The following is a 144,179-nucleotide window of genomic DNA, read 5'->3' on the forward strand; positions in this document are numbered from 1 at the left end:
TACTTCAACAGTGCTCAATACGTAGGGAGAGCTAGGTAGTAAGTTATAAAATATGTATGGCGATTAAGCTACACTGAATATTCCGCGTTTAATCCACTCTAGGATTCTTTAGGCTTATGCGAGAATTTTGTGGTTGTTTTGCGTTTTTATATATGCACCTTCTCATCCATGTAGATTATGCCTTCACGAAAAATTTGCTATCCTATACTTTAAAGAACATCGACATCTATTAAATTGTAGGAGAGAAATAGCGAACAACTGTGTTCATAGGATAAATTTACTATAGGATAGAGATACAAAATAATTTTAAAACTAACAATAACAATAGAAAATAAACAAATATATAATAAACATGCATATATATAAACTATCGCACACACACACACACACACACACATATATATATATATATATATATATATATATATATATATATATATATAAAATTGGACTATCCACTTATCAAGTGTTTCCTTTTCAGATTAAATACGTTTTTAACTTTTTTCAAAGTGTTTTTAACATGTTTTATTAACAGTTAGCTCTTATATATATGTATATATATATATATATGTATATATATATATAAACTTAACCCAGATTTAAAACAGGTCAAGACACTAGATATCTACGCTAAATAGCATACACAAAGGAACGGGTAAACCGGATGTCAAATGGGCCTTTGTCCTGTAAGTGCCTGCTCATTGGCTGATTAGGAAAGGTGCAGTAGATACTAGAAAGCTGATTGGCTAACAAAAAACTCAATAGAACGTGCGTATATAAAAACGCGAGACAAACACAACATTCTGGCATAAGCCTGAAGAATCCTAGCGTGGACGAAACGCGGAATATTCAGTGTAGCTTAATCTCCATATATATTTTATAACTTACTATATATATATATATATATACATATATATATATATATATATATATATATATATATATATATATATAGTAGCACTAAAAAGAAAGTCAGTACTTGTCATTTTTTCAAAAATCGGAAATCTAAGCTTAATTCAATGTAACTGTTTAAACAACATATACCTCAATTACTTTGTTTTTTATTCCTCTATAATTTTACCTGTTCATATTTGACTTTTAATTGAAGTATCCTAGTGTTTACATCAATTTAAAAAAATAACTTCATATCGAGAAGGCAAAAAGAAACTCCACACAATGGAAAATTGTTATTTAAATGTAACTTTAGAATGTTAATGCAACACAATAACTAGTTAATATTTAGTAGCATAGTCCTTCTGTAATTTGACAGCTGCAATCTTCTGGGCATTCCTTGAATTAATGTGCGGCAATACTCCGGTCAACAGGCATCCCACTTCTCTTTAATTTTTGTCCAAAGTTCTTCCATGTTTGAAATGTTATCATTGCCTAGCTGTTGTTTGATGTAACAACATACATTTTCGATGGGATTAAAGTCTGATGATTGTGTAGGCCAATCCAAATACGGAATATCATGCTTTTCAAGGAATATTTTGACATTGTCAGCTGTGTGAATGGGAGCATTATTCTGCATGAAAATAGAATTATCATCTAAATTTCGGCCAAAATTTGGTAGAAAAGATCAGTCAAATATTACTATACTTGGTCGAATTAATTCGACCTTGCAAGCGAACTATAGGCCCTGGACCATTGGTACTAATAATACCCCATACCAAAACTTAACCTTCACCACCTTGCAGCGTTGAAACTTTGTATCTAGAATTAAATTCTTCGTCCTTCCTTCGGCGGACGTACCGCCTACTATCACTGTCTAATCTATTAAACTTATTTTCGTCGCTAAAAATAACTTTCGACTAATATGAAGAATTTTGATCTTCATTGCTACCGACGAAGTCACGACGGTGCTTTCTGTTCTTTACACAGCCTCGCAAATTAAATTCCTCCAATCTGTTCTTACCTGTAGACAGAGACCACTTTTTAATTTAATTACACTGTTGTTGGATTTGGAGAGCCGTTTCAAATCTGTTTCTGTGCTTACGGATCTTGATAGTATTATCCTCTCCATAAGTAACTGAGGGACGACCAGATTTAGGAGCATAACGAACACTGCCGGTGCTTTTGCAGTCATTCGTACCGCTTTCTAATCACATTTAAATTTGCGGCCGATTTCTTGATTAGAGAAACCAGAAAGGTGGAGATTAATGAGCTCCTTGCAATCTCTAAGAGAAGTTCGAAACATATAAATTAAATGTTACGTTATATAAACTGGAAAAACACCAATGATGATTAGAGTTTTGTCGCCGAAAAGGGGGATATTTTAAGCTATTTTTAAGCTCATTTTTTGGTGTGGAGTTTATGTTAGCCTTCTTGATTAAAGGTTAACTTTTAAATTGACGTGAACACTAGGATACTTTCAATTAAAAGTCAAATATGAACAGGTAAAACTATAGGGAATAAAAGGTGAATCAAATGAGTGTGGACTTCTTTTTGCCACCATTATATATATACTAGCTGTACCCGGCCACGTGTTGCTGTGGCTCAGTTTGTTTAAATGGAACACATTCCTCACGAAAAATTGCATTTTGTAGTGTGTATTTACTTTTATTATATTTTGCAATTTTTTTCTCAAGAAAAGTTGTTTTTTCCACAGAAAAAGATTATTTTTTTTATCATAAATTGTTAGGTGAAAGTTTTTTTTGTTTTGTTTTTTAGGAAAACTTGCACATTTTTTAAAGAAAGTTGACAGTGAACGTTTCTTTTTGAAAATGGAATTTTTATTATAAAAAGAAAAGATGAATGCTTTACATGAACACTGTTAATAGTTAGGTGAAAGTAGAGAAAAGTTTTAATTTTTTTCATGAGTATGTACAAATTAATTTTTTATCCACAGAAAAAATACTCCCATCATTAAGTAATTAATTATGCAAAAAAAATGAATGAAATGTTGATTTAGTGTTTCGACATTTGAACAACGTTCAATTGAATCCGGCGATTGCCGATCGAACCCTAACCATAATTGGAATCCCGGGGGGGGCGAGTCAATTTCTGCATGAGTTCCATTCTTTTTAATTTCGTCTTTTGTTCAATTTTTTGAGTGGGCTATCAGCGATTACAAAGTAACAAATTTAACCAAAATGCAAATTCAACAATTAAATAATTTTAAAAAGTGCAAATACAAATCCTACTAAATCAATCTCCCTTATTGGAAACACTCAAGGGAAGGACGAAACCAAATTATTACCAGTATGTTTGGGAGAGGTTCTATTTTTCCTTTTCTTTTCAAAATTTTAAGCAGATTTAACATTTAGCTACCAGATTTTTATGGGTCGCTCGGTTTTTAATATAATGTAAGTAGATCTAGATGTTTATAACTGACGATAAAACTTGCTGAGTATGCGCTGTTTTACGGTTGTTGTAAAAATGAAATGGAAACTTAAATTTCGCTCCGTTTTAATCTTTTTTTTTATTGTGCCCCCCAAAACGAATATAATCAAAAGAATAACATTCAACAATTGTACTTTATATATACAAAACACAAAATATTTTTTTAAGTTAATAATGAACGGGAAATAATTTCATTTTTAGACGAAAAAAGTCAATTTGGTATATCTTTTTGTTATTTTTTTACATAAGTCCAACTTACACAGTTCACATTAGAAATGTCAACATTTATAGGTTGTCGGGTACGTATGCAACGAATAAACACTCCAATCTACCCATGTTAAGAACGGCTCTCGGAATAGACACCCCCAACCTCCCCATATTAAGACCGGCTTTCGGAATAGACACTCTTAACCTTGTCAGCATACCCGAAAACATATAAAAGTTGACATGTAAATGTGAACGATGAGTTGGACGTAATGTAAAAGTGTACCGAATTTAAAAGGGAACGAAATTTAAATTTCCGTTCCATTTTTACAACAATCGTAAAGCAGAGAATTCTATGCAAATTTTACCTAACTTAGTGTATTAATGTTATTTTTTAAGTAAAAATAATATTAAGTTTGGATATAAATTCCTAAACTCATTTCACACTAAATAATTTAGGTTACTGAAATAGGAATCTAATTGAATCTTTAATTTCCTGAACAGTAAAAAGATGATCCACAATGGTCGATTTGCCGCTAATATCCATTTTTAGGTACGGACAAAAATAAACGAAGAATAGCGGGACCTAGTTTTGAAAGCCGATTTATCATAATTTTTTGTAGGTTTCCGACAACTTTTTGATTGTATTTGAAAGATTAAGGACTAAACTTAATTTTCCAAAGGAAAAAAATATTTGTACACGTGAAAAAAAAGTTATGACAAATGTTTTCACGGCGTCTTACCAATTCAGCTAAATTTTGAAGTTAAATAAATTCATTGCAAAAATCCTTTTAAAGATTAATATTAGTTTTCTGGGTCTATTTCAAAGATAATTAGTAAAGTCCTAAGATATTGAATTAAATAAAAAAAGGCAACTTGTTTGTACTAAAAATAGCTGAATTAGTCCCACAAGCGAGTGTTTTTGCCGTTCGCATAAGCACAACAAACCGTACTTTTGGAAATACGGAATATACAGAGGCCCAAAATCTGAGAAAGTCGAAAAGCTGTCTGAGGATGATGTCATAAAAGCAATGAGGGGTGCTGTTTTTTTATATTTTTTTACCCAGACGGGCATCCTCATCCGTACAATTCTATTGTAAATGTTTGTATAAATTTTACCATTTTTTAATTTAATTATTTTTCTATGTTCCCGTTTTTAAATTAATTTTGCTTTAATTATTGGCCAATATTATATAAAAATTATGTTACGCCGAAAGTTTTACATTCTTGCGAGCAAGAAAATTATTAAACTCTTGCATATAAAAATTCTGCGAAATCTGTAATTGAAAAAAAAAAGTGGAAATAATTTTTCTATTATAATTTTTTTTGTAAAAATATTAAATAAACAATGCCTAATTCAATGATAATATCAGTAGTTCGAGAAATTTATTTTTCTTCGAGTTATATCAAATTCATTAATACGGCCTTTCGTAATGTTCCTCTAAAAATTATAATTTTTTTACTGGTGGAAATTACGATGCTTTATTTATATAAAAAAGCAAAAATAAATTTTTGCGTTTTCTATTTCCTACTGAAAACCATAACTTTAGTAAAGGTATTTTTATTTAAACAAAATAATACATTTTCACTAGGATTTAAATAAAAATAATTCCGCGATCATTATTCGATAAATACTGAAATTTTCATAAACATTGGTTAATTTCCTGATTTTCGGTGAATTTTTGAGTAAAGGTCAAAATGTTTATACATTTTGAGCGTCGGCATTCATTTTGCCCGTAGGAACGCGGCCATATGTGGTTAATTTAAATTAAATTTCAATCACATGGTTACAGTATAAATAATCACGTGATTAAATCCATTTAAAATTTACCGATTAAAATCTGATACTTTAAAAAATTATTTCATACAACATGATAAGAATTTGTTTACATTAAGCGAGACCACGGCCTGTCGTAGTGGGAGTAGACCAAAAATTCCTTTAAGTGATGTCAGTTGACGGCAGGCGGTGATAACTAAATATGTTGCCAAATAAAAAATGGCAACATCGGCACAAAGAAAACCACCTATTTATTAAAGAAAAATTAAGTATATTGTTATAATTCAAATCAGTCCAGTGCTAATTTAGACTATTAATAACGAACGAACCAAGAATTACATTATATATATATATATATATATATATATATATATATATATATATATATATATATATATATATATATATATATATATATATATATATATATTCCTTCATGCTTTTCCGTAAAACTCAGCAAGTTTTCGCATCATGTCTACACGTAAAAGAAATTTTCTTTTTCGGTTATCAAAATTGTTAGCTTAAACAAATATTTTCGACTGATTCAGACAGCCTCACTTTCGCATCAAAGATCACTAAATGCGTTTTTTTTTTTTAATTTTTTATTCTCGATCTGATCAGATTATGTGAAAATTTGGATTGAGACCAGCACAAAAGTAAACAATTTGTTAGAACGACAAAATGAAATATCATCTTTATAATCGACAAATATAAAACTTACGCCACAATGCACAAACGTGTAGCTTATATGTATGTAAGCCCCCCACCCCCTCCTCGAGTTAGGTACAATCGTTAATATCGCTTTTTACTTCTTTACCGTAATAAAAAGCTCTTCGTAAATAAACAAATTAAGCATTCTAAAGTATCGGTTAATATTTATATAATAAACATTGTAAATATCAATTACTAATATCGCCTGTCACGTGGAATAGTGGTTCGAGCTACTATCTATTAGATGGTTGTAATTTCGATCCCTGAAGGCTGGTCTAGCCACACTAAGTAGCTGCAATAGAACGAAGCAGCTTGTTTGGGGATGACTATGTATTACTCCTTCTCGGGTAGAGCACCGTCGTTAATGATAATGCCTGCTGCTATTTTGTATAATACTGAGGTATTTGTTTATAAACAAATCGAGCACTGTCTAAATTTAACAGTGACAACGCCTTTTTAATGGCTCTCGAGGAGATTATTGTGGTTTTAATCTCGTGGTACTAGTCACACTGAAAGGCTTTGATACTTCAAAACAAACTTTCTGTGGATGGCTATACATATACACATGCACCCATATATATATATATATATATATATATATATATATATATATATATATATATATATATATATATATATATTATGTCTGTTTGGCAGTATATTCTACTTTTTCTCGGAAACTACTCTGCCGATCTGGCTGAAATTTGTTTGGAGCTTTGTTATGATAAAGTGCAGGGAACGAAATGTAATGGTATCTGTCGGATGCAAAGTTGTGGATTAATACGGGTTAGTCATCACAATTCAACATTTATCCTAGAAGTTTGGCATAAAGGAATCGTTCTGGGTCAACCGGCTATAACTTATTCCACATTTCTAATTAAATTTAAGGTATTCTGACGCATATGAAAGATGAAAACTAAAATAATTCATAAATTCATCGACATTTCGTCTTAATATCAAGACTTTGTCTGGATGATTGATTTGAAGAAACAAAATACAAGCACAATATTTAGATTTGGTGCGTTTGTAATATTAACAAGGTTTTTTTTTTTTCATTATTTTCACTTACCATCATCTAACGTGGTTTAATTTTTATTTTAACTTTTACCTTCTAATTTCAATTTGCACTGCTTCGCACGTTTACTTACTACTCTGTTCCGTCTGCCTGCTTCCCACCGGACTACAACTTGGATGTCTTCAAGTCCAACGTTAACAAATTCCTAATGAACCGCCCCCTTAAGTAAACACTTCATCAAATCTCCACACTAACGTAATGTACTTGCAATAACCCTTATCCCTGAGTGGCTTCCGGGCCTTGATAAGTGGTGATCACTGTGTAAAAAAAAGAAAAACTACTTGCTCAACACCTGAAGATGATTCGTAGACGAATCGAAAGTGCTCTAGAACTTTTATTAATATTGTCAATTTTGATATGATACAAAAAAAGATTATACAGAAAATCGAAAAATAAAAAAACAGAAAACGAATCACAAAGCAAAATGTCTCCGTTGCACTCTATAATGTTTGCTTGAATGAAAAAATGATGCCGAAATATACTAATTTCAATATATATATATATATATATATATATGGTTTTGTTTTACTATATTCGACTTTAATCAGACTTATCCTATATACCGATATGTTATAATATCATTTTCATTATTTATTAATTCATTCTACATATGCTTTTATTATTTACTTTATCGTTTAATAGCAGTTCAGCCCGGTTTGTTCGGGCCCTATGTACTGTTCATAACTTGCCCTACGTGTGAATACACTTTATGTAAGATTTCAAATGTTTAGACCAAAATTTGTCTGAGTAATTTCATAGAGATCGCAGAGGTCATTTTTTTAGCTTTGACCCCAATTTTGACTCCTTAAAATTTATTATTTTGGTCTAAAATCAAAATAAAAATGTTTTACTCATATCCAAGTTACCTACATCTAAAATTTCAAGTCTTTAGACCCAAAATTAACGAAGAAATTTGGTAGAATCTGCAAAGGTAAACTCTTTCAACTTTGACCTTTTGGCAGCCAAAGTTTCGCCTCAAAACTGATTAAAATGCTTGCCGCATGTCTGAATACCCGTTATGTATAAATTTTAAATGTTTACACCCAAAATTGGCATAGTAGTTTTCTAGAAACTGCAAAAGTCAGATCTTTTGAACTTTGACCTCTTGGCAGCTCAGATTTTCGACTCAAACCGATTAAAAGCTTTCCCTATATCTGAATACCCTTTATGTAAAACTTCAAATGTTTAAACCAGAAACTGGCTGAGTAGAGACTGCAGGGGTTAATTTTTTTACAACTTTGACCCCAATTTTGCCCACTTAACATTTAGATTTTTGGGGTTCAATTCAAATTAAAATGTTTAGTCCATGTCCATGTAACCTACATTTAAAATTTCAAGTGTTTAGACCCAAAATTGGCTGAGGAGTTTACCAACTTTTGTTAAACATTTATTTTTATATTAAAATTCCAATCGAATTCCATATCTCAACGAAAAAAAAACACGCAACGGAAATATAGTGCGAAAAACTTTCAGGGAATAAGAAACTAAATAAAAACAAAATAAAGATACTATTGAAATAAGAAACTAAATAAAAACAAAATAAAGATAATATTGAAATAAGAAACTAAATAAAAACAAAATAAAGATAATATTGAAACACGAAGGAAAAATGTATGAGGCTTCATCACGAAACTACCCAAACATTTTGGACAAAACTGTCGTACACAAGTGAGAGAAACAAAAAAAGTCCTGTCATGGAAATGCACCAATAGCTTCTGTTGCAAAAGGCTGGAAACATAGTTCGCGTCACTTTTTTCTGGCAACTTTCCAGCTGCTTATCGTAAACTGCCGGAAGAGCCAGACGCGATTTTTGCTTAGGTTCTGGATCAGTAGTGTTTCCCTAATTTTCCTGGGTACCGCCGGGTGGGATCCGTATGGCGCTAGTTTATAATACTTAGATGCGCTGCGGTATTCGAGCAGATTTAAATTTAGAATCATTTCAGACACATAAACTCCAACCTACGTACATACGCACACTTCCATGCAAACACGTGCCTGAACACAAAATCTAAAGAAAACTTGTGATGCATCATTATGATGCCAGGAAACTCGCGAATGGGTGATGGGGATTGAGAGAAATCCTTGCGCTAATGCGACTAAACGATTTACTTTGCCAAGTAAGCAGATCAATAGTTAAAATTTTGGCGCTTTTACTTAGGATCGAACTCTGACCTTTGGCATTTGATGAAAATAACTGCAACGCACACGTGTAGGTACACATATATGTTGATCTACATAGAGGCTGTTTCGAGGTTCTTGACGGGATTTGAAACAAGATTGCTTTGTCAGCAGTCGCGGCCTTTTACCTCTCATAACAAGCTTGCCTTCAACGAAAGCTCTCTCCTTTCTCTCTCTCTCTCTCTCTCTCTCTCTCTATATATATATATATATATATATATATATATATATATATACATATGTGTGTGTGTGTGCATTATCTGATGCCTCTATATAATTATTTATACATTATCGACTGCCTACTAGCTCTATTCTTTTACAAAGATAAATATATTTTTGCGAAGTTCTAATCAGCAGTCCTCTTACAATCCAGTAAGGTTGGGAGCAAATAATTCGAAGGTATTTTATCGGTGAAATTATTAACGTTTCAAACGATGTAATCTGTCTTTGCGAGTTAAGATCTGGTTGTTGGTTGGCTGTTTTTGTTTTACGGCATATCAACCCTTTTCGGGTTATTTAATGCCGAATCCAAAGATTTTGAAGAAACATTTTTTAACAGAATATATTTGTCGTTTTCAAGTCGGTTTCTATTTAACCCATAGTTGGGACCCTAACAGGTACTACCACTCCGAGTCAGAGTGAACCGCGGAGCATTGGCAATTAAAGGGTGGCTCCACACTCCTAAAGCCCACAAGCTGGGGCCTTACCATTGGATATAGTTTAAGGTCATATCCAGGACCCCCATTGAGGGACTTTTACCCTCTCCAGGGGGGCAGTCAGTGTATTCTAATGCCCCACCGACAGGGCCGAAGATCTGGTTTAATCTATTTATGCAATAATCAAATAATACCATTAAGAAATTTCCACTCATCTATGTGTAGAACGATGATTGTATTTAATTATTTGCTAACAATATGTGTATCATTTTGGCAGGTCCCAAAAGGGACGTTTAAGTCGTAATTAAAACACTAAGCAAAATGCATAATTCGCACATAATGGTTTTAATTTAGCGTAACGCAATACTCTCCCGGAAAAATAATTGAGTTATTTCGGTTATCGTAACAAAGTAAACGTATGAGTAAAATCTAATATATAAAACGCTCTATGTCTGTTTGTCTGTCTCCATATTTTTAAAGTCTATTTCCTTTGAAACTAAAAGTCGCAGAGCGGCGCCAGGGGCCTCAAATGATTGGATATTGTACGGACCGTCTTTTTTGAGTCTTTAGCCGGTTAAAATAATTTTAAGGTGTCAAAAATGGGTCAAAATTGAAAAATTCGTTCTAAATTTTATACATTCATCTTAGTTTATTTTTAATTTTTAATTTTTTATCAGTTCATGTGCGTATCACCTTGGTACAGTGGTAACGTCACCAGCTTTGAATGCTACATATTGTGCTTTCAGTTTCGATTCTAGCAGCTGGCACCCATATACTTTTCTTTTACTTTTGAAATCACGATTCTATAATAATATATAGGAAATGTGGACAAACTAAAATATCATATTTAAGCGTATTTTACGGCCGGGCAAAGTCGGGTACCCCTGGTTGGTCTAATATATAAAAGGCTATATGTCTGTCTCTATATTTTCAAACTCTATCTCCTCGGAGACTAAAACTCCTAGAGCGGCGCCAGGGGTTTCAAATAATTGGATTTTTACCCACTGTTCTTTTATGGGTCTTTAGCTGGTTAAAATAGTCTTTAAATGGTCAAAAATTGGTAAAAATTGAACAAATGGTTATACATATTAAATTATTTTTATTTCGGACTATTAGTTTCATCTTTATTAGTTGTTGTTTTTTATCTTGTTTTTATTGGTTTGTTTATTATTATTCATATTCACATGAGACTAATAGTCCGAAATAAAAATAAATTAATATATAATGCTCATCTCAAAAAATGAATTCCAATTAAGGAATAATATAAATGGTTATACATTTTGTACATTCATATAAAATCTAGATGAATTAAAATATTATATTTAAGCGTATTTTACGAGCAAAGCCGGACGCCCCCTCATCGCTACCTAATTTAAAAGGCTTCCACTTCGAATAATACAAGTAGCAAGTTCATTTGTTCATCTTATAAACATTCGAACGCCAAAGTTCACGTTTTGTAATGACGAGAGTCCAGGTTTCGAATCTGGGAGGTGATCTGTTCATTATATCTCGCCATATTGGTGACTCGTGAAAGGACGTTATATATATGCTTATATATAAATGAAAATTTGGAATTAAATTACGTAATTAAAAAACTTACGACATATGTATAATAACACAAGGAATACAAACATTTTCTTTTTTCTTAATCCATTGATTTTTAATAAATGGCTCATATTACCCGAGGAAATGTTTTTAGCACATTAATGTTCATAGGTAGTCATAAATTATGCTATTTAGTACAGACATTGAAAAACTGAAGAATTTGTATGAAAAGCCCGGTCGCAAAATTCGCTTAAATATGATATTTTCATTCATGCAGATTTCGTATTTATTATTATAAAGCCAATTTTTAATAGATTATTATATTGTACCTACTATATAGTAATGATTTCAAAAGTTTAAAAAATTACTTGGGTGCTATCAGCTAGAATGTCGCCCAAAACATTTAGTGGCCACGCCTGAATCGTAACCGTTTGAGCTACCGATAGATATATAAGAAAACGTTACAAAATTAAGCTACCTAAATCTATTAATGTATATTTGCGCATGCGCAGAAGTAACAGATTTAGTCGACTTACTCCTTAAAAGTTCAATTTTTCTTTTCAATTTTGACCTCTTACCAGCTACTTTTTATCAGCTAACAACCAAATCGAATTTGTTCCACCAGTTAAAATCGCCTATATATCTAGTTTCACGTCTATATAATCAAGAATTGCGAAAAAAGTTTGGTAGAGACCGTTCAACATACACAGAGACAAAGTCACACACACTTATATATATATATGTGTGTGTGTGTGTGTGTGTGTGTGTGTGTGTGTGTGTGTGTGTGTGTGTGTGTGTGTGTGTTAGCCGGAGCAGGATTAGGCTCTTTCTTACAACTTAGAAATCGTTTAAAACAGCCAATAAAATAGTAACCAATTCTTATAATATTTTTGTTTGTCAGTTTAGTAAAAGTACGTTAACAATCAATGAATTCCGTTGTGCGTCTTATCCGTGAATACAGTTGTACTGATTATAGTATTGGCCATCTTGTTAAAACTCGGCTCCAAATCTTAATGTATGAATATATATTAAACAAAATGATAATTTGTGAAAGTAAATATACATTATATTTCTCTTGACCTTTTTGTCTCTCTGACCGGTCTGCTTTTTCTCGGAAAAGTCTCAGCCGATCTGTTTGAAGGTTTGTGAGGATATTCGTAATTATAAGCTGCAGCTGACTAAATATGTATCATGATATCCGTTCGATGTGGAGTTAGGGATCATCATCATCATCATCATCATCATCATCATCATCACCGATTCTGTTGTTGGATTTAGTTTCACCGATATTTTTTCTATTAGAATTCTTCATAGAAAGACATCGTCGATTTCAGGAGAGATCCCGTGGAACTTACCAACATCTGAAGTAAAAGTAGTTTTTTGTGGAATGAACTGGATTTTAACATAGAACACCCAGGTCGTCACCTCGTGTTGTTAACCACTTGACCTCCGTCATCTCCCAGAGTTAGGAATCAGTAGGAATTGATAGGGATTAGTTACCTTAATACTACATTTACCATAGAAGTTCCTCGGAAACTACTGGGCCAATCTGTCTGAAATTTTGTATAACCGTTTTTATGAAAAGCTGCAATGAAATATTGTGTTATTCCATGCACAGTTAGGTATTAATAACGATTAATATTTAATGCCAAATTAGCACAAATTTAACTATATTCACCAATCAATGTGGCATAAAACATACATTTTAAGTCAACGGGCAATAACGTTTACCCGTTTTTAATATAAAATTATAAATTTCTAAAAAAAAAAACGAAGTTAATCCTAAATTAAGCTTTAAGCTTTCAATTTGTATGTGGTTTTGTATGTGCTAAAAATAACACAGGAAAAGTCAAACTTGTTAGTCAGCAGCGAAAATGTATCACGAATGTCGGATGTTTCCTCTATTATTTTTAGTTTGTTATTTCAGCTAAGTTTTTAAACATTTACTTTAGAACTCCATAATTCTTTTACCAGAAATCTCAATTTTTGTCTACTGGAATACTATAATTTCTTTACGAGAAAACTGAAATACTATATTCTCATGATCCTAAAAATAAATTCCTACAAAACGAAATTCTTTTTACGAGAATGTGAATGAATAGAATTCCCGATTAGCATAATTATTTTATCAGAGAACTGAAATACTATCATTCCGATTACTATGATTCATTGAGAAGAAAACCGAAATTCTATAATTCCGAGGTCTTATAATGCCATTAAAAGAAAACTTAATGGAGAGAATTTCCAAATATTATCATTTATTTCCATTAAAAAATATATTTAGGGATGTTGGCAACTTTACATGGTCCTTCTTGTAACTAGGCGATTTAAATTAATATTACTATTGCTGTTGAATCACTAGGAGTTCTTACACGGGTCATCATCATAGATTAATCTAATAGTCAGGAAGGAGTTTGATAGAGACTTTTCGCACACACATCGAGGTACTTGTGTGCTACAATGTTTTCATCTTAAATTTTACGCACTTATGCGAAATGTAGAAACTATGCATGATAGAATCGAAATTTGATTTCTAGTGTGTTTGGACCTGTAGTATGCTTACGATTGGATTTTTAGCTGGCAAAACTTGCTGCCAAGGGGTAAAAATTTAAAACAAAACTGTTGACCTTTGCATGGCAAATTGAATAAAGCGATACTCTTGCTGTTACTTTTGTACATGCGTAAACCTTCATAACTCAAAGTCGCTTAATTTTTAACCGTTCATATTTATCTGTCGGTAGCGCAGATAGTAACAATACTGGAGAGATAAAAATACGACTAAGGCGAAGAGCGATAAATAATCTGATTTCGGTTCCAATGTATTTTTTTAAATAACTTTTCGAATGTCTCTGATATATTTGACTAGCCTGTGTGCTCCGCTTTGCCCGGGTGTTTGGAAGTGTGTGTCGAGGACAACAAAAAAAAGTGATAGTAGGCAGGCAGGTTCGAACCCGTACTGCGAAGGAGGAAAAAACGTGACGTCTTTGCTGTTGCGCCCATCGCCAAACCGGAAGTGACGAAGGTTTTAATTAAGGCCAGTCAATCGTAAAGCGGGGATGACTTTCGAAAATATCGGCGAAAAAAGCGACCCCTCCCTGTGGAAAAGTGCCTAGTTGAGAGTGAAGGAATAAATGTTTTTAACTCATTTTTTGATATTTGATACCGATCTCATGAAAATTCGTCGCCTCTGTCGAAAGTTTTAGGCAGACATTCATACATACCCACATACATACATACACACACACATACATACATACATACATACATACATCTACACAGACAAGTGAGATTTTGTATTATAGATAATAGTCAATAGAAGATTGGCTCTATAATAATAAATACGACATCTGCATGAATTAAATATAATATTTATGCCTATTTTACTACCGGGCAGCAGCGGGCGACCTGCTAGTTACTGATAGTAACCGGTGGAGTTCACTGTAGTGTGGGTGACAACAAATCCCCTAAAATTTCCAGCAGTCTCCATCTCTTTCGATAACGATTACAAATTCTTTTGCGTTGTCGCAACAGCCGATTGCCATTGATTTCTCGCTAGCAATGGCCATTGGTCTTTTCGGAGATTTGAATGATCCTTCTTAAGGTCACAGTACTTTCCGCACTCGTCTAGTAGAGGTCTAGTTAGGTCTCTCCTTTCTTGATCTTTCTATGCTTAAAATTATTTTGTGTGGTTTTAGCCATTTGGAGAAGGGCGACGGCTTATTCCATTTATCTCGGGTACACGTTGTTCCTTTTATGTTTTAACAGCCTGAGGCAGTTTAATGTTAGTAATTTGTGACGGTTGATGTCCAAATTCGAGGATTTCCTTAAAATTTTATCTGTTTTTATCATTGCCGTTAGTTAAATAGTCTCAGTCATCTCTTTTCTTTCAGTTTCTTCTAGTCTTTTTCAATGTTTTGGGGGAACTGTTGCAAGGTCTCATACCATTGTTCGTAAAACCCGGATATAAGAGACTTCTTATCTGGTCCCTATATATAGCTCTAGTATATCCGGGTTATACTTATATCCGAGGTTCTTATATTCGGATTACACTATATATTAACACAAGCTCTAATTTGGGACCAGATAAAATCTCTCTTATATCCGTTTTTCTTATATCCGGCTCGGCCTTGTGTGTTCTTGTATTCTTTTGGGGTCACCTTGCTGCTTTAACTTATGTGCTTCTGTTTCGTCTTGTTATCCCATTCGTGTATATTTGCTACTTCCCTAGGTTTATCAATTTTAGCGTTAATTCTAGTCGTATTATTCTATGCAACTGTTAGTAGCAATTTCGTTTCTCTGTTCAAGTGTCCTTTTCTTTTCCTTTTGTTGGTCTCTTCTTAAAATACGTTCTCATAATTGTTACTCTTCTCACTCGTTTTTTTTTTCTTTTTATTTATGGTTCCTTCCATGTATTGTTTAGTGTGCCTTTTGTTTGCAAAACACAAAAAAGAAAAAGTTTCAATTTTCGAATTAAATGCCGATTTAATTCAATAAGCAATATCAAATGGATCAAAAGAATATATGGTTTTTGATTGGACAATAAATCAACCTTGACATAAATGATTCGTTTTAATTTAAATCACTCACTTTTTTATATTTAAATTAATTATTCGAATTCTTTCTAAATTTAATTTGTTTCCAATTAAATAACTTAATTTGTTTTCTTTCGTAATTAATCAGTTCTTAAATAATTGTACATTTTTTTTTTCATAAATATTACATTGTATCCTCATTAAAATGACAAAAATTTGTGTTAATGTGGAAATAGTGTGATTTCGCCCGCTAAATTCGATGCCGCCAGCTAAAATTAAATTTGAGGCCGTCTATTTCAGTTATGCCTTAAATCTATCAGATTCAAAAGAAAAAAAACTGCTAGTTGCATTGATAAGACACATTATTGAGAGAAAATCAATCACATTAAGCATACTTTCGCTGTCACCGCCTCTCTGTCTCCTCTCTTTATATATACTCTCTTTCTTACTTCGTTTCTATCTTTTCCCTCTCTCACTATACACACACACACACACACATATATATATACACACACACATATATATATATATATATATATATATGTATTAGAACAAATACTTTTTTCTATCTATTTAAAAGGAAAACGCAACTTTGTTATATATGGGTCGTCGAATTGCATTCATCTGTAAAAAAATCTAGTTAATTTGCATATTCTTTTAAACATTCATCTTAATTAATTCCCTGTTAGTGTTTCGGTTTTCTTTTGGGATTATCATCTTTAATTAACTATTATGAGATATATTCATGCAAATATTCTACATGATTTATACTTGCGTAATATTTGCGTAAAAATTTTATAGTAAGAACAAACCTTTTTCTATATATGGGTATATAGTTTTGTTTTTTAAAAATTGACTATACAAATCCTCTGTCAGTTTTTGGTCTGCAGACATGAAACTAAATATATCTAACCCAGGCGAAACTTAAGTTTAAGGTTTAAGCCGCGGGAAATCAGTGCAAAAGTGTGAAAATTAAATAAATGGAATTTTCCAGGTGAAGGTGAAACGACGGCATTACGAATATGCATGCGTAGCGTAATGGATATTCGTTCATATTTTAACTTTTATTCTTGTAGAAAACATGTTTTCATAGCTCAGGCATTAACATCAAAGCAAAAAGTAAATCGGAAGCTACATGTTTGGGTTTCGATTCTAGGTGGTGGTTTAAATGTACTATTAACAGACACGTCGCTGCTCAACTCCTCAGGGTATAGACTGAAAATTTTGCGGTTTCAATTTTCATAGTCTCATTTGTTCGTGCTTTGTTTTCTGTTATTTTTGTTTCATTTCTAGTGCAATATCAATGTGATTGGTTAATATTCTCTGTTTATGTTGGTTTCCGCATTGAATGATTTTCCTTAAAATTTCAGCAGTTTCAATATCGCCATTTGCCGTTTATTTTCAGCCTTCACACTGATTCTGATTTGTCACATTTTTCCAATCTTGTTTGGGATATGTGCTATAATTATTACAATTGTTGTTGTTATCTTGACGTTCTTAACTCTTTCCGTTCTCTGGCCAGTTGCGTGCATTTGTTCTGTGTATTTGCTTTGATTTTCTACCTTCATGATATTTTCCTTTATGATATTTTCCTTCATGATATTTTCCTTCGTGTTAACTATTATTATTAAGGAGATATAGTATGTGTCCATCCTACTTATGATGAAACAGATGTCAAACCTAGTGCATGGCAATATAAACGTTAGTTTGTCTACATGCTAATATGCACTGCTTTACTACAGGTCAAATGCACTGAGTATATATATATATATATATATATATATATATATATATATATATATATATATATATATACTCGGGGTTTTTTTATTCAAAAGTAATAGACTAGTGAATTCAACGAGGTTGTTAGATAGTGCTCAATAAAAAGAGCTGATAATACTTATTTATTGTTATATAAACATGTTTACATCCCGCTGCTACAAACAGCCATTTGTTTCAATCAAACAACAGATATCATCAGGCAGCGACTTGACTATTCAAATGTTCAATGAATAATGGATTGTTTTTTAATAGGCACTATCTAACAACCTCGTTGAATTCACTAGTCTATTACTTTTGAATAAAAAAAACCCGAGTATCATTGCTCCATTATTGTTGAGCACTATTATACGCTGGATTTGTTTTTACCTAAACATGGAAAAAATTAACTTCCAAACATCCCTGAAAAATATTCCTACCACTACCAATCGGAATTACCAGATGACCCTCATTTTAAAAACTGAGGAGCTACTTAGAAGAATCAAGTGGAAAGCTTTTTTCTTCCTGAGAAATTCAAATGAAAACACGAGTAAGGATTACCATAGTTTTAAAAATCGCGATTCGGCACCACATATCGACCAATTGGATGCTTTTGAAGCAGACATTATGGACCTTATTGGAAGCCTGTCTTTCCATAGGAAAAAGAATCATTTTCAAAACCAGTTGGATATTACCATTAAGAAAATCAACACCTCGGATTACCTTTATGTTAAAGCAGATAAGACACAACATTTTTACAAACTAACTACACATGAATATAACAAGCTTATTAAAGAAAATATTACAAAAAATTACAAAAAATCAAATATAGATATTTGCAACAAAATAGACAAGGATAGTAAAGAAATAACTGATAGACTTAAAATTAGTAATAGAGTGGGAATTTTACAAAAGAAAACAGTCATATATTTTGCTTAAAGACCATAAGATAAATTTCGAAAAATCATAAAATAAAGACCATAAGATAAATCATAAAATAAAGACCATAAGATAAATTTCGAAAATAAACCTACAACTAGGTTAATTAATCCTACGAAACCTGAAATTGGTAAATTAAGTAAAAACATACTAGAAACTAAATCTATTGATTAATACAGCGGATACCATTAAATGGTTTTCTTAAATGCAAAATAAAAGGAATTGTACTTTCTTACAATTCGACATTGTGAATTACTATCCCTCCATATCTAAGGAACTTTTCGAAGAGGTGATAGAGTTTGCTAAACTCCTGTCTGATATACAAGACACTGAAATTGAAATTATACGGACATGTAGAAATACTACATTGATTAGTGGAAATGATCAGTGGTTGAAAAAAGATCAAAATGACCTGTTTGACATTTCCATGGGGTCTTTGGATTCTGCGAGATGACAGATTTAGTAGGTCTATTCATACTATACAACTTCACCAAATGTCATGGATATAGGCTTGTATCGTGATGATGGACTGATGATCATTAAGGAATCCAGCGGCCCTAAATGTGAAAGAACCAAAAAGATTATCTTAAATGAATTCCGTAGAAGTAAGTTAAATGTAGATATTATATCAGATGTTAAAACGGTAATTTTTTTTTTTTTTTTAACATTATTTTATTATTCCGTGTCTTGGTTTTTCATTGCGAATTATGTTTGGATCATTATAATAATGTTTTTAAGTCGTTGAAATCGTTTTTACGCGCGTTTCAGACGTTCTGTGAAGCGTCCTCGTCAGAAATTATTTTCAAATGTGTTGGAGATGTAAAAATGGCAATTTTCGTAGTTTATTTGAAGTGTTTCCAAGTGGTGGAGGCTTGTAAGTGTTTATTATTCATTGGCATGTTCAATTTTTATTACTCTTTTATTGGGCTTGTCGAGGCCGCTGACCTGGCTGTAGTCACTCTCTCTTTCTGCTAGTGTTTTTTCTTTTCCTTTAGGGTGGGTTAGTGTGTGTGTGTGTGTGTGTGTGTGTGGGTGGGTGTGTGTGTGTGTGTGTGCGTGTGTGTGTTTGCTTTTATTTACTTACACAGGAAAAAAACTTCATCACCAGATTCACTCCTGAACTGAACAGAGCCTAATATCATCACACAAAAACATGAAATGCAAGGTACACTCGCATGCACATCCATACACATACATATATACACACCCACACATAAATCAGAACCGTCACATTAAAACACACACGTGCGCGCATACAACCACACACAGACATAACACCTCTATCTCTAATACAACACACTGAATAATACCAACCCTACTTAACCTCGAAACCAACAACACTAGGAAACACCTAGAACCATAGTATAATATCTGTTCCAACACCTCGCTCCCTCCTCAGTCAGTGGGGGAGGACCCCCTCATGACTGAAACAACTATCATCCCTTCTATCATCACCCTCCCATACCTATACCTCCTCCAATTGCCCCTCCTCTGGGGAACAAAATCTTCCCCACACTAGGAACCGATCCTGGGTCTGGCCATACCCACATGGGGAGACAAATAAATGGAAACATTAAAAAATCTCCTATACATATTTTCAATTCACCCCTCTTTCTAAACAAACATAATATAAGGAATACCCGAAAAGACTAAAACGAAAAATCACAATACTAAAATCCAAGAATCCAAAAAAGAAATATCAAAATAGAATGAAAGCACCCCTACCCTTATTTCAGAAGAGCTCGTACCTCCCTCCTCACACATACACATTAGTAACGACCTCGGATCACAGTCACCTTCCTAAGGAAGAAAATAACCTCATAATACTATAAAATTGATCCAAAAATAATTCTCAATGAAAAACCAAGACACGGAATAATAAAATAATGTTAAAAAAATACACATTGTTGGTGACTACTCCCTTATTTAAATATACATCTTTCTTTCGTTGGAATTTCTTAACCCATTTTATATAAATATATATATATATATATAAATATATAAATATATATATATATATATATATATATATAATAAACTCTCCCGTTGATTTCAACGGATGAGCTATCGTCACAACAAGTAAGTTGCTCGGCAATTCACACAAATGATCTGGTTATAGTGGGAAAGGTTTAGTGTAAAACAGACCACACTTTCTGGTAGAAATTTCCAGGTTGGTATCTGGGGGCGCATTAACTAACTGGGAGAGATGCATCCCAGAGTAGGAAACTCTGATTTAAAAACCTACGGTCTACTTTATACTCTTTCTTGTGAGAGTCATCTGCACCGACAATGGTTAGCAGTAATATATATATATATATAAAATATGTGTATAATCTCGATGCAAGTGGACAGATACAGATAACAGTTAATGTTCAACAGCTGATGTCAGAACATTACATGAGGCTAAGATTGAAAGCTTTTAAAATTTTCCTTAAAAATGCCAAATCCTAGTTGAAGGGGTCTAATAATTATATTTTTATAAATAAATATTTATTTTTACCTGCAGACACTAGTTTCTTATCCTTACGCAATCATCAGTATGAAGCGTAATTATTACTGCAGATTGAAGAAATCGAACCCAGTTACCTATAACTCTTAAGTCTGATATTCAAGTTCATATATACACACACACTCATATATATATATATATATATATATATATATATATATATATATATATATATACATTTTTATATATATAAGTTTGTTTTTTTCTGGAAGAGATCATCAGGCTAAGTACAATTACGATGATTTCACCCACAAATGAAACATAAACGTTTATGTGAAGCTTCCTTTTCATTGTGTATAAATATATAATTATCCACAAGTTGCTGTTCCGCTGTAGCACTACTTTTCATCGTGACTAAACGTGAGGAGAGCGTGTAACCACACAATAATTCTAAGTGTTTTATAGTGAGTCTTGTTGTATTTATATTTTCAAGTTTCTTGTGCAATTACGTTCATTTTACACTTACAGCAGATCACGTACGCTCAAACAGCTGTACAAAATGGCTTATTTACTCCCTTACCTTATGTACCAATTATTGTCGTTTTCACAAATAATATATTATTGTTGCAAAAATTGTGATCATCAACATTGTAATTGTGCTGACCTTAAAACCTGAAATCTTGGCAATCAAGCATGTAATAAAATGTGCTTTCTTTTTTCTTTCAGGGGCGTAGCTGTGTACTACAGAGTTAGTATGAGGGTTGTACGATAAAGTTTATTTTACAGTTGTAAGATAGATTTAGTGTTACAGTTGTACGATAGAGTTAGTGTTATGGTTGTATGATAGAGTTAGTGTTACGGTCGTACAATATAGTTAGTGTTACGGTTGTACAATAGAGTTGGTGTTATGAGTTTATGATAGAGTTAGTGTTACAGTTGTATGATATAGTCTGTGTTACGGTCGTACAATAGAGTTAGTGTTACGGTTGTACAATAGATTTGATGCTATGGTTTTATGATAGAGTTAGTGTTACGGTTTTATGAGAGAGTTTCTGTTACGGTTGTACAATAGAGTTAGTATTACAGTTGTAATCATCATCATCATCATCATGACGGGCTCCTTGCCCGGACCAATGGAACTCTTCCTCTCCAGAGTTTTCTTTCTTCCATCAGCTGGCTCAGATCTTCAGGTCCACAGTTGGCGTCGTGTGCTATTTGCTGGATGTACGTGGATCTAGGTCGTCCTTTACTTGCGCGTCCGTGTCGTGGAGTCCATAGCAATACATCATTCACAAATTCATGCTTGCTCCTCAGACAATGACCAGCAAATCGTAGGCGTCTTTCTCTGATGGTATTAAATATGGCAGGTAGGTTGCCATAAAGTTGCTGCTTCGTGGGATGATCTGGCCAAGATATATTTAATACTGTTCGTAGCAGACGGGTGTATGTGCCGTCAAGTTTTTTTTTCCAATCTTTTGGTGAGTGTCCAGGTTGTAGCACCGCAAACAAGGACAGACTCTACCACTGCCCTGAAATACTGCCTTTTCAGTTTGTTAGTTAGTTACGAAGTCCATACTGAACGCAGCCCATCCAATGCGGCCCATGCTTTTGAGATATGAATTTCGATATCTCTCTCTGTGGAAACTATGTTGCTGCCCAGATACGTAAACTCAGCGACTTCTTTCAGTGTAAATCCCACCAGAGCCCTGATCTCTCCTTTCACATTGAAAGTCGTAAACTTTGTCTTATCTGCATTAGTGTGGGGACCAATGTCATTTGCAAACTTTTCTAGTTTACGTAAGTGTTTGCGAATCAGCAGTGTTGTTCGCGAACAAAGCAATATCGTCTGCGTAATCTGCATCAGTTATGTGCGCTGATTGATGACGTCTGTTTCTGGATTCATTCAGGGTGAAGCCTAGCGTGTTGTGTATATCAACAGAGGTGCGAAGTACAAAGTCAAGACAGGCAATGAAACGAAAAGGGGCAAGAATATCTCCTTGTAGAACCCCGATGCGGATGTCGAAAAATTCAGTGTCCCCATCTGGCGACCTGACCATTGCTCGAGTGTGCTCATATTGCATCATGATAGCATTAGTGACTTCATTTGGAATGCCGTATGCTTTTAATATGCTGACCATTTTTCCTCTATGTACGGAGTCGAATGCTTTGGAGAAATCTGCAAAGATCATGACTGCCTCAATATTTTTTGCTTTGACTCCTTCAATCAGTCTCCTAACAGTAAGTATTTGACTAGTAGTAGAGCGATTCTTTCTAAATCCATTTTGGTTCTTCCTGAGCACTTCTTCGATCTTTGGTTGGATACGGTTGAGAAGCATTGTAGATTTTTGCTGCAATTGGAGTGAGTGTTATTCCTCTGTAGTTGCTTGGTATGCTTAGGTCACCTTTCTTGGGGAAGGGAAGTATGCATCCTTCCTCCATATATTAATAATTTTTTGATTATATACAGAAGTGCATGAATTAAGAAGGATGTCATTGAAGTCACTTTGTGTATGTGTGTGATTTCTTTCCTCATCTTCAGGGGGTATGTTATTTAAACCTGCAGCTTTTCGATTCTTAGTCTTCTTTAGTACAGTTAGAAGTTCCTTCATTTTTCCTTTTTCAATATCGACTTCCTGTACAACAATCGGCTGAATTGGTTGGTCCGTCACTTCTTGTTTGTTTCCGAGTAGCTTTTCAAAATGTGCTTTCCATTTCGAACATGCATTTTCCGGGGTGTTTGCCTTTTACTTAGCTTTGGCGGGTCGTTTGCGCTCAGATATCTCATTTACTACTTGCCAAGCCCGATAGGATTGTTTGTTATCTGCTGCATTCTGAATTCGATCTATTTGTTCTTGAACTTCTGTTGTTCTGATAGATACATCATACTAAGCTGTTGAAGCGTCTGCTTCCTTAATTTTGTATTCTGTCAATTAGGTTATTTATGTTGATTTTATATTATGTTTTTTAACTTTTCTCATTTTAATATTATTTTATTTTTTCATGGTACTTTTCGCTTTACCTTGGGCTTCAGAGGTATACATTTTCTTTGCTGCTTTTTGGTGCGATCTAACGAAGTTTTTGTAGGTGGCATTAGCAGTTGGTTCCTGCTCTTGTGCTTGTAAAGCATCAAATCTGTTTCGCAATTCGAATATGAATCTCTGTTTGATCAGTTGTAGGGCTGTCTAGATGATATTTTAGTTTTGTTCGCTCGTAGACTTAACTTCAACTTAGAGGTTATAATCCTATGATCAGTAGACACACCATAGAAACTGCTATAAGCTTCACAGTTATGACAGCTATTGAACCACTTCTTATTCATAAAAATATAGTCTAGTTGTGCCTTGTCTCCAGTTGTACAATAGACTTGGTGTTACGGTTGTAAAATAGAGTTGATGTTACGGTTTTATGATAGAGTTAGTGCTACGGTCGTACAATAGACTTGGTGTCACGGTTGTACAATAAAATTAGTCTTACGGTTGTATAATAAAATTAGAGTTATGGTTTTATAATACAGTTACTGTTACGGTTGTACGATAGATTTAGTATTAGGGTTGTATTATAGGGTTAATGGTACGGTTGTCCGATAGTGTTAGTGTTAAGGTTGTCCGATAGCGTTAGTGAAACGGTTGTCCGATAGGGTTAGTGTTTCGGTTGTCCAATAGTGTTAGTGTTACGGTTGTCCGATAGGGTTAGTGGTACGGTTGTCCGATAGGGTTAGGGTTTTGATGAAAGTATCGAATGTCGGATATAGGACAGATCGTTAAAATTATATTTTAAATATCAACATGACAGACCAACATGTGGGTTGATTTAACTTTATATAGATTTTGTCCCAATTGTAGCCATTATGTTCAAAGTGAGACTTTGCTTTGTTTGGATGAATAACATTGTAGTAATTGTGTCCGAGATGGGTATATTTTTCTGATGATACAACGCTTTATATTATGCACGAGTGAAAAACGATTGGACATAAATCTAAGCAATGGCAGAATCGTTAAAAAATGACTGTAGTTGAATAAAGCTGCAAATGGTAACATTTAATGCTAGTAAGACTAAGATGCTCTCATTTAACAATTACAAGAAACCTCTCCAACTACGGATATCCACGACAAATAATACCCTATTTGAGAATTCTTTTGTCAAACTCTTCGGCACTATGAACTGAAACAAATACACTGAGGACATTGCGAAGGCTGCTGCAAAGAATGTGGGTTCTCTCTTTCGAGCTGGAAGAATACTCACACCTGAGAGTATCCTGTACCTCCACAAGACCGTAATTCGCCAATGCATGTTGTTGCCACATCTATACTGGTGGATCTACCATTAACTTCTCCCTCTTGGATCGGACTCCAAAAAGAGTTTTCATTTTAATAAGTTTTACTGTATCAACTAAGCTGAAACCGCTGTCCCATTACCTCAATGTTGCATCTCTGACTGTTTTACGAGTATTTTAATGAAATGTCTTCTGATGAACTCGTTTCACTTGTGTCCCCTCGACGAACACGCTTAGCAACAAAATCACACTTATTCACTGTTGAGTTGATTTCTACTCTAACAGTTTCTTTCCTCGAGCAGCTTTACTTTAGAATTAGCATCCGGCTACCTGCTTCCCTGACGGTACTGATATGCAGAAGTTTAGATGTAATGTAAAGCAACATCTTGTTATTTGTCCTAAGCATGGCCCTAAATAGTAACCCTTACGTCCAAGTGGTGATCTGCTTTGTAAGGGGTGAACGTGAGTAAAAAAAAAAATTATAACGATTTAAATTTAAAAAAAAAAAAAACATACTTGACATAAACCATCATCGTCAGTTTCATCGGTTTGATCCCTCATATCCTTTTAATTTAAACAGATAATCTATTTCGTTCATATTATTTCGGTTACTCGAACTACTGTTATAATATTGAGTGTTATTCTCACAATGTTTTTATCAATGTATCCTTCGCCCGTCTTCAGGTGTTTTCTTGTCGAACTCGAGAATCATCTACCAAAATAAGGAATCCGCATGCAATTTCGAGCGTAACCCTTTATTCAATCTATGGGATAGCATGCTCTCGTCCCGTCAGACATGATTGGGTATAAGTTTGAAGAAATTTTCAATTGTATTTTTGAGTATTGACCGTACTGAAGATTGAAGATTAAATCTTCAGAAGAAAATAACTTACAACTGAAATTTTTCCAAGTAGCTTATCCACTCATTAGTACATTACTTAGGACTTTTACCCAATCATGGCTTACGGGACTAGATTATGCAACCCCCATGAAGTGAAGAAACAGATGCATACATATTCCCGAGTTCGACAGAAAGTGCTTGAATTCGACAAAATCCACATGAAGAAGGTCAGAGATTGTATCGACCGAAACGTTGTGAGAATAAAACTCAAGATGAGAACAATAATCCGAATAATCTAAAATATTCAGAATAAAATCTATTTAATCTTTTATCCTTTTTATTCGAATGGCTTCTGTCCTTGATATAAGTGATATTTTATTAATAAAAATATATTAATTTTAAAAGTTTATCGTATTTTTATAAAATATAATTCAACCGAAAAAGTTGCCGCTAAAATCTTTTATGCAAACTGCTTTTCTTAACAGCATATTACAATTTTCGAGTAAATGTTCAATACGATCAATTTTGTTATGTATATCAATTTTGTATGTATGTATGTATATATATATATATATATATATATATATATATATATATATATATATACAAAATTGATCGTATTGAACATTTACTCGAAAATTCAAATCTATGTTTTACTCTATTTCTTTTCTATCTCTAACCCATATTAATTTTCCTATAAATTTTAAATCCAGACCTTTTATTTCAATTTTTTTCAGATACATCTGCCTTACTTTTAATGCTAGGTTTATTTATGGTGTCTTTTAAATTTAATAAAAACCCTTCAAAATTTGCTGACGAGGAGACCTTGCTTATTAAAAAACTATATGTAATTATTGTACGTAACTTGATGTCTACCACAATAAAAAGCATTGTTTTCCGAAACGATCGTACAGATAATTGATTTTGTTGTTGTTCCTTCTTATGAAACGGATTTTTAATTTAATTATAATTTGATTTTTAAATTTTAAATTATCAATCACATTACTTAATATATATATATATATATATATATATATATATATATATATATATATATATATATATATATATATAATATGCTCCAATTTCATTAGATCTTCAAATATGTGTTCATGCTAAATTATGTTTTGGAATTTTGGGGATGACGATTAATTATTCGTATATTTGGATTCTTCGGACTACTATTCTCATTTTTAGTATTATTTTCACAATTCGATCGATGTAACCTTCGACCTTCTTCAGGTGTTCTGTCGAAGATGGGGATATTTCTTTCGAGGCCGGATATCTAAAATCCGTACTAGAATTTTCCGCAAGGACCCGTAGTTTAGTGGATAAAGTAATTCGTAAAATTCAGCAAATTGAACTTTTGGAGTTTAAAGGTTTAATTCTTATTGCAGGCAACAGTCTAGAATGCAATTACAAATCACTTAGGAGTTCTATTGACGGAACACGAGCATGCTAGCACTGTGGATTAAATAAAGTGTTCTGTTTGAAATTTTCTGCACATTCTCAAGTTCAACAAGATACACCTGAAGAAGGTCGAAAGTTACATCGACTAAAATGTTGTACGAATAATACTCAAGATGAAAACAGCGTTTTGATAAATCCAAATAAAACGAATTGTAAGTATATGTTTGGCCCATGAATATAGAATCATTAATCTTGTGGAGGTCTAATTAAGAATTTCTATTTAATTCTTAGACAGCTTCTTCTGCTTCGGGGAAGAATGGACCTGGAAGTAATTTATAATTATCAACGTTCCTTGATTTGAGCCTCACAACCGGATGGATTTTTGTGTTATACACATCACACGTAATAATTGGTACCGGGATTCGAATCGTAAACTCTTCTGCCAGTGGGATCAAACGGCGCCATCATACGCCGAAAACTACGACGAAACACAATAAAATGGCCTACGTGTTTTGCCGAAGAGAATTCGGTATTTTAAGTGAGTATTTTTTAAGATTTGCGAGGGTGTAGATACGATGGGAAAGAAATGTTCGTTTCTGACGTCAATGCAAACAGGCAGAACGGAGAGAAGTGTTTTGCTCGTGTCAACAACAGCAGATGTTCGAAAAAGATTGGGAGAATCGGGCGAGAGCGGGGGTCTCAGATTGTATCCCGAAAACCTTGAACTCTACAACAAATGTACGACAGAATAAATACTTGTTGAAAATAGAATATCCTGCGTTGAACAAAGAAAGCAAACCTTGAACAAAGTGCTCGATATTTTTTTTTCAGATAAAAATTTATAAATATATATAAATTGAATACAAATAGCTTATAATTTATCTCCCTCTAACAGCGGATGAGAAAGTGGGATTTGAGGAGTCAGTGCTGAAGAGGAAGGGCACTGTTCTGCAAAAATATACTGGGCAGATTCGTCGGCATTTCTCGATAGAGGCGTCACAGGCGATTAGCGATGAACTACCCATTTCTTAAAAGGAAATGGCAAAGCCTGGGAGAGTAGACTTTCTATTTTTATCTTTAATGTGATACATTAGGGATAAAACCAAATTGTATTCAAGTATATTAGTACACACATTACGCTTCTGAATATCGGGTTTATTGTGAAATTGTAGTAAATTGACTTGATAAGCTTCTTTCAATGACTAACTAGATAGCAGACCGGCGTTGCCCGGTCGTACAATAAGCTTAAACATGATATTTTAATTAATGCAGGTTGCGTATGTATTATTATAGAATAAATCCTCTATTGATTATTATATACTACGAGGAATAATTTGCCCCGTGGACTAATTTGCAAAAAAAAAAAAAAAAAATGAAATATTATAATAATAATAATAATAATAATAATAATAATAATAATAATAATGTTGTCCATCAAATTCCGTCCGTGTTTGTTTACAAAACCATGTCAGCTGATATTTGGGTTTGACGATGTATGCCCTGGAAAGGTTATTTTTATTAATTTAAAAAATATGCAAAGGAAGAAATGATTTGCGGCGATATTAAATGGACCTTTTCTTTTACCGTAAATTTAACTCATTAATAAGAAAGTTAAAATAAAATGGTGAGGTGTACCCGGACTTGAACAGGGATCGTTCAATCTGGAGTCGAATGTTTTACCACTAAGATATATCTCCAGATTATAATAATTTTTTTTAGAAGAAATGATATGCTGAAATTTTATTACTCTCTTTGCCGGTGGACCGTGAAATGTATCTCACTGTGAAAAAATATTCTTTTTTATCTATGAGATAGAAAAACTATTTTGAAGACCAGATGTTTTTCAATTTTTAATACTTATCGGATGAATTTCTATACAAAACATATCTAAGAACACTGCCAGACATATAAATTAGCTTTGTGTGAAATTTGCAAAAGATAGGCTCAGCCGTTTCGGAACCTATGAGGAAAGAACTCACACACATACACAGTAACTTTTATATAAGAGTAGAGATAAGTAATTAAGGGGTTCATACCGAGTAGTGGTACCTTTCCGAGACAATCTGCTATGACCTCCTCGATTGATCGTCTCAAAAAATCAGCGAGAGTTAGGATGCTCCCTGGGGAACACAAAATAAATAGGACGAGGAACTTGTCGGTGAATCGAAGCAGGTAGTACCCAAATCCCGTCTTTATATAATAGTAGAGATTGTTTCTATTTACTTACTTCACCATAAGTACAGCGTTGGAGTCAAGGTCGATTCATAATGTTGGGTAATAGGATAGGATCCATAATGAACGGAAACAGGATATCACTTTCACATATTGAGGCCAGAAAAGATGACGTGCTGTATCACATCATATACTACACTTTGTATTCAAACAAAAGACCGATGTTTATTATATGTATACTAGAAAATGTCCCCAGCGTTGCCCGGTATTAAATTTAACATTAATTTCCTTTCAACATGAAGTAAAAAAAAAGTAAAGAAACTGAGACACGTGCATGCGAGTATTATGATTTTTCTAAACAGTTCGCTTCTTTTAAATTAAATTAAAAATACTCTAGCTGAGAAAGAACTTAAAATATTGCAGCATTCAGAATTTTTAAAAATTCAATTTATAACATTAGATAATCAATTCTTAATGCTGCAATGTTCTTAGTCATAAATTTATTATATTTTTACTAGAACATCTTTTCCGTGTTTAAGCTTAATCATATTACTTTTCATGCTCGCATTTTTCTATTGTAATATATATATTTGCCGGGTTCGAATCTATCGACCGGTATTAATAGTAACACCCTGCACTGGTGATTCCTGAAAGGATGAAACACTAATGTCTGTAGGTATTTAATAATTATTATAGTAAATAATTATATATATTGTCTGTCCAATAAGTAACTGAAGGGTTCTGAACTTAAATGTTTTGTTTTTTATATTTCGTTAATTTTAACACAATCTTACTAACAGATTGAGAAATCTTTTACAAAATGCAACATTCAAATAATCTTTATTCATGAAAAGTAATGTCTTCTAAATGTTGCCAATTTTCAGCTTACAATATTTGTGCTCTTTCCAAAACAGACTTGACAAGTCCCGATATTTTTTCTTGTGTGAATATCTTAAAGAAAGAGTTATGTTAACAAACCCCAAACGTTGCAAGAGTTGAAGGAAAACATTAGGAACGAAATAAGGGAGTTAAATGGCAATCCAGAGATTCTGAAATCTGTCATGAACAATGTTTTCGAAAGAGCATAAACATGCGAAGCTGGAAATGAGCAACATTTAAAAGGCATTTTATTTTCAAAAATAATGATTGTTTGAATATTTTAAATTCCCCAATGTCTTAGTCAGATTGTGTTAAAATTACAGAAAAATATCATCAAAATTAAAAAATCTGTTTAAGTTCCAAACTCTTCAGGTACTTTTTGTACATCCTATATATATATATATATATATATATATATATATATATATATATATATATATATATATATATATAATAAGGCTTCCTTCAGTCTTGACAGACTATGGATACCCACTGTAAGGGTGCCTGCGCGTGAAAATTTGTGTGGCAAGAGTTGCGCAATCTCCAACCACGCCTCTCCTGAGTCAACATTGTTGCATACCAGTGGCAAGTTGAGGTACTGGAAGCAATGCCGAGATAAGCGGAGAGCACATACAGCGCCTAGAATTCCAAAATGTTCACCCATCTGGTATTAGCCAGGCTCAACGTTGCTTAACTTGGGTGATCTGACGAGAACCGGTGTGTCAACGTGATTATGCCGTGTATGTATATATATATATATATATATATATATATATATATATATATATATAAATTCCTAAACTCATTTCACCCTAAATAATTTAGGTGACTGAAATAGGAATCTAATTGAATCTTTAATTTCCTGAATAGTATGCGAGAATTCATTTTTCTTCGAGTTATATCGAATTCATTAATACGGACTTTAGGGTCTTTTTTCGTAATGTTACTGTAAATATTATGTTTTATTGTTACAAATTACGATGCTTTATTTATATAAAAAAGCAAAAATAAATTCTTGCGTTTTTTATTTACTACTGAAAACCATAACTTTAGTAAAGGTATTTTTTGTTTAAACAAAATAAAACATTTTCACTAAGAGTTAAGTAAAAATAATTAGCTCATTATATTCTGCAATCATTATTTGATAAATACTGCAATTTTCATTAAAATTGGTTAATTTCCTGATTTATGGTGAATTTTTAAGTAAAGGGAGGGGTCAAAATGTTTATACACTTTGAGCGTCGGCATTCATTTTGTTTGTACCTAACATTTTTCGATGAATATTTAATAGGAAAGCGACCACGTGTGGTTAATTTGTCAATAATCATGTGATAAGACCCATTGAAATTCTGTTTACATTAAGCCTGTAGTGTTTTTTTAGTGATGCAGTGTTGGCAACTGAGATTTAAAAAAACCCGTGAGATCAGGAGAAAGAAATGTCCAGAAAATCGCTAGATTTTTAACTTTTATCATCTGAAATTTTCAAAAATCGCTAATTCCCCCCCCCAAAAAAAAACTCCCTATTTTCACTTCCTACCATGAAAAAATTATAAATATAGTATATTCAATATATAAAATGTTCCGTGTTTTCTCACTATATGTTTCTGGAATTATATTGAAGCGGTTAGCTCCCGTATTTTATCAGCTAGTTTTACCTGTTTTTTCAGAGAGGGTATTTTTTTTTGCAGGAAACAAATCATAAACTTAAACTTTTTATAATAAAAGTTAAATTGAAATATACTCCAAATTAAACATCACAATAATGGTGCAACATATTTTGAAACTAGAAAAATAAAAAAAAAACTTTGTTTTAGCATGTTAAAAGTATTTAGGTTGGTAGATAATTAAATTCTACTGTATTGATATGTTTTTTTTTTTTGCTGTTGTTTCTTGCTTTTTACAATTTTCGACTAAATACTTCTAAATTTCGTATTTTAAACTAAACTTCGAAGGTTGGAATGCCCACCCCCCACCTAAAATGTACTTGGAAAAATCGATTTTATAGCGAGATTTAAGAATGATTAGCCGAAAAAAAGGTGAAAAACAAAACAAATAATCAATAAATAATTGTTACCAAAGGTAATAAATTCTACTTGTTTTTACTTACATGAATGAATTTATTTTATGTTTTAAAGTATTTTCAAGCGCTTGCGGGTGGGTGGGTGCGAAATATCTCCAGATTTTCTAGAATTTCCCGCTAGATTGCAAACGAAATCTCCAGATCTAGCAGGAAAACCGCTAAATTAGAAACACTGGTCACGTGACAGGAAGCGGTAATAAATAATGGTCCCTAAATAAAAAAATGGCCTATCGGTACAAAGAAACCCACCTATTTATCATAGAAAAATTAAGTATAATGTTATAATTAAAAAGAAATATATAAAAACACACATGGATATAGTAAACATATTATACCAAAACGTGGAAGCCATCCGTCCAGTGGTTTTTTAGACTATTAATTGCGAACGAACCAAGAGTTACATTTATATATATATATATATATATATATATATATATATATATGTATATATATATATATATATATATATATATATATATATATATATATATATATATATATATATATAATCAAACAGAGAATTAGTCGTTTCTCCTGATACGAGACTGGAATTGCTGGTAAAATCGAGAAAATAATGTGAGAAATACGAAAAATACGTTCTTCCGTCAATAAATTTCTTCATCAGATAATTATCAAAGCGTTGCGTAAATTTGTTGAGCCGAGACAACATTAGCGTTGACACTCGTCCGCCCAAACAGAACATCAATCATTCTCGCTCTGACGTCACAGTGTTAAATTGACCAATGGAAAGGCTTCCTTCGTAAGATTCCGCTTATTTGTGAAAACATCTGCGTCGACTTGTTAAAAATATGATGCGAATTAAATGATGGATATCCGAATGTACTGGACAGATTAAATAATAATGACGATTCTGGCTAGGAAATGGGAAATTATTCGAGTTAAAAAAAATATTTCAACCAGAAAAATACCTTGAATATCTATAATGTGTAAATTACAACAAAACCTGTTCTATTCCAATACTGATCATCAATATTAAACGAAAATATCATATTCTTTAAATCGCATAGATTTATTTATTATTTTTTATGAACAACTGAAGAGCCGCCATTTTGTCCGCCATTATTAAAACAATATTAGAAACGAACAGAAGGAGATAACTCAATAATTCAAACTTTCGAGAGTTATGATCTAATGCCTACAAATTTTTATTAATTGATTAAAATAACTAGCTGGACATCCTGGCGTTTCCCGGTCATACAGTACGCTTAAACATGATATTTTAATTTATGCGGGCTGTGTAATATTAAAGAATAAGTCCTCTATTCAATATGATATATTACGAGAATTAATTTGCCCGATGGACTAATTCGCAAAATATAAAATACAAAAAAATAAACAAATAATAAGTATAATGTCGTTCATCAAATTGTGTCTGTGTTCGTTTACAATATCCCCTCAGCTGATATGTGGGCTTGACGATGAATGCCCTGGAAAAGTCACTTCTGGTTAATGTTTAGTTTTAAAATAAGCAAACGAAGAAATTATTTGAGGCAATTTTAAATGGTGCCTCTTCTTTTATCGTAAATATAACTCATTAATAAGAAAAAATGAAAATAAAATGATGTACACCCGGGATTTAACAGATGAATCATTCGATCTGTAGTCGAATGCTCTGCCACTGAGCTACATCTTTAGATGGCAATAGATCTTGGTTTTTTTTTTACCCATTACCTGCATGCGTTCTGTTAATGGGACGCTGAGATATATTTACATTTACATCTAAAAGTTTCTCCTAATTCAGCCGTTAGTAGGTTAAGAACTGATTTGCTGGGATTTTATTACCTCCCTTTGGCCGGTATAACGTAAATTATTTGCATGTAAAAATTTTTTTATCTGAAAGAGAGACTGTTTTTAGGATCGGATTTTTTCGATTTTTGATACTTATCGGATGCATTTCTGTACAAAACATATCTAAGAACATTGCCAGACATATAAATTACGTTTGTGTGAAATTTCCGAAAGACAAGCTTCGAAACCTATGAGAAAGGAACTCACACACACACACTCACACAGAAGGATTCCCGAGTTCAACAGAAGGATTGCCGAGTTCAACAGAAGGATTCCCGAGTTCGACAAAAGAATTCTCAAGTTCGGCAATATCTCAATAAGACAAATAATCCTCATTTTAAAAATCCAAGAATATTTTTAGTGTCGCTGCGAAATGAAATTACAAATATGTGAAATACCAATCTTATAAAAAAACGAGTTATTAAAGATCGGAAAAATATATTAGAATTTTTAGCTGATGAAAACGAGACAAAATTAATGGCCATTAATTTAGCATGATGTTTTTACTGCCAAATTAATGGCATATAATTGTAACATTTGTGCTCAATTTAGCATTAAGTATTAAACCCTATATAAACCCTGTTCCGTCTGCCTGCTTCCCACCGGACTACAACTTGGATATCTTCAAGTCCAACGTTAACAAATTCCTAATGAACCGCCCCCTTAAGTAAACATTTCATTAAATTTCCACACTAACGTAATGTACTTGCAATAACCCTTATCCCTGAGTGGCTTTCGGGCCTTGATAAGTGGTGATCACTGTGTAAAAAAAAAGTTCTATTTATCTGTGTGCATTGAACGGATACCATAATACTTAGTTCGATTTATCTTATCATAACAAAGATACATACAAAATTTCAGCCAGATCAGCCCATTAATTTACGATAAAAATGAAAGTAACATTGGTATTGTGCTGACAAATTTCTATTAACGGTAATTGTGCACAGAACGAATGTACTAATACTTCGTTCGCTGCACCGTATCATAAAAATGTCCATACACAATTTCAGTCGGATTGGCCCAGTAGTTTCCGAGAAGTGAAATGGCTAGACGACAGACAGGCTAGAAGAAATATAATATAAATTAGAATAAATTTGACCTGTTAGGTCCCGCATTGAGCTCGAGTTATATATTGTTTAAATCAGAATAGCGTAAATGAGTTAAATCTTCTAGAAAATATAAAATTAGTCATTTTATCTATTATTATATTCCGCCGCCTCTCCTGTTCTCCCTCTCTCTTTCTCTCTCTCTCTCTCTCTCTCTCTCTCTCTCTCTCTCTCTCTGATAATAAAGAGATTAGAGTCCACACACCACTCCCTTCCACAATTCTCTTGCGAACAAATGTCATGCTCGATAATCACTTCTTTCCATGCCCGAAATATCATAAAAACCCTAGACACTTCAAAAGTGTGTGTGTGTGTGTGTGTGTGTGTGTGTGTGTGTGTGTGTGTGTGTGTGTGTGTGTTTCTGTGTGTGTGTGTGTGTGTGTGTGTGTGTGTGTGTGTGTGTGTGTGTGTGTGTGTGTGTGTGTGATAATTGCTACATTACAGTTTTGGGCAAATTACTCAGGGCAAGACAAAGTGAGACAATGTTTCAGAGGAATCTATTTACTTGTTGGTAAACAACTTTCCAATAGAAAAATCTTACATACTAATTGTTAATGACTCCGCTCTTTCCATTTATGACTATTTTAACGCGATCTGGCATTGAGTCAATCGTGTTAGGGTACATTTGACTTTATGATACCAGGCCTGATTTACTGCCGCAATTAGCCATTGTTGAACAGTCACATTCTGTGAACTTGCTTTCACTATTACCCATAGATATTCTATGCGAATTAAGTGAGGGGAATTGTCAGGCCAAACAAGAACATTAATCGATGTTTCTTCAAAGAAATGTTTTCTTTTATGTATGACACGTTGCCAAATCCTGCTGAAATATTCCATCATCATCTGGAAAACGGCTTTGAAGACTAGGAAGCAAATAAATATCTATTCATCGTTCCTGTAACAGGTATGAGACGTTCAGGACCAGATACACTAAACTTACCCCAGAAACATATGTTGTGAGGGCATGTTCCGACTCAGACAGGTTAACCCTTCGATCTTCTCATAAACATGGACCTGTGACCATCTGAAAATATAACGATTCTTCTCATATTTATATTCCAATTCTTTATGTATGTTTACCTATCGCAGTCATTTTGCATTTATTGCAGGTGTATAAAGTTGTTTACACGAAGGTTTGCGGGCATTTCTTCCAATAGTCGTTGCCTGATGGTAGAATCGAGAAAAACCAGACCTGCAGCTGTCAGGTTGCGCTGCAAGTAAACACGATTTGTTTTAGTCATTCACACTATTTCTTATAAAAAAAAATCTATCATCACAGGCAGCTTTATGTTTCCGACCAGAATTTCCCTTGCGTTTAACGTCGCAATGGCTAGAGTTTACTATTTCATCATTAATCTTTCCGCCTTGCTCTATAACACTTATTTTACTGTCTTCCATCATAGCTACGATCTTTGCGCGTTTTCTAGCAATGATATCCACACTGGAAATAATCAAATCTGCTAACAGAAGGTAAAATACTCAGATCTACACTATTCGTACACGTTGATAAACAACTTCTCTCAAGTTTGTCTAGTGTACTAACCCAATATTTGATGCCACCGTTCAGTCTCAAAAGAAAAAGTATACCCCCTGTAGGGGCAGCTGCGCGTGTAATTGTGGGGTAAGAATCGCGCAATCCCCAACCACACCTCTCCTGAATCGACACTGTTTGAGTCCAGTAGCAAGAAGATCAGGACGACTGGAAACAATGCCAAGATAAGCGGAGAGCACATACAGTACCTTGAAGCCACAAATGATCACCCGTTTAGTACTAAACAGGTTCAACGTTGCTTTACTTCGGTGATCCAGCGGGAACCGATGTGTCACCGTGATTATGCTCTATTTGAACCTTGACTAATAGAAAGGGAACAGTGATTAATGCGCCAGCCTAAATGTGGCAACAATACTCCATGCATGGATGAGTGATTTCTTTGTAGAGATATATGGTACTAGAAAGTATTTTTCTGACTCAATATACTGCCTACAATTCTACTAGGTACTTCTCGCAAGTCATATCATGTCTATGCAAGTCCGAAAGAGAAAAACGGTGTGTTTCTCGACAAAAAGCATTAATTACAAGAGATGTTTCAATAAAAGAATAGTTTTGGAGTTTGTACCCAACTAATTAGAACAATACTGTAATATATTCTCCACTGAGATATTCCATGTTCTTTAAATTCTACAAGAAATGCCGTGCCGAATCTTGCTTCCCTAATAGCTGAAAAATTATCAAGAATTCTATTGAAAGAACATAGTCACTCAGTCATCGCCCCATCAGTCTCACCCTTTCTCTTCGCTAAATTCTTCGAATGATTAATCAATCCAGAGCTATTTTATCACATTATAACTGCTAAACTGTTTTCTCACAATATCGTAACGATCATATCCGTATACATATAACATATATTAAATCTAGGGGGACAGCGTTTGATATATCCGAAGATTTTGAAAAGATTTAGAGTGAATGTTTCTGATTAAAATTAAAATGTACGATATTACTGAACGAATACTTAATATAATTACATTCTTTTGTTTTATAAAGAAAGTCACTATTCATCAAGGCCCGAATGCTACTCGAGGATAAGGGTTAATGAATATAAAGTGATAGTATAGTAATCGTTAATGGGATTGGGTAGTATTTTGATTATTTAAGTTAACGGCTCAACAAGAACTTGTTTACATTAGACTTTGTAGCGGAAGGGGAATCAAAACAAAAGTAGGCAATCCGGGGGGAAGGGGTGTTAAATTTAAGAACTTTTTTTTATATAAAAACATGATGTCTTTGTACTGTGCGTGTTTGAGGCATTACAGTCTGTGAATTTTGGGTTAAAAAATAATCATTTTATACCAAACACTTAGTTTAAAGCAAACTTAATTTTAAAAAGTTTTATTTGAAGTTTTTTTTTTATTTTAAGTGACTTGAGTGAAATTCAAATGCATTATCAATAGCTAATCTTCATTAATTACATAGTACCAATATTAACATTTCTGCGCAATATCTGACTAAACCATGTAAACAGTTTTTAAACTCGGCATCAAATATGCTAATTACAATTTCAATGACGAGACAGTTCAAGTTTAGAGAAAGTCCAGGTTTAGAAGAAATCCAAATGAGAGGAAGTCCAACTTTAGAGGAAGTTCAAATTAAAGGAGTTTTATTGTATATACGTCGTGCCCCTTCTAAATAAAAGATGAATTTGAAAGCATTTAAACTGTTGAATAGAATAAGTTTCTGGCTTCACAATTCTTCGCAAATGTGTGAAAAGAGTGAATGTTTTTGAAACTATTTGCATCTAATTGTTTTATGAATTGGTGAGTGCTGACAGCTAAACAGAACTTCCATGAACGAAGTTTCTTTCCAAGAATAACCCGCCTGTGAAACACAATATCACGCGGCTGATTCCAGAATGACTACGTCATGGCCATTTTCAAGTCCGATATAAACAAATTCTTGTTGAACCGCCGTCTTAAAAAGTCAAGTTCTGCCCAGATTCAACTATCGTGTTTCCTCGCTGTCCATTTCTCAAACATATAAACTTTTATCACCAGGTGACTTTTCGGCCTTGAAAACGTGTTAACACATAAAAATAATTCAGCTTTGACAAATAAACACATTCTTTATTTTTGGCTATTTAATTTTACTTGGTGAAAAAAGCCATATATATTGCAGGTCTATTAATAAGCGCCGTGTATTATCTGCTCTTTTTTCTTGTGAACTGCTTCGGTGGAAATAAGGCCAACATTTATTGTCTTATTGAATCTCATTTGTTATGTTGACAATGTTTACAGTTCGTTTTGTTTAGTCCGGTTGCTTGCTTGTTATAAGGTTAGATGTACGCTTTCATAAATTATTTCACAAAAGTCTGCTTGTTTTAAACTTATACGTTCACGAAAGATTTAACAGGTGACTGATGAAGAAGCGGGGAATCTTTTTAAAATAATGTTCTTATTATAGCGTCCCCACTTATTAAGACTCAATGACTACTCGGAGATAAGGTTTAATAAACCGTCAATTAGACAACATCGTAATGATCATTAAAGGTGGAAATGGGTAGGATTTGATTATTTAAGAGAGAGACTCAATACAAATTTGTTTACATAGAACTTAAAAACCATGTTATATTTAGTTGGAAAGCAGCTGGCCGATATTGTTCCACAGACTGTCAGTTCTAGGAAAGAAAGTTTGTTCGGGAATTTTCGTTCAGTTATAGATATAGATGGATAGAAAGAGAACGTTGAGTATTTTTTAAGAATGTTTTACAAAGATTGGAGTTCAGTCGAGCACCTGTCATGAAATAAACTCACAACCTCTCTTCTGTGAGACAGAGCTAGCAGTGAGGAACACTTTTTCAGCATTGATTGAACAGAAAACTGATAATTGCGTGGTTACATATCTATTTATTTTACGTAATGATTTGACAGAACACTTGTACTTACGATGCTAGATGTACACTTCTTTTGATGGATGTTTTGAGGGTAGACTGCTACGTGTTGAGACAACAACTATCGAAGGCAGTAATTATTGAGAATACAGTTTAGAGACTCGGCATTCCTATCCCGTCGCGGTTAATCACCTGAAGAAGGCCAGAGGATGAGTTGACCGATACGTGGTGAAACAACAACTATTAGGAAGATGAGGATAACAGTCCGCAAATAAATAAATAAATATACAACTTACTCATCTCAAAGGATTCCAATAAAAAATAATATATAATGGTATACTGCTAGTCGTGAAGTTCGAATACATTTTTTACGAATACTTTATCAGATGATTGCAATTGTAAAAATAGACAGAAGCCTTGTTTTTACAGATTATTGGACTGTAGATAACTATATAATTAGATTTACGCTTCTTTTATGTATGCGACCACGTGCGTCTTTGCTCGACAATAATTGCTGACCCCAACGTTGTTTCCATTTTCTTATATGATCGTGTCGTCGTCTCTCACACTGGCGACTTTCGACGCAAAGAATTAGCTCTGCAATAATAAATACGAAATCGGCATGAATTAAAATATTTTTAACCGTATTTTACGACCGGGCGAAGCCGGGCGTCCGTCCCCGCCAGATTAAAGTAAGATATCCATATTCTATTCGCGCGTTTAACGGTGGGAGTGTAGTGTCTTAGATACTGTGGTAAACAAGCCGCCCGACGGACAAAGCCTCTAACAGAAAGTTGAAGACTATGTAAGAAGCGTTATTTTATATACACCGCGGCATTAACATAAGGCCGTTGAACCGGCTTCCTCCTTCGAAGAAGCAAGCGTTAAAGGAATATTAAATTCACAAATATTTCCCGGTCACATGTATGTCCTTGTCAGGGGAGATGACGACGTTAGGTTATTACAGTTCTTGCTGGTAGATATCGACGTCTTCCTCCATACAGCACTTGCATTCCCAAATAGTAACCCATCTGTTACATAGCATGCTTACTGTTGCTTAAAATCGATGATCTACCGTGAACCGGTGTGTCTACGTGATCATGCCGTTTATATATGTAGCGATGAAGTTTATCCTTCGCAGTCCAAGATAAAATGTTTGTAATCTTTCCTGGGCATATCGTTCAAAGCACACACTCGCATAAACTAATAAAAATAAATAAAAATATTTAAGTCACTCAGACGTATTTGTCAGAAGTTATCAGATCTGCATTTATGATTCACTTCAACTGCATAAAATGACCGTTATTCTCTTCAACAAATTGCTTGAGACAAACAATGTCCCGACAGATGTAACATTTACTTTACGACAGCTTCCCTCGCTCCTGTGTTGGACTTGGGGAAATAACGCACACACACACACACACACACACAGTAATAAGAATATGTAACATAGTACGTGTGAGCACGTAAAAAGTATCAGCAGCAACAAAAGATGGCCGGTATGTTAAGAGGTAAGCAGCAGCAGCAGGAAATCGCGCATATGCAAATGAGGAAGTGTGCGCGAGAAAGAGAAGAAAAAAAGGAGAAAAACTGCAACATGTGCTCAGAGAATGGACGTGTAAAGTGAAGTTGAGAACTGGCTGGTTGCCTGCGATGAGAAGAAGGAGAACTGCGGCTAAATAGACATGTAGCAGCAGACATTTTTTTAAGTGATGCCGAAAATAACGGTAATTAAAAACTTTTGTTGAAAAAGAAAAAAATGGCTTCTCGGATATTTTATTTATTTGGTTTATTTGTCCATGTGTGACGTAACGGCTGCGTTACATATACGCACTCTGACACTAAAGCACATACATACACACATACATACATACACCCGTACATGCATCCAGACATACGTGGATACAGACACACATACATACATGCATACATACAGACACACATAATACATACTCATAAACATACATACAAACACACATGCATACATACACACATACATACAGACACACACGCATACATAGGCACATACATACGTACATACATACACACGTTCATACATGCATACACACATACATACATGCATGCATCATACATACACTCATAAAGCGTTTCGCACTGTCGTTTGCTCATCGAAAACAAATGTGTGAACGCATTTTAGTACTCCTAACATTTCTCATACATGCACATATACATAAACACATACATACTTCCACACATACATGCATACATACGCACATACAAAAAAACATACAATGCATTAAACGTTTTACACTGTCGTCTGCCTATCAAAAACAAATGTATGAATGAGTGATAAACTACTAACATTTCTCAATTAACTTTCTACGATGTAAACAAATTTTTTAATCAAATATAAGTTGTTGAATTGAAAATGGAATTTTTAATTATGATTTTTTTCATTTCTCTCGGGTTTTCACATTTGAGTATTAACTAAACTGTTTCCCTTAAAAATATATTTTTAAAATCTTCTCTCAAAAATAATTGCTCTAAAACTGAGCATCTTAAATCCAGGTGCCTTAAAACGTATGTATTAATTACGTGTTTGCATTAATGTACAGACGCAACACATTTTTCTCCACGCTGCATTGTTTCCGGCAATGACATTCTCATGGGACGACAATTTTGCATCTGTTCGCATGAGAAACCAGCAATCATCATGCCATGCTATTTCTTTCCACGTGGTCTTGGAAAAATGCTACTGTCTACACTGAGCTGATAATCAGTGCATGTAGCGCGTGAACAACGGAACGCCGTTTGTGTTTTTAAAGCAACGTCCAAGATACCTACAACACCAAAAATCTTCACGATCATTTGGCGCGCAACAGAGCATTGTCAAACTTATCATCTATATATTAATGATGTAAAACCTTTAAGGTACGTATGTGTGTCACTGTTTCCAGATTATAAATCATTCCATCAGGAGATTCTATTTATTAAAAAGGAGGATCGAAAGGGATAACATACTACGAACATTAAATTATTAGTTTTTAGATAAGCTAATTTAATGTTTGTAATACGTTATCATATTCTATGTTTCGTTTTAATAAATAGGATCTCCCGATCACCGAAGATCCAGTACAAAAAATAAAATGATGTCGCTTTTTGGCCGTGTGTGAAACAAAAATACACCTTCTTAGTCCAGGATCCGAAGATAGTATCTGCTCTATCTAAAGATGGTATAGTGATATCGTTGGGTTTTCCCTCGCGCCGTGCGTCCATAAAATGGAAATGTGTCACAGACTCCTATAAGGATATTGAAAATATACCGTATTAACCAAGTATAGTCTAATACTATATAAACCAGATTATTTAGATAAATACTTTTACAGTTTTAACAAAAAGGTTAAAATAATATTGCGGGGTCTCTATTCACGCTGAATGTCCACAAAATGCCCAGCAGCAATTTATTACATACTGGCGTAAATTACGTTTAAATATGATATTTTAATTTGTTCAGATTCCGTATATATTATTATAGAGTTGTGATTTCAAACGTAAAAACAAAAAAATGCATTTGGGTACCATCAGCTAGTATTATATAGGGGTTTCATTAAAAGAGAGTCTTAGAGAGAGATTAAGAGAGAGTCTTCAGAGACTTAGAGTGATGTTGTTGAGTTCCGTGTTCATGTTATGAAGAATGTCGTTGTTTCTGTTATGAAGAGATTGTTGTAAGATATATTAGGGAGAGTTTTATTAAGAGGGATGTTGTTGTAAGAGAGATTGTTCGTGTTATGATGATATTCATATATATTAAAATGTTCGTACTTAGATGTGTTGATAGAAACTCTTAGAGTGAGGAGATAGTGTTGAGACATTGTTTAGACAGTCTTAGTGTAGATATGAGATGTAGAGTTCACATTGCCGATATGAGATGTCGAGACGTGTATGTAAAGACATTTTAAGACACATGCTATACAAGACATATAATAACAATTTTCACTTTACCTTTTGGTAGAATCACAACACAAAGACGACGTTTATAAAAACACATGATGGGTTTATTTCTTCTCACGACCGGCCGTGGTTTTCATCATCCAGAATTCAAAGCTTCACATATTAAGTTTCAAAAGTGACCGTCTCGCTTCTAGACGTTCGAATGCTAACTCGACTGTCGTCTGCCCCCCTCAGACTCTCTCTCAGTTTCTCCCAGTTTCTCCTTCCTTAACTCTACAGTTTTCTAACTATATCTAGAACTTCCCATTTTTCCATGATGTCATACACATGTTAAAACATGTGTCTACTTTCACGTGTTCTGGACATGCGTGTCCAAATTTTTCCTTTTTTTACAAAAGGAATTTTAACCTATATTTCCAATATGTTAAAAACATGTTTATTAAATTATCTTGTAGCTGCATTCTTTCAATTGAATTTTCATAACAAAATTGACAGTGCACATTCTTTTCTTGAAACTATTTTATCTCTAATCTAAACAATCGTTTGTTTTACATTCCATTTTCTAATTCTCTCTCGTAATCTATTTCTAAACTAATTTACGAGGTTCGAATTTCGTCTATGCTATTTGATTTTCATTTTAACTAAATCTCTCTATTTTTTATACTTACATGAAAAGGGGGCAGCCCTTATCATGTAACACTAGAATCGAAACTGAAAGTAAAACTGTAGAATTCAAAGCTGGTGACGTTACCACTGTATCAATGTGATACGCATATGAAAAAATATTTAAATCGGCTAAAGACCCATAAAAGAACGGTCCGTAGAAAATCTAATCATCTGAGGCCTCTAGAGCAACTCTGCGACTTTTAGTTTCGGAGGAGATAGACATTTCCCGGTAGATGTGCCTAAGGCGGTTAGTAATAAACTAACCCTTTCACAAAGAAAAAAAAGAAAAGTCTAAGAGGGCTGATCTAGAACTGTACAAGACTAGTAACATGCCGCAGTCAACACGTAACGTAGCCGTAACGCTCAAACCGTGTTCGTTACATGTCAAACCTCTCTCTGACCCCCACGCCGTTCGGCACCGTCGAAAATGAACAAACAAAAATAAATACCTTCGACTCGACTTTTCTTTCTTTTTTAACACAAGCCGTTTATTACCGTTTTTTCTTTCTTCTATCGCCACCAGCTTAAAAGTCTCTCCCTTCTGCCCCAGTACACATCGGTCGTAGACAGCCATTTCTTATACGTCCATCTTTTTCGACCTCAATCTTTTTTCCGACCACGTGATGTTCTTTTTTCTTTTTCTTGTCGTGCCCGCTCGCGCACAGTTCCTAATTTGCATATATGCTACTTTTTTTTGTCCGGCTACTGCTGCTAATATCCTCCATAGCCAACTATCTTACAGCTCCTGCTGATATTTTCCCACGCGCTCATACACGCTCTGTTACCAACAGAGAAAAACGCTATTTCCAGAATGGTATAGACTCGATTGGCTTTGGGATAACCAGCGACAACGCCACGGCTGATGCGACACAAGATTGCCGTAATTCTAATTTCATCGAATACTATCATTTCATGTTTTCTAATCACGAAACTAACCGAATTTTGATTTTTAAGGTTTACATTTTAATAAAAACGAATGGTTATTTTATGGATTGAACACATGATTTTTTTTTAAATATTTTTTTCGACCAAGGAAACGTGAAAAAGAAATCTTCCCGTCTCTTTTCTTATTACATCTGTAAAATACATCATAATATTTGCTTGAACTTTGACGCATTTAAAAAAGGACACGTGATTAGAATCAGAAACTAACTACCAAACCTCTTGAGAATGTATGTTATTACTGCTACAAAATCAGGCTGTCTGAAGAGGTTGACCTCTCTAGCCAAAATTGAACGAAGATTGCTATTATTTTTCATCTCTTTTTGTAAAACTCAATCATGTTCTGCAAAGTTAAAAAAAAAGAACTGCAATTTTCCTCTACAAAACAACCAAAGTAATCAATATGAGTAAATAATTAAAGCTATAAAGAACTTGCAATGATTCGGCATTAAATAATGTAAAAAGAGTTGATATGCCGTAAAACAACCCAACCCAACCAAACGATATATTTTTAATTAAAAACATGAAATCAAAATAATCAAGCAAGAATAGACTTCCATTTTTTGTTAGCTTTTATAATGAGTACCCAATTAATAAAAGCCAAAATACATTTTATTATAAGGATGAATCATTATCAGCATCAGCATCGTATAAATCCGATTATATTATTGGCATTGGTTTTCCCGATAGTTTTTGTCATAATTCTTTCTAGAAAGACATCGAAGATTACAGGAGGGATCGCAAGAAAGTTATTGACATCCTAAGTGAAAGTAATTTTTGTGGATTCGAACTTAGAACACCCAGGTCATCAGTATATGTTGTTAACCATTTGACCACCGTTACTTCTCGTAAGTATTAACGAAACGTATCGATTGTTAGTTAAACGATGAATTATGAGCGTATTGGAATTGGCTAACGATATAAACAAAATTCAATTACTTACGAAGACTAAATATTGCCAATATTTTTTGCCATTCGATGTTAAGGCAATTATGTTGAGGCCTGCGAGGGAACAGCTTGGTTTTAATGTGTTACACGGATTGGAATTTCCTGGAAAGAAACTTTGTTCATAAAAGTTCAGTTTGATGTTAACCATACGGCAAAAAGAAAGCAAGTTCTTTTGTAGTTGTGAAAGCTAGACCAATTGCTGTAGTGGGTGTCGTATACTGAAGAATTAAGAACTAAAGCTGAGTTAAGTAACTTCCATGGAAATAATGATAGAGTAAGGATTACAAGCAACGTTTTTTTCTGCGAGAAAGACTGTAGAGACAGAAGAGATTATTCGCCACTAGTTTCGAATTCGATTCTGTACTCTATAAAGGCAGTTCTTTTGCGGTTGTGAAATTTACACGGATTCCCATTCTAAGTGTCGTAGAATTAAAGGCTAAAGCAACTTCCATGAAAATAATGATAAAAAAGACAAGCAAAGTCTTTTTCTGTAAGAAAGGCTGTAGAGAATAGAACAGACTATTTCCACTAGATGTTTAATTCCATTTTGTATTCTATAACTACCTATCCAAATATGAACGCAGTACTCTACATCAGGACGTGTCTGACCCTTATACCCAGGAGTAATAAACTTTCTGAAGCGGTTCTAGAATGACCCTTTAAAAAGCGGCGCTAGAGTAATCATTTAAAAAGAATTAATTTAAGGGGTCGTATTTGGGGGAACCTTTTTTAGACAGTCGAATATAGGGAAACCGTTTTAACTAATACTCTAACGCGAGAGAACTCGAAAACATGTTCAATGATAAGCAAAACCAAATGAGTTCGAGGACATAAATTGATAAGATATATGCTATCTATGTGTAACATGTAAGTTTCTAACAGCTTAGTAATAGATTCGATATAACTCTTACGTAATGGACGTACGTTCCAATCGATGGACGGACAGACATAGCCTCTGAAAAGATGTGTTGACGTATCTATCTTGTTTTAAAATTACCTTTTCATTCATAAAAAGCATACCCATACAGGTAACATTATTTGAAAAATAAAAGATTTCAAAAAGCTGATTCTGTTTTCTGGAGGAGGTGGTTGTCATTGTCACCAGAATATATGCTCTGATCGGCGAAATAAGTTTTCATTGAGCTTATAATTTGTAACAATTTGGATAAGGGATATATATATATATATATATATATATATATATATATATATATATATATATATATATATATATACACTTATATATAGATTCTGATAATATCGTTCCTTTCTCTTTCTCCATCTCCATCTCCATCTATCTCTGCCTCTCTTTCTCTCTGTCTGTTTGTCTCTCTCTCCCTCTTTCTCTCTCTCTCTCTCTCTCTCTCTCTCTCTATATATATATATATATATATATATATATATATATATATATATATATGATGAGAAAAGTTGAAATAGTATTCCGCCGAGATAAAGAGATGAAAAAGGAACAAACCATATGTTCATAAATGTTTCATATTTATTGTAAGACTTCTTCCAGGCGAATCTTACAATAAAGACGAAACGTTTATTGGCATATACCTTTGTTTATTCAGTTTTCATCTTTCTCTCTCTCTCTCTCTCTCTCTCTCTCTCTCTATATATATATATATATATATATATATATATATATATATATATATATATATATATATTTCATGAATTTTTGTAAATTTTAATTGAAAATTTCTATTTTGCATATCGTTTATAGTATAAAATAATAAGTAAAAAAAATGAATCCTTAAAATGGGAAGGCCGCATCTTGGCAAGGATATAAAAAACCGAATTGCAGGATTAAGGCAGCATAAAATGACTGACTGGCAGATTTTTGATATTTTAAGAAAAGAAAAAGTGAAAATATCTCTTTCTGTAGTGAAGCGAATAAGTCAATGGTTCGAAGTCGAATGCTTGGTAAAAGGGAAATCTGGATCTGGTAGCTCTGGAGCAGTAACTTTGAAGAACGATCACGGGCGGTTTTGAAGGATTGAAAGAAAACTTATCTTGACCATAGCAAAGAATTCAAAACAGAAGCTGAGAATTTTCTTTCTAGATATACAATATCTAGACGAATGAAAGCAATGGGGTTTTCTTTTGAAAGGTGTGCAAAGAAGCCATTTTTATCTAAGAAGAACATCAATGATAGAAAGAGATTTTTCTCGTATTATGGCAAGAAAGATGCAGACTGGTTCAGGAATGTTTTCTGGTCAGATAAATCAAGATTTGGTCTTTTTATTGAAACTACCGATGCTCCGGAATGGTGCAATCGAATAACTGGAGAAAGATTTCACTAAGTTGCATAAAAATGATATGTAAACACGGGAATTGCGGGATAATGATATGGGGAACTTTTACTGCAGCAGGAGTTGGGGAACTTATAAGATGTGAGAAGTCAATCAATGCAAAGGAATACATTCGAATATTAGAAAAAGGACTGTATCCAGAAGCTGGGAATATCTCAGAACATCATTTTTGAACACGATAATGCCCCTGCACACACTGCTAAAGTCACAAAAAATTGTTCTCTAATAATTCAATTAATGTGATATTTTTGCCAGGTCAAAGCCCTGATGTAAACCCAATCGAGAATATTTGGTCCATAATATCTCGTGCATTGGATGGAAGAACTTTTTCGAACAATGAAAAACTGTGTAAAGTTTTGCAAAGCGAATGGAATAGCATCTCCTCTTCGCAGTGTTCCACTTTGGTTGTGGGCATATCTAAAAGATTGATCTTTTAAATAAATCAAAAGAAAATGCGATTCAATCCTAAGCATTTATTAAAGTAAATGTCTTGTTCTGTGTTATTAGTCTCTTTAAGTTTCCTTGTTCAATTGTTCTTTGTTCAATATAGCTTTTAGTGCGATAAAATTTATAAAATTTGTTTGGCCCATTTTCTTGGCTCACGAGTGTATATATATATATATATATATATATATATATATATATATATAATTAGATTATTAAAAGTATATCTTAAACAAAGAAAACTTATTTAAATAGAAACAAGTTAAGGGGATCAGTTTAATATATTCAATGAATATATTAAATATTAAGTATTTAATATATTTAATGCATATATATATATATATATATATATATATATATATATATATATATATATAATTATTCTCACAATCAAGCAACATCGAAGCTCACAATGGCCATAAAAGCTGAGAAACCGGAAGTCCAAGACTCCAGTTTCGCGGTCATTTTGGGCTCATAAATTAGACAGTTTGTTTGTCTAACTGATGAGCCCAAATGAGCGTGAAACTTGAGTATTATGCTTCCGCTTTGTCGGCATTCATGGTCCTTGTGAGCTGCTACGTTGCTTGTTGGTGGAAATAATTATATCATCTTTCACGTTCTGAAAATTACTAGATTTGCATGCCAGATGACATCGTCCTAGTAAGTGTAAAAATATACTTGTGAGACCTCGGCGTGTGTTTTCGTTGGTTGGATGACCACATCTCTTTGTTTAAGACGAAGTAAATGTATTCCACAGTCGAGTTTCGCCTCGGTTTGCTTGATTTGTGTTAGTTAACAAATTTTCTGGGGTGTGGCGCGTTAACTTTAGTGGTAAAGTACTCGCCTCGCATGCAAGAGATTCGGGTTTTTAATCTAGAATTCGGATTTGCTTAACATATGAGCCCAAAAAAAGGTCAAAACTCGAGTCTTGATCTTCCGGTTTGTTGGCTTACATGGGTCTTATGAACTACGAAATCATGTTTCATGCTCTGAATATATACATTTAAATATATAAATTTATATATATATATATATATATATATATATATATATATATATATATATATATATATATATATATATATGAAACCGACGCAGAAGGTATTATTTTGATGGATTTCCAAAATTTGGAGATATAAATCTCTACTTTAAAGAAGAATTACGAATTGTTATTGGAGTTTTAAATCAAATATTTTGACATTTTTAATCGACAACAAAGAATTAATCCATTTTCTGATGTGTTTCCATTGATGTTCCATTGATGTTCGCTTTGATCTTGTGTGTTCCAAGTTGTTTACGGAATTTTTTCAAAGAACTCGTCTCGTTCTTTACGGGTGGTGGTGTTGGCCGACCATTTGAAGTCGATGCAATTGCATCACTGTTTTCAGAAAGAAAGCGTAAACAATCGGCGCTGTGAAAAGAAATTACAAACGTCTGAGAATGAAAGGATGAAAGGGAAATGGTGACAGCTTTTACCGAAACTCGAAGAAAATAGCGAGGAATTTAGAATTGGATTAAATTGAATGGGCGGGGTTCAAAGGAATAATGAGAAGAGTGGGTGGAGTTTAGAAATAGAAAGGGATTAAGAAGAAGAAGAAGAAGAAGAAGAAGAAGAAGAAGAAGAAGAAGAAGAAGAAGGAGGAGGAGGAGGAGGAAAAGAATGAGGAAGAGGAAGAAAAGAAAAAGAAGAAAAAGAAAAAAGAAGTAGAAGAAGAAAAAGAAAAAGGCAGAAACTAAAAACGAAACTGAAGAAGAGGATCAAAAATGGAAACGTAGCTAACCCTCTGCTGGTCTAACCGGCTTTCTCCAAAGGAGAAAATTCCATGGGAGTATTAAATTCAATGCAGTCCCTAGTCACATGTTTTCTCCGTAAGGGGAAATGACGAAGTTAGGTTTTTGCAACTCTTGCAGGAAGCTGTTGACGTCCTCCTAACGTAAAGCGTCTGGAATTTCAAAATTAATCACCTATCTGGTACTGACTAGGCTAAACGTTGCTTAACCTCGGTAAGCTAACGAGAACTGGTGTGTCAACGTGATTAGAAGAAGATAAAGAGAAGATGGTGTAAAACGATATATCAGCTTAGAATATAAAGAAATAAAAGACAAAGAATTAAAGATGACAACAAAGAAACCAAAATACTTTTTGAACAAACGAAATAGATAATGTAGAAGAAAGACGTGAAAACTAAAAAGAGTTTAAAAAGGCGCGAAAAGAAAAGACAGAAGAAGATTGGAGAACAAAAAGAGGAAATAATGGGAAGACGGAGAAACAGAAGAAATAAACGAAAGTGAAGAAGAGGATAAGAAAAGGACGAAGGAAAGAGAAGAGGAAGCGCAAACGTAAAAGAAAAGGCGAAGAAGATGAAACATGAAAAGGAGCATAAGATGAAGAAAGGTAGGAAGAACGAAAAAAAACAGGAAGAGGAAAAACAAAGAAGGAGTCGAAAAATAAAAAGAAGGAAAAAGAAGAGAAGAATAAGATGTAAAGGCATTAGAAAATGACAGAAAAAGTACGCGAAGAAGAAATGAAAAGAGTATAAGACAAGGAGGAGAATATAGAAGTTACATAAAAAGACGAAGACTTTAAAGAAGAAAACGAAGAAATGGAAACGGAAGAGTAGGGTGAAAGATACAAGAAAGAAGAAAAAATGAAGAAAATAAGATAAAAAAAAAACATGAAATTACTATTATTCCAACCTTGATGTTGACATATAAGCAATATCACTTAAACTGTGATATTGTAATGTGACCGTTAATCTCGAACCCTGTTTTTTACAGTTCAAATTTCTCTCAAACTCCCACGCCGGCCTGCACCGTCCAAAAGGAACAAACAAGAATAAATAAATCCGACAACGCTTTTCTTTCTTTTTTTAACATAAGTCATTTGTTATCTTTCTCCCCGTCTTACCACCAGCTTAAAAGTTTTTCGTTGCCACTTGGAGCAACATGTCCATTTTGCATAGAGGCGTTTCTCTTTCTGCTCCACTAAATGCCATTTCTCAGCGATAAAACAACTCCAAGAATACGAAACCTTCTACGGAGAAAGTAACTTTCCTCATTTCTTTTCCCAGATGGCGATCAGCATGCCTGACGAAAGTCGCAGACTACACCGACCGAAACGTTACACAAATGATAAAATGAGAATGAGAACAATAGTCCGTTAAATCAAGTAATATAACCAAGTAATCTAAAAAATTAAGACCTTTAATATCAAGTATTATAGTTCAATTGTTTCTCTAGGGGTATTTTATACTTTTTGTACTCCTGTAATATTTTTTATTCTTTTTCGCCCCAAACAAGGCACGCTGTTACTTGAAAAATATCGAATTACTATTTTGAATTCTATTGGTAGTTAAGCCGCGAGATGCTTGTTCACATTACATTTAAACTTCTGCAAGTTAGTACAATCATGGAAGCAGGAAACAGGGACAAATTTCAAAAGTTTAGCAGTCCGAGGGAAATAAACTATTAGAGTAGAAGACTGTCTGGTATCTAATGACCTCAACAATGAATGAGTGAAGTTTGCTACCTGTTGGGTTTGTCGGAAGTACTACGTCGAAGGGCCACAAGTGCTATGAGTTCATTAGAGCGCAATTCATTAAAGTACAAAGGTCGTTCCAAAAACAGGGCCTCCTATTTTTTAACTCAAAAAATTTTTTAACGTCTAAGATCTACGAAGACGGAAAAGTTTCCGTGTAAACGAATGACCACTTTTGCTACAGAATTCACTTTTCTACATAGTTGCCACCATTCTTAAGTCACTTTTTCCGGCCTATTTTGATGCCACAGTTCTTAAAGCGTTATGTCACTCATATTTCTTTCGTCACTTTGTAAATCAACGAACTCGTCACCTTAACTATGCTGACATGAACTGCATTGGTTTCGTAAATTTTCAGCAGGCTTTGGTGAATATTCATTTTTTTCTGCATGAAGGGATTCAATAATGTATTTCTGCTTTTAAAGCATATCCATGACGCGATTTGTTTTAGAAACTCACGCCGTCAATATCTGCAACATAGAGATACAACTTTGAGGTCATGAATACACATGTAATCATAGCGATGAAATTTGCATGCCTTTCTGATCTATTCGAGCGGAATTAAGAATTGGAGGTATTACATTTGGGAGGTCTCTGGTAGTTGTAATGTCACAAAACCAAATTGTAGAGAATATTTTATATTAAAGAACTCATAGCAATATTATAAAAAATGGATACAAAATCAAGATACGTGTGTAGGGAAACAAAATGTTTACAAACATATCACGCGCCAGGGATTCTCTCGGCGATGTAACCTACAAAAAACGGTACCGCCCGTCACTCGACCTACCGCAGCAAATAAAAACTTACTAATTCTTGCTCAAATCAATTGTCTCGTTTGTACTTACGACATAGTGACGTCTTTTCAAAGTAAAAAAATGAATGTGGGCTTTTCGGTCAAACAAGATTTTTCTTGATCCTTTTTTCCTTGACGTTATGATGTAGACAGAAACAGCTGCGGTGGCGATTAGTGAGAAATGACTGCTAAAATAGTGAGAAATAAAACATATATACGGGGTGCCTTTAATATGCTTCCAGATTTTTTATACAGACATTTAAAATAGTCGTAGACTTGAAAAATCAGTATGTTATTGCTATACATCTTATGAAATAACTGACCAATTTTTATCATTTCAGGTTCAAATGAACAGCTACAGCAGGAATTGGAATACACCCTACTAAAGCCTGATTGTCGCATCTTGGGAATTTCAAAAATGCAATCTGGACGTGAAGACATTTTAGAAGAACGATATCCAATAAAATTCTGTTTAAATCTTGAAGAAAATGGCACAGATATATATGGAATGCTTTAGACTGCTTTTGGACCATCTTGCATGAATCGCGTATTAGTTTTTGAGTGGTATAAGAGATTAAAGGAAGGAAGGGAGTCTGTGAAGGATGATAAGAGGGATGGTAGGAGCAAGGGAATAAGAGCACCAGAGTTGATTGGCCAAATAAAGCATTTCATAGATAAGGACTGCCGTGTGTCAGTGGAGACAAAAAGTGCGCAGTTTGATGTCAGTGTAAGAACTGTACACACAATTCTTTATGAGGAACACACAATATGATGCGGAAGATTGGCGTGAATTTTATCCTTGTCACATACTATTTGACTAAGATGGGTATCAACACAGTTCTTCACCTGCATATAGCCTAGACCTTGCTCTCTGTGATTTTTTATTATTTCCTAAGCTCAAGGAAAACCTTAGAGGCTGTCGTTATGAGACAATTGAGCAGAGGCTGTAACGAGGGTCATTGACATGCTCACACGAGAGGGTTTCTACGGGATTCCAGAAGTCGTCGGAACACTACAAGTGCATTGAAGCCGGGGGAGATTACTTCGAAGGGGACTAGAGTTTCCTTTCTTTAAATAGGAGTCACAACTTATCAAGACCCGAGGATAAGCGTTAAATTCGTCAATGGGGCAATATCATAGTAATCGTTAATAGTAGAAAGTTGGTAAATGGGATTACTTAAGGGGGTTGCTCATCAAGAATTTGTTTACGTTGGACTTGAAGACGATCATATTGTAGTCAGCTGGAAAGCAGGCAAATGGAACAGAGTTTCACATGTGTGTAGTTCTAAGAAAACAGCTTTATTCAGGGAATCTACATTTAGCTTTACGCACTGATAAAGGGGTACATTATTTATAGTGTTTTCGGCTAGACGAGTGTTTCTCGTGAATTTTGGCGAGGGGGGGCATAGATTGGAGCTCAGACGAGTACTTGCCATGAAAATAACGATAGAGCGGAGGCAGGCTCGCAACGTCTCTTCTGGGTGAACTAAGTTGCAGGGAAGAGAAAAGGCTACGAAGTCTATTTTGAACTTTTTCAAGGCAGGATAAGTTCTTTCTAGCGGCTCCTTCCCAGATATGGCAACAATTCTCTATCCTTGGGCGTACCTGGAAACTTATTGAAGGCGCCTCGTATATTAACTATTCATTGGTTAGGTGTTCAACAGGAAGCTTCTAATGCCTCCCGCGGTGACTTAATCCACAATGTCTTGTAGTCTACATTGCACTGTAGAGAACCTAATGATAATTTTATAAATTTATTGAATTAAATTATTTTTTTAGTTGTAATTTCATTCAAATTAATTGTAACGGACAACGTCACATAATTATCTCAATCCATTAATATTTGTAGAGACCATACACATCTGATATTTAGATTCAGTGAATATGAGTATTTTTCTCGGCAAATAAAGAAAAGTATTTAATATCACACGAGTCACTAGAGTCTCTAGAGATCTAATTGACATAAAGGTTTAAAATAATTTTAATCGTATATGGTAATACTGTCAGATTATACCGGGACGACATAGTGTTGCCTTCCTGATAGTCAATTTAGGTGAATCAACTATTATTATTTTTTTTTTAAGTTAAAATGTTAGATAACGAACATTATTATTATTATTATTTATTAACTGTTGTGCAGAATATAGTATGCAGAGAGAATGTTTTGAAAGAAAGGAATATTTTAGTAAAATATTTAGGTTAACGTAGAAACAATCAAATTTGGCCAATAAAACATGACTGAAAGTCACGTGCTAACTCTTTGTGTAGTCGAATGAGGTAATCACAAAGGATTAGTTTGAATATATACAAGCAGAGTTCGGAGTTAGTTAGAGACAGAGTTAGAGAGAAACGATAGACAGGCGGAGAGAGTTAAAGGTTGGAGACCTGGCCTGTAATGGCCCTGCATGGAAGAAGCAGAATCTAGAAGACGCGTGCAATCCTCCAATAGGAAAACATTTGGAATAAAAACTGTCAAAAAATATAACCGATTTCTGGTCGTTTCTTTGGATGGATGTTCATTTCAGCTTTTGCCGGTTCGCAACAAAGAACCCCGGATGTATAAAGGTGATGTTTCCCTGTTTGGCAAGATATAATTCCCAAGAAGATGTTCAGTCGCTTTGTTGTTAAGGAAGTGTTTGTAGATAAAATGTCCAGTTGAACTGTATCGATATGTGTAATGTATATATGTAAGCAGTTATATACACTCCTACAAAGATCATCATGTATCCAACGGATTATATACCCAATTTCTTATATACACGGATATATATATATATGTAGACCTTAAAGACCCACAACGTAATAATAGTTTAACATCACTTTAGATTTGATTATAATTTTCTTTTAATCAGGTTTTTTATTTGTTTTTATTTTATAGAAATCATCCGGGACAAGACGTAAAGTCACTTAATGTAAAAAGCAAAAAAGAACGGAAGATGATTATCATAAAAAAATGGGAGATTTTCCTTGACTTTAGTCGTGTTAAGTTTTGAGACATTGTGTTGAACAAACATGGCGGCGTAGTTCAGATCAGTAACCAAGATGGCGGCCAAGAATCAAATTCGGTCCGTGGCGTAGTTAACGGCGAACTGACTGAAACGATAAAAACAATTAGCAAAAAGAGAATTCCACAAGGTTGCAGTTCTTAGAAAGAAGCTTCTGGAATAATGAGGTATTAAAACAGCGGAGTGGTATAGATCACTAGACCAACGAGTCAGACAAACTGGAACAACGGAAACTGAGAGATCAGACAATTCTAACGAATGCATACAATAATAGGGCGTGTCTCTAGACCCTCAGGGGTCGGGGGGGGGGGGCTCTGCATTATTTCATGCAGCATATATATCATTTGGCATTACCAAATGGTTACCCATTTTAGTATTGGCCAGACTCAACGTCGCTTTACTTCGGTGATCTAAAAGGTACGTGTGTGTTAATGCGATTATGCCATAATGATATTTATTTTTTTAAAAATCTGAAACTAGGAACATCACATCTGAAACTAGGAACATCACATCTGAAACTATGAACATCACATCTGTGAGTGAGAGAGGGTACAGAAAAACAATTTAATACAATACTCGATGTCTAAGCATGAAAACTGCAATTATAAAACGAATAATGCAAAAGCAATTAATTTATGCGTTAGGGGAACGGTGTTATCTTAAGAACAAGTAAGGATGATCTGAAACCCTCATGGTTTTTTCCTGTCCAAATGATTTGTTCTATTCTTGAAAGACGCCCCTCGTTTTGATAAGCTTCTAAGGACTGACTTTCAACCGATACTTCGAACTAACATAAAATCTGTTGCTACGGCTGCGAGAAAAATTCTTGCATCATTCTACCGCTCCAGTAAGAATCATACTATAGCGAAACCTTCTACCTGTATAATACGTCCCAAAATTTTGTACTTTTGACAAATCTATCGATCAACTGGCTTTTTCCTACCTTGATAGAGAACAAAATTGACTTCAAAATGTAATAAGGATATTCCCTTTTCTTTCCATAAAACCTCTTTCCCACAGAAGAGATTTTGCTAGTCTTTACCTACTTCATCATTATTTTCATGGTAAGTGCTTCTCACTATTTCCCATGCATAGCACTCGCAGAAGAAAAACTCGTCTAACTACAACCACTGAACATAATTTGTCTTTCTTCCTCTGTGAATCTGGAGATAAACAGAACTTCCATGAGCAGAGTTTCTTTCAAAAAAATACCTTTTTGTAGAACAATACAAATGGTTGTTTCCCAGCTAATCACACGATAGACTTTCAAGTCCAATGTTAATAAATCCTTGTTGAGTCATTCTTTTAAATAATCAAATTCTGTCCATTTTTTAATCATTGACTCCAATTCTGAAGGCTTTTGTTTCATCGTCAACCTGGACAATTTATTAGCACTTCTCAATTGGGCTTTGATAAGCAGTGACTAATTGTACAAAAAAAACATAAAATGTTGAAATTTATTTAAAACTTTGAAACTGATAAATAGAAATTAACTCGCAGGTGTACTCGACGTTGTCCGGTATTAAATCTAACGTTAAATTCCTTAAAAAATTAAAGTATAAAAACAGAAAGAAACTGAGACATGTGTATGCGAGTGTTATGTTTTTCTAAGCAGTTCAATTCTTCTAAATAAACAAAAATACTTGAGCTGAGATCGAAATCAAAACCTAAAAACAGTGAGTCAAGTACGGTAACCACCAGGCCAGTTTGCCACGTTATAAAGTGTTTTCTAACCTACTTATTCTTAAGGAAGCTGTCATGTGAATGATTCGCGGATGCGCAGTTGTGAAACAGATAAGAATCGGATGAGCCCCAAGTGCCAAGTTTCTTAATTTTGATTCCTTAATAGCCATTTTTTCGGATGAAAACCGATTAAAAAGTTTTCACATGTCTAAATACCCTAAATACCAGTTTTCAAGTTTTTAGATCAAACATTCGTTGTGTATCTAGGTTGAGAGTTGTCCGCACACACACATATTCTCACTTTTATATATAGATCTGTGACTTGAATAAAATACAAAAGTCAACTAATATAGTTCAATTGTGTTACCAACTAATGATTTTCGCACGCACTTTGTCACATCACGGAACTAAAGATTATAGAATATCATAAAAAAAGGTAAACAAGAATTTTTGGAATTCATTATCTTCAGTTAGACCAGATTGAGCACTAACATGAGCATTCTTATGACAGTTTGCTCAGCCTTACTACTTATAACGCCAACTGACTCCCTTTGTTCAGTTTGTTTGTTTTTAACAGAAACCTCTTCCTTTCCTAGGTGTGTTTCCTTCAACAGGACTAAGGAACTTCGTCGACCGCCCCATATGATAAGCCAGAGATTATTAGAGGGAAGCTAACATATAGTACACCTTGCTTAGGGGTGACCTAGGACAGTGCACGTCAGGAGTGTTTATCTTCCTGAAATATAACATAATCGCTTACCTGAATTCATAGAGTGCCTAGTCTTCTTAAATTGTCACCCATCTTGTACTTACCAAGCCCAAAGAGAATATATAAACAAAATTCGCAAAATTACGCATCAAAAATCTCTAAACGTACGTGACCCAAAAAAAAAAAAAAAAAAAAAAAAACTGTACCGCCCTTCCATCGACCTATGAAAATTCAAAGCAGTGCTGGAATTAACTGTCTTGCTTATATTTATGACACAGTGACGTCTTTACAAAGTAAAAAATATATAAAATGTGTGGGCTTTACGATCAAATAAGTTTGGATTTTCTGTTTGTTTATTATTATTATTATAATTATTATTCAATTGTTTGTCCTTGACTTTCTAAATATGCTATGAGGAGAAGCAGCTGCGATGCCGGATGGTGAGAAAAAATAGTAAAAGTCATGTGAAATACACAAATATATTAAGCAACATTTTTTTTAATGGAATATTCTAATTGTGTAATAATCTCACCGATCAATAAATGGGATGTAGGTTTCTGTGCCATAAACATAAGAGTGCGCAATATTTTGATTTTCATTAAATATGAGCTGATAACCTATATGTCTGTAAAAGCGAGAATCTGTGTGTGAGTATGGACACTTCTCAACCTATATACTCAAAACATTTTTAACCACAGACTTGAAATTTGGTATATAGAGTATTCAGAAATATGGACAAATTTTCATCGTTTTCATTCGGGAAAAATGAGCTGCTAAGGAGTTAAAAATTTTATAAATTGGCATTTGGAGGGCATCCGATTTTTATTCGTTTGTCAACTGTTTTACGACTGCGCATGCGTGAGTCGTTTATGTGATGTTAAGAATAAGTGGGTTTAAAAACATTATTTGAAGATGATGTCAAGCTGGCTTAATGGTTATTCTACTTGACTCCCTGTCTTTAGGTTTTGGTTTTGATTTCAATTTCCGCGCAAAAATTTGTTTGTTTGTTTTTTTACTTACAAAAGTAAACTGTTAAGAAAAAGAATTCGTATGCACATGTCTCATTTTCTTTCCGTTTTTTTTTAATTCAAGAAATTTAACGTTACATTTAATACCGGGCAACGCCAGATACATCTGCTAGTATGACTAACATTACGTGTAGCTGAACTTTATTTACAAGGGGTGACTATATATAAAAGTCTGGAGGCCAGTCGAGGATAAGGGTCTATATGTGTATTGTAGTCATTATTACAGTAGAGTAGTAATGGTTTGTGGTCCAAATTTGGTATCATTAGATAATTTACGAGACCGTTTCAATAAAAAACTTGTTTACATTGGACTTGAAGACGATAATATTGTAATCAACTAGAAAGTAGATCAACGAAACAGAGTTCCACAGGCGGGCAGTTCAGTTGCTCAACGGAGTTCCTTCCCAGACGTGGAAACAGTACTCCATCCTAGGATGTACTTGGCTCTTATACAGGTAGAGGATTGCATCAGCCGTGAGTTATCTACCGGAGCGGTAGAATGATCCAGCTATCTTTCCAGTGAACTTGGCAACGAATTTGATGTATGTTCTTCGTTTCGGATCAGGAGTGAAAATTCTAACTAAGCACTGTTTATGATGTTATTATTTACGTAGTGTTGGATTTAATACAGTGAAAATAGATAGATATGGATTGAAAATAGATTTTAGGATAGGTCTTGTGGGTATATATTTTTCAATAGGAAATATATATTATTAAAAAATAAATGGTTTACAACATTTAATGTGGTTTTAAATATATATATATATATATATATATATATATATAAACATATATATATAAATATATATCTATATATATATATATATACTAGCAAAAGTACCCGTCGTTGACTGGGTTCAAAAACAGCCTGCAGAAAATGGACTCTGATTTATGAAAATATGAGAGGTTATGAAAAGGAAAGGTTGTAAATTTGGGTTGAAAACCCAAATCAAAATATAATGAAAGTAAAAATAAAATAGATAAACCCCATAATTTATTATACCATAACTGTTCACACTGAAACACTTATCACAATATTCTGTGGATCTATATTAAAAAACCTTGTTAAACTTTGTGATATATTTCCATTCTATGAAGGTCAGGTGCGAACGACAACCCCATAATTTTATTATACCATATTTCTTCCAACTGAAACATAATTATCAAAGTATACTTCCGCAGATAGATATGAAAAGTCTTTATTAAACTTTGTGCCTATTTCCATTCTATGGAGGCCAGGCGCGAACGCAGATCCCACAATTTTATTATACAATCCCTATTTAAGTTAAAACATACTTATCAAAGTATTCTTATGTACATCTATATAAAAAACCCTTGTAAACGTTTTTTTTTTTTAATTTTTAAATTTTTTTATTTCCATACTTTGTGGACCAGGCGCGAACGCAGACCCCACAATTTTAATAAACCACCGTTCTGTCAGATAAAACATACCCATTCCTGTGTCTCGATACATCTTCTATCATTATATGTTATCAGTTTTTTTTTATTAGTCAACCATATAGGAGCCTATTCGTGACCAGACACACACACACATACACACACAGACATTCAGCTATATATATATATGTATATATATATATATATATTTTGTGTACAGAAAGTTGTTAGTTGAGACAGGTCATTGGTACCGTCGGTTTCAAGCCCGATAATAAGGCCCGTTTAAGGTATCCTTATCGAGCTCTCTTCAGCCAATATTCGTCTATCTTATAACCGGAAGTGTGAAGTATATATACCTCGCGAATCCACGTTCAAATCTCGTTTTGTTTAATCCCCCCCCCTTTTTTTTTTTTTTTTTTTTTTTTTTTATCTATCTATATCTATATATATATATAAATATATATATATATATATATATATATATATATCGGGTAATGTAATACCTAATTTTCAACTTTGAATTATTTAAATTTAAGATCTAATTTTGAAAAAATGTTTTTTTTATATGAATCGATTTTAATTTGAACCCCACTTAATTTTAAAATCTCTTTCCTTATGTATAAAAACTTTAAAATCTGTATTGGTATCGGTTAAAAACTTAAAAATTCGTTTAATTATATCGAACATTTAAAAATTTCCAAAAATACGTTTAAAGTTTTAAAAAATATATTTTTAATTATATCGAATCACGTTTAAAAATTTCGAAATACGTTTAAAAATTATTTTTTAAAAACCCAAATCTTTCAAGGTTTGGGGAAGTGAGTATTTATCTATCCTAAGTGATTTCTCTAGTTTATTAACATTATTATATTTTTCTATAGTTTTAAATTCGAAATAGATTATAAATTACATTTATAAAATATAATTTTTTTTTTTTTATATATATATATATATATATATATATATATATATATATGACATTAATTAAAAATCTATAATATAATTGCGATTAAAATCCAAGTTTACCGACTAATTATTTATGTATTTACAATTTTTTTTCCTTATATATATATATATATATAAAAACAACATCTAAGTGTTGTTCTTTTCATTGATCCAATTTATTAGGAGACCCTTCCTTCTATGTATGCAACTTTTCAAAGCTTCACTCCTCACATTTAAACATTTTATTTTTGGGTCATGAATGGACCGGAGGATGTAGTATTTCTCTGCATTACAGAGTGAGCATTGACTTAATTCCGGGACGTATGCTGGTCTATGCTCTATTTTTCTCCATTTTATGGAAAAGGGTGTATTTTTTTCTTTAAGCTCCCACACGCGGGTAGCTAATGCTGTATTCATCCTTGTTTTAGCTCTAAAGGAGCTCATATGTGCATAATATCTTTGTTTAAATTGGCCTTTTGTCATACCTATATATATTTCCGGTATATTTGTGGATTGTTCCGTTACTGTGGCCTCATAGACAAGGGATTCAGCTTTACAATTACCCTCCAATGGACAGCTATTTTTGGTCCTGCAAGAGCAGCCTGCGTTATCTATCTTTTTTGGTTCTTTGGATATTATCGACTTTATTGATGGAGCTGTCGAGTAACTAACTTTCACCGTGTTTCTATTAAAAAGTTTATGTAGTCTATGTGTTCTTGGAAAATGTTTGTCTAGAAGGCTAAGAAAACAATGCCCTACTCTAGTTTTAGTGTTCAATGAAAACGGAGGTAAGAACCAGATTATTTTCCGTTTCCTCTTTCGTTTTATATTTTCTTTATTCTGGGTTTGTTGAAATTTTATGTTTTCATTGAACCCACTTTGATGCAGTGCGTCATTATAATATGGTGCTGCTTTCTCGAACACTTCAGCGTTCGAAGAAAGCCGTGAAATCCTTTGGCTAATGTTCGCTACCATATTTTTAAACACTGTGGGTGGGTGGCATGAACCCTTATTTATATACATGAGTTTTTCATTTAGTTTGTGAAAGGGTTTGTGTATTTTCTTCTCGAGATCTAGAGTGGCATCTAAAAAATCTACTCTATCTAAATTTGTCTGTATTATTATTTTAAAGCCTAGTTCCTTAAAAAATTCAGTTAGGTCTTTTCTAAGCCTGTCTAGTGCACATCCATTGTAGTCACGCGATAGGCAAAGTCCATCATCTCTATATAATCCAAAAAAGTGATCTGGGAATTTATATTTCATGGTCTCCAGTAGAAAAAGTCCAACCAGATCGCAGATATCCGCACTGTCATACGCCCCCATCGCCCATATATATATATATATATATATATATATATATATATATATATATATATATATATATATATATATATATATATATATGCACATTATGTACAAATTATGAACAGTACATAGCGCCCGAGCAAAACCGGGCTGAACTGCAGGCTATGGTTACCCACTATACCGGTGCCTGCGTGTGAAGTTTTTGTGGCAAGTATTGCGCAATCTCAAACCATATCTTTCCTGAGTCGGCATTGATAAATTTAGTAAATACTCGTAGCAACTAGAGGCAAAGACGACGGGAAACAATGCTGAGATAAGCGGATATATATATATATATATATATATATATATATATATATATATATATATATATATATAATTTAAAGGAGATTAGAATAATAGTCTAAAGAGCTAAGTGTATTTTAATGTAATAGTGAAATTACTAGTTTAATTAAAATACAGGAAATGCTCGTTGTAATTTAGATATATAATAAGCTCGATAGTTAAATGTCCTAGAGCTAATTCAATTAAAAATAATAAAAAATTCAATTAAATAATAAAAAATTCAATTAAAAATAATAAAAAATTATGAAAATGCAATTAAAGCTCTACATAAATTATTTAAAAATTATGGACTTAGTATAAAAATCGACCCTAATAAAAAAATTGTTAATTTCTTAGACATAACCTTAAATCTTGAAAATTCTACCTTTGAACCATACCATAAACCTAACCAATCACTTCTATATGTCCACAATCAATCAAACCACCCTAAATCAATATTAAAATCAATAGTTCCCAATATCGCTCTAAGAATTTCTAGACTGTCTTCTACTAAATCAATATTTACCAAAAATGAAAAATACTATAATGAAGCCCTTAAAAACTCTGGATATAATTCACAAATTAAATTCATAAATGAAAATGATAGAAACATAAACTGCATTAAAAATAAACCTATTAAGAGCGTAATAACATATAATATGGTAATGTCTTCCCGTATACGAGTTAAGAAAAATAACCAGGAGACAAAAAAAGATAAAACCAAACTACAAATATTAGATAATAATATAAATAAACAACAAACTAAAACCCGCAAACGTAAGAATAGACACAAGGAGATCCTATGGTTCAACCCCCCGTATTCCAAAAACCTAGAAACAAACATAGCTAGAGAATTTTTTTAAAATATTAGATAAGAACTTTAAAGCCCCCCATAGATATAATAAGATTTTCAATAAGAACACAATTAAAGTCTCTTACTCTACTATGCCTAACCTTCATCAGAAAATAATTAGCTCTAATAATAATAAAATTAATAAACTACAAAATGCAACTATACAAAATACATCGGACTGTAACTGTAGAAGAAAAAATAAATGTCCCCTACAAGGCTCATGTAAAATTAAAAATGTTATCTATAGCTGCACAGTATCAAAAACTCCAAATATACAAGAACCTATCAACAGCCATAACTCAACTACCGAATTAAATAATAACACCAACTTAAATCAATCTACCGATCAATTATTAACCAACCCACCACATTATAATCCAACAATAGACCTAACGGAAAATAATCATAATAATCAAGAGGTAATATATATTGGTTCCACATCTGGCCCAATAAAACATAGAATTTCAACGCACAAACATTCTTTTAAAAATAACTCTCTATCAAACCAAACTACTCTATCCAACTATATTTGGCAACTAAAAAATAGCAATATTTCTTTCAACTTAAAATGGCAAATAATTGAGACTTGCAAATCATATAAACCAGGAGATAAATTTTGTACATTATGTACAAAAGAAACCGTAAAAATTTTAAAATATGAAGATATAAAAAGCACAACCAAACTAGTAAATTCAAGACACGAGCTTCTATCGTGTAATCATAAACGTTGGTTTAAATTTAATAAATATAAACCACCTTAAATCATTAAAAATTACTCATTAGTAAAAATAGATTTTTTTTTTTTTTTTTTTTTTTTAATAAATTAAGTTAAACCAATTACCGCCCTTAGACTCGTAAATCAAATAATAAATAAAGCCATGACAATTATCTCCCCTTAAAAACTTGCAAAAAAAAAAAAAAAAAAAAAACTCTCTCTCTATAGATATTAACTGTAGCGTCTCTAAATCAAAATACGCTAACGGAAACAATTTACTGCACGAGCGTCGCCCTTTTAAAATTCATCATTCAATAAAATAAAAAGCTATAGCAAACATCTAAATGACTACTTTAAATACAGTTCCTGATTTCAAAAAAAGGAAAACCAAAAGGTAATTATATATATATATATTTTTAAATCAAATTTATTATGTAAATTCAAAAATATATATATTTTTTCTACTCATTTCTATCTCTAACCTATACCAATTTCCTTATTAATTTTCTTATAAATTTTATATCCAAACCTTTTACTTCAATTTTTCAGATTCATCTGCCTTACTTTTAATGCTAGGTTTATTTTTGGTGTCTTTTCAATTCAATAGAAATCCTCCTAAATTTGCTGATGAGGAGACCGTGCTTACCAAAAAAACTATGTATAATTATTCTACGTGACTTCATGTATACCACAAATAAAAAGCACGGATTTCCGAAACGATCGTACAGATAATTGACTTTGTTGTTGTTCCTTCTTATGAAACTGATTTTTAATTTAATTAAATTTTGATTTTTAAATTTTAAAAATTTTAAAACTTTTAAATTATAAATCACATTACTTAATATATATATATATATATATATGTGTGTGTGTGTGTGTGTGTGTGTGTTTACGGTGTTATTTATAATGTTAATTGATTATTCATGCGTATTATATACTATATTTCTTTTTTACTAATTTTTAATGTTGTATCCCGAAGTTCTATTGTATATATAAATTCGCCTGTCATCCCTATTTAAGTAAGTTGGAATTGCCCGATCGTCGAGGACTAGATTCAAGAAATGAAGCAGGCATATATATATATATATATATATATATATATATATATATATATATATATTATATATATAAAAGTGGAAGTGTCTGTCTGTTTGTGTGTATGTGTGTATATACATTTCCCTACCACTTGCTTATATATATATATATATATATATATATATATATATATATATATATATATAACTACTTCATTTACTCACATAAATTTAATATACGAAAGTATAGATTTATGCGTAAACTTTAAGTATTTACTTCAAAAGTGCTCAATACGTAGGTAGAGCTAGTTAGTAATTTATAAAATATATATGGCGACTAAGCTACACTTAATATTCTGCGTTTCATCCACTGTAGGATTCGAATCCTACAGTGGATGAAACGCAGAATATTAAGTGTAGCTTAGTCGCCATATATATTTTATAAATTACTATATATATATATATATATATATATATATATATATATATATATATATATATATATATATGGTTTTAAATAAAATAGTAGGCGGAAGTTTCTCGAGAGCTCTTTCGGCTATCATCTCTTCAGGAGTAAATCGATAGCAATCTAAATAGTATTGTGACGAAAATAAAGAGTTCTATTGGGGAACTTATTCAATGTGCCAACGTACGTGGACATTAATTAAATTTATTTACGTTTAAAAAAACGATTAAAAATGTTGGCACAACGAGGGAGAAAAAAAAAAGGTGGAGAAAAAATTCAAAGTTCCTCAAAGAGAAACAATGCGTTTGATGTTTCCTTTTGCCGGCACAAAGAAGGTTGACGCACCGCGATAGAGACGGCCTCCAAAATCTTTAAATGGTTTTTGGAGTCCGCTCTATGTAGCACCTCGAACCAATCTATTTTATATCTATCGGCACAGCACGGGTTGTCAAACAAATGCTGGCCAATAGCAGAGTCCAAGGCTGCAGAAGGAGGGAGACCACCGAACCCCATCCTCCCTTGTCTAATCTTCGATGGAACATGCTGGTTTATACGAGTCAAAAGGTGCAAGGATGTTCGCCCAACATAACCAGCATCGCACTCGCATTTAAACTTATATACAATATTACTATTTTGGATGTAAGGCAAACTATCCTTGCGGAAAGACGGAAAAGCAGGTCTCGTAGTATATACCACACGCAAGGTCACCGAATTGAAGCAATCGTAAATACTTCTTCGAATCTGTTTTGAAATTATATTACTCCCCTCCCCTATATATATATATATATATATATATATATATATATATATATATATATATATAAGCAAGTTAAAGTAAAACTATAATAAGTTCAAATAATGGTAAAATAAAGAAAATTGTACAATTAATAGAATTAAATATTGAGAAAAAATGTAGAAAACCTAACGAATATCTATTGGAAGTTGTGTAATTTCTGAAATTGTATACAAATTTTAAATTAAGGTGGATAATATTAAAAAGATATTCTTAATTGAATGTAATATTACATTGTCGTTATGAAAGAAGAAAAGAACTATTCAAGAAGGTATGTGCCCCGTTTTCTAATGTTGATGATATTAGCCTCTCTTTTAAACAACTGTCTCTTATTTTATTTTATGGTAACAAACGGTATGTGAATGTATATACACCCATAACGAACTTCATATAGCCCCTATTTAACATGTAATTTCGTAGCGCATGATCATTATATTTATAATTATTTTTAATTCAATTATTATGTAATTTTTGTTAATTTATTCCATCCTTACTCATCAGAAGAATAGGAACGCGTGTATTTTTAAAGAAAATACAGGAATATGCGCATGATTATAAAATACAAGGGGCGTGCGATAAGTAATGCCACTGACCCACTTTCCATAGTTGTAGAGCGACGAAACTTTACACAGTTATTAGTCTTTCTCTACATAGGAACCACGCAGAGTTATGCATTTCTCCCATCGTTTCATGCAGCTCTGGAGACCGTTATGTAGAACACCTCAGATTGGTCTTCCAATCACGACGTGACTTCAGAAATCAAGGCTGCATCATCTGGAAAACGCTTTCCTTTCAAAAACAACTTCATGGCTGGGAAGAGGTGAAAGTCAGAGGGTGCAAGGTCAGTAGAGTAGGGATGATAGGGGAGGTTTTCATGCCCACACGCCCGTGCTTCTGATCTGGCGATATGCGAGTTGTGGACCGGAGCGTTGTCCTGCAGGAGGAGGGTACCTTTGCTGATCTTGCTCCGCCTCTTTTTTTTTTTTTTTTTTTTTTTTTGATAGCTTCTCTTAATTTCCTCAAAAATTAAGCATAATAGGCTCCTGTAATTGTGGTACCCTTTGCCAGAAAATCTGTCATAACTACTCCGTCCTGGTCCCAGAAGACTGTGTGCATGACCTTTGGGGGTGGTGGGTCCAAGTGTTTCCACGGCATTGACTAGGCTTTGGTCTCAGGATCATAGTGAGGGACCCAGGTTTCACCTTGTGTAATCCGTTTTTTTTTTGTTTTGTTTTTTTACTCATCTTCTTGGCACATCTCCAAATTCATCCTCGAGCACTCGATGTGTTCTCGCTTCTGGAATGATGTGAGCAACCTGGGAATCCATCTGGAATACACCTTATGCATATGCAAATAGTCATGAATGATAGTTTCCACATACCCTGTACTAATCTTGACATCTTGGGCTATTTGGCGAATAGTAATGCGCCGATCTTCCAAAATGGCAGCCTCAACTTGATGGGCAGATGCCTCATCAATGGCAGAAGGGAGGCGACTAGGTCTGGGAGCTGTTTCCACAGACTTCCGGCCATGTTTGAATTAACGATGCCAGCGTTTTACAAGGTCATATGATGGGGCATTATCACCATAAGTTTCTTTCATTTAATCAAAAGTCTCCTGTGGTGTGCATCCTTTCAAATACAAAAACCGGATCACTGCTTGACATTCAACAGGCTCTATTTCACACCTGACTCAGTTCAACCCCCTCTAAAACAGAAACCACAATTAGTTAAGAGCTATAAGTTGCCACATTACACGTAGAGACATAAATCATTGCACATGCAAAATTTCAGCTGGACTAGATAACTGGAAGTGGGTCAGGGGCATTACTTATTGTACGCCCCTCGTACGAAAATCAGAAGAGAAATTGCAATTGTTTTCTTTTGTTAATATATGTATATATATATATATATATATATATATATATATATATATATATATATATACTCCTATAAATTCGTTTTTCTTTTGTGTGTATTGATATTCATATTAAAACCCTTCTTTTCTACTTATTTGAAATGATAATACAACTTTCTTATATATGGGTTGTGAAATTGCATTCACAAGCAAAAGATCTAGCTAATTTGTATATTTTTTTAAACAAAAAAGTTTATCGTAAACACAAAATTGTTTCCGTATATATTTATGTATACGTATATATTTTTGTTTAACAAAGCTTGCCTACCAAACTCCTCCTAGAGTTTTTGGTCTACAGACATGAAACTTCATATATAAGTTATTTGAATCCATGCAAAACTTTATATTTGGGTTTTAGCCCGGAAAAATCGGTGCAAAAGTGTGAAAATTAAAAAGGTGAAATTTGCCAGGTGTAGGTCGAACACCGGCATTACGAATGCATAATGTACCTACCAGGGTCGTTTTTTAACGTGGAGAAAAGGTACAAAACTAAAAAATTGTCTCAGTCGTGAAGGACTAATCCTCCACCGAAAGAGAGCAAGAAATGGAAGTACAGCATCTGAAGAACAGATACTACACTTTGGTCTTGTTTATATACTTTATTGCTTTTAAAAATTTTGAAAATATAATTAAGTAAAAAACAAAAGATTCTTAAACAACAAAATTAGGCACAAGGCCCTACAAAAGATTGGGGAGGGGGAGGGTTCAGGGTCTTTGTGGCTAAACTTATTAAAAGTAATAAATGTAGACTTTGGTGTCTTACTCTTGACTGGCAACATTTACCAAAACACCTCATTCACTCTATGGATCTTAATCTAACTAATAACTCCCCAGCGTTTAAGAATCAAAAACATATTTACAATTCATAAACAGTTGTCTGTGTGTTTGTGTATGCATTTTTTTTTTATTTTGTGTGTGTGCATGTTTGAAAAAATAAAATTCAATTTCATTAGAAAATAAAAAGTTTTTGAATTAAGAGAAAAACTAATCAAAAGTGTTCATATCAAAAACAAAAAATAAATCCTACTGATGAGGCCCCCCCCTGTACTAATCTAGGTGACTAGACCCCCCACTGTTTTCCGGGGAACCGAAAACAAGCAGAGCGATCCCTAATGGGGATTGGGGAAAATACCTTAATGGAAGTGGGAGGAAACAAAGCAACGGGTGGAGGGGGATTGGAAGGTGACCTCTGAGTAGGGGAGTGACCGGGGATGTTGAAAAAACAAGGATGTGGCATAAAGGGGATGGGCAGACTCAGAGGTTCTCTAGTACCAAAAAATAAAATCAGGAACAGGATCTCATTTGTACCACCAGTCAAGAGTCTTCTTAAAATGACTTAGCTAGAACATAAGCGGGATGGGTTCCGAAGGACCCAGCACCGCCCGTGCCATGCTTACGGAGGAAACACGCATTGAAACTTGGCTCCTCGACGGATGCACAGGCTAGTGCTGTGCACCCACCTCTTGTCAAATTCCACTCAAGGCAACTTCCTCCAATCGCATCTGATCTTTACTTTAAGCAAATGTTTAAAGTAAACGATAAGATCCCGATCCGGAACAGATGTCCCTTCGCGGACCAACTTGAGGGGCGTGATCCAAATCACCATGCGCGCTACTGCCAGGATCGCCAGGAAAATCATTCTTTCCTCTCTGGGGAACGGCGGCTCCATGTTGTACACAAAATAACCTTCGTCGAGATCGAGCGGACATTCGGCATCGATGCGAGTCGTTACCTCTCCGACGTACTCCAATAAGGGCTGAATCCGGCTGCAACTAAAAAACGCGTGCCCGATCGTTTCGGGCTCGCGTTCGTCACAGCGCGGACAGAGGCCCTGCGTATGTTCTATATACCGGCAGAATTCGTCGAGAAGGGGCAGCGCATTTCGGACCAGTCGCCAGGTGAGGGAAAATTCCGAGTTGTTCAGAATCTCCCGTCCCGGCGCCCAACTCCAATGAGAACGGACAACCTCCATCGACTATCCCAACCGCCTACAAAGTGGATCCTTCGCGGTTCCCTCCACTAGCTCCCGATAAAGTTTCTTTCTTGGCTGATCGAGGACACTGGTCCCCGGCAAAGCTCTAAGAGAGGTCCGGCATTCGGAGAAGAACTTAGACTCCCCCCTCGGTCTACGACGACCTTCTACCGAGGGGTTGGGTTTGAGATTGAGAAACGAGTTCTCAACCACAGGGACCCAAGGAGCGTCTTCTTCAAGCGAACGACCCAGCTCGACCAAAAGGCCAAGTAATGATAATGTAGTTGATATTGGTCAATTTTTTAATTTTTAGCCTTGCAGTAAACATGTTTTCATAGCCCAGTCATTTACGGCAGAGGCAAAATAAATCTTGAGCTGAACGTTTTGGTTTCGATTCTCGGTTGTGGCGCATGAGTCTTTTTTTTTTAATTCTTTTTAAATCATTACTATATATTGCATCCAATCTATCTATATCTATAAAAATGAAAATGTCAGTCTGTCTTTTCTCTGTGGTAGTTAAGGAAGACTATTATACAGAAAGGCATTACTTTACATATTCACCCTTTTTTAATATATACATATGCACATAGTCTTATGAGCAGTACATAGGGTCTGAGCAAAGCCGGGCGGAACTGCTAGTATATATATATATATATATATTATATATATAAATCCGTAATCCTGTCTGTTTGTTTGTTTGTTTGTTCACAATTTGATTAATATATACAAAAGTTTCCTTACTTTACTCTTTCATTTATTTCTATATATAGCTTCATTCTTGGAAACTAGATACAATAAAAAGATTATGTCATTTGCATATGACATTAAGAAAAATCGATTTTATTAAATAGCGGTATCTTAATTAATGTTTCTAGCGAGAGAATTGTTTTCAGTGTTTTATTTAAAATTGTTTTTAATACATTTTAAACAATAATTATATTGATAACATTTATTTTGGGGGGGAATTATTATTTCAACATCGAATTTTTTAAAAAACTTTTAGAGTTATTTGCCCCTTAGAATCTTCCGATCATTTCATTTGTTTGTTGTAATTCTTTAAACAGCTATACAGAAATCGAAAATTTTACGATGCGACCCATCGTTGTTTAATACCTAAAAAAAATAGGATCTAATGCTCCCCTCTGAATAGCACGATTTACACTTTTCTTTCTTTTTTTTCACGTTAATCTCATCGATTACAAACTTTAATTTCTAATTAAAAAAAGGTAAATTTTTACGACGTGACTCAACGTCTTTTAACCCCTAAAAAAATTAGGACCTACTTTTTTGAGGCCCTAATACGTTTAAACAATCTTTATAAATAATATGAAAGAAGTAATTTCGAAAAAAAGAAAATTAACATTTTAAAGTGGGGGATCACTTTTCTATATAAATTTAACGTAAAAATGAACACCCATTTTTGGCCACAAAGCATTCAACGAGATATATCATCTCTAGCATTTTTTTTTTTTTTTTCAAATTTAGCGATCGAGATGGATTGGGCAAAACATGACAAATACAGTTTTTTTGTTTGGTGGGCGTGGGAATTACATTTGAAACATCTGGTGGAGAGGGTATCAGGTACTTCTTCATTTAAGGAATGATTAAATTTGCATGTTTTTATCCGTTCTTTTATTTATGGAATTGTTGTGAGGGTATCCACCCATGATGAAAATGATTAGTGTAGCAGGTGTGTTCCAAACGGAACTTCATGTCAACCCAGGCAACGCTGGGTACCCATGCTAGTATATCTATAAAAGTGAACGTGTCTGTGTGTCTGTGTACATTTCCCTACGCAATAATTCTGTCAATTTTTAGTCTACAGACTCAAAATTTGATATACAGGGTACTGAGATTTGGGAAAATATATATGATCGGTTTTCAGCCAGAAATTTGGCTATTAAGGGGTCAAAGTTCAACGATTTGACCTTTGAGAACTCTACCAAACTCCTCCGACAATTTGGCATTTACACACTTGAAATTTTAGATATAAGTTCCTTGAACATGGGTCTAACTTAATAACTTGATTTGAGCCCAAAACAATAAATTTAAAGGGGTCATAATAAGGGTCAAAGTTTTTTTAAAAAATTGACCTCTGCGGTCTCTTCCTAATTACTCAGACAATTTCTGGTCTAAATATTTGAAATTTTACACAAAGGGTATTCAGAGAGAAAGCTTTTTTATCGGTTTGGGTCGAAAACTTTTAGTTACCAATATATAAATGTATGCATGTATGTATGTTTGCATGCGTGCCTAAAACTTTCGACAGAGGCGACGGATTTTACCAAGATCAGTATCGTTTTGAATGTCGACCTTTCATACGAAAAATATCGAAAAATTGGCTAAAAACATTAACATCTTCACCTTCAACTAGGCACTTTTCTACAGGAGGGAGGATCGCTTTTTTCGCCAATATATTTGAAAAATATGCTCTCCTTTCGATTGTCTACCTTAATGTAAACGTAAGTCACTTCAGGTTTGGCTGTGGTCGTAACCACAAAGACGTCAGGTATTTTTACCCCGTTCTTTTCCTCCTTCGCGGTACGGGTTCGAGCCTGCCTTCCTACTACCACTTCTTTTTTTGCTCAACATACACATCCAAACACCCGGGCAACGCCGGGCTGAAATGCTAGTATATATAGAAAAAGTGAACGTGTCTGTGTGCCTGTGTGTGTGTCTGTCTGTGTACATTTCCCTACGCAATAACTATGTCAATTTTTAGTCTACAGACTTGAAATTTGATATACAGGGTACTGAGATTTTGGAAAATCTATGTGATCGGTTTTTTGCCAGAAATCTGGCTATTAAGGGGTCAAAGTTCAACGATTTGACCTTTGAGAACTCTACCAAACTCCTCCGACAATTTTGGGTCTAAACACTTGAAATTTTAGATATAGGTTCGTTGGACATGGATCTAACTTAATAACTTGACTTTTTTTTTTTTTTTTAATTATATTTTCACCCCAAACAAGGCACATTGCCACTTTGGTGTAGGGGGCTACTATCAGGGGAAACATCTACTGGGGCACTATGTAGGGATTAGGGCAGCGAGATGTTGGTTCACGTTGCACTTGAACTTATGCATGTCAGTACAGTTGGGGAAGCAGTGACCTGGAATGGAATTCCAAAGTCTAGCAGTTAAAGGGAAGAAACTACTGGAGTAGAACGATCTTTTACATCTAGGGATCTCTACAGTGTGGGGGTGGGATTTTGCAGCTTGTCGGGTCTGTCGAGGGTGTTCACGTCGTGGGGGCACAAGTGCTTGCAGTTCTTCAGAGCATTCACCAATTATAATACTTGTAGAACAGGCAGAGGGATGCAACGTTTCGACGATGGGACAGAGGCTGAAGTTTTGATGCCAGTTTAGGGCCTATCAGATTAGCGACTCTCTTTTGAACCCTGTCAAGGAGAGAGAGACTAGTAGCCGATGCACCGGCCCAAATATGACAGCAATACTCCATACATGGGCGAATAGTGGCCTTATAGAGGTACAGGATACTTTCGGGTGTTAGAAGTTTTCTAGCACGGTAGAGAGAGCCCACCTTCCTCGCAGCGGCCCTGGCAATGCCCTCGATGTAATTGTTCCAGCTCATGTTTCCTGTGAACGTTAGGCCAAGGAGCTTGAAAGACGTACTCTCAGCTAAAGAGTTGTTGGCCATTGCTATAGGTGGTAGAGAAGGTTTCCTGTAATTATTGAATGAAACCAGTTTTGTCTTGGTGGCATTGAACGTTACCATCCATTTTTGTCCCCATTCCACTACTGATTTGAGGTCATCCTCTAGTGTTTCTGCCATTACTTTAGATATATGTTCATTTGTTTTCCTGTCGTGCCTGCTATAGAGTGTGGTGTCATCAGCATATATACCCATCTCAGAGGCAATTTTATCGGGGAGGTCATTTATGAATATCAGGAACAGCAGAGGACCAAGGATAGATCCCTGGGGCACTCCGGCATTTATATTATATTGTTTAGACGTACGACCGTCGAGGACAACCTGGATTTTTCTCTTATCTAAGAAGGATTTAATTATGTTAAGTATTCTACCAGTGATACCGTAAGATCTAATCTTCCTGAGGAGACCCTCATGCCATACCCTGTCAAAAGCCTTAGATATATCTAGAGCTACCGCTCTGCCCTCTCCCGCTTTGTCCAGTGAATGGTATATGCGTTCAGAGATTACAGTGAGGATGTCTGCCGTGGAACGGGCTTGTCTAAATCCATATTGATGGTCGGTCAGAAGTTTAGCATCTGTAAGGTGCTGGACTAGAGCATGGTTAATTAAGATCTCAAATATTTTGGACAAAAAGTGGGAGGAGGCTAATAGCGCGATAATTTAATGGGTCAGTTCTTTCGCCAGAATTCTTGAATACTGGTACCACAGAAGCAGTTTTCCAGCAGCTCGGAAAGCAAGATTCATTAAGGCATTTGTTGTAGAGTTTGGAGAGAACTGGAGCTACTTCGGCTGAGCACTTTTTTAATAGCACAGCAGGGATGAGGTCGGGTCCACATGCTTTGGAAGTGTCAAGGTTTTTTATGATAGCATGCACCTGAGCAGGGGTAATTTCCAGATCGTCTAGCTTGGCGTCTGTCCGCATAGGAAAGTCAGGTAGGGGGTGGTTTAAAGGGTCCAGTGTAGAGTTGGAGGCAAACCGACTGGCAAGCATGTTAGCCTTCTCGGTTGCTGAGCAAAGAACCTCGTGATTGTTGGTTAGTGGGGGAATCGTTGATTGCCCATTATTTACTACACTGTTGTAGATTTTCCAGAAGTCACGAGTTCCTAATTTTTGTGCTTCGATGCGTTTTTTAGTGGTTTCCGTAAATTCCCTCTTAGCTGTCGCTATTTCTTTCTTAACGTTACTTCTAGCTTCTATGTACTTTTGTCTGTTTGAACTGGACTTATGTCGGTTAAACCTTCGGAATGCATGCTGCCTTTGAGCAATGGCAGTTGCGCAAGTCGAAGTAAACCATTGGGGAGAGTGGGGCTTGCTATAGAATTTCCGCATGGGAACATGCGCTTCGATTGCAGTTTTGAACCATTCAGTGGTCTCAGTTGCACACTGTTCAGCAGGAAGAGAAAAAATATTTCCCCATGGGGCGTCTCTGATAAGATCTCTGATAGCTTCCCAGTCAGCCTTTTTATAATATCTGGTTGTTTTGAGCACTGGCTCATCAGTTTTGGGTCTAGAGTTTAGGGCGATTTCAACCATTATTACCGCATGATCAGCGTTCCCAAGTGGGCTGTCGGATTTCGTTACACAATCATCAGGAATTGTGGTCAAAAACAGATCTAATAGTGATGCGTGTTGTTCTTCCTGATCAGGGAAGCGGGTTGGAAAAGTAACAATTTGCGATAGGGAGTGAGATACAGAGAAGCTATGAGTTGCGCTGCCTGCTGCATCTGTATAAGTAGAGAATCCAAGCCAGTTTTTGTGATGGACATTAAAGTCACCAAATACATGTACTTGGGCGCTAGTGTCGAAGGAGAGTGCTGTGTCTATGCTGTCAGATACTTTGTTTATTATGGTGCAGTCTTGGGTCGAAGGAGAGCGGTAGAGAAAGTAAAAGTAGCTAATGTTGTGTTGCATGATTAGTCTAAAGCACATAAAGGCTTGATCATCCGTTTCTAGGTTTGTCTCTCTAGTCAGGGGAAGGGTATTACGAATGTAAACTCCAAGTCCGTGCATATGTCTGTCAGAGTCCTTACGGCAGAGTGGGAGATATCCAGGCATGTTAAAGTAGTTAGAGGGGATGGAGGAGTGTAGGTTAGTCTCACTTAGTGCTAAGATATCCGGGGTATTTGTTAGGAGAAATGCTTCAACATCAGCTAAATTAGTTCTAAGCCCACGGATATTTGTGAATGCAAGCCTCAAGGGAGGAGGCAAGTTGAATTTGTTTGACCCTAAGCCTGGTTTAAGCTTATTTTTAGATTGTACTGTCATCATGTTTTTTAACGAGTTTCAGTTGGGTTAGGGGAAGCCGAACAGGAGGTTATGCAGAATATCACACATGCATCACAAGTAGACCATCAGCTGACCCACCATCAACTAGGACTGTGGCCTCAGGAAAGCCCACCGGGGATGAGTGCAGGGTCCCTTTCCATGCGCGCCATGGCACTGCAAACATCCCGATATTATTCAACTGTTGATGGAGCAGCCGCTCTAAGCGCTACCAAAGAGTTAGGGCTCCTGTACTACCAGTCGGAAACAGCAGCCAGTAACTGTCAATCCGGTACCCTCAACCCATCAGAGGAAGGTCAACCCGATCTAATTGCTCAGGCATATGTGGTACTCAAGCATTCTCAAATGCCCAGCTTTAGGGGTGGGGTGTGTCGGGAGTGGGGGGAAACGGCGTTCATTGCCCTAGACAAGAAACAAGATCTACCAATGGGTGTTTCTGTCGAATCACTGATAGTATCTCTGCGCCTGACTAATAGGCAAAGAAGGAGTGTGGAAGCCGGGCGATAGGCAGGACCTATCTACTCCTTAAGCAATTTTGGTATTGCAAACCGGTAATTTGTTTGAGTCACCAGCTCTAGGAAGGCTGTCATCCAAGACTGAAGAGGCCTCCTTCCTCTTTGGTTTAGTTTCAGAGTTTTCCTTCTCCTAGACGGATGATCTGGGAAGATCTACTGGGTCCGTCACCACTGAGAGGGTTTGCTCCGCGCCTGGGTTCTAATCCAGGTATTTCTGCGACCCCGCGTGGTTAGATAATGTTATTGGGTTAGTTTGTAGAGGTTATATCTGCTAAATAGTTACACTCCTCAAAGTGGATTAGGGATATTGTTATTTCATTGTTACTGGATAAAGGGGTTGAGTAGAGCTCATGCAGTGTAAGCAACTATGATTGTAAGGAGGCTTGTTAGGAGATAGTGTGGTTAGAGGCTTTCATTTTTGTTTATGAATATTTTTTTCTCATTTTTTTTCCTTTTTTATTTATTTTTTTATTTTATTTTATTTTATTTTTTATTTTTTTATTTATTTTTTTATTTATTTTGGGCCCAAAACAATAAATGTTACTCTATTGTCATACTAGGGGTGAAAGTTGATCTGGCGACATGCGAGTTGTGGACCGGAGCGTTGTCCTGCAGCATGAGGGTACCTTTGCTGATCTTGCCCCGCCTCTTTTTTTTTATAGCTTCCCTTAATTTCCTCAAAAGTGAAGCATAATAGGCTCCTGTAATTGTGGTACCCTTTGCCAGAAAATCCGTCATCACTACTCTGTCCCGGTCCCAGAAGACTGTGAGCATGACGTTGCTAGCGGAGGGCCGCACCCTTGCCTTCTTTGGAGGGGGTGAGTCCAAGTGCTTCCAGTGCATTGACTGGACTTTTGTTCCTGGATCATAGTGATGAGCCCAGTTTTCAGCCTGTGTAATCCGTCTTTTGAAAAAACTTTCACTCATCTTCTTAGCACATCTCCAAATTCATCATCGAGCACTCGATACGTTCTCGCTTCTGGAATGGTGTGAGCAACCTGGGAATCCATCTGGCAAACACCTTATGCATATACAAATGGTCATGAATGATAGTTTCCACATACCCTGTACTAATCTTGACATCTTGGGCTATTTGGCGAATAGTAATGCGCAGATCTTCCAAAATGGAAGCCTCAAATTGACGGGCAGATGCCTCATCAATGGCAGAAGAGCGGCGACCAGGCCTGGGAGCTGTTTCCACAGACTTCCGGCCATGTTTGAATTAACGATGCCAGCGTTTTACGGGGTCATATGATGGAGCATTATCACCATAAGTTTCTTTCATTTAATCAAAAGTGTCCTGTGGTGTGCGTCCTTTCAAATACAAAAACCGGATCACTGCTTGACATTCAACAGGCTCTATTTCACACCTGACTCAGTTCAAACACCTGAAACCACAATTAGTTCAGAGCTGTAATTTGCGACATGACCCGTAGACATATAAACCACCGCACATTCAAAGTTTCAGCTAGATAAGACAACTGGAAGTAGGTCAGGGGCATTACTTATTGTACGCCCCTCGTACATATGCTATGAACAGAAATATTTACTACGTGAAATCGTGAGAAACACTTGTCTAAATCGTGTGAAATAAAACATATTAGAAGCAAAATTTTTAATGAAACATTTTTGTCACTTTCATCTATCCCAAGCAGACATATTGCAACTGGGGTGTAAGAGGCTACTTTGGTTATGGGGTCAGATTTATAGGAATAATCCTGTTCTTTATAGATGAGTTACCATTTATCAAGACCTAAACGTCACTCGAGGACAAGGGTTAATGAATGTACAATAGTCACTGAGAAGTAATCGTTAGAAGTGGAAATTTATTTTTTTTTACACAGTGATCACCACTTATCAAGGCCCGGAAGCCACTCAAGGATAAGGGTTATTGCAAGTACATTACGTTAGTGTGGAGATTTGATGAAGTGTTTACTTAAGGGGCGGTTCATTAGAAATTTGTTAACATTGGACTTGAAGACATCTAAGTTGTAGTCCGGTGGGAAGCAGAGTTCCACAGGCGTGCAGTTCTAAGAAAGAAGCTTTGTTCATGGAATTCGCGTTTTGATTTAGGCACAGATATAGATTAGGTAGAATTTGATTATTTAAGACTATGGTTCAATAATTATTTATTTAGATTCGGCTTTTTTTGTAATCAGTTGGAAAGCAGGCCAGCAGAACAGAGTTCCACACCAGGGCAATTCTAGAAAAAAATAACTTTGGTCATTGAATTTGCGTTTAGATTTAGGCACAGAGAGTAGTGTAAATTTTTGATAGTGGTTTTAACTAGATAAGTGCTTTTTGTGAAAGTTTTTAAGGGGGGATCATGGATTGAATCTCAGAGTAGCACTTGCCATGCGATTTACGATAGAACAAAGGTAAGCTCACAACGTTTCTTCTGTGGGAAAGAGATTGCAGGGTGGAGAAACTGGCATCACTTACAAGGTTTACGCAGTGTTTTGCGCAGCGAAATTTTTATTCACATTACATTTAAATGTTTGCATGTTAGTACAGTTAGAACCTTTTAGAGTAGAAAGTTTTCCAGCGTCTGTGGCCACCTACAGCTAAGAAGTCGGACTTTGCTTAAGTTGGGTTGGTTTAAGGTATTTACGTTGAATAAGTATAATTGGTATAAGTTAGCTGGAGGATATTCGGTAGAACTACTTCAAAAACACTGAAGCACTGGAATTTTATATATAATGCAAGACCTATTGTGTTAAAAATTATTTGTTGCACCTAGCTCAAGAACGGATGACTTGTTGTGGGTGAACCAGTTCATATGAAACATTATAATGCTGTCATTAATAATCGAGATCAGATGGATTCTTCTTTGTTTTTACATTTTTTATTGTCCTTTGCCCCCTCTCCAAACAAGGCACAGGGCCATATTTTCAGGGATACTATTTAGGGAGTTGGGCAGCGAGATGTCTGTTTATATTACACTTGAACTTCTGCATGTCAGTATAATCACGGAAGCAGAGGCCTGGGAGGGAATTCCAAAGTGTAGCAGTCTGAGGGAAAAAGCTGTCCGAGTAGAAGGCTTTACGGCATCTAGAAATCTCTACAATGTAAGGGCAGGATTTTGCTGCTTTTTGGGTTTCTTGAGAATATTGTCGTCGAGGGGATACTACTGCTTTGAGTTCGTCAGGGTACTTGCTATTGAAATACTTGTAAAACTGACACAAGGAGTCCATGTTTCGGCGATGGGGCGGAGGTTGTAGTTCAGTTGATAGTTCAGGACTTATTAGGCTGGCGACTCTTTTTTAACCTAGGAGCGAGAGACTAGTGGAAGATGCACCAGTCAATATGTGGCAACAATACTCCATGCATGGGCGAAATGTAGAAATACATGATACTCGAGGATGTTTTAGCATATGTTCAACATTTTAAGATACAGTTGATATAATCTATTATATAAAGGATGTGTGTGCGTATGTTTAGCTTAAACTAAAAACTACAAAACAAACATCCACAAAGCTGAAAGATTCTTGATCAGTGTTGCCCTGGATAAATAATATAAAAAAATTTGGAGAACATTATTCATTCTCGGGGTAGTATTGATTTTTCAGTGTTATTATACACTGATTAGGAAATAAAAATATATTATATGAAAGAGAGTTGTATGTTTGTATATGTGTGTCCAGTAAGAGAGGAACGGGTTATGTGGGGCAGAAAGAGGGGGTTGGATAGGACATCTTTATTGCTTATAATAATAATAATAATAATAATAATAATAATAATAATAATAATAATAATAATAAAAGGCAGCAATAATAGCACTATTGAAAAACTAGTAAAGTACCAAGACTTGAAAAGTGCGATAAAAATATTGTGGAAGTTAAAAAAGGTAGAAGTTGTGCCTATTGTGATGTGAGCCCCTGGAAGGGCAACAAAAGAACCTACTGGAGCAGAAGACTCTCTTACATCTAGGGATTTCTACTGTGAAGGGGTGGTATTTAGCTGCTTGTCGGGTTTGTCGGGGGGTATTTACGTCGAGGGAGTGTTTTTAAAGTTTACATGAAAAATATTTTTTTTAAGATAAGAAACTATTATTATTACAAGACATTTTTTTAAAAACATTATAAAGTGGGGACAATTTTAATGTAAACTTTTGAATTATATTTTCAAAGTGAAGTCTATATTTTTACGAGGTGTCTTCAATAAGTTGCCAGACTCTCTTCGTGTGTTGACTTTTATTGATATTACACACATTAAACTCTAGTCCTGTTCGAAGTAATCTTCCCCGGCTGCAATGCACTTCTTATAAGAACTTCTGGAAGTTCCCATAGAAGACCTGTTGGTTAGGCGTGTCGATGATCTTCGTCACAATCTCTTTCATTAGCTCCTAACGACCGCCTCGAAGGTTTGAGTTAGGGAATAATTAAAAGTCACAAGGTTGGACTATAGGGAGAATAAGGAACTGTCCTGATATTCATCTTAGTCAAATAGTATTTGAGAGGTGTGTAGTGTAGTTATGGGTATTTGCATTTACGAAAATTTTCTCCATCTTTAGTTCCTCGCAAATATTTGTGTAGACAGTTCCCACACTGACATCAAATTGTGTACTTAGTGTCTCTGTAGAAACGCGACGGTTTTAATCATTTAAATTTTTTATTTGGTTAATCAATTTTGATGTTCTGACTCCCTTACTCCTCTCGCACACTTTTCATTATCCCTCACAGACGTCTTGCCTTCCTTGAATCTCTTATGCCACTCAAAAGCTGATGCTCAATTCATGCAATATGGCTCACAATCAGTCTATAGCATTCCACACCTTTCTGTAGCATTTTTTCAGATTTGAAACAATTTTTTGCATATCGTTCTTCTAAAGTTTCTTCACATCATGATTGAATTTTTGAAATTCACAAGCTGAGTAAATCAGGCTTTAGTAGGGTGTATTGCAATTCCTATTGTAGCTGCTTATTTGAATCTGAAATCATAAAAATTGATCAGTCATCTCATAAGATGTGTAGCAATAACATACGGAATGTTCAAGAATATAAGTCAAGTAAAATACCTGTACAAAAAATTCTGTAAACTAATTCAAGGCACCTTGTATGTAGAGTTCTAGAATTAATCTGGAATTACGTTAGTATTAATCAGCACACAGGCAAGACTTTCGCCAAACAAAATGCGAAAGTGAAAAAGAAACAATTTTGTTTCTCATGAACAAAACGTAATTTTATTCAACCCCAAACAAGACACAGTTTTGTGCAAACGAGAATCTACAGTGAATTTGGGATCATATATATAAGGGCATCCTAAGAAGGGAGTTAAGCAGCAAGATATCTATTCACTGACATTTAAATTTGTCCGTATTAGTATAATCGGAGCAGGGAAAAGAGGAAAGCCTTCTAATGGAAAGCAGTTCGAGTAGAAAGCATTTCAGCATATGAGAACATCTACCATGAAGGGGTGAGCTTTTCCGGCTTGTCGGATTTGTCGGAAGTATTTACCTCGACGGACATCAGCGCTGCGAGTTCTTCTAATAGTAATTTGGAAATTTTAAACTCGCAAATAGTAAGTAAACTCGAACTTGAATAAAAGGTTAATGGCCGAGGTTTCTGATTACATTGAATTCTTTAAAAAAAAAATTAGTTCTTTTGTACACTGCTGTCATATCAAAGAACCAAAACTTGTATAAAACTAGCCTATTAAGAAACGCATGGCATCAAACCCAAAGAAATGGATACACAGCAAAATATAGACAAACATGAAAACAAAATTCTTACATATTAAACATATTGCGTGCCCAAGAATCTCTAAGCGAACATAAGCCACGAAATACTGTACCATCCCTCGGTCGACTCCAATAGAAACAAGACCAGGCAGAACGTTACGAATTCTTGCTAGAATCAACTGTCTCATCTGTATTTACGAAATAGTGATGTCTTTTCAAAGTAAAAGGTCATATGAAACAAAATATTTAAAAATAGGAAAGAGGCGCCATCAAACATATTACGCGCCAAGGAATCTCAAAGAGTACGGGATTCGCATCAAATTGTACTACTGCATCCTATTTTCTTAACTCAAACTAGAAAAAGAAGAAGAGCTACGAAGACGGGAGTAGTGCTATATAAACGAGCGTCTTTTTGTGCGACAGAATTTATTTTTCCACACAGTAGCCATTATTTGCAATGTTCTTTTGTCAGCGATAGTGAGTGGCTGTGCACCCGGAATATGATTTGTCACTTACATCTCTGTAGCCACTCTGAAATCGACGGACCCATCTCCTAATTCTGCTAACATCTGCTTCGTAAACGTAAAACATGCGCCGGTGAATGTTGATCGGTTCAAATTTTTCTGTATAGAGAAATTCAATAATGTATCTCTGTTTCTGACGCACACTAATTACAGGAGTTGGTTTCTTAAAAGCTTGCACCGTCAATGTCTGCGACAGAGTGATGAAACTTTCAGGTCGTGAATGCATAAGTAAAGTCATTTAATTGACAATTCTCTCTGGTTCATTCGGGCGAAATAAAAAAAATAATAGGCATTAATATTGGAATGCTCTTTGTATGGCATTGTGATGGCTTTTCAAATAAAAAAACAAATACAAGTTTTAGATCAAATTCATTGAGTTGGTTTTCTCAATTATTTGCATTTGACTTTATAACTATATTGTAAACGAAAACAACTGCAATGTTAGCTCGGGTAAAATAATACTAAAATAGTATAAAATATACATTAAAAACAAATATTTTTAATCTAATATTGTTTATATCATTGTTGCAAAATCTAATATTGTTAATAATATTGCTGCAAAATCTGATATTGTTTATAATATTGTTGCAAAATCTAATATTGTTTATAATATTGTTGCAAAATCTAATATTGTTTATAATTTTGTTGAGAAATCTAATATTGTTTATAATATTGCTGCAAAATCTAATATTGTTTATAATATTGCTGCAAAATCTAATATTGTTTATAATATTGTTACAAAATCTAATATTGTTTATAATATTGTTGCAAAATCTAATTTTGTTTATAATATTGTTGCAAAATCTAATATTGTTTATAATATTGTTACAAAATCTAATATTGTTTATAATATTGTTGCCAAATCTAATATTGTTTATAATATTGTTGAAAAATCTAATATTGTTTATAATACCACCGCAAAATCTAATATTGTGTATAATATTGTTGCAAAATCTAATATTGTTTATAATATTGTTGAAAAATCTAATATTGTTTATAATATTGTTGAAAAATCTAATATTGTTTATAATATTGTTGCAAAATCTAATATTGTTTATAATATTGCTGCAAAATCTAGTATTGTTTACAATATTATTGCGGAATCTAATATCGTTTATAATATTTTTGCAAAATCTAATATTGTTCATAATATTGCTGCAAAATCTAATATTGTTTATAATATTGCTGCAAAATCTAATATTGTTTATAATATTGCTGCAAAATCAAATATTGTTATCATATTGCTGCAAAATCTAATATCGTTTATAATATTGTTGCAAAATCTAATATTGTTTATAATTTTTCTGCAAAATCTAATATTGTTTATAATATTGTTGCAAAATCTAATATCGTTTAATATATTGTTGCAAAATCTAATATTGTTTATAATATTGTTGCAAAATCTAATATTATTTATTATATTGTTGCAAAATCTAATATTGTTTATAATATTGCTGCAAAATTTTATATTGTTTATAATATTGCTGGAAAATCTAATATTATTTAAAATATTTCTGCAAAATCATATATTGTTTATAATATTGCTGCAAAATCTAATATTGTTTATAATATTGCTGCAAAATCTAATATTGTTTATAATATTGTTGCAAAATCTAATATTATTTACAATATTGTCGCAAAATCTAATATTGTTTATAATTTTTCTGCAAAATCTAATATTGTTTATAAAATTGCTGCAAAATCTAATATTGTTTATAATATAATTGCAAAATCTAATATTGCTTATAATATTGTTGCAAAATCTAATATTGTTTATAATATTGTTGCAAAATCTAATATTGTTTATAATATTGCTGCAAAATCTAATATCGTTTATAATATTGTTACAAAATCTAATATCGTTTATAATATTGTTGCTAAATCTATTATTGTTTATAATATTGTTGCAAAATCTAATATTGTTTATAATATTGTTGCAAAATCTAATATTGTTTATAATATTGTTGCAAAATCTAATATTGTTTATAATATTGTTGCAAAATCTAACATTTTTTATAATATTGCTGCAAAATCTAATATTGTTTATAATATTGTTGCTAAATCTAATATTGTTTATAATATTGTTGCTAAATCTAATATTGTTTATAATATTGTTGCTAAATCTAATATTGTTTATAATATTGTTGCTAAATCTAATATTGTTTATGATATTGCTGCAAAATCTAATATTGTTTATAATATAATTGCAAAATCTAATATTGCTTATAATATTGTTGCAAAATCTAATATTGTTTATAATATTGTTGCAAAATCTATTATTGTTTATAATATTGTTGCTAAATCTAATATTGTTTATAATATTGTTGCTAAATCTAATATTGTTTATGATATTGCTGTAAAATCTAATATTGTTTATAATATTGTTGCAAAATCTAATAGTGTTCATAATATTGCTGCAAAATCTAATATTGTTTATAATATTGTTGCGAAATCTAATATCGTTCATAATAATCTAATATTGTTTATAATATTGTGGCAAAATCTAATATTGTGTATAATATTGTTGCAAAATCTAATATTGTTTATAATATTTCTCCAAATACCTACCAATTTCTTTCGTATTGACGTATTTTTTTAAAAAGTGAATGTAGGCTTTACGATAAAATACTTTTTGTGTTATTTAGATTTTTTTGGACTTTTGGTCTTATCTTCAGTCTTATTTGCACCACGTTTTAGTTGCTGCAAACATAATTGCAAATTAATTAAAACTTCTACCTAGCATAGCTGACACAACGGCATGTTACTCTCGTGAATTAAATGTAGGGTTCAGTTCGAAATTTCGTGCAGTGTAGGGTTCAGTTCGAAATTTCGTGCAAGATGGACATGAAAAAGTCGGAGGTGGCATTGACCAAACTGTCGTGCAAATAACACTCAAGACAGGAACAGTATTCCTAAGAATCGAAATAATACAAATTACTTTTGTTCGTGTTGAAAATTGAAAAACCGAAAAAGAATTGTTAATATGCTATATTTGTGGAGTTACTAATTAGTAGTCTCTCCTTGATGAATTCGATGGTAATAAAAACAGCTGTTCAAATCGGGTCAATCGGGATTTCGACAGAAATCACGTTTACATTCGTTTACTAATGACATGCTTGATCGAATTGTGATACAACCGACGCCATATTCCTCCAATTGTTGGAAATTAAAAGAAAAGGGGTGGGGAGAAATTGAAAATAAATTATAACTGAGTTGAAATGGACTTGTTAATTTGGAGTGTGACGGTTAACAGGAACAAAAGATCGGTCAATATATTTAAAAGTTAGTTTTAGGTGCGGCGGTTAGTTTTATTACAGTTTACGACGGTTGCGAGGAGTTTACAGACGGTATTGGATTTGCGACTGTTGAGGACAGTTTGGAGTTGAGTACAGTTGCGAGTTTGATAGAGTTGAAGGCAGATCGTGGACTAGATTGAAAGAACATTGGGATATCGAGATGAGCTGACATCAACTGATGAATGTGGTGAATAAAGTCAACTAAATATATATTAATTTCCTTTTTTATTTTTATAGGTTAAAAGATTGAGTGTTAATTTCATTCAAATTAACTTGATATTTTTTTATACGAAAAAAAACAATATACCAAATACTGTCACTACCCACTGTATATATACGCCTATAATTTTTGTGTGTTTGTGTATTGATATTACTACTAAACCCCTTTTTTCTTTTTATTTAAAAAGAAAATACAACTTTGTTATACATGGGTCGTGAAATTGCTTTCATCTGCAAAAGATCTAGCTAATTTGTATGTTTTTTTAAACATTCATTTTAATTAATTCCCTATTAGGTTTTTTTTTTTCGGTTTTCTCATGAGATGATCAAATTTAGTTAACTTAACTATTACGCGTAATTATCTTACTGCAGATATTCTACATGGTTTATACTTGCGTAATATTTGCCTAATAAGGTTATATTAAACATCAAACCTATTTCTATACATATTTATGTATGTGTATATAGATTTGTTTTAAATAATTCTATGCTAAACTCCGCTATCAGTTTTATAATTTACAGACATGAAACTTAATATATAGGGTAGTTGAACCTATGCGAAACTTTATATTTGGATTTTAGCCAGGGAAAATCGGAGCAAAAGTGTGAAGATTAGAAAACTGGAATTTGGCAGGTGATGGTCGAACGACGGAATTATGGATATGCATGCGTAACGTAATAGCTATTGATTCATATTTTGATTTTTAGTCTTGCAGTAACATGACTCAGGCATTAACGTCAAAGGAAAACGTCACTCGTAAGCTAAACGTTTTGGTTTCGATTCTCGGCGGTAGTGCACGAGTCATTTTTTAAATCATTACTATATATTGGGTTCAATATAAAATAATAATAAATACGGTATCTGCATTAATTAAAATATCATATTTAAGCGTATTTTAATACCTAGCAATGCCGGGCGGTCTGCTAATATATATTTTTTTTCGTCGCTTGAGTTATTGCTGAGTCTACTTACGATCAAGTTAGGAATCTGTTTTATAACTGATTGTGGGTGATTGGACTTAGGGTTTACGTATATTAGATTAGCGTTATCTTTTAAGTAGGGTTAATATGTGGTTTAATCTAAATTTAACGTGATATCCAGGAAGTGTGTTATTTTTATGTCTACTTTTAGGCCTAATTTTTTTCATTTCCTTGTATATGATTTTCTTAAAGTTATCTCCCTTGACTTTGTTGGAGTCTTTTATTATAGCTAGTCCATCATCTCTATATAGGCCGATATCCGTAGTATCAAATATGCTTGTGAGGGTGTATAGAATGAATAATCCCACAAGATCTTATGCCTCTACAGAATTAATTAGCTTTATCGACATATTTATTTTATAACTTACTACATATATATATATATATATATATATATATATATATATATATATATATATGTAGTCATCGACATAAGTCCCGTTTCGTTGTATCACAACTCATCAGTGCCGCTAGACTAGCACCTCTCCCAAGCCAAGGATTGAACCTAAAACCGTCGTGTTGACAGTCGGCAGTTCTCCCAATCCACCACGGAAGCGATGCCCGCAAATAACCTGTCCGAATGTCTATTTAAACAAACATCCGTCCACTACATTTACAGTGTTCAAACCGTCTGTTTGTAAACAAACAAACTGCGAGCTTCGCATTTTTCAACCAATTAAGTAGCGGGTGGGATTATTTACGACAGTTCTCTACCCAAAGAGGGGGGCTTAAAATATATTTGTAGTCATCTACATACAATCATGTTTCGTTGTATCACAACTCATCAGTGCCGCTAGACTAGCACCTCTTCCAAGCCAAGGATTGAATATTATATATATATATGTGTGTGTGTGTGTGTGTGTGTGTGTGTGTGTGTGTGTGTGTGTGTGTGTGTGTGTGTGTGTGTGTGTGTGTGTGTGTGTTAGAAATGTGCTTATTGATTAAAATACAAATACTGAAAGAGACAGTACAAAAATGAAAGTTTTAGCTTCAATGGAAAAATAATTAAACTCTTACTATAGCAGCTGGTCTTTAACAGTTTTCATGTTTACGTTTCTGGCGGTAATTGTAACATTGGACTCTAATCGCCTTATTATGCGTGGTAACTGCGGGAACTAAAAGCAGCAGATGTTTGTCACGCAGTTGAAACAACCTTGGGGCAATTCCGTATCCATTTTTAGACGCCATATTCGCTAGTTAACCTGAATACTTAAAGTTGCTGAACATTTTATGTTTGTAAACACAACCACGTGACAGTCTGCACGTGCGTTTCTTCCGCTGCGTTCTCTCGTTCACCGAATACAATATCGACAATTTTCGAAATATCGAGAACTCTAAAGCAATTTTCCTATTTATTCAAATAACAAAAAATTATTTTTGAACTTTAACCTTTTAGAAACAAGAGAAAAGTTTATTTTGAATTTTTACAACGGAGAAACCAAATAAGCTGGGCATTTTAATGTCACCTATGTGATGTTATGTATGATACTACCCGGCGTTTTCTGGGAAAATTTTCACTGTCATTTCTATTTCGCATTTTTATTTTTGCTTTTTAAATCCCATAAATACTTTCGAGTATGATCTAGCTTTGTTATATTTTGACAGGTTTTATAAACATTCATCATATCCATCTCTTGTCTACCTCTCTAGTTAGATAGATAAATAGATAGATATATAGATGAATTGATAGATAGATAGATAGAGAGAGAGAGGGATAGATATAGATAGATATATATAGATAGATATAGAGAGATAGATATAGATAGATAGATATAGATATATATATATATATATAGATAGATAGATATAGATAGATATATAGATAGATATAGATAGATAGATAGATATAGATAGATAGATAGATATAGATAGATAAATAGATAGATATACATAGATATATAGATAGATATAGATAGATAAATAGATAGATATAGATAGATAAATATAGATAGATAGATAAATAGATAGATATAGATAGATATAGATAGATAATTAGATAGATATAGATAGATATAAATAGATAGATAGATATATAGATATATAGATAGATAGATAAAACCAATTAAACAGATGAACAATAAAAGCGAAGCAGTAAATCGTCTATGGCAACATAGCGCAGTGGATTACGGCGCTGGACTGAAATGCATAAGATCCAAGGTTCAAATCCTACCAACAGTCAAGCTACGGTGAAGAGGAGTAGGGCTCTGAAACACCCGTGTCTTTAGATTACTTTTTTTAAAAAATAATAAATAAATAATACGCCCAAATAAAATTGGGCGACTTTCTAAGAAAAACACCGGTTTTCCGAGGCGGAGACATAAACATTACTATCGTTTAAAAAATCAATACAAAACCCACTAGATATATAGACATTCTGTTCTACCTATTTCATAACAGTTATTTTTCAGTCAAGAAAATCAAATAGACATTATTGTCGTTTATTTTTTTATTTATTTTTTTACATAGGCATCACCACTTTTCAAGGCCTTGAGGCCACTCGAGGATAAGGGTTAAAGAGTGTACAGTAGAAATTGAACAATATAGTAATCGTTAGTAATGGAAATTTGGTAAATTTGATAACTTATATCAAAACCTTGTTTACGTTAGACTTGAAGACAACCATATTGTAATCAGCTGGAAAGCAGGAAAACGGAAGACAATTCCATAGGAAGCTTTATGATCATTGGATGACAATTTGTGCTACGATCGCGCATATTTTAATGTTCTTATTCATTCCATAAAATACATTTTACATCTTGGAACTAAAGAGATATTATTTGAGTCTACAGGGACACTATGTAGGGGTTGAATAGCGAGAAGTCTCTTAATGTAACCATTAAAGTGTAAATGCTACGAGTTGGTAAAGCACATTCCGTTAAAATACTTGTAAAACAGACACAAGGATTCAAAATTGCGGCGATGGGACAGTGGTCGGGGCTTAGTTGATAGTACGAGGCCTATAAAATTTTAAACTCTATCTCAGAGTAAAAGACTAGTAGTAGATGCACAAGCCCAGATGCGGCAACCATGTTCCGTGTGGTGGCGAATGGTGACTTTGTAGAAATACAGAATATTATCCGGTGTAAGTTGTTTTCTAGCAAAAATAATTTTAGAATTAAAATTTCAAACACACCTAGATTTTTTTCAAGTTCAGCAATAATTTTATCTTCAGATATAATATTTTGATTTCAGAAATTCCCCTCTGAACGTAAATACCGTAGGTTTGCAACAACAGGTGCCACATAAAAATTCAATGCATCTACCTTGACAGCTACTATATTATGTAGCTTACAACTACAAATTCTGCCACATTCACACGTGATAATAAAATGTTATATTACAGCCGATGAGCAACACCATTACAATCGCCACATCTACAGAGGAAGAAGTTCCTATTTTTCTCTCTCTGTGTTTAGTGCTCCCACTGCTACCAGTTGAGACCGAGTCAAATTCTATATTTTTCTACGATATTGTGGTTGCATCGCCATTTACTGGTTATTATATACATACACATAACATAAACATTTTATTTCCAGATTCAAAAACAAAACTTCTCCCTTCACAAATCCTGCCCATTTTGATTGGCTGATACCTGACTATTCGCTTATTCCGGAATCCACTTCTACAATAAATAAATGAACGCTCCAATATGGCGTCGCTCTCTACAGAAAAAAGTCGTGCTAAAAATCTAACTAAATAAACATATTAACCGATTGGCTTCGCTAAAAAAAAAAAAAAAATGCAACATATTAACCGATTGTTATCGTACTATACGGATTACAATTGTGCTGAAAAAATACAAACAAAATTCAACATATTAACCGATTGGCGTCGCTCTATACAGAAGACAATAACTTTGTTTTTTAGTGTTTTTTGTGGGTAAATTTTTACATTATCTCCACCTCCACACACACAATTTTCTTTAATATGACGATTTTATACGAAAATCTCATTTAAATTTAGAAAAGGCAAGTACTTTTTCATGGCTGGGGGTGTCTATTCCGAAAGTTTTTTTTATCATAAGGAGGTTGAGGGTTGGCCACCAACAACAACCGTACTTTAATTTTTGACGAGAGGGGGGGGGGGCAACGTCAACTGGGCAACGCCGTTAAACTGGTCCTGCTAGTAATCAGTAACTAATACAAGTAAATTTGTATAAATTTCTTGTTTACTATTGGTATAGAGGCATTCGGGGGAGTTGACCTTCTACTCAATTCACGGTTCTAACTTTCTTTCGAATCGAGCAATACGGTTTTTTTAACTAACTAAATGAACATGTTAACCGGTTGTCGTCGTTCTCTACATATTACAACCGTGCTATAGAAAAACAAACACAATTAAATATATTTACCGATTGGCGTCGCTAAAAACAATAAAATTAAACATTAACCGATTGGCGTCGCTTTAAAAACAAGAAAAGGCAACATATTAACCGATTGTCATCGGACTATACGATTACAATCATGCTAGAAAATACAAATGAAATTGAACATATTAACCGATTAGCATCGCTCTATACAAAAGACAATAACTTTGTATTTTGGTGTTTTTTTTTGGGGGGGGGGTAAATATAAGTAAATTCGTATGAATTATTATGGTAGAATTTTGTTGACTGGATTGATTCTGTAAGCTGTATTCCCACAGGAGGGGCCACGTGAACGTTGCCAACATTGCTAACTGAAAATATTACTAAAAACCTGACTGGATTCGAACTTGGCACCCCCAGGTTGACAATGGTGTCGTTATCTACTTAGCTCCAATACCCTCTCTATAATAACTATATATAACTTTGGGTGATTTTTCGCCTTGGTGTCAAGTCTAGATTCCCACGTGATCCAGCTAAAAATACGCCATATTCGCTTCCGTCTCATTAAAAGGAAGACAGCATTCTAGGTCAGTGTTTCTGCTCCATGAAACGATCTACCAACGTCTACTATACGAGGTGCCTTCAATAAGTTTCCAGATGTTTTTTCTTATGGGCACTTTTATGGACAGTACATACATGAAACTCTAGTCCCCTTCGAAGTAATCTCCTCCACGTGCAATGTATTTGTTGTACCGCTCCAACAACTTCTGGAAGTCCTCATGTAAGTCCTCTTGTGTGAGCGTGTCAATGACACTCGTCACAACCACTTTTATCTCCTCAATTGTTTCATAATGGCATACACTAAGGGTTTCCTTGGATTTAGAGAATTACCAAAAGTCACAGGGTGCAAGGTCTGGATTATAGTGAGGGTGAGGAACTGTCATGATTCCCAGCTTGGTCGAATAGTCTGCGACAAGGATGAAGTTATGGACGCAAGTCTTGCGCATTTTCAGATCCTTGCGAATAAGTGTGTACTCTTCTTACACTGACATCAAACTACGCGATTATTGTCTCTATAGACATACGACAGTCCTTATCCATGAAATTCTCTATTTCGCCAATGACCTCTTGTGCTCTGATTTCCTTACTCCTCCAACAGCTCTCATCATCCCTCACAGACACCTTGCCTTCTTTGAATCTCGTATGCTACTCGAAAACTGATGCTCGATTTGTTCAAGGTCCAAAAGCAGTCTGAATCATTCCATACGTTTCGGTGGCATTTTTTTCCAAGTTTAAAACAGAATTTTATTGCATACCGTTCTTCTAACGTATCCTCACGTTCAGATTGTATTTTTGAAATTCACAAGCTGTGATAATCAGGCTTTAGTAGGGTGTGTTCCAATTCCTGCTGTAGCTGTTCATTCGAATCTTAGATCATAAAAATTAGTCAGTTATCTCATGAGATGCACAGCAATAACATACTGAATTTTCAAGAGTCTATGACAAATTTTAAATGCCTGCATAAAAATGTTTGGAAACTTGTTAGATGCATCTCGTATATATATATATATATATATATATATATATATATATATATATATATATGCGTGTGTGTGTGTGCAATCTTAAACTTACTTATTAATAGTTTATCTTTTTATTTTTTTTTTTATTTTATTAATCTGTTTTTTTTTCATATATTAGTAAAAATAGTAACTATGCTATATTACATTTTTTTATTCAGGAAGTGGTATTACCCACCGGTGAGCCATGTATTTAACAGCTGTCCTGTTTTAAATCTCCGAAAAAGGTACATGGTAAGCAGCTGATGATCCCCGTTTTCTATTTACAACATTTTAGTTAAGGTTTTCTCTTTTCATCATTATGTAGTTAGATTCTGTTTTAAAATTGAAGACTTTTGCGAAATCAGCTTATGCAAATGCTAAGTCTATTTCTATTTAATGATTTTTTTCTTTAAATGAATTCTCTTTTGTCATTATATGCCTTTTAGAGGTCGGATTATATAGGTGCTTAGTCTGCAATAGGTTAAAATTAACTTTTTTTTTCTTCAGAGAATTTAAACTACATTCTATATTTTTATTTTTGCATTTTTTTATTCAAAGCGTCTTTAGACTATATATATATATATATATATATATATATATATATATATATATATATATATATATATATGGGTTGTTACACATTGCAAACCGGATTTCTGTAAATGTCCGCTCGGGCTCGACCAGCACCACACTTAAACTGCAGGAATATACCGAGCGTCGATCAAATCTTAAAAACAGTAGGAAACAAAACATTACAAGATTTATTGGATACGAATTACAATAAACAAAAAAGTGAAAAAGTAATAAATTTAAATATAATAACCACTAAGCTTAAATTTCATGTATAAATAGTGTTCTATTTTTGGTGTACATAAGTAGATGAGTAGAAACATGTTGTTGTAGTTGTTGTTATTGTTGTTGTTGTTGTTGTTGTTGTTGTTGTTGTTGTTGTCGTCGTCGTCGTTGTTGTTGTCGTCGTCGTTGTTGTTGTTGTTTTCATGTGATAAAAACTAACTTTTGAGGGGATAAGGCTTAGGGTTAGGGTTAAGATTAGGGTAAGAGATTAGGATTAGAGATAGATTTATATTTTAGGGTTATGTTTTAGGTTTAAAGATTCTGTTAGTTTCTCCAATCAACAAAATAAGTTTTTTCTTGCAATTTATTATGTTATCGTCTGCTTGGCTTTTTATCGTCGCTTTCTCGTTGGCTGATAAACTTGATTAATGCTCAACATGTTATATACTGGTGGTATGAAGATGACGTATTGTTGTTGTTCGTTTAGGGAGAGTCTTAGTGAGATATCTAGAGACAGGGTACACACTTCTATAGGAGCACCAAGCCTGTAATTAGACTATAAGAAATCTTTTAATATCTCGATAGATAGACTGAGAGATAGTTATACATATATGTTTGTTGTAAATCGTCTAGTGATTGAAATGACCGCTATTCATTTATCAATGAATAACGAGACACTTTTTTATAAACAAACTTGGTTTATTTAACAAACATTCATATATACACAATACGGCGGTGGAGGTGGTGATGTCTGGGGTATAGGTTGCGAACGTGACAGGCAGTTCCTCGTCGTCTGTCTCTCGTTCCCCGTCTCCGCGTCTCTGCCTTGTTTTTGTTACCATCTCACTTTTATGGACTTTCGACCTGGTAACCCATAAACCAATTGACGTCATTGACCGATATTTTGACCAGCCCGGCGTTTGCGTTTGGTCTTACCTGCGACCGAATTACGTCATCTCCAGGTCATCCCATTTCCGGTTTCATTTTTACCGGCCAGAATTTAAGTTCATTCGAACCTTGCTCCATACGCTGTCCTGACGCAAAAACGACTTGCGTCATAGGACGAGGTCATCCAATTCCCGGGTTCTATTTTTGTTGGCCCGGATTTTGAGTTCATTCGCACTTTGCCTCTCCGTAACAAACATATCTCGGGCCTTAGCGAACATTTACGAAAATTCGGGCCCGTAATGTGCACCAGTACTCTACTATATCCATGTTTAAAGTCGCCTTGGGTAAACATTCAAACGGTTACATTATTATCTGTGATTGTGTCAGTTTGCTATTGTTTTGCCAACAAATTTGATTTGATATAGGCAAATGCGGCAGAACTTATACACCGTCAACATTATTTGAACATAGTGCAGAAAAATTTCCAACTTGAAATAAAACTATATAAATTTGTATGAATCACAAGTGTATAAATTGGTTGACTCGCTTAATTCTCTTATTAGCGTTGGTGGGGGAGGAATCAAAAACAGAGATCGCTTGATACGTGTTATTCAGACAGTTCTATTGGTAAAAACGATTAAAACTTTGTATGCTGATGTCACACGCAGTCGTACCAACACAAATCATGCTGAACATCAAGATTGCCCGAATTTGGCAGTTGTCCTGAAAAACAAGTACATCGAACTAAGTAGTATGGTATTTATTCGATGCACAATTAGGGATTAATAGGGATTTGTAGTATTTAATATTGTCGGCACAATATCACATTTACTTCAGAAGTTTGGCATAAAACATTCATTCGAAATCAACGGGCTACAACTTTTTCCGGTTTTAACGAACTGAAAGTCAGCTGGGAAGCAGAATCGTGATATTAAGTAAATATTTAAATCAGTAATAATAAGCATAATAATATTTAGACGTTAAAGATCATTTCCATATTGAGACGAGACACCAGCAAAAACCCATTTATTAAATTGTTAGGTGAAAGTACATGTGTTGTATATTGGTTTATATTGGAGGAGATTATATATTAAAACGTGTCATGTATTATCTAGTGGATGTAAGATATTATTCTTTTAACAGATAATAAATGTATAAATCGTATGTATGTTGTTTAGCTAGGAGGACATGATATTGACGTGTAACTTGAATCATGTTGTATGAGACTTATCACGTGAGATATTTTTACAGTTCATATGTAAGAAGAATAATATATGCTTCATACCTTTTTCTTGAAGAGTTCTTTTAACTTCCTGCTGCTCCGTGACGAACCATGAAGTGATCAGCACCAACCAATTGAGACATATGTTCTTATTTGTGAAACAATTAAAACAACTCTTTATATTTTTATAATATAAATTTATTACAGTTGTCTCAAATGGTTTTCACAAGATCTGCAGTTTCTGCATTTTCTATTCTTATAGCCCTCTCCTAGTTGTCTGTCCACCCTTGTCTAGACGTCTGTCTGCTCTGGTGGTCAATCCTCAACTCTCTCAATATCTCCAAAACTAACTACATCACGTGTTCTCTTACGTCACCTAATTACGTGTCTCAGACCAACCTAATGTTTCCATCTAGTTATTTGTTTATCCAAATCCAAAAGAATGTTTACATCTATTTTCTATTTTCGCATTCTTTTTGCGATTCACGCGTCAATCATTTATTCCCCAGTTTAATTTTTATTCTTCTAATCATAATAACTGATCCAGCGACCATTCGTCGCTCAAATCAATTAATAAGAATACAATAACAATAATAATAATGTTTTCACCCTTGACCCCGCTTGCCACAGTTAACAGATACTACCCTATGATCACAGCCTAAAGGATCATAACATTACACAGAATCGTTCAGGAAAAAAGACCGCATCCCCATTTGTAGAATGGGTTTCTAATTTGTTTATTACTCACCAAACAAAGCGTATTGTTACTTGGATGTAAGGGGTTACTATTTGGGATGATGTCTAGAAGTAAGAATGGAGAGTTGTGAAGCGAGATGTCCGTACACATTATATTTAAAGTTCTGCATGTTAATACATTCAGGGAAAACGTGAACGGGGAGGGAATTCCAAAGTTTAGCAGTCTGAAGGAAGAATCTGTTAGAATAGGTTTTCTGGCATTTAAGAACCGTAACATTGTCCCCCTTGATGTACTATAAGCAAAAAAATCCCACCTCTTCAAGTTCTATGAGTTTATCAGATCGCATTTAATTAGAGTATATAAAACAACCTTATTATTTCAGCACGGTCTGTATTCTGCATAAGTACCAACAAACGATATTGTGTCTAACTTTACCCTCGTGGGGAGGAAAGTAAATAAGAACATACCAACGAACTGAGCCTCTTATAAAAGTTGGGCGTATCTAAATTAAGGTGCGTTCATTCAATCTACGCGTTTTACGATGAGAATTCTTCTTTGAGCTGTGTCATAAGAAACCAAACGATCGCTCGACATACAGAGCTTCTAAAAAGTGTGCCGAGACGCATAAAAATAAATATTGATTTTGTGCAAAATGCTAGGTAAGAAAGTACAGTTGTAATAAAGCCTACTAATGTCAGGCCCCTCGTTGAACCTTTGCCTATGCTATAAGTGCCAATGAGTCACCATTGTTTACTAATTCCTTTCGACACCTTCTCATTGGCTGCTCGTTTTGTTTACGTCTTTTTGATGCTGGCTTTTTGGTAGCCAAGTACATATGCCAAAATTTCACCGATTCCATCTTCTGTTTTTGTTTTTTGTTTTTTTTGTTTTTGTTTTTTTTATCTCAGTACAAGGCGTGGAATCTCTTTCTTACGCCACAGCAAATGCAATACTTTAGAATTCGTGGAACTGGAAATACGTGTTCTCTGCAAATTCACACGTGCTTCTGTAGATTCCTCGCTGGTAAAAGAATGAAGGCTTCGTTATCTTTTTAATACGTATTTACGTAAACGTAACCAGTAAACACATTTTAAAAAGGGGAGAGTTGGCTCTTAAAATATATAACATTGAGCACTCGCGATCGACGCATCCGTTCAGTCTCGAGATACAATGGATACCTCCTGTTAGGGTATGTGCGCTAGTAATTGTGACGCAAGGGTTGCGCAATACACCTCTCTTGAATCGGCATTGCTTGAATCCAGTTGCAAGAAGAATCGAGGACTACTGGAAGCAATGCCGAGATACCGGAGAGCACATACAGCCCCGAGAATTTCTAAATAGTCACCCACTTTAATACTGATCAGGTTGAACGTATATTTACAAAACAGTAAAAAAAAAACATAATTACAAATCATGTATGCATATCTATTATCCTATTAAATCTGGATTAAACAGTGTTTGTTCTCTAGTTTTTTGTTGTTGTTTTGTTTTTCGTACATATTTTTATTATGAAGCTATACATTTTAACCAAATACAAACGGACAAAAATTATGGCTCGTTGACTTAGAATAGGTGCTTTACATTAAAATTCGTGCTAACTTTTGCATTGAATACTACTTCCTATTAATCCCTGACTGTGCATCGGATGATACCATAATAGCTAGTTCACTTCACCTATGGCTTTTTCCGATAAATTGTTATTACAAAATACATGCTTAAACCATTCCTCTGTTTTGGGATTGAGTTATATTTTTTAATTAAAACGTCTGATCCATGTCCAAGTAACCTACATCTAAATTTCAAGTGTTTAGACCCCAAATTGACGGAGGGGTTTGGTAGAGTTTCAAAATGAAAATCTTTGAATTTTGACCTCTTGACAGCAAAATTTTAGGCCGAAAACCAATTAAAAAGATTTTCCCAAATCTCAATATGTAGACTGAAAATTGGCAGACTAGTTTGGTAAGGAAATGCACACAGACACACAGAGAAATAATTTTATTTATATATATATATATATATATATATATATATATATATATATATATATATATGACCCAACCAGCCGCAGTGGAAAGAGATTACCCCGATTAAAATTAGAGCTATGGTTGAAAATTACCCCAAAAGGAGGGCAGAGGAAGAGGAATTAGAACCTTTTATACTTCATTGGCAGTTCCGGGAAAACAGCAGATAATTCTGCCACATAGAAAAAGAGCGTGGTCGCTGATATGAAATACGTTTTTCTTCTAACGGAAAAAACCAAAGTCTAATTATGAAACAAAAAACTGTGAAGGTGATTATTTCAAGATTATATCTAGCGGTTGTATTGGTAAGAGTTTTAACCGAGGAGTCAAAGACGGGCTCCACAAGGCCTAAGAAAATCATCGATGAGAACCCTGTTTAATGGAAAATTACCTGATTCGGGTGTGGGGGATAGGTAGCTGATTATCCAATCAGAACGAACCAAGGTGTGACGCATTGGACAATGATTGGTTAGATGGAACACCTGGGTATGTTCCTATCTACACCATCCCGATAGACATAAGCTGGTACAGACCAAGAATAATCAGTTTTGCAATGAGCTTTGCAGCGAGTTCTGAAGTAAGTCTGGAATGAGTTTTACGCCTTCACACCCCGCTGCCCGAGAAGTACCCGTCCTTTGAGTGACCAAAAGCAAGAAATCGGTTGTTAAAAACCAGCATGAGGCCCGACACTTTATTTCTTTTTTTTTGGGGGGGGGATTCTCCTGTGAAAAACTGTACATATTTAATATTTTATTTTTCTCTTTTGTGAAAAATTAATTTTATATAAAAATTACAGTCAGAATCAACATTGTTGTTAATACTTACCAATTAATTAAAAAAAAAACAACAACCAAGTTTAATGATCTTTTGATAGAAAACATAATAAACTGCTGCGTCCAGCGTCATATTAAACCTGTCTTGTGAGAGCGACTGAAAGTACGTCGCAGGACTTTGGTTGACGTTCGAGCCGAACCACGTAGGACTACATGTCGTATGCCTTGTCGTTAACTACAGGTTACTGGGTCATATTCGTCGCAGCGACAAGAATATGACTGAGGTAATTGATAATATATATATATATATATATATATATATAACCCAACGAGACCCCAGATGTAGACCTAGGTTTCTACACTACTGATTGGTTACTAGCGTAAATTAATAACCAACTAACAGTATAGACACCTAGGACTACACCTGGGGGTCGCGTTGAGTTAAATGTATATTAAAGATTATCTAAAAATAGTCTTTTTTCTCTAGATATATAGATAGATTCTTTCTTTAGATAAAATAATTTTTACAAAGGAATATTATACGTTACACCGGCCAAGGTAGATAATAAAATCTTTGCAAATCATTTCTTCTTAGAAAAAAAAACAGAATTAGTGTCATCTAGAGATATAGCTTAGTGGTAGATAATTCAAATACAGATCGAATCATCCCCTGTTAAAGCCCAGTTTTACATCACTATTTTATTTTTTTCTTATTAATGAGTACAATGTAAGATAAAAGAAGATGAGCCATTTAAAATCGCCGCAAATCATTTCTTCATTTGTATATTCTAAAACTAAACATGGATTAGAAGTGATATTCCGGGGCATTAATCTTCAAGTCCAAATATCAGCTGACGTAATATTGTAAACAAACACAATCGGAATTTAATGAACCACATTATCATTATTATTGCTTTAATTTTTTGGGGGAAGGGGAATTAGTCGACCGGGAAAAATATTCCTCGTAATATATAATGCTCAATAGAGGATAGATTCTATAATAATACATATGCTATCTGAATGAATTAAAATATCATGTTTAAGTGTGTTGTACGACCGGGCAACGCCGAACGTCCAGCGACTATATATATATATATATATATATATATATATATATATATATATATATATATATATATATATAAAATTGAAATTGAAAAGCTAGTTTGTTTGTTTTTTTCGAAGAGAAAGGGCTAGCATGTCTGTATAGGTGAAACTCTACGCATTTAAGAGAGGCAAATTCAAAGGAAAGATAAGGAGATAATAATTAAAGATACATCAGAATTTATTGCATTATATTCTCTTATTGTAATCACCCTCATCTATATTCACATTATAATATAATAAAGTCATAATGTAACTTTAATTATCTCCCTATCTTTTCCCTATATATATATATATATATATATATATATATATATATATATATACTGACAGCCAGTATGCGAGTCTCTTAGACCTTTTTCTCACAACTTGCCCAGAACTATGTTCAGTTTCCGTTCTGTTTCCTCTTGGATCTTCCGACCACTCTGTTGTATCAATTAAGATAAAAATGAAATGTAATAAGTTCTCAGACGAACCTCTCCATCGTACAGTATAGCGATACACTATGGCTAACTGGGATAGCTTCCGTACATTTATATCAGATCTACCTCTGCGTTCCATATTTAAAAAAGATTTGTCCTCTATAGTATCAAACCTGATGGAATGGTTAATTGTAGGTATAGACCGTTTCATAACCTCGAAAAAGTTCCAGCAAAAACCCAACAGCCAGCCATGGTTCTCTTCGGAATGTGCTGCTGCCATTGCGCACAGAAATCTTTTTTTCCATTGCTTCCAACGTAAAGATGTACTGAGACTAAAGCCGCTTTCAGGACTGCTAGCAACCATAGTAAGAAAGTAATAAAGAAAGAAAGAGAGTTGTATGCTCGGTCAATCAAGTCTAAAGTAGTTGAGCAGCGGCTTGGTTCCCACCAGTTTTGGCAAATAGCAAACAGAATCCTGAACAGAAACGTGTACTCTATACCAACTATCATCAATGGACCTGGGGTACTCTCGTCAGCATCAGACAAAGCCAACCTCTTTGCCAAGAAATTTGCAGCTAATTCTACCCTTTGCGACCAAGGCCACCAACCCCCAATATTTCCTCCTGTATCAGAAAACACGCTATGTGATATACAAATATCTGTACGTGATGTTGCCAAGCTAAGCAAAAACCTTGATTCCAGTAAAGCAACTGGCCCTGACGATATTCCAATTATAGTACTCAAAAAACTTCAACCAGAACTAGCGCCCATACTTACAAAACTGTTTAAACGTTGTCTTAAGGAATATTGCTTCCCATCACCCTGGAAAATCTCATTAGTATGCCCTGTATTTAACAATTCAGGTGATCGCTCATCTCCCTCTCAGTACAGGCCAATAAGTTTCCTGTGCGTCATGAGTAAGTTGCTGGAATCTGTGTTAAATAGAGAAGTAATCAATCATCTCAGAAAAAATAACCTTCTTAGTGACATGCAATATGGTTTCCGTTCTGCTAGATCTACAGCAGATGTTATATCTCATAGGATTAGCAAATCTCTAGACGGAGACAACCTTTCTAGGGCAATTGCTCCTGACATATTAAAGGTCTTTGATAGGATATTGCATAAAGGTTTACTTCACAAGATCCCCAGCTACGGTATAGCTGGAAATGTCTTCTCAGTTATTAAATCATTTCTCTCTGATAGGTTCATCAGAGTAGTAGTTTATGGGCAAAAATCAGAAGCTCACAGAATTAATGCTGGAGTCCATCAGGGGTCCATCCTGGGCCAAACTCTCGTCCTGATCTACATAAATAATCTTTCAAATCACATCCTTACATCATTCGTAGACATTTATGCTGATGACATTACCATCTATGGTACCACATCTGTAAACGACCAGGTTCTCTCCCATTCTCTCTCCTCTGATCTTAAACACGTGGTACAATAGGGAAAGGAGTGACTGGTTCCTTTTAATTCATTTAAAATCAAGCTTCTGTCTTTACATCATCAACGCTCTGATCCCCATCTGGCATCAATTGAAATGAATGGCTCTCGTCTTGGGGGGGGGCATGTTTTGATAAGCTTCTGTGCTTGACCTTTACTCCTGATCTGAAATGGAACACGTACATCAAATCTGTTGCCAGGGCCGTTGGAAAAATAATTGGATCGTTTTATCGATCCAGTAGATATCTCACTGCTGATGCAATTCTCTATCTATATAAGAGCCAGGTACGTCCAATCATGGAGTAGTGTTGCCACATCTGGGCAGGAGCTGCTAGAAAGGACTTGTCCTGCCTTGATGTTGAGTTCAAAATAGACTTCGAGCCTCGTAGGAGATGTTCTCTTCTCTTCCCTTCAACCTCTATCTCACAGAAGAGATATTGCGAGTTTGTCTCTGCTTTATCATTATTTCCATGGCAAGTGCTCGACTGAGCTTCAATCTATGGTCTCCCTTCGCCAAACTTTCAAAAGAAACACTCGTCTAGCTGAAAACAATATCAAAGATCCCCCCATTCTTTATCTGCGCCTAAACCTAAACGTAGATTCCATGAACAAAGCTTCTTTCTTGGAACTGCACGCCTGTGGAACTCTTCCGTTTTCCTGCTTTCCAGCTAACTATAATCTGATTATCTTCAAGTCCAATGTAAACAAGTTCTAGATGAGCCGTTCCACTTAACAAATTTACCGAATTTCTATTACTAACGGTTACTATATTGTCCAATTAACTACTGTACACTCTTAAGCCTTATCTTCGAGTAATCTCTGGGCTTTGATAAGTAGTTATTCCAATGTAATACAAAAAAATATATATATAGTGTAAGGAAAGTTTCCTTAAAACCTTTAAAACTCTTAAAGTCCTTCGTTGTAAAATTATTTTGTAATTAAGTCTATTTCCTGAATCGCTGAATAGTTTTACTTACATGAACTAACAATAGTACCAATGCTCTTCAAGAGATCATCAGTTGTTCACCATTAAACATTGTTTCTAGAATTTTATATATATATATATATATATATATATATATATATATATATATATTGTATGCGTTTATTCAATAGTGTTACTTTTAACGGTGACGTTATTTCAAAATGTTGATTAGTTCAGCATAAATATTCATTTTCTGGTTTGCAATATTCCCTGCGGTGTTTTATTTTCTTACTTCATAGTTCAAAATATAAAATCTTTTGCTTTTTCAGCCGGAGAAAGTATTTATTAAATGAGAAATATAATAAAACATTAAATAAACATTTCCTTTTTGCAGTATCTTTTCCAGACGTACATCATACTAAACAATCAAGAACGTGCACCTGGCGAAACGGATATTAGTGGTAGAGAAATAAAATGGTGTGGCAGTTTTGACAAAGAAAAGAAGCTGACAACAAATATTGACGTGACGTCATTAAAACATGGCATGTCAATATATATTGATAATATGTCAATATATATTGATAATATGTCAATATATATTGATAATATGTCAATATATATTGATAATATGTCAATATATATTGTTAACATATAAATATATATTGTTCACATATCAATATGTATTGGTGACATATCAATATATATTGTTAACATCTCAATATATATTGTTCATATATCAATATATACTGTTTACATATCAATATGTATTGTTCACATGCCAATATATATTGTTTACGTGTCAATATATATTGTTCACATGACAATATATATTGTTCATATGATAATATATATTGTTTACGTGTCAATAGATATTGTTCACATGCCAATATATATTGTTTACGTGTCAACATATATTGTTCACATGTCAATATATATTGTTCACATGCCAATATATATTGTTTACCTCTCAATATATATTTTTTACGTGTCAATATATATTGTTCACATGCCAATATATATTGTTCACATGCCAATATATATTGTTCACATGACAATATATATTGTTTACATCTCAATATATATTGTTTACGTGTCAATATATATTTTTCACGCGACAATATATATTGTTCACATGACAATATATATTGTTCACATGACAATATATATTGTTCACATACCAATATATATTGTTCACATGACAATATATATTGTTCACATGACAGTATATATTTTTCACATGTCAATATATGTTTTTCACATGTCAATATATATGGTTACATCTCAATATATATTGTTCACGTGTCAATATATATTGTTGACATGACAATATATATATTTGTTCACATGTCAATATATATTGTTGACATCTCAATATATATTGTTCACATGACAATACATATATTTGTTCACATGTCAATATATATTGTTGGCATCTCAATATATATTGTTTACGTGTCAATATATATTGTTCACATGCCAATATATATTGATGGCATGGCAGTTAATGCGTTAAAAAAATTATTGTTGCATATGTTGGAAAAGATCGATAATCCGTTTAGTCTTTAGAAGTTTAGCATAAACTCATCTGAAATCAATACTCAACATATCAATTGGATTATGAAATAATGCATAACTCTAATCCTTATGCAACACGTTTTCGTTTGCTCACCTGAAAGAGATAACGTTATAATCCCGTTCAATTCACGTGTTTTACTAGTTACGAGGGACGTTCCGAAAGTAACGCCACCTATTTTTATTCCACCAAAATAGATCAGAAGAGATAGAAGAAATTGCAAATTGTATTATCATGATAACTTAACGTAAGCATTTATGATCTGAAAGTTTCATCCTTATGTTGCAGATATTGACGGTGTAAGACGCTAAGAAAGTAAATTCTGTCATGGATGTGCGTGAGAAGCAGAGACGCTTTATTGAATTTCTGGCAAAAGTATATTGAGAATGGTAGCGACTATGTAGAGAAATAAATTTTGGAGCACTGGTACCTCTTCAAATGATGAACTTATTGCATTTGTGTCCCCTCGACGTACATACTAACCAACAGTATAATAGTTAATATAATGGTTTCTACTGTTTGATTGCTAAGCTTTGGAATTTCCTTACTGTTTCTTGCTTTCGTGACTATACTTACATGCAGCTCACAACACAGTTCTAAGCAGACAATATTCGAAATAGTTGCCTCTTGCATCCATGTGATTTGGGATGAAAAACGGAAAAAACTGGCTTTGCAAACTCACTTTCTCCGGATTTAGACTAAAAAGCTGAATTTGATTAGTGACCCAACGGATAAAGCTTTTTTTTCTAGGAGTCTTTGAAATGTTGAATTCAAACAAATTATCCCGAACCGCTGATTGAAATAAATCTTATTCACTAATTAAATAAATAGATAAATTATTTATTCAATTAATTACGGTTCCTTAAATTGTTTTAAGGCTACGAATAGATGTCGTTTCAACTACGATGCAGCGCATGAGAGAATAGGCAACTTAATTTGTTTGAGCCTGCTTAAATCAGGGTTTAATGTTTCATGCCTGAATAATCAGCCTTAGCTGAAATAAAGACAATTAATGAATTTGGCATTAAAGCATTTGAAAACAGATAATTAAGTCATATAAGCATAATTATGACCCGGGGTCACATGAATTCAATTATACGAACAAGAATGAATATTCTTAACTTACGTCCATTTAACACGTGCATTTAACGAATGAAGATGTTTTTTTTCAAACGTGACAGACTCATAAAACTTATATTAAAAACATCAGCGTCGTACACCAAGAGAAATATTATTTTAAATTTAAGCGTTACAAACTATAAAAATGTAATTTACAAACGTAAGCGTTACAGACTTTTAAAAATAATCTATTTCTGAATTACGCGTAAGAGAAATACTGAAATACTATTTCAAATAAAAGCTTGAGAGAACAACGAAAGTATAATATCAAAGTAATGTGTTATAGACCGACGGAAATCCAATGACAGTTTCAAGTATAATAGACCAAAGAACATGATATTTCACTTTGAAATGTGACGAATAAGCTATTTAAAACTCAAATGTAACACACCATCGAAATTGATATTTCGAATTCAAATATGACAAATAAAATGTTCGTATCATTTGAATTCGTCGGACTACTATTCTCATATTTAGTGTCATTTTCACAAAGTTTCAGCCGATGTAACCATTCGATCTTCTTCAGACGTACCTTGTCGAACTCGGGTATGTTTCTGTCGAAATCGGAAATTAAGATGGAATTTCAAACTCTTTATTTACTTCCCAGCATACAACTAGAATGTTTTTATTGTTTCATTTCATGGTTTATCATATAAAATATCATACATTTCAGCAAGAGAAATTAGTTTGTATTAAGATCTTTATTTAGTAATAAAAAAGGGAAAAAGATGCTCAAATCTTTCATAAAGCTAAATATGTTTATATATATATATATATATATATATATATATATATATATATATATCATTGCAAATTGTTTCAATCAAAAGGAGAATAATATTATTCTGCACTTCAGACAATTCAAGTCAAAATCAGTTTTCGACTTGAATTGTCTGAAGAAATCGGCAGGATAATATTATTGTCCTGTCGATTAAAACAATTTGTAATGATTTTAAAAAAAAAGACGAAATTGAAATAATAAAACCATAGATAGATAGATAGATAGATAGATAGATAGATAGATAGATAGATAGATGTGTGTACATGTATATATATATATATATATATATATATATATATATATATATATATATATATATATATATATACATAAGTATTTTAAGTTTAATTCAAACTCTTTAATTTTATAATCAACCTAAATTTATTTTGATTCGTTTTCGTAATATGCAATATAGAGGTGACACCTATAGAGGCGACACCACCAAAAAATGCCCTTTCGTATATTTAACGAAAACTGCTTTTAAAATATAGGTTCATTTATAAACGAATATTTCTTGAAAATCTGACTTTTAGTTGACTTTTGCTAGATTTATGAAACATGGTTATATTTTACGCTTTCGAAATGATCGATTGTTTTAAGGCGTCGATAAATAAACACGGTTTGTGTCTTGCATTCTCATTATTTTCGTAAGTTGTAAAAGAATTAAAAAATATTACTAGTTTATTCGAAACTTCTTCTTTTCAATGGTACAAAGGTTATGATTATAATATTAGATTACAGTTGCGTCGCGTTACATATAGGGAGAGTTAAATCTGTAACGTGCGTTGGAGATACCAACTTTACTTGGAATAATTTTTACTGATTTACATATTCTAAAGAGTTTCGCCGCATACTTGCAAACAAATTCCGCTACGTATGAATTTATGGACAATTTTTTACCTGTCAATCTAAGCGCTTCCCTGGCTGGCGAACATCTTTTTTTCTTGATCATCATTTTGATCTTTTTTTAATTAAATCTTGTTGATATAGTTTCTTTTAATAGCTGGAGACTGGGAGCCGGGAAACATGTAAAAAGAGAAGTGATTAATATAGGTTAGGAAGATGAACGGGAAGATATATGCTCTTCGGAACTTAATCGTGACAAATGGAGAAAAATGCTATTCCAAACTTACAAGATGGCACACCAAGAAAGATACTATAAATAATATTGCGATGTGCTTCAAGACGTCTCCAGACTTTTTTTGTATAGGCATTTAAAATTGTCGTAGACTCTTGAAACATCAATATGATAGTGTAAAATGACTGACCAATTTTTATGATTTCAGGTGCAAACAGACAGTTACAACAGGAATTGGAATACACCCTTCTATACACCCTTCTAAAGCCTGATTGTCACAGTTGGTGAATTTCAAAAATGCAGGCTGGACGTGGGGACAATTTAGAAGAACCATATGCAATGAAATTCTGTTTTAAACTCAGAAAAAATGTTACAGAAATGTATGGAGAGCTTTAGGCTGATTTTGGATCATCTTGCATGAATCGATTATCGGCTTTTGAGTGGCATAACAGATTTAAGGTAAACAGAGAGTCTGTGAGGGATGATGAGAAGTGTGGGATAGGTAAATAAGTCACAACGCAAGAGCTGATTTGCTAACTAAAGGATTTCATGGATAAGGACCGTCGTGTGTCTATAGAGACAATAAATGTACAGTTTCATGTCAGTGTGGGAACTGTACACACAATTATTTGCAGGGAACTGAAGATGCGGAAGATTTGCGAAGTTTGTCCCAATGAGCCAGTTCACAACTCGATCCTTGTCACAGACTATTTTATCAAGATGGCATCAAGACAGTTCTTTACCTATAGTCCATGCCTTGCTCCTTGTGACTTTTGGTTATTCCTTAAGCTCAAAGAAGACCTTAGAGGTTTTCGTTATGAGAAAATTGAGGAGATGCAAGAGGCTGTGACGAGGGTACTTAACATGCTCACACTAGAGGACTTCCATGGGCGTTCCAGAAGTTGTTGGAACGTCAGAAGTACATTGCAGCCGAAGGAGATTACTTCGAAAGGACCAGAGTTTCATGTGCGTACTGTCAATAAAAGTGGCCATAAGAAAAAAGGTTGGAAACTCATTTGTGGTACATCGTAATTGTGACGACCTAAATGAAATGCAATTTTTAACTTAAGCGTTACTGAGTAAAACAATGTTATTTCTTACACGTGAGAGAGCAACCAAAATTCTATTTCAAACAAAACCGCGAAAGATCAGTGAAAATGGAATTATAATTTTAAGAATAAGATATCAAATAAAATATTTCAAACTGAAACATGACAGACCATAGAAAATGACATTTCAAACTGAAGTGTGATAGATCAACGAAATTAAAATTCTAACATTAGTTTGAGGCCAACGAAAGTTGGGAATATTAATAGCATTATCCTAGGTCGCATCTAATATAAGATGAGACCATTTAATTTACGTTTTTAGTTATGTATGTGCTTAAAAAAAACTCTAAGAAACCTACTGACATACATGCAAAGCGGTCGATCTCTATACGAGGACCCATGAACTAATAATGCTGATGTTTTTTATCGACACAAGAATTATGGCTCGCAAAGAACTCATGTGGCATCAAACGTACTCTGATGTAAACCACATTTGTCTTTGAGGCTTGGAGATTGAACAATAGAACGATATCGTGGTTGGGTAATCGCAATTCCTCACACAAATAATGTTCATCTTTTAAACGAATTAAAAGTTCAATTATAATATTGTGATACTTTCATCTAACGTTTCGTTTGTTTGGATGTGTCCAGCAAAAATCCCAAAACTTATATTTAGGCCATATTTTTGACCGAATTCTAAGAACAGCACCAATAAATTAATTATGTTGTAAAATAATTTGTTTGTCCACTTCTATTCACTCCTCACTCTCTCTCTCTCTCTCTCTCTCTCTCTCTCTATATATATATATATATATATATATATATATATATATATATATATATATATATATATATATATATTTATATTTATATATGAGAAAGAGGCAGGTCAAGTGACCCTCTACTTGATAAACGTGTGACTAGTTGCTATGATGAATGGATGTGAATAGTAAAGAATCTGATTAGCTGACTAGCAAACCGATCATTATATATAAATATATAAAAACAGGAAGTAACATCGATTCATGCAATAGCCTGACGAATACTCACGGGAATGAAAGACCTAAAATTCTGTGTAGCGTAATTGCCATATATATTTTCAAAACTTACTATATATATATATATATATATATATATATATATATATATATATATATATATATATATATATATATGGCCCATTATTTCGATATTGATCGAGGAGATATACAAGCCCATTATTTCGGTATTGCTCGAGGGGATATACAAGCATAGAAGCTAATTGAATTGCTAAGTTTTTTCTCCTTTTATATTATTGTCTAAAAATTGTTTATGTTCGCACGTACGTGTGCACCAGCCTATGGAAAAATTCACGTGGAACCCTATTTTGTGAACTAGAAACACTTAATATAATTTAGATGGGTTATTTATTTTTTCATATGTTGGTATCATAAATTAGAGGAATCGTATTTTTCTGGTTTTATGTAAAGAATGTAAAAAAGAAAATCGGCAATACTTTCACGTGTGTTACAAACGGTTAGAAATGAAATCGGCTGATGATACGCCACCATCAAATTTTACTTATAAAACTGAGAATTTCTCCACCGCCTTAACTTCAAAAGAACGATTACATATTTATGGGGAATTATTGGAACATGTTGGAACCATTTGTACTAGAAACTTTTTCGTAAAGAATCTTTCTTTTTTATAATTTTTTTTAAATTCAATTTTCACCCCAAAGAAGGCACAGTGCCACTTTAAAGTAGCGGGCTGCTATCGGGTACATAAGTTGTAGGGGTATTATGAAGGGAGATGAGCAGCAAGGTGTCTGTTCACATTACACTTGAACTTCTGCATGTCAGTACAGTTGGAAAAGCAGTATCCCAGAAGGGAGTTCCAAAGCAGTTCTGGGGAAAAAACTATTGGAGTAGAAGGCTTTCTTACACCTAGGGATCTCTACTGTGAAGGGGTGGGATTTAGCTGTTTGCGGGTTTGTCAGAGGTATTCACGTCGAGAGGGTACATGTGCTTGTAGGTCGTCAGAGCATTTACCATTAAAGTACTTGTAGAACAGGCAGAGGGATGCAACATTTCGTCGATGGGACAGAGGCTGAAGCCTAGATGACAAGAATGAGGTAATTTTGTTACTAAAAAAATTTGCACCAGGAACATTTTTGTGTTTCGCACGTACATTTGAATTACAAGCGATGTGCGTAATTTCAGTGCAGTTATTAGAACCTGTATTCCTTGTTTTTATCCCGTCAATTATTGAAATTTTATTTTATTTCTGTCAGTTAGTTTAGTCTTTACATACGAAAAAATTTTTAAAAACGGACAATAGTAAGTATTACTTTTACTCTGGTGAAAAATAAATTTGCTTTCTATAAAAGAACAATTCACGTCAGTTTCCAAAAAAAAAAAAGGTAAATCTTATATATAGTATTTTGAAATGCTGAAACATCTTCGATTTCTCTTCTCTTTTCTGAATTGATTTTCTTCCGAGCTTGAGATAATTGTAAATTTGTTGGAATAAGTAATTCCTCCTAGGCTTAGGTAAAATAAATATATTTGAAATAAGTATATAAAAATGCAGAAAGCATTAGTTTTTCGTTATCTATAATATTTCCTTGTTTAAGAATTCCTTTTAAACTGAGGTAAAACTTTTCTGTACGAAAATAATAAAGATACGATAATACCGTGTTTACATTATTGATGCCTGAAATTACCGTTCTTAAGTCGTCACAATTTTAAAGGTGCATATATACGTGTGTTGTTAATAAATGTAGCAAAAATCATCAAATTGTTATACTTCACTTTTCGATACTTATTAACTATTGGAATTATTTTATATTTAAAATGCAGAGGGGGGATATGTTTTATATGTGATTCTCCATATATTTAATATTACAAATCTTGAACAAAGTATAACAAAATTGAGTTTTAAAGCTGCAGATTTTTTAAAAACACATAATATTTATTTTTATGCTTAACCAACCTGTTCTTGTGTCACTTATTATGAATTCGTAAAAGTAAATGAAAAAAAAACATGTTTTCATACATATATAGTGTAATCTATTTAACAGTAACGGAAAAATATCTCAAAAAGATAATTGTTTAAAGAAAAAAAAATTCAATTCAATTTGCCCCTCCAAAAATTTATGAGAACGTGTAATTTACAAAAGTAATGCGTTAGCCGTCTAGTTAACGATCATAATCACCGATAAATAAACCAAAGGAAAACCTTGCAATCGAACATTGTACATTGTGGCCAATAGTCCGCAAGCCAATGAGAAAATTATATATAATTTTTTAAATATTTAAATTCCATTACATCAACACCCGAAAAATATGAGAACGCGGAATTTACGGATGTAATACTTTAGTCATTTACTTAACGTTCATCATCATAGCTAAAAAAAAAAAAAAAAACATGTAATCGAACAGTATATGTTGTAGTCAGAAGTTGGTCAGCCAATGAGAAAATTATTTTACTTACAAATTAATTTTCATTCATCCCACTCCAAAACATTATCATATGAGAACGTGTCATTTATAATTGAATTTTCTGTGTTTCGAATTTATTTTATTTTATTTAATGGAAGGTGCTCTGACGAACTCTAAGCCCATGTATTCCTTCGACATAAATACCCCCGACAAACACGACAAGCAGTAAATCTCACCTCTACCCAGTAGAGATTCCTAGATGCCGGAAGGCTTTTTATTCTTATAGTCTCTTTCTTCAAACTGCTAAACTTTGGAATTCCCTCCCGTGTTCCTGCTTGTTCCTGCTTGTTCCTCCCGTGTTCCTGACTGTACATAACATGTAGAACTTCAAGTGTGAATAGACATCTTGCCGTCTTACTCTCAACATAGTGTCCCTGCAAATGCTGACCTTACACCCACGTGGTAGTGTACCTGGTCTAAGTGAAATAACAATAAAAATGCAGAAAATCCCATTCCTTCACTGCTAAGGTCGCTAGATGCCATAAAGACTTTTATTCTAATAGTTTCTTCTTTTCCGACCGCCAGAATTTTGTAATCTCTATTGATTTCCTGTTTCCATGCAGAAGTTTAAATGTAGTGTGAACAAAAGTCACGCTTCTCAACTCCGCACAATCTAATAGCAGCCCTTTATGCCCAAGTAGCAAAACACCTTGCTTTGGGATGAAAAAGTGCAAAAAAAAAATAGTCCTTGTGTCAGTTATTTCTTCTTACCCACCACGAAATGTTCATGTACATATCGAATGAGAATTAATGTTTCCTTTTATTCCTAAGAGAGATGCTATATAAAAACGGCACCAAACGATGCGTGTAACGAAGCTAAACGAGGTTGTTTGGAATCAGGGCTTCTTATGTCTTTTCCAGCGATTCTATACATTCAGTAGGTGACGTAAATCGCTTACAACCTATTTAAATAGAAATCATCACCTATTTCTGTTTTTCATTACATTTTTTTGTTGTTGTTGTTAATATGTCTTCGCTTCACAAAAAAAGCTTTGTTGGTCAGTCTCTTGGTTGTCCGTCACCTGCCTCAATTTGTTATCAGATTAGGTTCAATAGTAACTGAATATGAATATATGAATAGTAACTTATGAATAAACTCCCTGTCGCTTTATATGCCACGCTGAAATTACATCTTCATCGGTCTGTCATGCTTAAGTAATAACGAAAATAAATGTGAACTCATGACTCAGCTATTGAGCTTAAGTTACATCGCACGAATCAGGTAAATAAGGGCGTGGTTATCCGCTGGGTTGTTCGTCACACTCTTCAGATTGTAATTGGAATCAATAGATTCAATGGTGTCATTGAGTTTATATGGGTCCAAACTAATAACGGGATGATTCTAAAAGTTTTCCCGGTTCTGATACAATTGCCGATTCCGATTCTTTTAAAATGTATAAATATTTAATTAGAGATTTGGTACGTTTTTTCCATTTTCAAATTACTTAAAAACTCCCTTTAATACTTGCATATCTTTTTTTAATACACTTGGGAGATAAAATAGTGTATTACATGAGTAGATCTTTCTAAATTCGACAATTTGCAATGAAAATAAGACGCCGGTGTGAGAACAAAGTACTTAATAAAGCCTTTTCCTGCGTTAAGAATTAGATTCTAAAAATTTTAAATAATTATATTACTACTCAGAAAAACATTTTTAACATTGGGGGTGGCGTGGACTGCTGCGTAAACTAAGAGCCCAGGTTAAATTATTTGAGTCAGATAAATGAGGGAGTAGTAAAAGCGCCCACTGTTTATAATGGACTATCACAATCTTCTGGTTTATAGTTAATCCCATTCGATTATAAATAAACAAAACCAACCTTCACTCTTTAAACCACCAGCACTCTGATCCTAATTTTTACCCAAATTGAAATGAATGATTTTCGTCTTGAGGAAGTCGCTTAGCTTGATAAGCTTTTGGAATTGACTAGATCTATAATGGAAGGCTTACATCAAATCCGTTTCCAAAGTGGTTGGATGTTGAATCATTCTAACGCTACAGAACATATCTCATTCCTGAAGGATATCATCGACCTGTATAAAAACTAAATAAAGTAGTGTTACCACATTTAGGGAGGTATTGTTCAGAGCAGCCTTTCCTTGGTGGACATTAGAAAACCGACTTCGAAATCTAGTAGGCGATTTTCTTTCCTCCTACCTACAACTTCTTTCTCATAAAAAGGCGTTGCTAGTATTTGCTCTTTCGTTATTTTCATGGCAGGTGTTCAAGTGACCTTCAATTTGTGGTGCATCGTGTAAAATACTCACAACAAAAACTCATCTAGCTACAAACAATGTCTTTTTCTCTTCGCGTCTACTTAAAATTAAATAATTAAAATAAGTAAAATACGCCTCAATACAGTTTATTTTTTTGCAACCTCTTTCCCGCAGAAGATACCTTGCGAGCTTGTCTGTGCTCTATCGTTATTTTCATGGCAAGTGCGTGTCTGAGTTCCAATCTATTATCCCCTTAGCCAAGCTTAAATAAAATCACTCGTCTAAAACCACTCTCAACAATTACCCAAATTTAAATAGGGATTTTTTTTACACGGTGGTCATCACTTATCAAGGCCCGGAAGCCACTCAGGAATAAGGATTATTGCAAGCACAGTACGTTAGTGTGGAGATTTAATGAAGTGTTTACTTAAGAGGGCGGTTCATTAGGATTTTTTTAACGTTGGACTTGAAGACATCCAAGCTGTAGTCAGCTGAGAAGCAGGCAGACGGAACAGAGGGATTCCATGAACAAAGATTCTTTCCCACCCCATGTGGAATTCTGTTTCACTGGCCTACTTTCATACTGACTACAACATTGTAATCTTCAAGTCAAATGTAAACAAGTTCTATCTGAACCGCTTTCTTAAAACTTAAAACTTTACCAAATTCCCACAACTACTAATTACTACGCTGTTGTCGCGATGACTACCGTACACTTTTTAACCTTTATCCTCGAATTTTGATACATGGTGACTTTCTTTTAGAAAAAAATTATTTTATTTTTATTTAATACGATTTTCTCTATCTAGTCATATAAATAAACGTTAATTGCTCCTTGAAAGATTTAAAATACAATATGATAAAAACTTTGTTATATATTACGAATGTCTTAATACTTCTCGAATATAATCCCTTTGCTGGAGAATGATGGAATTATCGCTTATGCTGTTTTCACATAAACCGGAAGTCGTAGTGAGAGTAACCGGAAGTTGTGTTAAGTTTTAACGGCTAGACATCATTCGACTTGCGACTGAGCCTTAAATTAAAATGTTTCTTTCTGGCTGCCGTTTTCTTTTATTTTAATGTGTTTTTTTTTTCTTTGTTGTATTTTTGCGGCTTCTGTTTGTAACATAATTGTAACATTATGTTAAAAACAGAAGCCGCAAAAATGATTTCTTTTAAATTGACAAATCAATCTGTTGCATGTACGTACTTAGATGATTTTTCTATGCTTTTTTTTCTTCGACAGATTGCGATACTTTAACACGCGAAAGCTATAATCTCTCTCTTTCGTCCAGTTATGGGTGAAGACGTAGTAAAGACTCTAAAACTTTACTATGGCAACTTGTTCCTTTTCACTTGCACGCGTGCAACGCCAGACGCAACGTTTTCTTTTTCAATAAAAATATATGCAGCTGAAAACGGCACGCATATTTTTTAATTAGTCCACCCGGGAAAGAATTCTTTCCTCGGGACGGAGGTAGAACAGATGCTACACATTATGAATATGTTAGAACAACTAGTTTAAAGGGAATAGTACACCTAGTTTAGACCAGAGAACATGTAAATATCTGTCACGTGACAAAAAATGTGATCCTGGATAGGCATTTCATTACTTAGTCAAGAAAGTGTGTTTGCGATATTACAATGCACGATTTACATAAAGAAAAGTTGTTGTTTTTTTTCATATATATATATATATATATATATATATATATATATATATATATATATATATATATATACAGAGCTAGTTATAGATTGTTTATTATACAAACATTATTTGATAACATATGTGCATACATGTTTCAGTGAAGTTCCAATTCAGGGACAACACTTCATCATACCAAATTGTCCGGTTATAAAATACACTTAAATATGATATTTTAATTTAAGGGGATCTCGTATTTATTTTTGTAGAGTCAATTCTTTATTGATTATTATATTGTACCTAATATATAATAGTTGTCTCGCCATGAAATACGCTAAAGCTATGCAGATTTTGTATTAATTCTTATATACTGTACCTAATATATAATAGTGATTTCAAAAGTAAAAATAAATATAACTTGGGTGTCATCAGCTAGAATCGAAACCAAAACATATAGCTCTCCTACCTTCTCCGTCTGTAATATGTTTTTACGCCTAGAAAAACTTTTGAAAATAATGTTTTAAAAGTATATTTGTGCATATGTACAGGATCACTTTTTGCCGACTTACGCTTGCCAAGTAACATTTTTGTTTCATTTGAACCCTTATTTTTACCGTGTAAAAATAAAACCATATTCGTTGCACAGGTTCAACTCTCTTATATATCAAGTTTCAAGTCTGTAGACCAAAAATTGAGAGGTATTATGTATATCGTTGATTGAAAATAATATTTCGTATTATTGGCAAGTAATTTTTACATATTATCGTTATTTTAGTACTTCGATTTAAGACCATTTTAGGTTTAAAGTTTAATTGAATATGAGAATAAACGAAAAGTCTGTATTATATATATAAATCTTTGTACAATATTTCGAGTAAGGTATTCTAATCTATTTATTATTATTTTTCCAACAGAATTAACTAGTAGCAATTAACAACATAATTGGATTATCTCTCTTCATAATTGTCTTTAGTAACGATATGAAAACATATTCTAGTTGAATGAAAATTGAGAGGTATTATGGACTATCGTTGATTGAAAATATCCGATTCAAGAATGAACGATTTGGACCAATTTTATGTTCACAACAATGTAATGTAGACTGCAATGTATTGTGAACTAAATTACTTGGGGAAGCATTTCAAACTTTTTCCCGGTACAATGTGGTGAGTCTCCAACTAAAACCGGCAATCAATCGATTTGATTGAAAAATGGTCGATTTTTATCGATTTTGATGAGAATAAAAAAAATTATGAAACATTCTATCCTAAACAACGCTGATGCCATGGGTAAAAACCAATTTTTTAAGATTAAAGACATAATTTATATCCTTAATTTGCTAAATAAGCCATCGTAGGACGTTCTGGATCTGTCTGATTAAATTAATTATTAAATCATAGACGCCTTCTAGTAATCAAAACCGAAAACATCAAACGGCCTGAATTATCTCCCTTTAACTGTTATAGGAAATAAAATCGATCCCGTTTCGAACAGAATTAACTAGTAGCAATTAACAACATAATTGGATTATCTCCCTTCATAATTGTCTTTAGTAACGATATGAAAACATATTCTAGTTGAATGACAATGAACATCAAATAATAATAAATAGATTAGAATACCTTACTCGAAATGTTGTACAAGGATATATATAATACAGCCTTTTTATTTATTCTCATATTCAATTAAACTTTAAACCTAAAATGGTCTTAAGGTAAGTACTAAAATAACGGTAATATGTAAACATTACTTGCCAATAATACGAAACTAAAATTAACCGTAACGTTATTACAAGGTTGTTACGGCCATACTATAAATATAGAAATAAGAATTAAAAAAATATTTTTATAAAAAAATTAATTATTGGGAAATAAAGAAACATCGAGATCTAATTTAGGAACTCAACGAATGGGATATATTAAATATTTTTTTTAAATAGCTTGGGGTTTTCTGTGGAAACTTCTCATGACTCTGTTCTTAAATAAGGATACGAAAATTAGGCGATATATTAATATTTAAATGGGCTCCCCCCTAGCTACCGAAAAGGTAAATGTTTCTCACGTGCTTTTCCCGTTTAGGGAATTTTTCCTTTTTCTTTCTTTTTCTTTCTCTTCAAAAATGCTCAATGTCAAAAGTGTTTTTATCCATGAAGTCTGAAGAAATGCTTCTTTTTGAAAATTTTCAAACGATATAATATTTGAAATTGTCGACTGGACATGGAAACAATTGTAACGTAAAATGAAATACACTTTTTCTTGCCATCAACACCTTTTTTGAAGTCTTGATTTTGCTTTCACCGTATATTAATGCTCAATTATGAAATGTGATAATTTTGTAGCTTACTCCTTAAGTCAACTCTTTTGGGCTTAAAACTCATTGATGTATAAAAATTTACTGAATTACATGAACTCAGTATATTACCTACAAGTGTGTGTGTGTGTGTGTGTGTGTGTGTGTGTGTGTGTGTGTGTGTGTGTGTGTGTGTTATGGAAAACAGTGAAAATAAGGACAATCAAGTAGAGGTTCGGTTAAGGAACAAGTGTATTAACAATAATGTACAAAGGAAAGAACACTCGGCTAGCAGTTGAAGTGCAGTCACATCTCTCTCACCAGTGTTGGAATTACTAGCGCTATTTATAGTGCTAATCGGTGTAAATTCCTCTGTTCAAGGAAGGCCGGTATAACACACACATACACACACACACACACACATATATATATATATATATATATATATATATATATATATATATATATATATATATATATATATATAAAACTATAGTCATATTCCAAGATCTAAATATTTATTTTCCATGCAAAACAGCACCTGCGGGATATTACAATTTTGGTACATTTTTTAAAGATCCTTTTTGAAGAGTTATATTGTCATGCATTTTTTCTACCTAAGCAAAGAATTTCTATTTTTTCTGAAGATTATATGCACGAAAAGAGAAGGTATGGGTATAACAATAACCGTTTGTTTCTGTATAACGAAAAGGATGTGTAAAAAAAAGAAATTGTAATATGTTGGAGGAGCTGTTTTGCATGAAAAATAATTATTTGAATCCTGGAATATATATATATATATATATATATATATATATATATATATATATATATATATATATATATATATATATATATATATATATATATATTCCAAGATCCAAATAAATATTTTTCATGCAAACCAACTCCTCCAACATATTACAATTTCTTTCTGTCAACACGACGGTTCTAGGTTCAATCCTTGGCTTGGGCGAGATGTTAGTCTAGCGGCACTGATGAGTTGTGATACAACGAAACAGGCCTGTATGTCAATGACTACAAATATATTTTAAAAGCCCCCCTCTTTGGGTAGAGCACTGTCGTAAATAATCTCACTCGCTACTTAATTGACGGAAAATGCGAAGCTCGTTGTTTGTTTGTTTACGAACAGACAATTTGAGCACCATAAAGGTGGTGGCGGGTGTCTATTTAAATAGACATTCCGACGAGTTATTTATGGGCGTCAATTCCATGGTCGAGTGGGAAAACCGCCGACTGTCAACACGACGGTTTAAGGTTCAATCCTTGGAGATATGCTAATCTAGCGGCACTAATGAGTTGTGATACAACGAAACAGGACTGTATGTCGATGACTACAAATATATTTTAAAAGCCCCCCTCTTTGGGTAGAGCACTGTCGTAAATAATCTCACCCGCTACTTAATTTGCTGAAAATGCGAAGCTCGTTGTTTGTTTGTTTGCGAACAGACGATTTGAGCACTATAAAGGTGGTGGCGGGTGTCTATTTAAATAGACATTCCGACGAGTTATTTACGGGCGTCAATTCCATGGTCGAGTGGGAGAACCGCCGACTGTCAACGCGACGGTTCTAGGTTCAATCCTTGGCTTGGGAGAGATGCTAGTCTAGCGGCACTGATGAGTTGTGATACAACGAAACAGGACTGTATGTCGATGACTACAAATATATCTTATATATATATATATATATATATATATATATATATATAAAATATATAGGGCGATTAAGCTACACTGAATATTCGGGGTTTCCTCAAGCTTATGCGCAAATTCTGTGGTTGTTTATAGTTTTTATATTGTCCTTCTCTATTGAGGATTTAGTTAGCCAACCAGCTTTCTAGTATCCACCGCGCCCCTTCCTATCAGCCAATGGGCATGCATTTTATCGGACAAATGATCTGTTTTAAAACTAGGTTAGTGTTTTTTTTTATTGCTAGTTTATACATAAATATATATATGAGCACATACATGTATGCACATATATATACACATATATATATACATACATATATGTGTGATCGTTTATGTATATTCATGTTTATTTAATTTATTTATTTGTTTATTTTCTATTGTTTTTGTTAGTTTTAAAACTATTTTGTATCGCTATCTTAGAGTAAATTTTATTTTGTGAACACAGTTATTTGCTATTTCTCTTCTACAGTTTAATAGATGTTGGGGTTCTTTAAAGTACAGGATAGCAAATTTTTCATGAAGGCATAATGTACATGGGTCGTCTAGATGCCTACACGTGGTAGCTTGTCTTATTATTTTCCATTCGACTACCGGCGAATGTCCGCTTTCTTTGAGTTCCTAGTATTTATTCGCTAGTGTTATTTTTATACGGTGTTTTTTATTGTTGAATGTACTTTTGTGGTCATAGTATCGGGTTTTGAAATCTAAGGAAGTCATGTCTACGTAATATTTCTTGTTATTCGGGTTTTCTTTCGCAAATATTGTTGCCTGATAGGAAGGAGCGCGGTGGATACTAGAAGGCTGATTGGCTAACTAAATCCTCAATAGAAGAGCACCATATAAAAACGATAAACAACCACAGAATTCGCGCATAAGCCTGCGGAATCCAAGAGTGGATGAAACGCCGAATATTCAGTGTAGCTTAATCGCCATATATATTTTATAAATTACTAACTAGTTCTACCTACGTATTGAGCACTTTTGAAGTAAATACTTCTTATCATTTCGCATGCATATATATATATATATATATATATATATATATATATATATATATATATATATATATGCATGCGCTCTGTTGTTATATTTAACATACACTAAACAAAAAGATTGGTATGCAAAAATTGTGAAATATAATTGGAATAATTCATTTTATCAAAATCACACACACACATACAATATATATATATATATATATATATATATATATATATATATATATATATATATACGGGTGGGGGATAAGAAACATCAGTATGTAATTTCTTGACAAGCTCCTTAGAATTTATTTTAGCATGCTAGATATTATAGTTAGTTTATCAAATTATTTATGACCTTCGTAATTTGTGACCAAATTGGTTCTGATTTGGAGGAAATGCGGCGGCTCGTGTTTCAGTTGTTGCCTTTTTATGTCGAGATCCTCAGCTGATAAAAGGCAGACAATCGAGTGAGGAAAGAAAGCTGGGTGGAAATCGATCCGCTTGAGCCCGTTTTATTCATATCAAGTGAGGCCATTAATAAAAGACGTCCAATTCGACGATGACCGCCTGCCCCTAACAACCCTCACTCACACCAAGTAGCCTTGATACTTGAACTTAATAAGAAGGCCTTTTGAGATTTAACTTCATTGTTATTTAATTCATTTTGTAACATTTTACGTAAAAACGACAATGCCGCTCACGGTTGTTGTTGTTTTTTTTTTTTACCAAACGAGGATTTGCACGTGTACGTTCTTGCTCATGAGCGATCAATTACCAGATTATATAAAATCTTTTTGTAGATATGTTGTGCGAGTTGATTGTTTTTTATTCGCTTTATCGTCGTCTTTTTATGTGTGAGACATAATCCTCTCGTGTTTGTTGACCGCCTCGTCTGCTTAGCTAGACAAACAGAACTATTTTGTACGAAACACAATGGAGAATTGCTGAGTTTTTAAAGGTTTAATTTATTTGTTCATTTATTTATTTAGAAAGAGGGAGGGGAGATTCCTCATAGAGTGAGTTACTACCTAGCTACAACTTATTCCATTCCTCCACATTTTTCCAAATTTAGAATTGAGAGACACAAACGGTCAAAAGTGTCATTAACATCAGCCCACACCATTAGATTCTTGAAGCATTTCGTATTGCTTCCCAAAACAGATTAACTAGAAACTTGATTGTTTATAGTAGTTGTTGCGGACTATTGTTCTAATCTTGAGTGTTATTTGTGCAACGTTTCGGTGGGTTTGCCCTTCGACGGTCTTCAGGCATGTTGTTTGTTGTCTTCGAGAAGAAAGGAGAAAAGTTGCTGACTTCGTAAATATTTTCGTCTTCTTGAAATAAGAGACCAACTCCAAGAATACGAAATTATCTATGGAGCTAGTAACTTTTCTTTTCTTTTTTTTCTAAGACAATAACCAATATGTACATGTCAAATTAATTAAAGGAATAAACGGTAAGATGTTCAACATCTTGAAATTTAGAATATAGATTTATCATTATATATATATATATGTATATATATATCCATTCACACGTATGATATATAATATATATATATATATATATATATATATATCAACATATATATATATATCAACATATAGTGATCGATGAATTGAGACTTCAAAAATATTTTATCTTTACTCTTTTTCACCTCAAACGAGGCATATTGTCACTTGAAACATAAGAAGCTTCTATTTGTGATCGTTTCTGACAAGGGCTGTGGGGAGTTGAGCAGCAATATGTCTGTTCACATTACATTTAAACCTGCATATTAATAAAGTGAAAGAGGTGGGATTTTGCTGCTAGACGGGTTTGAGATGGGTACAGGTGAAATGGGTTCATCAAAGCACGTGCCATTAAAGTACTAGTAAAAGAGACACGTTAATACAATATTGCGGCGATGAAGCAGGGATCAGAGCGTAGTTGATAGTGCGGGACATATTAGCAGGAAGATTCTTTTGAAGAATCTACCTAAGAGGGGAGGACTTGTGGTGGATGCACCAGCCCAGATGTGGCAACAATACTCTGTGAAGGTGCGAATGTATATCATACTGTCTGGTGTAAGTAATTTTCTAGCATGGTAGAGGGAGTCAGCTTTGGGTGTCGCGTGGATTTTCATAATCTTCAAATATTGGGAAGATTTTCACGCATCCTGTTATTTTAGTAGTTGGTAATGATTTGGGAAAGTAAGAGCTACCTGTCCTAACTCTAAAACAATATTAGTCATGCTGGTGGATATTAGCAAGAAACTGAAAAGCTAAAATCATATTGGTTCAGCAATAATTATTATTACGGTAGAAATCCACGATTAGAAATGCCGGAAGTAAGGATTTTAGGATCAAAGTCAAGTCAAAGAAATCCCTGAAGGTTATTGTCTTTGTAGATTTAGCTGGAAGCGACGCGGGGCTGTAGATAATTATTTTTCCGGGAGTACGAATCCAGGACGCGGGAATATTGCATGTAGCGAGAATTGTGTCAGCATTGGGAAATAATTGTTAACCGTGTGATTTCAATTTAATGTAAATAATTAATATGAACTACGAGATATATTAAGGGGGCATGTTTTTGAAGGTGCCAGTTCTTTATACGATATTAGGTTGTTTTATTTGTTTTTAGTTTACTGCATGGCAACCATTTTCAGGTTATTTAATGCCGAATCCAACAATTTTGGAAAAGGTTTTGTTGAAAAATTTGTAGAAATTGTCGCATTCTACGTTGTTTTTAATTTTAAAAAAAGGTTTCACTTAAAGAATCGCCTTCAATTAAAAAACTTTTCACTTAAAAAATCGCCTTCAATTAAAAAAATGTTTCACTTAAATAATCACCTCCTCGACGTACATATCCCCGATCGCTTAGAAACAAAATTTCACCCCTTCACTGTTGAGGTCCCTAAATGCCAAAAAGCTTTCTACTCTAATAGTTTCTTCCCTCTAGCATCTAGATTTTGAATTATTTTCCTACTACCTGACTGTACTGGTATGCAGAAATGTGACTGTAACGTAAATCAACAATATGGTCCTCAATAGTAGGCCAATACCGTATGACTCTGCTAATAATGTAATGTGCATCCAGGAGACAAGCGCCCGCGTGTTTGTGTGTTGTGTGGGTGCATAAGAGAGACGGACGAAAAGGAAAGACTTACCTCTGGGCCGGCTCGGCGTCGCCGACCGAAAATAGAGAAAGAAAGATCAAGATGGCAGCCGCCGTCTTTTGTAAAAGATGATATCTCGCAAAGTCACATGTATTCTCGCAATATGCAAATTTATCCGGCCTGCAACAGCCATAAAAGCGGGTGATTGAAAGACGTTGGGAGAGGGATGATTGACTTGGTCGGGAATCGTGTTGCTATTGCTTCTCGTGCCGTGTGGGCGTGAGCATATCTTACCGTTGTTGGGAACGTTCTGAGTAACCGATTGTTGGGTCCGTTCTGAGTAACCGTTCGCTTCCGTCTAGGTACCTTGCTAGTTGGTTTCGTGCAGAACCGGTGTTTACTGGTTATTGAATTGCCTTACGTTGCTGCAACATTACACATCTACAGAGGGCGCAGTACTTTTAAAAGATTTTCCTTATACATCTACAGAGGGCGCAGTAATTTTAAAGGACTTTCCTTACACATTTTCCACAAATAATTATACAGGGTGTCCAAAAACTCACTGAAGGGTTAAAATCTTTGTTATTTTATCATTAATGATTATTTTTTTCTCTATTTCAGATATTTTATAGATAATATTTTAGAAATTAATTGTAAATAAGTATTGCATTGAACAACATACAGAGGTTGTGAAAGTTCTCAGGCAATGCTTTGATGACAACATTATCTTTCGCTATGACAATGTCAAATGGCCACCACGTTTCCCAGACTTTACTAGCCCCGACTTTTTCTTGTGAGAATATCTTAAAGAAAGAGTCTATGTTAACAAGCCCCAAACATTGCAAGAATTGAAAGAAAATATCAGGAACGAAATAAAGGAGTTAAATCGCAATCCAGAGATTCTGCAATCTGTCATAAATAATGTTTTGAAACGAGCATAAATATGCGAAGCTGAAAATGGACAACATTTAAAAAGACACTTTTTTCAAAAATAATGATTGTTTGAATTTTGCATTTTTTTTAATTTCTCAATGTCTTGGTCAGATTGTGTTAAAATTACAAAAAGATATCAAACATAAAAACCTATTTAAGTTCAAAACTCGTTATTGATTTTTTGGACACCCGGTATAAACTACGAGGCTAATACTCTTGTGTGTGAAATATCGCGATCTAACGCGAGACTACAGACTAACTTACTAATCAGAAAGTACCAACAACCTGTATTTGTATTTCACTAACCTATAGTTCGTGTCTTCTTTTATAACCTTTTCCTACGGTCATAACTCTAATGTAAACAAATTTTTAAAATAACAAAAATAAGAGAGCAAAAGAAAATATAAATTAGAAAATCATATTTTATTTGTTGAAACTTTAAAATCAACAAAAACTAATGTAAATAAATTCGAAAACATAACAAAAATAAAATAATGATAGAAAATAATAATCTTTATCCAAAATTAGAAATTAATTTTTATTTGCTGAAATTGTAAGATAAACAAAATAAAAACTACACAAATTTTAAAAAATAACAAAAACAAAAAAATAAAAAATAGGAAATATTACTCAATATTAGAAACCGTTTTTATTGTCTGAAAGTTTAAAATCAACAGAAAGGTAAACAACTTCGAAAACTCGAGGCCCGTGGCGTAGTGGATATGGGTTTTGATTCTCTACAGTTCCAGGTAAAAATTGTCTGAAGATATCGGTTTCAATCCTACTGAAATCAGGTCACAGGATTAGTTGACCAAAACGTGGCGAGACAACAACTATGGAGAGCAGTAATTGCTGAGGATACGATTACGAGACTCGGCATTCCTCTCCCGTCGCAGTTAAGCACCTGTAGAAGATCAGAGGATGAGTGCAAATAAATATTATAAATATTATAAATATTTATTCATGTTTCTTGGTTTTGTTGTTTGGTTTTACGGCATATCAACTATTTTCGAGTTATTTAATGTTAAATCTAGCAATTTTAGAAATAAAGGTTTTACGCTTAAAGTTCTTTATAAACACACACTTTGGGTTCAATCTGTTCTGTGATGTTTTATATTTCAAATTCTTAATGATTTCAAATAATTATTAATGGCCACCATTCGCCCATGCACGGAGTATTGTTACCACATCTGGAATGGTGCATCTACCACTAGCCTCTCCCTCTTGGATAGGGTATAAAAGAATTTTCAATCTAATAGGACCCATTTTTTCAACTAAACTCCAGCTCCTATCCCATCGCCCCAATGTTGCATTACAACCGGCTTCGAAATCTAGTTTATGAATAAATATTTATAGATATGAAATTTAAAACATTACAACTTTAAAAAATACTGGATTCTCTATTAAAAAATCTTTAAAAAAAGGTGGGGGTTTATATGCCGTAAACCAAAACAACCAAAAGAACTTTGTTTGGAATGAACAAAAGTAAAATAAAAATAAATCCGAAACGTTGTGGGTGAAAAAACTATGAAGATGAGGATAACAAGCCGTAAATAAATAAACAAAATGGATACAAAAATTATGAAGCGTCATCCCAAAGGATCCCAAAAAATAACATATAAATTAAAAAGAAAACAAAATTAAAGGATCAAAAAAAAAAGGATCAAAATTAGAGAATCAATTTTATTTGCTAGAATTTGAAAATCAACAAAGAAAACAAATATGTAGAAAATTTTGAAAAACTAATAAAAATGTAGAAAAATGAAAAAAACTTTAATCAATATTATTATTTGCTAGGATTTTAAAAGCAACAAAATATTAGCAATAAAATCAGCAAAAACATCAGCAAATAATAAATTAATATCAGCAAAAAATCGGCAAAACATCAGTAAAAAACTTGTAGACAAATTCGATTGATTATGTGTTTTCCACACCTGCTTATTTGTTAAACGCACTTGGCGGATTGAATATCTCAAAAAACAATAATCCCGTATAATCCTTGTTGAAGATTTACGATAATCCATTGTGATGGCTGTGAATCCCGATAGATCCGAACCGCCATTGCCTTTACTGACACAAAGCCCCGGGCAATCCAGTTATAAATAAGTTTTAATGCGCATTTGTTGTTCAAGATCACGTGCACTGATGACGTCAGTAAACAATCCATTTCACGCAGCCGCAAATGTCAGCAATTTCATATTTATTTTGCTTGTAATTATCCGATGTTTCTCAGCAATCTTATACGTCCATTTTTGTTTCTTTAACTATATTTAACTATGCCGAGTTTTTGATTATCTGAAAGTAAAATAAAACCTCTTCCTCCCTGTTTCGTAAGTCATTCTTTTTCTCCAATTCTTTTTCTTCCTTTTTTTCTTCCTTTCTTCCTTTCTAGATTTTTTCGGCTTTTTCTTCTAATATTATTCCTCTGTTTTTCATTTACCGTTTAGTTTCCTTACTCTTTCTTTCCTTCATATTTTTCTTTTCTTTTTTCATTCTATCTGTTTTTCTTTTTATTTCTTTCCTTATCCTTCATTTTGTTTTTTCCTTTTTTTCTCACTCACATTTTTTGTTATTTCTCTCTTGTTTTTTTCTTATGCTCCGAGTTTTCTTCTTTTCCATTAATAGATTCTGTTTATGTATGTTCATTTTTATTTAGTTCTGTTTTATTTAGCTATTTAATATAGGATTTTGAGAGTAGAATTAAATGATTATAGTGTTATATGGTAATTAAATTATTATAGTGTTATATGGTAATTAAATTATTATAGTGTTATATGGTCATTCAATTATTATAGTGTGGTATGGTCATTAAATAATTAGTGTTGTATGGTCATTTATTTTATTATAGTGTTGTATGGTCATTAAATTATTATTGAGTTATATGGTCATTAGATTATAATAGTGTTGTATGGTCATTAATTCATTATAGTGTTGTATGGTCATTAAATTATTATTGAGTTATATGGTCATTAGATTATTATAGTGTTGTATGGTCATTAAATTATTATAGTTTTATATGGCCATTAAAGTATTATAGTGTTATATGGTCATTAAATTCTTATAGGGTTGTATGGTCATTAAATTATTATAGTGTTGTATGGTCATTAATTCATTATAGTGTTGTATTGTCAATAAATTATTGAGTTATATGGTCATTAAATTATTATACTGTTGTATGGTCATTAAATTATCATAGTTTTATATAGCCATTAAATTATTAAAATCTTATATGCTCATTAAATTATTACAGTGTTGTATGGTCGTTAAATTACTATAGTGTTGTATGGTCATTAATTTATTATAGTATTGTATGGTCAATAAATTATTATTGAGTTATATGGTCATTAAATTATTATAGTGTTTTATGGTCATTAAATTATTATAGTTTTATATGACCATTAAAGTATTATAGTGTTATATGGTCAATAAATTATTATAGGTTCCTATGGTCATTAAATTCTTATAGTGTTATATGGTCATTAACATATTATAGTGTTGTATGATCATTAAATTATTATAGGGTTGTATGGTCATTAAATTATTATAGTGTGTACGGTCATTACATTATTATAGTGTTGTATGGTAATTAAATTATTACAGTGTTGTATGGTCGTTAACTTATAATAGTGTTATATGGTCATTAAATTATTATAGTGTTGTATGGTCATTAAATTGTTATAGTGTTTTATAGTCATTAAATTATTATAGTGTTATATTGTCATTAAATTATTATAGTGTTTTATAGTCATTAATTTATTATAGCGTTGTATGGTCATTAATTTATTATAGTGTTGTATGGTCATTAAATTATTATAGTGTTATATGGTCATTAAATCATTATAGTGTTGTATGGTAATTAAATTATTAATTGACCCAAAACTTATATTATGATGTGAAGTGATTTTAATCTCTATCTATTCATTAGATGCTAGAACTTGTTTTCTTCTAATATTATTTTTTTAAAGTTGCATATATACATATACATGTATATATGTGTGTGTGTGTGTTTGTAAATATATATACACGAAAACACGCACATATACACACACGCACACACACACACGCACACACACACACACACACACACACACATATATATATATATATATATATATATATATATATATATATATATATATATATTCTAGAAGTTCAGCCCGGCTTTACTTGGCCCTATGTCATGTTCAAAATCTCATGTGCATATGTATATATATATAAACATTAAAAATTTTAAGTCTTTAGATCCAAAATGGCGGAGGACTGCAAAGTAAAGCTCTTTCAACTTTGATTTCTTGGCAGCCAAATTTTCGTCCAAAAACTAATAAAAAAAAACTTGCTGCATGTCTGAATACCCTTTTACGTAAAATTTCAAATGTTTACACCAAAAATTGTCTTAATAGTTTTCTTAAGACCGCAAAGCTCAGATCTTTTGAACATTGACCCCTTGGTAACCAAATTTTCGGCCAAACGCAATTAAAAAGCTTTCCATATGTCTGAATATACTTTATATAAAATTTCACATGTTTAGACCAAAAATTGACTGAGTAATTCGGTAGAGACCGCAGAGGTAAATTCTTTTTAAATTTTGATCGCAAAGGGAAGGAGATGGAGGCTATGAATCTAGTTTCAGATCGAAAACGGTTGAATACTTTGCCACATGCATCACAGGACACTGGAGTTTCTTAGCGTACGTCTAAGTGAATTGCCTTTTAATGAACGCTGAAAGATATTCTGGTAGATTTAATTTCGTAATTATTTGTTAATTTCGTTTTCTTTTACGCTAATGAATGCGTTATTTTTAATAAACAATCGGTTAGTATTATTTCCTTTAAAATACGTGAAAAATATTGCGTGTATGTCAAAGGCAATATATATATATATATATACAAGAATGTACAGTTTGTAAACATACGAAACTTATTATACTTTTTTTTTACACAGTGATCACCACTTATCAAGGCCCGGAAGCCAGTCAGGGATAAGGGTTATTGCAAGTACATTACGTTAGTGTGGAGATTTGATGAAGTGTTTACTTAAGGGGGCGGTTCATTAGGAATTTGTTAACATTGGACTTGAAGATATCAAAGTTGTAGTCCGGTGGGAAGCAGGCAGACGGAACAGAGTTCTAATGCAATATTCTTCAGGCTTCGCTAACATTTTTAGTACAAGTCATTCTATAAACATGTACAGATTCCTCTTACAAGTTGAATCATTAACTATTTTTGCTTAGTGAACAGAGAATACATTATCGTAGCATTTCCTGAGAAAGAGAGAGAGAAAGAGAGAGAAAGACATAAATAGGAACTTAAAAGAATTCGATATTAGAAACCAACTAGAGGTCCTCTTCATTTCGATTTTAAACCAACAGTACCATTGTTCTCATGTTCTATTTCTGACTAAATGCACTCAATATATATATATATATATATATATATATATATATAGAGAGAGAGAGAGAGAGAGAGAGAGAAAGAAAGAAAGAGAAAGAGAGAGAGAGTATCAATAAAATAAGAAAATGAGAATATACAAATATATACTAATGCATATAGATTTATTTGTTTATTCAATAAGGATGATACATCAATTAGAGGTGTAGGATAAGCAAAACTCTTTATACAATGGTATTTCGAAGCCTAATGCTTCTCATCAAACGAGGAGAGAAGATGATAGGTAACATAATAGAGGTGCGAGTTTCATTTCGAAATAATTGTGTAGTGAAAAATTAAATATTGAGACTGTTTGGGGAGAGAACTAAAGTGACATCTGTGATATAGGGGGAATATAGATGTTATTATATAATGAAGGTAGGTGTATAGCACGTATGCAATGGTGGGTTTAATAGATGTGGGCAATATATGTAACTAAACTCTATGGAAGAATATAGAGTAAGTGAATTAAAAGAGGATGCTTATTTAATCGTATTAATGGGTAAAAACTATGGAAAAGGTTTACTTGAAATAGAGGATTTATGCTATGTCTGCATATTTTAGTGGGGATATCAGATTTATAACTTTGTATTTAAATGAATTATAAATTATTGAGAATGATTTACATAATAAAAAATATAAAGGTGAGTTGATAAATTATAAAAAAAAAACAATTTTCGGTCAATAAGATTATAAAAAATATTTCGCTCAATAAGATTATAAAAACAATTTTCGCTCAATAAGGTTATAAAAACAATTTTCTCTCAATAAGATTATAAAAACAATTTTAGCTCAATATAGATTATAAAAACAATTTTCGCTCGATTAGATTATAAAAACAATTTTCGCTCGATTAGATTATAAAAACAATTTTCGGTCAATAAGATTATAAAAATAATTTTCGATCAATAAGATTATAAAAACAATTGTCAGTGAATAAGATTATAAAAACAATTTTTGCTCAATAAGATTATAAAAACAATTTTCGGTCAATAAGATTATAAAAACAATTTTCGGTCAATAAGATTATAAAAACAATTTTCGGACAATAAGATTATAAAAACAATTTTCGGTGAATAAGATTATAAAAAACAATTGTCGGTCAATAAGATTATAAAAATAATTTTCGGTCAATAAGATTATAAAAACAATTTTCGGTCAATAAGATTATTAAAACAATTTTCGGTGAATAAGATTATTAAAACAATTTTCGGTGAATAAGATTATAAAAACAATTTTCGATCAATAAGATTATAAAAACAATATTCGATCAATAAGATTATTAAAACAATTTTCGGTGAATAAGATTATTAAAACAATTGTCGGTCAATAAGATTATTAAAACAATTTTCGGCGAATAAGATTATTAAAACAATTTTCGGTCAATAAGATTATAAAAACAATTTTCGCTCAATAAGATTATAAAAACAATTTACGCTCTATAAGATTATAAAAACAATTTTCGCTCCATAAGATTATAAAAAAACAATTTTCGCTCAATAAGATTATAAAAATAATTTTCGCTCTATAACATTATAAAAACAATTTTCGCTTAATAAGATTATAAAAACAATTTTCGCTCACTAAGATTATAAAAACAATTTTCGGTGAATAAGATTATTAAAACATTTTTCGCTTAATATGATTATAAAAACAATTTTCGCTCAATAAGAATATAAAAACAATTTTCGCTCACTAAGATTATAAAACAATTTTCGCTCAATAAGAATATAAAAACAATTTTCGGTCAATAAGATTATAAAAACAATTTTTGCTTCATAAGATTATAAAAACAATTTTCGCTCAATAAGATTATAAAAACAATTTTCGGTCAATAAGATTATTAAAACAATTTTCGCTCAATAAGATTATAAAACAAATTTCGCTCAATAAGATTATAAAACAATTTTCGCTCAATAAGATTATAAAAACAATTTTCGGTCAATAAGAATATAAAAATAATTTTCGCTCAATAAGATTATAAAAACAATTATCGGTGAATAAGATTATAAAAACAATTTTCGCTCAATAAGATAATAAAAACAATTTTCGCTCAATAAGATTATAAAAATAATTTTCGCTCAATAAGATTATTAAAACAATTGTCGCTCAATAAGATTATAAAAAACAATTTTCGCTCAATAAGATTATAAAAATAAATTTCGCTCAATAAGATTATAAAAAAAAATTTCGCTTAATAAGATTATAAAAACAATTTTCGGTCAATAAGATTATAAAAACAATTTTCGGACAATAAGATTATAAAAACAATTTTCGGTTAATAAGATTATAAAAACAATTTTCGCTCAATAAGATTATAAAAACAATTTTCGGTGAATAAGATTATTAAAACAATTTTCGGTGAATTAGATTATAAAAACAATTTTCGGTCAATAAGATTATAAAAACAATTTTTGCTTAATAAGATTATAAAAACAATTTTCGATCAATAAGATTATAAAAAACAATTTTCGCTCTATCAGATTATTAAAACAATTTTCGCTCAATAAGATTATAAAAAACAATTTTCGCTCAATAAGATTATAAAAATAATTTTCGCTCAATAAGATTATAAAAACAATTTACGCTCTATAAGATTATAAAAACAATTTTCGCTCCATAAGATTATAAAAAAACAATTTTCGCTCAATAAGATTATAAAAATAATTTTCGCTCTATAACATTATAAAAACAATTTTCGCTTAATAAGATTATAAAAACAATTTTCGCTCACTAAGATTATAAAAACAATTTTCGGTGAATAAGATTATTAAAACATTTTTCGCTCAATATGATTATAAAAACAATTTTCGCTCAATAAGAATATAAAAACAATTTTCGCTCACTAAGATTATAAAACAATTTTCGCTCAATAAGAATATAAAAACAACTTTCGGTCAATAAGATTATAAAAACAATTTTTGCTTCATAAGATTATAAAAACAATTTTCGCTCAATAAGATTATAAAAACAATTTTCGGTCAATAAGATTATTAAAACAATTTTCGCTCAATAAGATTATAAAACAAATTTCGCTCAATAAGATTATAAAACAATTTTCGCTCAATAAGATTATAAAAACAATTTTCGGTCAATAAGAATATAAAAATAATTTTCGCTCAATAAGATTATAAAAACAATTATCGGTGAATAAGATTATAAAAACAATTTTCGCTCAATAAGATAATAAAAACAATTTTCGCTCAATAAGATTATAAAAATAATTTTCGCTCAATAAGATTATTAAAACAATTGTCGCTCAATAAGATTATAAAAAACAATTTTCGCTCAATAAGATTATAAAAATAAATTTCGCTCAATAAGATTATAAAAAAAAATTTCGCTTAATAAGATTATAAAAACAATTTTCGGTCAATAAGATTATAAAAACAATTTTCGGACAATAAGATTATAAAAACAATTTTCGGTTAATAAGATTATAAAAACAATTTTCGCTCAATAAGATTATAAAAACAATTTTCGGTGAATAAGATTATTAAAACAATTTTCGGTGAATTAGATTATAAAAACAATTTTCGGTCAATAAGATTATAAAAACAATTTTTGCTTAATAAGATTATAAAAACAATTTTCGATCAATAAGATTATAAAAAACAATTTTCGCTCTATCAGATTATTAAAACAATTTTCGCTCAATAAGATTATAAAAAACAATTTTCGCTCAATAAGATTATAAAAATAATTTTCGCTCTATAAGATTATAAAAACAATTTTCGCTTAATAAGATTATAAAACAATTTTCGGTCAATAAGATTATTAAACCAATTTTCGCTCAATAAGATTATAAAACAAATTTCGCTCAATAAGATTATAAAACAATTTTCGCTCAATAAGATTATAAAAACAATTTTCGGTCAATAAGAATATAAAAATAATTTTCGCTCAATAAGATTATAAAAACAATTATCGGTGAATAAGATTATAAAAATAATTTTCGCTCAATAAGATAATAAAAACAATTTTCGCTCAATAAGATTATAAAAATAATTTTCGCTCAATAAGATTATTAAAACAATTGTCGCTCAATAAGATTATTAAAAACAATTTTCGCTCAATAAGATTATAAAAATAAATTTCGCTCAATAAGATTATAAAAAAAAATTTCGCTTAATAAGATTATAAAAACAATTTTCGGTCAATAAGATTATAAAAACAATTTTCGGACAATAAGATTATAAAAACAATTTTCGGTTAATAAGATTATAAAAACAATTTTCGCTCAATAAGATTATAAAAACAATTTTCGGTGAATAAGATTATTAAAACAATTTTCGGTGAATTAGATTATAAAAACAATTTTCGGTCAATAAGATTATAAAAACAATTTTTGCTTAATAAGATTATAAAAACAATTTTCGATCAATAAGATTATAAAAAACAATTTTCGCTCTATCAGATTATTAAAACAATTTTCGCTCAATAAGATTATAAAAAACAATTTTCGCTCAATAAGATTATAAAAATAATTTTCGCTCTATAAGATTATAAAAACAATTTTCGCTTAATAAGATTATAAAACAATTTTCGCTCACTAAGATTTTAAAAACAATTTTCGCTCAATAAGAATATAAAAACAATTTTCGCTTGATAAGATTATAAAACAATTTTCGCTCAATAAGATTATAAAAATAATTTTCGCTCAATAAGAATATAAAAACAATTTTCGGTCAATAAGATTATAAAAACAATTTTCGCTCAATAAGATTATAAAAACAATTTTCGCTCAATAAGATTATAAAAACCATTTTCGGTCAATAAGATTATTAAAACAATTTTCGCCCAATAAGATTATAAAACAAATTTCGGTCAATAAGATTATAAAACAATTTTCGCTCAATAAGATTATAAAAACAATTTTCGGTCAATAAGATTATAAAAATAATTTTCGCTCAATAAGATTATAAAAACAATTGTCGGTGAATAAGATTATAAAAACAATTTTCGCACAATAAGATTATAAAAACAATTGTCGCTCAATAAGATTATAAAAACAATTTTCGGTCAATAAGATTATAAAAAACAATTGTCGCTCTATAAGATTATTAAAACAATTTTCGCTCAATAAGATAATAAAAAAACAATTTTTGCTTAATAAGATTATAAAAATAATTTTCGCACAATAAGATTATAAAAACAATTTTCGGTCAATAAGATTATAAAACAATTGTTGCTCAATAAGATTATAAAACAATTTTCGCTCAATAAGATTATAAAAACAATTTTCGGTCAATAAGATAATAAAAACAATTTTCGGACAATAAGATTATAAAAACAATTTTCGGTGAATAAGATTATAAAAACAATTGTCGGTCAATAAGATTATAAAAATAATTTTCGGTCAATAAGATTATAAAAACAATTTTCGGTCAATAAGATTATTAAAACAATTTTCGGTGAATAAGATTATTAAAACAATTGTCGGTCAATAAGATTATAAAAACAATTTTCGGCGAATAAGATTATAAAAACAATTTTCGGTCAATAAGATTATAAAAATAATTTTCGGTCAATAAGATTATTAAAACAATTTTCGATCAATAAGATTATAAAAACAATTTTCGCTGTATAAGATTATTAAAACAATTTTCGCTGTATAAGATTATTAAAACAATTTTCGGTGAATAAGATTATTAAAACAATTTTCGGTCAATAAGATTATTAAAACAATTTCGGTCAATAAGATTATAAAAACAATTTTCGATCAATAAGATTATAAAAATAATTTTCGATCAATAAGATAGGGGATAAACATATGGTTGAATAATAGAATAATAAATAACAAAGGAACGTGGGATAAAAAATTATAAAAGTATTAAATTTATAAAATAATAATCAATAACAAAAGTATAAAAAATGTAAAGTTATTAACTATAAAAAATAAAAGTAAATATAAAAAATATAAACAGTCACGTAAAAATAACGAAATAAAAATAAAATTAAAATACGACACCGAGAAAAAAATTTACTGTAGCAGAAAGTTCTTAAAAGAGAAAAAATGTAAGTATTCCTGAGTTTAATTTGTGTTTCCCCCACAAAAGAACCCTAGAAGTAATTATACCATTACTTGTTTTTTTCTTTCTTTCTTTTGGATACACAAATTGAAGTCAGAGATACGTACATCATCCACCACTGACTAACGTATGTTAACTGGAGATGTTACAAATTTTTAATCACCAACTTCATCTCGACTTTACTTGCCGATTCAAACCATGTTCTCCCAGTTTTAATATTTTAAAAGATTCCAAAATTTCCGTCATCAACCGCAACCCATCATCCTGAATCACCATTTAAACTGGATGGAGACTATAATTTTTACTGTCTATTTATTGATAATTTTAAAAAACATATCGCCACTGCTTTGCACTCAACAAAAACCTAAAAACTTTAGATAACATCTCTACTTCTTTGCCTTTTAAGAACCGTCTCCTACTGTATTTTTCCTTACTATCGGATTTTTATTTTATTTTGTTATTTTACTTGATACCCCGCACTAAAATATCCGGATTTAGGATAAATCCCCAATTTCAAGTAAACCCCTTCCATAGCTATAACCTATTAATACATATGATTAATTAAACAATCACTTATCCTATATTCTTCCCGAAAGTATAGGCAATATTATTAATTGTTTGTTATTGAGAGTGTTTTGTAGATAGCTTCAAGTTTTTTTAACTTTTAAAATTTGTTTTGGAATGTATTATTTTAGTGTTACAAATTAGGCTTTGTCTTGCATAAGACAGGGATGTAAATGTTGATGCATGATGGGACATGGTAAGACGTTGGGATGTATATGTGATTTTGTGTCAATGTTTCTTTAATTTTATTCCAAGTAGAATTTATATTATTTGTTAAAATAATGCATACTCAAAATAGTATAATTAATAAAAAAATAAATAAATAAATAAATACGAGAACAATTCCAAAATTAAAATCTCCTATTTTTTTTTAATCTACAAAGATTGGCGTAGTACCATGTAAATGAACGACATTTTGTGTTTCAGAATTTACTTTTCTATATAATAACCACCAATTTCATATAATAACCACCAATTTCAATGTACGTTCGCGAGGAATTCAATGACAGATCTCTGCTTTTAACCCACGTCCGTGAAAACAGTTGTTTCTTAGTGTCTAACACTGTCAATATCTGCAACAGAGTGATGAAAATTTCAGATCTTGAATGCATAAGTTCAGTCACCATAACAATACAATTTGCAATTCCCTTTGATCCATTTGGGCGGAATAAAAAAATAGGAGTCATTACTTTAGGAACAGCCTTAGTATATTTTAAATTAAAACCATATTATTAAGTGCATTTCCTCCATATTCAACTCTCTTAGACCAAGAATAGAAACGCGATAGAATATGACGTGTTGAGTGGTTATTTATAAGCATGACACTGATATTTAATATGCGATCATGTCCATGTGAAAACAATTCATCAGAAAGACGTTCTAATCATAAATCTTGCGTTTGTGATACGCATCTCCGTTGGTAACTTAAGCTTTCATTTCTTCCTGTAAACAAAATTCATCGAAACAAGCGATGAATTCGGTGTCGTAGCGTAGGAAATTCGGAAGCGTTAGATGGCGTCTGTCAATATATTTGAATGCAAAAAACAACGGGTCTACTTCCGTACACATGCGTCTGCAAAATATGTCTAGGCAACTCCATCAGTACTTCTAGGTAGGGGCACCTCAGGCGATTAGTAAAAGCTTGCCACTTCTCAAAGGATGACAAGGAAAAGCCTGGAAGGGTTGACCTCCTAGAACTGCACAGGATCAAAGCCATACCTCAACCAACAGGAAATAAGTCATCTTAACCATGGCCTAAACCCTGTAGGCTTTGGGATAAGCCCGGACTTTTATAAGAACGCTGTTGAAATGAATCATTCAAAAATCAAATACTGTATGCAAGAAAAAGAAATCTGCAAACAATGAGATAAATAGGCGAAATGATAACATTCATTCATTTAACATGTTGAGTTTTATTACAAACTAGCCTGGATGCCCGATGTTACTCGGGTGTTTGAGCAAAAACAAAAAAAAAAGTGGTAGTAGGTAGGCAGGCTCGAACCTGTACCGCGAAGGAGGAACATGGGCTTTCGAAAATATCAGCGAAAAAAGAGACCTCTTCCTGTAAAAAAAGTGCCCAGTTGAGGGTGAAGGAATTAATGTTTTTAGCCATTTTTTCGATATTTGTCGTTCGAAGGGTCGAGCTTAAAAACGATACCGATCTCGTGAAAATCCGTCGCCTCTGTCAAAAGTTTTGGGCTAACAAACATACATACATACATACATACATACATACATACATTTAAACAGACAGGTGAGATATATATTATAGAAGATGATGGGAACGAAACACTCAAATACAGAACAAATAAATGTAATAAGTTTATTTTCTCAGAAACTTCGATAGCCTGACCAGTATTTAAAAATACCAGAGATCTTAATACAGACAAAGTACACACCAATACAGTCGCATGTGTGAAGCACAATACTACGGGGCTGCTTCTGAGCTGACTATAACATGGTCGTTTAGAAATAATGTAAACAACTTCTTGTTGAGCCAACCTCTTAAATAGTTCAACCTTATCTGTTCTACCTATACCGATCATCCCGGTGTTGTCTGATACTCTGTCCGAGACTCATTAACTCTTGTCCTTGAGTAACCCTTGGGCGGTAATAAGCGATAACCCCTCTAGTAAAAACACTCTACCAAAAAAAATTGTTTGTTCTAAAGAAAATAAAACTGAGCTACCGACAACGCTTTAACTAAAATTATTTATGAACAAATAGCAATCTTCCATAGAGAATATATTGTAAAAGAAGTTTCAAGAAAATATTCAAATACATTTTCCTGTTTCAGGCCGAAATTCCAAATGAAAATATCATCATCAAAGTTTGTTCATTAGAGTTTCTCGCTAGTTGAACACAATATCCCGGCGCTGCCTCTCGGCTAACTATAACATTGTCATTTTCAAATCCAACGTAAACAATGTATTGTTTCGCATCCTCTTAAATAACCAAAATAAATTTACTAAAAGATAGAAAACTATGACTCGAAGTAACTTTCAACTGTCACATCTCCAAGAGTTATATGTTTGCGAATTCAAAATAACTAATTTAATAGTTACATTGTACCATAATGTGCAGCGACATCGCATAGACAACAGTTCTGCAGTGGAATAGAGAGAAGAGCAGTAGGAGGTAGCAGGACTGGTGGCGTCACGCGGAGATAGCAGCAGGCAGTAAAACAGAGAGAATGAATTGGGACAGACGTGACGGCATGAACAGTAGGAGCAGAGAGCAGACGACAAGTATTCCCGCTAACCGGTTACAACCCTGTATAAATTTGTTGTGTAGAATGTAAAGCACGGACAGAAAGTGTCTCTAAAAACAACGTAAGTTTAAAGTATTTCATTTATTTATTTGGCACTTCGATTGGATCGACAGTCGAGAGGAAGAACGAAATGAGAACGCCTTCTTTAACGCTACAACATAAAGTTGCCATTAGAGCCGAACGGACGAAAAAAAAAACGTGCAAAGGGATAAAGCGGAACAATAACTGAATGCATACTGCCTACATTGCAAAGAAAATGAAGGGTAAATTGTTATCTGAAAATAAATGCAGACTAAAAATCGAAGTGGAGACAAGTTTCATCTTAGTCTTGAAACGACTGTAGTAAAATGAAAAATACTGAGTACGTTGAGAATTCCACAAGGCTGCAGTTCTTGGAAAGAAGCTACTGGCGTAGGAAGCTTTATTAAACTACATTGCGGACATTGTGAAGGCTAATGCTAAGAAGGTGGTTTCCCTCTATCGTGCTAGAAAGCTACTCACATCTGAAGGTATCCTGTACATCTACAAGGCCACCATTCACCCATGCTTGGAGTTTTGCTGCCACATCTGGGCTGGTGTATCTTCCACTGGTCTCTCCCTCTTGGATAGGGTCCAAAAAAGAATTTTAAATCTAGTAGGTACCACTTCGTCAACTAAGCTCCAAACCCTGTCTCATCACCGCAATGTTGGACCTCTGTACCTGTTTTACGAATATTTTAATGAAATGTGCTCTGACGAACTCGTTGCACTTGTGCTGCCCCCTCCCCCCGCGAAGTATATATCCCCGGCAATCCGTCCCTAAAGCTCTCTACTCTAATAATTTCTTCCCTCGAACAGATAGACTTTGGAATTCCTTTCCTACTACCTGCTTTCCTGGCTGTACTGATATGCAGAAGTTTAAATTTAATATCAACCAACGTCTTGCAAATCTTTCCTAGGTATGGTTTCAAATAGTAGCCCCTTACGTCAAGCGGCAATATGCCTTGTTAAGGGTGAACATGAGTAAAAAAAAAAATTACTGTTAAAACAGAGAAATAATGGAGATCACTAGACCAACTACTCAAACAAGTAACAGTTCACCGGTGGGGAAAAAGAATTACAAGAAAAGAAAGACAATAATCTCGCGAGAGATAAGATATCGTTCGAGATCTTGTGAGAGACGTGGAGAACGTTCAAGATCATGTATTTGATGTCAATGAGGAAATACATGTTGTTGCTACAAAGAACAAGCGAGTTGGAGTTATTTCCTATTCTTTGTGTTGGTCTCCTTTGCCACTGAAACGGGACACAACGTGTGTTGGTCCGCGGACAACAGTACAGAACAATGGAAGCAGAGAATTCTGAAAAACAGTATAATAGTATTTATTAAAAAAAAAAAAAGACTGAGACTAGCAGCATGCGGTACGTGAGAGAAAGAGAAAAAGAGATTAAGGGAGCGCCATGGGTATGGAATATGTGCCTACATTAAAGATGGCTTCCCATGTGGCAGGAATATCTCTAGAGAAGATCCTAATTTACCTTATATGTGCTTCCGGGTTGCACTTGCTTACATCACTGCATTTACATTTGCCCTCTATCGGCCCCACAACAGCAGAGTTACTATCTTTAAGAGCATATCTGAGAAAATAGACCACATCCTGTCTGCACACCCCTCGGCTAACATCCACATCTGTGGTGACTTACACCGTCCATAACGTGGAATTGCTGACCCACTTAAATAAGACGGACGATGAAGGGAGGTTCTGTCATGATTTTGCCATTGCTTATGACCTCACTCAGATTGTTCGCGAGCCCACCCGTGTGCCCGATACTACAGGTCAATATGCAAGCCTCCAAGACTTTTTTCTCTCAACTTCCCCTGAGCTATGTTCATGTTCCGTTCTTTCTCCTCTAGGATCCTCCGACCACTCCGTCGTATCAGTTAAGATAAAAATGAAATGTAATAAGTCCCCAGACGTACCTCTCTACCGTACTGTATGCCAATACTCCAGGGCTGACTGGGATAGCTTCCGTACATTTATATCTGATCTACCTCTGCATTCTATGTTTAAAAAGGATGTGTCTATAGTATCAGACCTGACCGAATGGTTAATTGTAGGCATAGACCGATTCATACCATCTAAAAAAAATTCCAACAAAAACCTACCAGCCAGCCATGGTTCTCCCCAGAATCTGCTGCTGCCATCGCGCACAGAAATCACTTTTTCCATAGCTACCAACGTAATAGCTGCACTGAGACTAAAGCTGCTTTCA

General features: G+C 33.4%; 1 long non-coding RNA gene across 1 annotated transcript; it reads right to left on the reverse strand.

Moving 5' to 3' along the window:
• Positions 1-50,518: 50,518 nt before the first annotated feature.
• LOC145273116 (uncharacterized) lies at positions 50,519-90,222 on the reverse strand. Its single transcript, XR_013866155.1, has 2 exons — positions 90,026-90,222; positions 50,519-50,765 (listed from the first exon to the last, which is right to left on the reverse strand). It is a non-coding gene; the product is annotated as an uncharacterized LOC145273116 (long non-coding RNA).
• Between the last annotated feature and the right edge of the window lie 53,957 nt (positions 90,223-144,179).

This window comes from Euprymna scolopes, chromosome 4, assembly GCF_053919585.1.
Source record: "Euprymna scolopes isolate OS-2025 chromosome 4, ASM5391958v1, whole genome shotgun sequence".
In the NCBI taxonomy this organism is placed as follows: domain Eukaryota; kingdom Metazoa; phylum Mollusca; class Cephalopoda; order Sepiida; family Sepiolidae; genus Euprymna; species Euprymna scolopes.